Genomic DNA, 139,812 nt, shown 5'->3' with positions numbered 1-139,812 from the left:
ATCTGAAAGGTAATTTTTTCTTTAAAAGTCCAAACTACTCAATAGTACAAAACATGGACGGTCAAAATTGAATCAGAGAACTATTATTTTTCTCAACTTGTCAATCAAATTGATAAAAATCAGACTACCCATTAGTCCGGACTATTGAAGACGAACCCCATAAGGCATTTAGTGATGAGTCATGTAAAAATGGTACTTACGCAAAAGATATAGGGAATTAGTACATCTATGTCTTATGCTACATATGCCCTTGTTGGATGCTCAAATGATTCTCTCTTGTTAAAGAGGACCAAAACAAAATGGCAAGGAAAAGGTTAAATTGTAAAAAATATGCTTTCTTCAGAAAAATCTATGTTATTAGAGATTATCATATAATTAGATCATACTAATTGATTTTATGTTGTATACATAAGTTCTCAACAAACATCATACAATTCAAATAAATTCATATAAAATGCACTAAAAAAGTTTAAGACGACTCCAAACTCAAATTAGAAAGCACACGAAAACATGTAATTTCTTCCCTTTGATCTAACAACTATCGTCCATGTGACCTGAACTCAGATCTATTAGACGAAACAACTGCGGTTGAGACATCCAAACGAGGTCTAAAGCTCTGAGCTTTGAGAATGATTTTTTTAGAATATTTCCATTGCAGCTCCTTACCACAATTGTTTTGTGTCTTTTTCTGTGCAGTTGGAAGGAGTTTGTTGAGGTCAAAAACCATTTCTCGTTGCCTTCTTCCCTGTCGAGCTCACTAGGATCTAAGGTTGTTACTTGCTAGAGAAGAAGAGAAAGTGGGCCCCTTTTAGTATTCTTAATTTTATTTTCAAATTGATTTTCTTTAGGGTAAAGTACAAAAAACTACCTCAACTATCGGTCTCACGACAATTTCATACCTCATCTTTTTAAAATGACAATGTCATACCTCATCTTACAAATTTGTGCCAATGTCATACCTCCGTCAGTTTTTCTATAAATTTCTCAGTTAAATGCGGACGTGGCTTGATTTGGGACCCACTTTCTTTTAAAAATTAATAAAATATTATTAAAAACTAAAAAAGAATCATTTAATATTTTTTAAATATTAAAATAATAAAGAAAAGTTAATAAAAATAAAATTAAATAAAAAAACCAAACAAAACTTCCCCTCTGCGCGCCGTCTCTCTTCTCCCCCATCTTCATCTCCCTTCCTCTTCTTCCTACCTGCTACAACCCAGAAAAAAAGAAAAAAAAAAAAAAATAACAGAATAAAACTTTGTCCCTCCCCCCCCCCCCCGCGGCGGCGCCCTCTCTCTTCTCCCCCATCTTCATCTTCTTTCTTCTTCTTCCCCCTATCTGCTGCAACCCAGAAAAAAGAAAAGAAAAAAAAAAAAAACAAACAAAACTTCCCCCCCCCCACGCTCTCTTCTCCTTCATCTTCATCTCCTTTCCTCTTCTTCCTACCTGCTGCAACTCAGAAAAAAGAAAGAAAAAAAAAACACAAAACTTTGTCCCTTCCCCCCCCCCCCCAGCGCCCTCTCTTCTCTTCTCCCCCATCTTCATCTTCTTTCCTCTTCTTCCCCTTATCTGCTGCAACCCAAGAAAAACAAAAAAAAAAAAAAAAAACCCAATTGTCTTCCCCCGCACCCACCCTCCACACCCAACCTCGCACCCACCCTCTTCCCTCCTCTACACACCTCACTCCTTAAATCCACACCCATTCCCCCCATTTTCTCCGCCCCCAGGTTCTCCACCCGCAGAATCGGCCTGGCGAACGGGATCTAGGTTTTTTTTTATTTTTTTTAATGGGTTGCAGGTAGTGGGTGCGGAGGGTTTAGGGAAGACAGGAGGGGGGAAGAAAGGGATGAGTTGCAGAGAAGGGGGAGTTGGAGAAGATGAAGATAGCTATTGTGGTTTTTATTTTTTTTTTCTTTTCTTTTTTCTGGGTTGCAGCAAATAGGGGAAGAAGAGGAAAGAAGATGAAGATGGGGGAGAAGAGAGAGGGCGATGGGGGGGGGGGGGGGAGTACGAAGTTTTGTTTTTTTTTTTACTTTTCTGGATTATTTTAATATTTAAAAATATTAAATAAATTTTTTTTAGTTTTTAATAATATTTTATTAATTTTATAATAGAAAGTGGATCCCGAATCAAGCCACATCAGCATTTAACTGAAAAATTTACAGCCAAGTAACGTAAGGTATAACATTGGACCAAATTCTAAAGATGAGGAATGACATTGTCAATTTTAAAAGATGAGATATGATAGTGTCAAGAGACCAATAGTTGAGATAGTTTTATGTACCTTACTCTTTTCTTTAACAATGAATGTTCATTTTTTAATTTGTTTTTTTTATATACGTTGCCCAAATTATGAGAGTCCCGTGAAGTGCATATGGGCAAATAACAGATAAACTAACAGAAATTAAAATGAATGCATGATATTGAAATGAAATAATAAGTAAATGTATGAGCTTAAAATATTTTTAAAATGTTGTATGAAATTGCACTTGAACACAAACCTGAAAAAAGGACAAAATATAATTTACCTCTTTTTATAGTTTTTTTTCTTAATTTTCAAATATTAGGTTTTTATTTAGCTTTTTCACGTATTAGCTTTATAAGTTCCACACACATGCCACGTCAGCATGCAAACATAAAAGTTAACGGAGTTGGAAGGAAGGGATGAATTGATGTGCACCAAACCATGGAGGATGACATTGATGAGTTTGAATTATAAAGAAGTCTGAATTTTGGAATGCATAAGGGACCATGAAAAATGAAGACTTGACCGTAACATTTTACCATCACTAGGTCTAGCAGACTAAGACCATATAGAGTCATATAGTACTCCTATACTATATCGTCCATACTACAAGGAAAAGAGATAACAGAGGACAACGAGTGTGTGAAAATCGTTATTTTTTTTGTTTATAATAGTTTTTGGTGAAACAATTGACGAGCATGTAAACCATGCAATTAACGAGTCATTCTAAGTGGTTCGGATCCACCAACTAGATTCATTAGAATTCTTTAATGCATGTCTAATCGTTAAATTAAACAACATATATCATACATTAATGTATTGCAAAATTTTCACGCAATTAATACCATTTGGATTGATGCTCAACTACCAAGGAAGAGTGAAATAATATGTTGATATATCAAGGTTCGATTATCTCTGTAACAAATGAAATTTCCAGTTGATGCTATCATGCTACAAAAAGTCATCTGAAAGGTCATTTTTTCTTCAATCGTCCGAACTAATCTATAGTACGAAAAATGTATGACCATAACTGAATTGAGGAACTATTATTTTTCTCAACTTGTCAATCTAATTGATAAAAGTCAGACTATCCAATAGTCCAGACTATTAAAGACGAATGAAGAAGGCATCTAGTGCTGAGTCATGTAAAAATGGTACTTATGCAAAAGACACAGGGAATTAGTGCATTCTACGTCTTATATATGCTACATATGCCCTTGTTGGATACTCAAATGATCTCTCTTGTTAGAGAGGACCAAAACAAAATGGCAAGGAAAAGGTGAAATTGTCAAAAATATGCTTTCTTCAGAAAAATCTATATTATTAGAGATTATCATATAATTAGATCATACTAATTGATTTTATGTTGTATACATAAGGTCTCAACAAACATCATACAATTCAAATAAATTCACATAAAATGCACCAAATAAGTTTTAAGATGACTCCAAACTCAAATTAGAAAGCACACAAAAACATGTAATTTCTTCTCTTTGATCTAACAACTATCGTCCATGTGACCTGAAATCAGATCTATTAGACGAAACAGTAAGCGACACGACTTACAATTAACCTAGTCTATAATTGATTAAACAAAAACAGGAGTATATCATGATGATCAAACTGTCTATGGGGAAAGGGAAGGGTAATATCACTCTTATTTCTTCACACGATCGTTCCTATGAGTTTCTGTGATTCCTGTAAGTGACGGTTGCCATGTTACAGCACTTCGTACCCTTCTCTTCCCTCGATGAGATTGAGCGCTCGAGCTTTCACTCGAGCGCTCGGTTTCACCACCATTGTGCTTGACATCAATGCCACTAAATCTCACATGTTTCTTGCCAACACTTTTCTTTCTTCTGAGAATACCACAAACAGAAGTGTCACGTAGCTCACCAACCGCAGTACCTTGTTTCCAGCGCGAAATTGTCTCGGCTGCGGTTGAGATATCCATGGAAGATTGAGATGCAACAGAGTTGACGCGAAACTCTTTGTTGGGTTTTCTCATTCCACTCCGGAGCTTCCTCACAGTTCGTTGAGGAATAAGGAGTATTTTCTCACCGGGCGTGAGGATCTCATCAGGCTTAACTACCGAATCCCAAGGCCGCCTAAAAACCTCAGGCCTAGCCAGCAAGAAAGAGGGGTGCTTCTCCAATATCTTGGCCGCCGGAGTAGCCATGTAGTACCTCTCAACACGTCCGCCGACATGGACAATCTTCAAGACAGAAGTGCACCCCTCCTCCTCCTGCGGCTCTGCATCTGGGGCTTGCGGCCGCCGTGAGAACGGTTTGAGTTTATGGACGTTGAGAAACTTATGGAACATGTTGGCTTGGCTATTGTTCTACAGAGTCGGACATTGATCCTGCAGTCCAGCACAGAAACACTTGGCTTCCCTTTAACGTAATTGACATCGATGAATACAAGAACTCGTTTTGCGCCCCGATTGGGCAGAGAGTTGAAGTTAACAACGTCAAACAAATAAAAGGTCAATAGGCAGGAAAGCGATGGATTGTCCGCGGCTGTCGGCAGGCGGCCTGCAGCTGATTTCGAGAGGCAGGCGTGATTCAAAGAGTAGTCACCACATCAAACTCATCGCACAAAATTGTACTCATCTGCAGAGACTATCTGATCAACCAGCATCAAACTTTGGCCATCAAACTTCAGCCACTCCGCCATTGAGCGCCGTTTGATCGTACCACCGATCAAGCGTGACGCTGTTCAATCAACAAGCTCTTTGATGTGCAGAAACGCATCCAGACAGTCAATTCAGCATGTAAAAAATTACAAAATATGCATACAGCATGCATCAGAAAGTGAATATTCTGCACTAACATTATCTGAATTCAACTACGTATTTGTTTCTGCGAACACACAAAATATTCAACTTGCAACCGTGCAAACTATGAGAAGCACCATCAGTACCCGAGCCGGCTAATAGAAATGACATGTTTGCTTCTGTTATAACAAATACAACAGTTGAATACAGATGTTTCTTGCTATCAAAATTCACTTTACAGGTAAGACAGCAGAGTGGAATGCTAAAAATTCTTCGGCAGCCTATAATCTTACCTTCCTTAACCTATAAGACCTCAAATATAAAAGAGTAAAGAATGGAAGAGATTCTCACCACGCAACTGTAAATTCTCAGTTCAAGAACTCCAAAAAATAAAGTAAAACGAACTAAAGGGAACAGACCAGATAGGACTCGAAACTATGAAACAGAAAAAATGGTAAACACCATAAAGCAGCACAAGAAAACGACGACCTGCCATGCCTACCTTAACTAACTAAAATGGTCAATCTCAGTTACAGGTGGACCGCACCTTTTATGTCCTCAAAACAATCTGAAGATACTATCGGCGAATTCCTTTTTTTTTTTTTTTTGTTTCCAAGCCTCCTTTCACAGATTTACACTCAATCTAAGCCAACTTCGTATCCTCTTGATGCCTCTCTCCACCCAAACTAGTTGGAGTTGGATAATTTCCAAGATATTCTTCTTTCGAAGTTTACAAAATGTTTCAGTAGTTATTCGGCCAGTTCATTTGTGCATGTTGAGGCTGTTGATAAACATTGCCCCCAGGTCCCACCATGTCAACAGCCCCAGCCATGGTCTGGGGCTGTTGGAGAAGCGGATGAACTGCTGCTGCTGTTACTGCTTGCGCAGGGTGGTAGAGACCAGCAAAGGTTCCATGCCCAGCCTGCGTTGGGGTGAAAGTCATGTGCTGACCCTGAGGGGGAAGGTTGTAAAACGAACTTGTTAAGCTGGATATGTCTCGGCCAGGTGCTGCAACCCACACAGAAGATCCTTCACTCTGTAGAAAAACAATTTGCAAATATCATGTAATGGTAATTATGGTATGGAGGGGGAAAATGGCAGGACTTGATGAACACAAAAGATGAAAAGCCAACGCTCTACAATACTAAAAAAATAGTAGTACCACTTAGCAATGATGAGCCCTTACAAATTCACAAGACTGGGTAAAATAAACAACACACAACCTTTACAAAGTAAAACAAATCGAAGCAAATCTCGTTTACCTATATCAAACTCAAAGAAATCTATTCACCAAAGGGAAAAGCAAGTATTCAATAAAGTTGTCATGTTAAAATTAATGAAAACAAATATATACAAAATTATAGACAAAAATAAGTATTTTAGAGACATGCTTTGTAAACACCTTACCGTTCCTTTCCGTAAAAATTAAATTCACCGAGTTAGCAAATGAATAAAGAAAGATCAAGCTCTAATCTTTTACTGCTAGAATATTGAAATATCAAACAATGGAAAAGATAAACACCAACCTGCTGTCCCGTGATGTATACATTACTTTCCTTGAACTGAGATGAGGCATGATCCTCATTAGAAGTAGAGTTTCCTACCGTTGTGGGAGCACTCGGATTATAACCAGCTGGGGAAGAGCCATATGGCCCATAACCACTTGCCATTCCCATATGAGCAGAGTTCCCCGTATTGGTCCCTGTTTTGTATTGCGGCAGTGAGTATTTGACTCCTGTGGCTGCTGCTGCTGGAGGAGCTGGATACACACCACCAGCTTGAGGTTGCTGAGGAAATGCACCATTGCCCAAAAATTGGTGGATGGGTGGAGGTGGAACATAGAATGGGGAAAAGTAGTGACTGTAGGGAAAATAGTTAGGAGGATAATGAGATATGTGCATCCCAGCTGGTGGTCGAAAGACAGGAACTGGCTGCTGAGTTACAGATATCGAGCTCTGAACAATTCCAGGAGCCTGTGTCACCAATGGTGTTGGGCCAGCCGCAGATAGAACCCCGCCCTGAAAGTAGGCATTAAATATCATCAGAATACAGGAAGCATCTTAAAAACCAACACATGTCACCTCTGTCCATCCACACATCACAGAAAGTACATACATGCATAAATAACCCTACTTCATCCTATCCAAGAAAATGAGCTACTATCAAAAGAGGAAAATTTAGTACCAATCCTGCATGCCCAATGAAGAGCAAACCTTGACATATACACATTTTTGCAATGTCGTTCACCAGTATATTTTAAACCCACGGTAGTTTTTCATGAGAAAAAACCAGAGTTGAATGGACTATTAATGTCAACATCAGATATTTTGGTGCTTGAGTATGCGATGCCTTTGTTCCATTCATGCTAGCATCTTTGGTTGATACTTGGTAATATGGAAAAGTTGCTATGCCTAGTACGCAAGTAGCGGTATCAGAACAACATAATTTTAAAAATTAATAAATTAGTAAGGTGTTATTATCTGTGATTTCCTTTGGAAAGAATTATGATGTTATAAAAAATATAATTTAAGGCTCACTTTCAATATGACCATGTATATTAAGATGAAATCTCTTATGCTTGGATAGGCTTCTTTATAATCTTCTCAATAAGAATTACATCTAGTAGTGAACACATATTAATCAATCAAGACAACTCGGTGCTCAAATTTTGGAAATTGCAACTAAGTCAATTAAGAACTAATCTATATCGATTAAAGCTATAGAGACATGGCACCGAGGAGACCTCAGATAATGCGATTACGTTACAAACCCACAACTCTCTTAACTTTTAAAAAATGAAGGTGCTATTTGTGCAAACCTCTTGGGGAGACTGAGAACTTTGAGGCAATACTGCAACATTCGCATTGTACTTGGTGGAAACCCCAGGAGAAGGAAATGGAGAAAGGCGGCCATCACTATCAGCACCTGAGCGGTAATATTGGGCATAATAACTTGCTGGGTCAAAGGGTGGTTGTACCTATTGACAAACACAATTAAAGCCACTATCAATTGATTGCAAAATCAAAGAAAATTCTATTTGCAAGGAATGTCAAATCATATTTCACACCAGATAAGGCAGAAAACGTTTCACATCAATCAACATGTGAACTTTAAAAGTCACTGGACATTTAATCTCGCACTCCAACTAACTGAGATCAAGGATTAGTAGAATTGGGTTCTAGACATAAGAAATTAAAGTAATGCACAAAATATAAGCAGTTACAATATGGCTATAACCAATAGTATAGGAAGCTTAGGTTTGAGAACTCACTACAAAGCTTGGAAGGCGAGAAACATCACGTGCTTGAGACTCAGAGTTTTCAAATGGTGCAAGCTGACTCCCTAAAATTGGGGGCATAAACCCAAAACTGTAGTTCGGAGAAGTATGAGCCACCGAGAACTGATGGCCCCCAGATGGCAATGCAGTGTCATGCTTAGATTCATTGTGTCCTGGGGCTACACTGGATGATACATCACCCTCACCGGATGATATATTTTCGGATACTAGAGGAGGTGATTGCGGATGATCGGGATAATCACCTTCATCAGCAGTTGCCGAAGTATTTTGATTGCTGCTCCAAGAAGAAAGGAAAGCAAACAGTAATGAATTAACATCAGCACACATTTAGTACAAGATAATAATACAAAGAATATACCACACTAAAGATGGAAATGCAGGGATCAGAAACATGTTTGTTTACTGATGTACACTATAATGGCTAAATCCAAGCACAGGCTAAAACAAAATGATGGAAATGGGGAAAGGGATTGCTTGCGAATGAACCTTATTGGATGAATTAGGATCTGATGAAGTTTGTTGGTTTACCACTAACCCCAAAAGCTTAAGCCCTTAGAATTTGGATCAACAATTATTTTATATTCTAATATTCCCCCCTCTAATATAGGACTCTTTCACATACTAAAGTCCAAAATGTAAAATTGGGATGTCGCAATTGCAGAGATTTGAACTCAAGATTTCCTACCAGGATGAGGTTTGATGCTTTACCATTATCGTGAAAAAGCTTTAGTTGGAATCGAATTGATCAACAGTTTATCTCAAGATAGGTCAAAGTTCAAACACAAGCCAATTAAAAGCGGATTGATAAATGAACATGCTCCAAATATCTGGGGCAATGATCAATCTTCTTTATCCAGAAAGTTCCTTGCAAATGAAATTGCAGTAAACATAAAAATCATGCCAAAGTAAAATAAATAATGATCACTACAAAGGACAAACCTTGAGGATTGTTCCTCCACAGATTCTTCAACAACCTGAGAAGTCTCAGATCGTGGTGTTGAGCTCCTATCACTCTCAGGAGCACTCACATAGCCAGTACTTATTCCAAACATAGCACCAAAACTTCCAAAACTCAACTTGGTTCTTTCAGATTCTGGAACATGGATGTGATTTGGAAGAATAACTACTTTGCGCTGAGGAAGGTGTAATTCCTCTAGTTTTCTCTGCAGTTTTGAAGTTGCTTCTTCTGAATCAAGGACTCTGGAGACCAGCTGTGACTGGGAAGGGGCCTCTATGGAATCGGCAGAAAGCTCAGATGCGGGAGCAGTTCCCAGACCTTGGACAACAGCAGAATTGATTGGTTTTGGTTTCCACTCTTTGTTGGTACCAACTGCTGAAGAGAAACAAAACATTACAAAAACAGTGCAAGTCAAAAGCTATCATAAATTATTATGCATGGTAGAACACATCAAATCGTCAAGCGTAATTTTTCTTGAGAAAACTTGTGTACCAAGTAACCAACTTAGGAATTATGTCCTCCACGCAGATTCCTGTTATGATTGATTTCACTTTTCTAGTAGTTAGAAATTCACCCTGTATCATGATACTGATTATCTCCAAATTTACTAAAGACTGAACTGACTCTTATTTCTTTCTTTGCAAAGGAGAAATGAAAAATCTAAAAGTGAATTAAGCAGTAGGGACCAAACACAGAGACAAAACTCCATTTTGTCAAGCAGTAAACCATGGCTATCTTTCAGAAGAATGTAAGTCAACCATTCTGACCATGAATTACCTTAGTTAGGCAGATTCAGCCATGTCAGAATCAGAAGCCACATTAACACACACGTAAGGACAAACAGTTCGAGGACAATTGTCAATGTTTTAAATGCTTCAAACAGATAAGAACAACTTCAATACTAAGCTCAGTGTATTAGTATAATGCAAAATAACGTCAATAAAATAACAAAAGCAAAAGACAGGTCACCATATTTTCTTCTTTTTAGGGAGGAAGTTTGGAGGTGAAGTCTAACTTTTAATAATACCCCTAATGTTTGAAAGAGACTCATATGACCTCTCGACAATTTCAAGGACACAACACAATCATTATGGCAAGAAGCATATAGGATTTTATACTATATACACACTCGCACGCAAACAAATGAAACCAATATCATACCTTTTTGAGTGCCAATCAATTGTTGTGACCGGCTACTGTAGTTAGATGATGGTCGACTACCCGAACCACCATGAGTTGATGTAGATGAAGAGCGTGAAAGATCAGAAACCTGACTTTTCCCAACTCCGTGAGTCTTGCTTGCCACTTTACCTTGTGCAGGAGAGCTACCAACCTCTGAAGCTGTTATATTGTCATCCAAAAATGCTAATTCGGTTTATAATTAACAACTCAGTACTAAAGGCGGAGGGTGTCTCTGAAACTAATAATCACAACAGTTACATTTGACTCACCTGGAGGATGATGGCTCCCTACTTCACGTTTAATTGTGCCCACAGAACCTGGGAGCCGTGAATCATTAGATGGCACGAGTACAGGATCTGAAGTTGAGAAACAAGCTGCCAGTGTAGATGCTGGGTTTGCCAACACTGAGTTGTTACTGGAGCTTGGTGCGGGCTGCTCCTGCAAGTCCTCAGTGCCAAATTTAATGCTGGCGCTTTCTTTTGCATCCACTGGGGGGAATGAACTACCCAAATTATCCCCAACCCGTGACAAACTTATTTCAGGACCACTTCCAGCAGACAAATGGGGGGGATGCACAACACTAGGACTTCCAGAAGCCACATTGGTAGGCCCATGCACACTTCTCTCTTTATTTTTTGTCTCATGAGAGGGTGGGAAAGAGAGAGAACCACCTTCGGCACCCTGACTGGGTCCATTTTCCGTTGCAGGACCAGCATTTCTGCCACCACCAGCATCTGACAAGAATTATGCAGAAGACAGTTAGCTTGGACATTGGTGGCACAATAAAAGTCAAACTCTTAGAACAGTTGAGGAGCATGTAAGTAAAAATTTTGAAATCTATTAAGTGCACTTATATAATTATATTGGAGAAGAGGTAGAGATAAACATTATCTTAATCAACAAACACACAGAAATTTCATATAATTGAACCGAGATGCTTTGCAAGGGTAAAAAAGACCGTACAAGAAATATGATCCTGACACAGGATCTAACTTGAGCATCACCTACCATGTGGCATATGACGAGGTGCAAAATTCACCCGGCCACCCCTACCCCCCCGTCCCTGCCCTCCAGGTCTCCACCGGGATTCTGCAGACTCTTTGTTGTTCAGATTCTGAATGATAGAAGACAACTAATTGTTATTCAAAATAAAAAGTACCAAAAACTAACTCCGCATACTAGTATCGAAACCACCTTATAAATTTTGTTAAAAAAAGGCTTGATAATAGAACATGCTAAAAATTCACGACCTTAACTACCACTTTCCCAAATTAACTGATTTAGCTGATGAAAAAACTCAACTTGTGATTAGAACTTCGTACCTCTTTTCTCTTGTCGCGTTTCCTTTTAACCTCATGGAATGGATCTGCATACCAATACATAAAATTTAATTTCAGTTAAGAAAAAATAAACAGAAGGAGAAGGAACAACAAAAACATAAAAATACAATAGCCTTTCGCGCAGAAGAGATAGACACAGATACCATTAAACATATTATCACCTTCGTTTCTTAGAAGCTACTACATAGAAAGTGCACAACAACATGCAACCATGAATACCAGAACCTAAGGGAATAATATTTGCAATAGTATGCAAAGATGACAAGTAGAACCTTCGCTTAATCTGTGTGTGAGTGTCTTTACACACACGAAAGAAATATATGAGAGAAAGGAAAATATGGGAATCCATATAGATAGAAAGACACTGCAGGTCAACAAAAACCAGAAGACAGCAAACCCAACAAGCCAACAACACATATTATCGATATCAGTTCCATCCATCATCACAACAAAGCCAAGCTATTTCTTTCTACATGGATCTATAACGTTGTTATTAGTTCCCTCCGTCTGCAAAAGAAAATACTACTGAGAATCTTTTTTGGATAATTTTTGTGAAATATAATTAATACAAAAGTGTGAGCAATAAGTTCACCCCACACATTCATCATAAACCTACATTACCTCATTTAGAACACTCACAACTCTAAGGCAAGACTAGACGAAACCAGCTAATCTACAATGGCCTTCCAATCTAGTATAGTAGTATATAAAAGAGAAAAAGAAAGCCCTAAACTCTACGGTTACAAATGACCCCACTGAAGCCAAATCCGACTCTGTTCTAGGGATCCTTCACCCAAACCCCTGAGTAGTCTTAAAAAATCCTCCTATTTCTTTTCATCCAAAGGGAGAGTAAATTTAGGAAATGACAAAGCAGATGACTTCACTGGCCGCAATGCAACTAATTTCAACATGAATGTAGCTTTCAAAAAGTTTGAACCAAAACGACAATGAATCCTAAACTTACTTTTCTTTTCACCTAAACGGAGAACATGTGTTCAGCTTCAATGAAAGCTGTAGGCTTGTAGTTTACTTCTGGTCACCAAATATAAACAAAGTTTAATGTCAAATAAAGTCCCTAATTTTACCCAAATGCATCTCACTGTTGCCGTAATCACTCTGAACTGCCTGACCATGATTGCAAAGAACCAACGTAGAACCAGCTCAATCCCTAATGATTTCAGAATCCAACCAAGCCCTTATAAAAGCAGACCACAAACAGTGAAAACCCATTACAGCAAATAAAAAACACAACTGTTTTCCCACTTCCCACACAACCAAAACAAAAAATCAAATCAACCAAACAAAAAATCAAATCACCAAACCAACACGACCCAGAAGAAAAAAAATCAAAACTTTAACACACCAAATCACCAAAAGCAAAAACAAGACAATCCCAAATTAGAAAAACGAGCAGAGGAGAAGCAAAAGCGGAAAAAAGCAATTATGGGTTACCCTGAAGGAGAAGCTTCTGGGCGGTCTCGTTAGGATCCATGTTGCATTCTTTGAGCATTGCGTAGATTTCCTCCTCACTGTGTTTGCCGGTGATCTCCTTGATGTCCTGGATCGTCTTCCTCACACTGTTGGGGATTGAAACCCTAAGCCCGCCGCCACTCATGGTTGCGAACCCACAAAGCGAAAGGACCCAGAAGACTTGGGAGTGTATGTGAGAATGTGAGAACAGAGACTTCAGATGGAGGAAAGGGAACTGCTGGGTTGGGAAGATTGGGGCTTTTAGATGGCCGCTATATGAAACATGGACTAAAATAAACAAAAAATTCTCGAAGGGAGAAAAATATAAGCTTTTGTGGCTGTTCGAATTGATCTGCCACAAATAAGAGAAGAAGAAGAAAGAAAGGGGGAGAGAGTTGAGGGAGAGGGGGAGAGGGAGGAGGGAGCTAAGTGCAAGTCTGTTTGGAGTGTAGGGCTTTTTGGTTTACTTGCATTTTCCTTAATTTTAATTATTTCATTACGAAATAAAAAATAATAATAATACACACTATATATTTACACCAAAAGCAAGTGGAATGTTATTTACTAGTTCCATCTAATTATATTTTTTTTTAACAAAAGATATTATTTATATTGAGAGAGATATGGGCTTAGCTTCACAATAGACTTGTAATAGTGTGGTTTAAATTCGCTTTTAGCGATAATCGAACCAATTTATTTTTCTATCATTTAGTGTAAATACATAGTAGTATAAAAAAGAAGCTAGAGAATAAATTGATTTCGAATCGCCGTTACGAGATTTGAATATAAGATCTTTTACTCACCTATAAAAACACCATTGGATGATTGGACCGCATATTATGTACCAATTTCTTATTATTATTATTATTATGTGTTTGATTCCATTTCCCAAATGGGGGAAATATTTGTGCTAACCACCGTTAAGTGATAGTGATGTTCACCACTCTATTTATCACCATTAGATGAGTTTAAATTTTGAGATTTGATTAAATCTAAACTCATCTGATAGTAATAAACAAATTGGTGCGCGTTACAGTTACTTGAGAGTAGTGAACAAAAATACACCCTAAATGGGGTGTGTTGTTTTTGCTTAGGGTTAATTTTATGGACCAAGTGCAATCCTTTCTATGAATGCAGTGTGCACTTTTCAATGCGTGTGATCCCTAGCTCAACCATACCTTGACAATCAAATCTAATACATATCACCATATAAATTTTTTCTTAATAAAGTGATATTCTAAATTACGTTGAAATAATTTCTTTTTTTAATCGCAATAACTACATTGAAAAAAATTCAAATAGTACAACTCAAACACTAACAAGCCCAAACATGCAAAATGAAAGGGGATAAAAACTGCTCAAACAACTAAAAAAGCTCACATCACTAAAATTACATATGATCTCAGTTTCAAGTCCATAAAAACACATATAACTACCGTCGTAAACAACTCATAAACCTAAATGAAAAGTATCACTATCACTTCAGGGTCATCGTCAAAACCTACTACGTCTAGTCATGAAGAAAATAAGAGAAAATTCGTTATACTGTAACAATTTTGCATGTGGTATAATATCCTAGTGAATTAGATGTTGGATTTTTATCTATGGGTCTCAAGTTCAAAACTCCTCACTCTCTTAAATTACTGTAATAGTTTCGATTTCTCCTCCTTCTCCTTATTATTGCAATGGTTTCTTTAATTTATGGATCGAACTACCAATATGAACAAAAATAAATAAACTTCGTGAACGAAAGTGAAAATTTAAATAAAACAATAGGAACTATGAGCTCGTTTGGATGTGTTTTTAAAATAACTGAAAGCGCTTTTTGTGAAAATGTTTTTGGAACCAATCCTTAGTTTAAATGCAAGTTATCGGAAAAACATTTAAAGTGCTTTTGGAAATCGAAAATATTTTCTCTAAAAACGCTTTCAGTCATTTTAAAAGCACGTCCAAACAAGTCATATATTAGTAAAATTGGGCTTTGAATAAAATTGCAAAATATAATATTATTTTATATGAAAAAAATATACGATGAGCGTATGAGAATTAGCTTAAAAAGGTTAATTAATTGGCTTATCCTAAGACCAGTTGAAGATAATGTAATATCCGAATATACTTGAGTAGTTAAAAAGGTACCATTCCCATGGTGCGTGCGTATGTAAACAATGGAATGAGATGGGATTAATAGGGTTTGGGTGGTCAAGAATATACGCCCACTATGTTAATCTATGTCCTATTACTATTAGCAAAGTTGATGTTTCTAAATCATGGCCATTACTACCTAATAAAGTCCTAAATTATATGCAATAATGACATAATTTTTGTGATTTACTTTTTAAACTATATGATTAAAGGCTTGTTTCAAAGTGCTTTTAAAATGACTGAAAGTGCTTTTGGTGAAAGTGTTATCAGGGGGTTCCAAAATCATTTTAAGTGCTTTTATAGGATTCACTTGCATTTTACTAAGGATTGCTTTCAAAAACACTCTTATCAAAACTGCTTCCAGTCATTTTAAAGACACTTTCAAACAAGTTCTAATTCGATAAATGTTTGATTGACCAGTTGACTTCTGTAGTGTGTTTGACATGTATTCCTCTTTCATGTTTGTTTTAAGACCAATTGTTAATTATCACTTAGTACTACGGTCTAATGATATTTTTCTTCATTTATAAGTAAGAGGTCTTAGGTTCAATTCTCGCCGAAGGCGATTTTGAACCATATTATTGCTAGTTTATTATGAGGCTAAGCCTACCCCTCCCGCTTAGTGTAGATAATATCGTTTGTAAAAATAAAAAAATAAAAAAAAGGACAAATGGTTAATTAGCCATGCAATAATTAAAACTTACACCTCTTTGAGTACTAATTTTAACGGGAGATAACATTTTTCCTATTTTATACGAGAAAGTTTAAGGAGGCTGTATTCAATTGGGAAATTGAGAGATTTTGATGGATTTATAAATTTATGGATTTTTATGTTAACTGATTTGTAGATATTACATGTAAAATTTTAATTCAATTCCCTTGAAATTTCATGGGAAGATGTGAGATTTGTGGATGCTTAAAATACACTACAAAATCCTTCTAATTCCTCGACTTTTTCAAATTCTTTAAATTCTAATTCTAATTGAATACACCTGGAATGTTATAAACTTCTTTAAAATTCTAATTGAATATATCCGGATTTCTAAGGATTTTAATAAACTATCTTAAAATTCTGATTGAATACACATTGAATTCCAGAGAATCACTTAAAATCCAGATTTAATACCCTTGGATTCATTAAAAGAATTAAAATCCCTTAAAATCTCAATTGAATACACCCCCTAAAGGTTAAATGACTCTCGCACTTACATTTTAGTAAACCCATGGAACTCAATAAATAATAATCAAATTGATTTAAATTTATTCTTCATTGTGCCACTTACCACAACATAATATGATCCAATAATATTATTTTAAATTATTCTTGTATACAAGTATCAATTGTGATTTGTGGGTTGAGACAAAAATTAAGATAATAATTTTGTTTTAAAATAAGACAAATAAAGAAAATTGGGTGAAAGTATAATATCATCTCAAAAAAGATGTCAAATTTAAAACATCAAAATAATGTTTGATGACTTATGTGCAATTTGATATGACACACCCCGACCGAGATCAGGCCGTGCTGGCCGTCACACGAAGGTGACGTAACCATGTGCACGTGCGGAAGCTAATAAGATAGTAATGTAAGAAGTACAATTAAATTAAAACTAGCATGCAAGGTACTAAAAACAAGTGCTAGCGTAAGTGAGATACAAATTCAGAGCAAGACTACAGCAGTCCAAAAGAAAAGTTGCGACATAAGTACACCCAAAGGTGACCCTACGCTGGTGAGTGTCTGTCAGAAAAGCCGGAAGAACCCTCTGGGAAAACCACCGAACCTGCTAAGCAACTAGAACCTGGAGGGGCGCAAAACAAAAGCGTGAGTGGGCAAAAACAAATCTTTTCTAAAACCATTTAGTAAAATACTTTCTAACCCCTCGCCGTAAAACCTGTATACTTCCCAGAAAATAACATATATACGTATGTATATAGATGCGCCAAACATGCTCAAGGGTATGCCAATCATGCTCAAGATATGCCATGTCGAATCTCATGATGAAATGCAAGTGCTCAGGTATAACTCAAATCAATAATATGTAATCTGGCAGCCGGAGTCACCTAACGTGACCTGTACGGCTGCATATAGAGCTCAAATCTCAAAATCAATAACTGAACCTGCCCACGAGTCGGAACCACCTAAAGTGGTCTGTACGACAGGCCTGGGTGTAATACATATGTACGCTCTAGTGCTACGATCACGTGAAGGCTGTGCGAATAATCGCGGGTCACCTACGAGTCGGAACCACCTAAAGTGGTTTGTACGACAGGACTGTGCACCTAACTTGGATCCAAGCTGAGCGTGTGGTGCGGGAGGTGAACATCACGTGAAGGACTGTGCCCTACTCTGGGCGGGAGCACTAACACCGGGGGTGCAGGTTATGAGCTCTCTAAGCATTTCGAATCGCTACTGAATATAAACATGTATACCACTTACCTGGCACTTACCTGTGCGTCCACAACACCAAATATGCATATGTATATGTATACCACTACTAATGTATGCAATGATGCATAAACTATATTAATATGGTGCATGGCATAAAACACTTAACCCTTATTAAACAATTTCTGGGAAAATAAATGTATATAGGTATATACGGAAAACAAAAGCCCACTCACTGGTAAGTGGAAGGGTCGTAGCCCCCTGCCTCGAGTGCGCACGCTCGTCCTCGGGGTACGTGTCACCTATATGCGAAAAAACTATAAAAACATTAACTTTAAAGCACATAACCAACTTCTCGTAATAACTTCTCATACATTGCTCAAATTGGACAAATGAATATACCAACGTGCTCTACACAACCTCAGGATCACAATCGTATTTTTAGAAAAAATTTCCTCCGCCGCACGCGCCCCCACGTGCCGGCCAAGGCACGGCCACACGCGTCGGCCACGCGCAGGCACGTGCGGTGCACACGGATGGCGTCAACTGACGCCGTGAGGAATATTCCGTTATTTCTAACGGATTCCGTCAACTCTAACGGAATATTCCGTCTTCTTCCCCGTTCAATCTCCGGTGCCGTCGCCGGCGCCGGAAAACTGGAAAACCTGTAAACCGTGTTTTCTCACTCGTTTTTCAACCTTTTTCCACGATTCTTGAACCAAAATAACACCTAGAACTAGGAGAACACGACCCAACAACTTTTAAGGCCTAAAAACTACTAGATCATACCTGTCCACAAACTCCAAAATCGGCCAACTTCGAACCAGGCTATCCCGACGTCCAAAATCGTCCAACGAAGTACTCCGAGGCTCCTTGGGACACCACCAAGCTACCTACGAGCTTCAAAATCCCAAAAACGTGCTACAATAAGTTTGCATGAATAGTACCCAAATCGGACCACCTCGAATCGACATGAAAACATTAGAGTTCTCACCTGAAAATGGTATGGTTGCACTCGCACGAGCCTCACGAGTTCAAAATTGTACTTGGTTCCTTCGATCTGTGAACGTTTGAGGGAGTTGTGTGTTTGTCCGTACGTTTATGGTGAAAGGGAAGGGAGAGAGAGACACGGGACAGAGACAGAGAAATGGATAGAGACAGAGAGACAGTGAAGATGATTGTGTGTGTGTGTGGCCCAGCACCTGCCAACCCCACACCAAGTAACCAAAAACATAACGAAAACGAACTAGGGGCAAATTTGTAATTTCACACGTACGTTCTAATAATCTCGGGACGGGATGTCACATGATATTTATACAATTTTTGCTTCACCTGATATGTTAATTAATAATATCATTTTATAAATTTTTTTTCTTTTTTTGTAGGGTTCAATTATTGAGATAATCAACCAAATACGTGAAACGCATAGTAACATTTATTTTATATTGCATCACATTTCTTAAAAAGTTATTAAATGGATATGACACTTGCTGTCAAATTTGACAGCAGAACGCCTTGCCGTCAAATGATTCAGCACCACATAGGAAGTTGAAAGCTCGGTTGAAAAGAGTTTGCTGCTATTTTTTACTGTTATATATCTATGTCGCAGTTTGATATTTTGTTTGGAGATGTTCTAATTACTTAGGAATTAATTTACCGCAGTACAATATTACAAAATTGATCAGTATTTAACAACACGAGGCCCAAACTCAAGGCCCAGGCCCAACCCTAGCCTTCAAACTCTGATCGCTTTCTTCCCCTTTGCTTATAGATAATGAGCAGAGTGTGTTTTTCCACTTTTTGGTTCCTCGTTGGCTCTAAAAAACCAAAATTCGCTGGTAATTTCAGGATCTTCGACCACTCAAATCCCGACGGACATGGCTTACAAGAAGAGTAACTATAACCCTCTCTCCGGCGATGGTGCTAGCCCCGGGTTCTTCCTCTCTCTCTCTCTCTCTCTCTCTAAGGGTTGTTTCATCTCCGACTGTGATAATAAGCTAATGGGTTGTATGTTTTGTGTGTTCTTGTTTTGCAGAAAGATCTTCATCGGTGGTTTAGCTAAAGACACCACTTTGAGTAAGATTCCTTCTATTAACTTTGATGGGTTTTCTTTAGTTCCGTGATTTTATGGGGTTTTAGCTTTAATTAACAGTTTCTATCAAGATTATCCATCGAAATTTTGATGGGTTTTTTGAAGGTTATGTTTTTATTGCTTTCTAGTATGATTTTAACTACAATTGGTATGAATTTTGGTGAATTATGATGTTCAATGGACTTTGTTGACAACTTGTATCCGTGTTTTGCTTTAAAATTTTGATGGGTTATCGTCGAATTTTGCTCATATCTACCTGCAATGTGTTTGTTGTATTATCTGGTTACAGATACCTTCGTTCATTACTTTGAGAAGTATGGGGAGATAATTGACTCTGTGATCATGAAAGACCGTGAAACTGGTCGACCTAGGGGGTTCGGGTTCATCACCTACGAGGATCCTGCTGTTGTTGACCAATTAATTGAAGAGACTCATGTGATCAACGGAAAACAGGTAAGCAGCATCCTCTTCCTTCTTTTGTTATGATTGGTTGTATAGAGAATTGTTTAGTTCGCTTAAGTGTTGAATCCTTCATTGGACTGTGCGATTGAGAATGAATGCAACGGACATTATATGGAATTGGTGTTCCTTTTAATATCCATAAAGATAAGGAATTGTTCCTTCTATTAGCAAATATATGTAGGCCTGTTCTGCAGTACAATGTCTAGATTCGAGTAGTAAATATTGAGGTTATTTTTATCAAATTGTGACAGTTGATGTGAAGTTTGTATTCAGATTAAAGCTCCTTGATGTTTCCACTGTTAAATTGATTTCAATGTTCCTTTAGGAATTTTCTTTTACATAACTTTGTGGTCAATTTCAACCAGGTTGAGATAAAGAGAACCATTCCAAAGGGGGCTGGTCAGGGAAATGATTTTAAAACAAAGAAAATTTTTGTTGGTGGGATTCCACCGACCTTCCCTGAAGGTTTGTTGTAATTATTTTTCTTTTGTTGGATGTTTACTAATGCTATATTTTTCGTTGCGCAACTGATGAATTGTTTGCTTCTAACTCAAATTGTCCATTTGAATATCAGATGAGTTCAAAAGCTTCTTTTCACAATTTGGTAAGGTGGTGGAGCATGAGATCATACGTGATCATGTCACTAAGCGCCCTCGAGGATTTGGATTTGTTGTATTTGACAGCGATCATGTTGTTGATAATGTTCTCGCAAATGGAAATAGGATTGATATGGCAGGTACACAGGTGAGTTATTGGCAACAGTCATTCATGGTGTTGGCTATATATTATGGGCGTCTTATGTATAAAGGAATATTTGAAGGTTTTCCTTTAAAGTATTCTCAGAATTGTGAGATTTTTGTTGTATACATTTGTCATAGTTTCAGTCACCCTAGTTTTATCCGGATTTCATCATTAGTGGACTACTGGACTTGAATGCAGGGTTTTCTCCCTCTACATAAATCCAAGTCCTACAGAAAACTTGTGAAGTATAAAAACCTAGGTTAACTCACTTCTTTATTGTAGGTTGAGATCAAGAAGGCTGAACCAAAGAAGGCCTCAAACCCCGCACGTGTTCCTGCATTTGGTACTGACTCTAGGGCACACCCTTACAATGATAGATTCGGTGCATTTGGCGACCCCATGAGTAGTTTCGGTCCTGGTGGTTATGGCCCTCCTCCTTATAGGTCACTTGGACGTTTTGGCAGTAGGTTTGGTGATTATGGTGGATATCCAGATACTACTGATTTTGGAGGTGGTTTTAGAGGTGCATTGTCTGGTTATCATGGGGAGTCATCATTCGGCTATCCTAGTCGCTTTGGTTCCTACGGTGAAGGGCTTGGTGGGGGATATGATGGTAGTGGGTTAGGTGCATATGGGCATGAAGTTAGGGGCTATGGTGGTTACGATGGTTCAGGCTCTGGTGATGGCTATGATTCAGGCCCTGCTGCTACTTATGGTGGGCCTCGAGGCATGTATGGTAGTAGGGCAGGTTATGGTGGGAGTAGTCGTTACCATCCCTACGGAAGGTAGAATTATGCTTAAGCTTCCCAATAGGTGTTGCATGCAGATTACTGCAAGAGGCTCTAAGCTAGGAGATCGAATCAACCATTAGTTTGTTCGATGGTCTACTCTATCGCACGGACAACCAAAGTTAGATCATCACTAATTTAGAGACCTCTGTCGTTTATCAGTTAGGCATCTTATTGTCGTCGTATGTTGGGATTTAGAAACTTACTGTTATGTTGTAACATATTTTTGGTAGAATCAGCCTAGACTAGAGTTATCTGCCTATTATCTTTCGTTGCATTGGTTTCTCTATAGTGTGCACAGTGTGAAATATTCAAATTAGTTTCAACTCTTTTGTTAATATACAGCTACTTTCAGTGAGTTGACATAACTAGTATAAATATGTCTAGATATATTACAGGCCTGTTTTGAAGTGCTTTTAAAATAACTAAAAGCGCTTTTTGGTTACAAAAATTCCTTTCAGATTACCAAATGTTTGACAGAAAAAGTTGAAGGTGCCTCTTAAACATTTGAATGTACTACAAAAAGAAGTGCTTTTGTAGGAAGCGCTTATGAGCATAAGTGCTTTTTAAAGAAGCATTTCCAAACAGGCCTGTAATTCGAATGATATAAGATTTGGTTGAAATTATGTTGGTCTTGCTTCCCTTGCTAGCAAATAGGCTAAGAGACAGTTTGAGTCTTGTGCTTGGTTAATGCAACCGCATTGTAGGTTTTCTAATTCTTTGTAAATCTATTTTCTCCAAATCATACAGGATTTACAGTGACAAACTAATGTCATGTCCTGGTATGGTCCCACGAAACCGAGTTTCTTTTGTTTCGAGCGGCATTCTAAAATAATCTAAATTACGGAGTGAGGGATCATGCTTGTTGAAATTGTACAAGATTCTCACTAAGATTGACACATTGCCAGTGGCCTTCTCTACAAATTGATCTGAGAATTAGTAAATATCATATGCGAAAATTTTATTATGCTCCTGTGTACGACGTGCATTGGACAAATTAACGATTTGATGATGGATAAGGATTCAATAGTTACGGATTATGCGATAGACCTGTACATACTAGAAAATAATATCAGACTGGAACTTCTTACTCAGAATATTAAACCGGATTTGTATTTAGTCCGGCTTAAGGGTTGGACTAAAACACATTCGATGTAAATACAATTTTATGAGCCATTGTTAGGATTAGTCCACTTTGTTAAATTACGCCTAATGCTTGAGACTACGTAAGTTTATTTTTATATTTTTACCAAATTAATATCAAAAGCTCCAATATATGTGGAACGACAAATGCCGAAGCCAGATTACAAAATCTTAGTAAAATGGCAGGTTATGTAATCGCTCACGTGGCACTTCTCGATACGTCACTCAGTACGCCAGCCGTCCGCCTCGTGGCAGTTGCTTGTCCCTGGAAGTGTTCTATTTTATTTTCTCTTTTTCCGGAAACATCCGATTTTGCAAAGATTATAATAGAATATTACGATATTACGAGATCTCAATTACATCTGTAATTAACAATCGATAATAAAAAAAAGAGCTTGTTTAAAAAATATTGGACTCAAACTACATGATAAATCCAAATAAGACAAACCATCAATAATTTTTTTTTTCACAATTAATATGATGAATTCACAAGTTTAACAAAGTTCTTTTTATTTTGCACTATGGACCCTACGGTTGGAAGCTAAACGGAGAGCATGTCCGACGAAGTAAATTACCGAAACCACCCCTCGCTGATTCTAAAGTCCGTTGAATTCAGAATGGTCGTTTTCGTAATTTTACTATAAATACGGTGGCATAAAAGTAAAGGCAAAAATCAGAGCCGAGCAATCTGTCTCGCTGCCACCTTCGATACCCTGCTCTGCTTTTTTTCCAAGCTCAAAAGATTGTCCCTTCTCCATTGCAATCGCCTTCTTCGATTCCAGAGGTGAGCTTTTCGGGGTTTTTTCATGTTTTAATCCCAGACCCATATATTTTTTGCACTATTTTCTCTTGGTGATGATAAATACTGTTGTTTTTGTTAAGATTTGGTTTATTTAAAAGTTGATGCAGAATACTTTTGTGTGATAATCTGTGGGTTTATGTGGCAATTGGGTTATTGATTTATTATTTTTCTGTGATATTGTATTGGAATCTGTTGATTGTGTTTGCTAATAGTGAGGTGGGGTGGCTGCCTGCCTGTTCATGTTCGAGTGAGCATTTGATCGAATTCAACAATTTTAGATCATGGGTTTGGGGTTATATTCTTTGATTTTAATACCGGAGGAAGAAATATATGGACTTTCTGCCATCTGGGTTTCGATTACGTGTGGTATCACCGTTTGATCGTATTGTTTTGTTCGGGTTGGTAGTGTTTTGGAAATGAGGAGTTCTTCGGTTGGATGAAAGTTGTTTTGGATTAATTCGGGTTTTTATTTGTAACTGTGGAAGTTGCAGAATCGGCTCGGTGGTTTGCTGAGAAGAAAGTTATGAAATTCCATTGTCGATGATGTTGCACTTCTCATTTGTGCATTCCATGTGGGTGACAACTTGCTCTTGTACGGTGGAATCAGATTTAGTTATATGTTGTGTACATGGGATATAGATGGAATACTACTATAGTAGTGACACTAACCATTAGACATTGCAATCTTTTTTTCGTCCACACAGATTAGTGGACGTCTGCAATTTTTTTCTAACAATAGAATTTATTTCCTTATTTAACTGCCTGTAGCTATTGATGATATTACTAATCAGTGTCATCTATATTAGGTAACTATTCGGTCTATTGAGGGAGGAGTTATTTGTTATTAATAAACATTTAGTGATGGAGGATTCTGAGAAAATTGTGTCGGTGCAAGACAACATGGTTGCTGATGATCACTTGTCAGTTCTGAAAGGCTATGGAACATACGGCATTGTTGGTGCTGTTGTTGTTGCCATACTTATACCTGCATTTCTGTCCACTCTGTTTGGGGGAAAGAAAAGGGGGAAGCAGAGAGGAGTTCCAGTTGAAGTTAGTGGTGAGGCAGGTTATGCAATGCGCAATGCTCGAGAAACTGAGTTGATTGAAGTTCCTCAGAAAGGAGCCACAACCATGGCAGCCCTTTTTGAACAATCTTGTAAAAAGTACTCGCATAATCGATTTCTTGGAACAAGGAAGTTTATTGGAAGGGAATTTGTTACAGCTAGCGATGGAAGGAAGTTTGAGAAGCTTCACTTGGGAGACTATGAATGGCAATCTTATGGAGAAGTGTTTGATCGTGCTTGCAACTTTGCATCTGGGCTTATTAAGTTAGGTCATAATATGGATAGCCGTGCAGCAATTTTTTCAGAAACCCGCGCAGAGTGGTTTATAGCCTTTCAGGTACCTTTCATTATTTTTTTTCTTTGTCTGCCTTGATGTGTCCGTTGTTGTTCTTGGAAATTTCTCTATTTTTCGTCTAAGGACTTGCAAGTGCATGGCCAGTTCTAAAATTAGTTGGTTTTGATTCCAGGGATTCTTCCGGCAAAATATCACCGTTGTCACCATTTATGCTTCGCTAGGAGAGGAAGCGTTAATTCACTCCCTCAATGAGGTGTGTGGCAAAATCCCTGCTTTTCTATTCTTTATGAGTTTATTAAATTTATTTAACCGGCTATAGTACTATTTACCTATAATGACTGAAAATGGAGAACATGGATTGTCCTCATATAGAGCTTTTATACTTTGACAGACCCAAGTTTCGACATTGATCTGTGATTCCAAGCAGTTGAAAAAGTTGGCAGCTATAACCTCAAGCCTAAACACTATTCAAAATGTTATTTATTTTGAAGATGAGGGAAGTTCAGATGCTAGGGTATCTGGAAGTATGGGCGATTTGAAAGTTGCATCCTTTTCTGAAGTTGAGAAGCTTGGACAAGAGAGTTGTGTTCCTCCAAGTTTACCTTCCAAGAATGATATTGCTGTTATTATGTATACAAGTGGAAGTACAGGTCTACCGAAGGTTTGTTTCACTAGCCCTTCATTGCAAACTTATTGTTTTCTATTTGAGCAGTAAGGCTGATCCAGAATATGGTCTTGGAAATCTGTCCATTTGGCCATCTGTGAAAAACAATATTTATTAGTGTGTCTTCTTTTAAATTGTAGATTCCCAAAGTTTAAAAACTTGAGTACTTATTATGATTTAAGAATTTCTATCTGGCCATGTGGCATCATCGTTAATTGAATAACGTAGTGTGCGATGTATCCAAACCTGACTATTTATTTCTAAAACCCAATGTTGTTTATTTTCCTTTAACACGATCTGGTGTGTAATGATATAGGGAGTCATGATAACTCATGGCAACGTTGTAGCCACTACTGCAGCGGTTATGACAGTGGTTCCAAGTCTGGGTAGCGCTGATGTCTACCTGGCATACTTGCCATTGGCTCATGTTTTCGAATTGGCAGCTGAGGTACGCTTGTTTTCGTATTTGTATTACATTACTACTGTACATATGTTAAATTGTAATCATGTTGTGGTTGTCCAGTCTGTGATGCTGGCTGCAGGCTGTTCAATTGGTTATGGTTCAGCATTGACTTTAACAGACACTTCAAATAAAGTTAAAAAAGGAACCAAGGGAGATGCAACTATGTTACAGCCAACCATCATGACAGCAGTTCCTGCTATTTTAGATCGTGTTCGAGATGGAGTTCTGAAAAAGGTGAAGTTGATATTATTCACCTTGTACGCGGTTGTATAGCATCTGTTATTCACTCATATAGATTCAGTCACAAAGGTTGAGCTTGCACTAATCACTACGGTGTATTACAGGTTGATGAGAAAGGGGGCTATGCTAAGAATCTTTTTAATCTTGGGTTTAGACGGCGACTGGCGGCTGTAGAAGGAAGCTGGTTTGGGGCTTGGGGTTTGGAAAGGATGTTGTGGGATGTCGTTGTCTTCAAAAAAATACGCTCATTACTTGGAGGACGCATTCGTTTTATGCTCTGTGGTGGTGCTCCTTTGTCTGGTGATTCACAGCGATTCATCAATATTTGCATGGGGTAATTGCTCTCTCATCTTGAGATAACCAGATAGTTGGAAGAATAACCTATTTTCATTTTATTTTTCCTTCGAGATAACCAGATATCTGATCAAGGAAAATGAAATTTCATGGCAGGAAGTGCTTTATATTCTTATTCTAACATTGGTAACAGAACACGATATGTCCAATGGGTTAACATCTCTTTGTTTACAACAGTTAGAATCAACATTGATCTTTCTACTGTGTTAGGATTAGTATCTATACCTATTCTTTTAGTTTTATTAATGTGCGGTCAGTATTGTCACAAAGGTTCTGTTGATTCTTATCGTGTATGCAACGTGTTTAATTTGCATGCCATTGTTTTTTAACAGGGCTCCTATTGGGCAAGCATATGGTTTGACAGAAACATTTGCTGGAGCTACGTTTTCCGAGGCGGATGACACAACTGTGGGCCGTGTTGGTCCTCCCCTTCCTTGTGGATACATTAAGGTACTAATTCCTGGAAAAAAAATTGCTGCAAGTTTATGATCAGAGCAGGATGTTTAACAGGAGAGAATTTACCGTGTGTCATGGCCGGCACATTTTTCAGTTATTCTAGCTTTTATTCTCAGAGTACCGCTTCCTTTTTCTTACAGGATGATATACCATCATATGAGTAGGAAAATATAGTAATTTAGTTTCACTGAACAAGAGAAGATGTTCTTGTTTAGGTCGAAAAACAAGAGAAGACATGATGGTGTACAGTTTTAAGGGTTTTATGTCGTATATTATGTGAGATGTGCCAGGCAGGATTTTGAAGAGTTCAATATGACAGTTATCCTTATTTGATAATGCAGCTTGTTTCTTGGGAAGAAGGAGGATACTTGCCATCTGACAAGCCTATGCCTCGTGGGGAGATTGTAGTCGGGGGATACAGTGTAACTGCTGGTTACTTTAAGAACCAAGAAAAGACTGATGAGGTGTTTAAGGTAAAATTCTAAAGATCCTGTACGTCTTTTTGTGTGTGTACAAGTTTTGCTTCATGATCGTCACTCCTCAGAGGCCCTAATGATTAATGACTTGCTACATGCTGCAGGTTGATGAGAAGGGCATGCGTTGGTTTTATACCGGTGACATTGGAATGTTTCATCCTGATGGCTGCCTTGAAATTATTGATAGGAAGAAGGATATCGTTAAACTCCAGCATGGAGAGTACATTTCCCTTGGAAAGGTGCCTTTTTTAAGTTTCGTACTATTTCTGATCAATTATGTTTCCAAATGAAGGCTCCCCATAAATTTTCTTCTCCGGAATACTAATTAAATTCGTCACTGACCTGCTGCAGGTTGAAGCGGCATTAGCATCAAGTAATTATGTGGACAACATCATGGCATATGCTGATCCCTCACACAACTTTTGCGTAGCTCTAATTGTCCCTGCACGTCAGGCCCTCGAGAAGTGGGCACAGGAAGCCGGTGTCCAGTACAATGATTTGCCCGAGCTGTGTGAAAATGCTGAAACAGTCAGTGAGGTTCAGCAATCCCTCTCCAAGGTCAGTCCGTCCATCCTTATAACCTAGTAGACGATTGGGCAAGAGTTGAATCCTTTCGTTCCATAAATAAATTTTTAGCATCTTTACAGGTAGCAAAAGCATCGAAATTGGATAAGTTCGAACTTCCTGCGAAGATTCGGTTGCTGTCCGAGCCTTGGACGCCCGAGTCCGGATTGGTTACTGCTGCTATGAAGATTAAGAGAGAACAGATCAAGGCCAAGTTCAAAAATGAGCTCAACAAGTTGTATGCTTGAACACGAACCGCTAATGTCTCTTTTACTCTGCTGTGCTACATTGTTCTTGATTTTTAGATATTTTTTCGGTTTAAATTTTTCGATATTCCAGTAATTCAATGCTGCTGTTGCAGATGTTTAGTTTGATGCGTGTATGTGGCTAAAACCTTCATGGGCAAGGAATAGGTCTAGCATGTTTCACATGATAGTTAGAATTTAGAAAGCATAATGCTCTAGCACAACTTTACGTAACTGTGTTCGAAAACAGTATTACAACACGAACACGAGAACACGAATATGTATGGTAACAACTTTGTCAAGTGGTCGTTACAACACAAATCGTTATTACGTATACAATTCAATGAATCTTGTCAAAAAAATAAAGGGTAAATTACATAATATCTTCTCAGATTTTGGTGTAATTACAACTTTATATATTTTTAAAACATTTCAATTTTATACATTTACTATTATTATTTTTAAATATCATAACCGTCTCTTTTCCTGTTAATCTCTCTGTTAAACTGCCTACGTGGCTGAAGCAAGTAGGACATGTGAATTAAAAAATTAATTTTTTATTATGTTTAAAATTAATTAGAAATTCAACTAAAAAATTGAAAAGATAATTGAATAATTAAAAAATAGAAAAAAGTTTCAAACACCCAGAAATTCATCTCTTCATGTTCTTCCATCTCCACTTGGTCCACTCAAGGACCAGAAGTCCCAGCAGAAGCTCAACCTCGAATTCGACGAAGCCGCACTGAGATCTAAACCTCTGACGGAAGGGCAGAGGTCGTCCAGAAGTCGTCGAAGGTGAGCTGGACGAAGCCGCACTGAACCTAAAGCTGAAATCCCCAAAACCCAGATTTCGCTGCCCTTCGATTTCGTTCCAAGCAACCAGTCGAATACTAAAATCCCCAAACTCCCCTTCGATTTCGTTGCTGGCTGCGTCTCACGGTTCCGATCGACGCAAATTCGAGGTTAGAGTGAGAGAATGAAGAAAAGAAAGAGATGGAGGAGGTCGCCGGGATCAAGTGGGAGGGCAGCAACGGTGTTTGTAGGGGAGGGGAAATAGGTTCCATCTTTCTTTCTTTATTATTTTTATTTTTTTATTTTTTTTATGGGTAATCTGTTTCAGATCTTATATATTTTTTTGGTTGATTCTTGTGTTGAAAACAAATATGGGTATTTTTTTTATGGCGGAGGGGTTGTTGTTTGATCATGCTGCTGGTTGTTGTTTGGGTTGCAGATGGGGGGAAGAAATGGGTAAGGACACGACTTGGAAGAAGAAATCGAGGCAAGGGTTTGAGGTTGTGAGGAAGGTGGGGCAAAATTCATAGTGAGGCCTTGGGGTTTTCTGGGTTGCTCCGGGCTTTGCAGATGAGGAAATTGATGGTGGTAGTTCTGGAGGAAGAAGCTTTGTTGGTGCGGAAGTGATGGGGGATGGGGGTGGTTATGGTAGAAGGGTGGCTCGGGTGGGGAAAGGGGGGGGGGGCGGTGGTGGTGGTGGGAGAAGGGGTGGCTCATGTGGGGAAGAAGAAGATGAAGATTTGTGTTTTTTTTCTTTAATTAATTATTTTAATGTTTAAAATTTTTTTATTAAGTGTTTAGCCATAAGACACAAATGTGTCAGCCACGTCATCACAAATAGGACTTTATATTTGTCACTCTATCACTTAACGGTTAACTTAATAGATTTTTTAACGTATGCAATTGAAAAAAAATAATAGTAAATGTATGAGATTGAAATGTTTTAAAGATGTATAAAATTGTAATTGCATCCAAACTTGATGGGGGTATTATGTAATTTACCCAAAAGTAAAAGTTGAAAGAACTGTGAAATGTAGGAGGTGGGCACGGTTTGGTTCGGCCCAGTTTCACCCTCAAAATGGAATCGGAATCGGAAAATTTCAGCGGTTCGGCTCAGTGCGGTTTTGCTTAAATTTATTACTACCGTACGATTTAGTTCATGACGGTTTACGGTTCTAACCAAAATTATATATATGGTTTTTTCTAATTTTCTACTTCTAATACCAAACACATATTTCAACCACAAATTCAAGTAAATTTGAGTTTCTACTACTAGATCTACAAGATTTGTGATCGGAAGATAGAAAGTGGGCATATAAATATAAATCAAAAGATAGAAATGCTCATATCAAAACCAAAGCGTAAATCTTAAATTAAAACTAAAATGTACATAATGCATAATATATTGAAAAAAAATGGAGAAAAATAATGTAGGGAGAGAAAAGTGATAAAACAATGAAAGAGGGGGAGAGAAGTGAAGAACAATATTGGGCTTATACATATGGTTTTCTTGGAAAAATGTCTTATTAATATAAATATAAAAAAAATAAAAATAAAAAATAAAAATTTATATTAAAAGCGGTTCGGTCTGGTTTTTAATATTTTCAAACTAGAACCGAAACCATTTGAAATGATTCGGTTCGGTTTTTGTTCTGGTTTTGACTTTTTTAGTCAACGTGGTTTTTACCCTTTTTTTTTGTTACAGTTCGATTCGATTTTCCGGTTTGGCGGTTTTTATGCCCACCCCTATTCAATTAACAATGCTTCTTAAACATATACCCGAGTTTCGTTTTCGTCCTCTAATTTAGTTTATAAATTATTGCATGCTCCGATTATGTTACGCGTGACTATTTCATCATTTATTCAAACGTATCGTTATAATATAAAAAATTATGTAATTGAAGTATCGATAATAGTAACATTGAAACATATTGAAGAGTGACATCGAAATGTCTAATATGATAAATGCAATGGCTAATTTACCCCTAGTATTCAAAGAGAAGTTAATAAAATTGACTATAGGACTAACTTGACTCTTATTTTTTACGGGATGTGATATCTACACACCTCTTTTACTTTTCACATATCTTTCTTATTTTCGGCTGTCGGATCAGAGGAATTGAAAAAGATCAAAGGACAGAAGTAAAAAAGGATATGTAAGAAATAAAAAAATGTGTGTAGATAGCATACCCCATTTTTTACATAAGGCGGACGGATTTGGGGTAAATTATACAAATATAAAAACTCAGCAATCCACTCATGTAAAATTTTTATTGAAAAGTCACTAAACTGTAGTCTTCGTAAGACGATGATTGCTGTTAAAAAATGCCAACATTACATTTTCACCCCAAGACAAAGAAATGAGGAAAGGAAGGTAACAAAAGGGCGCCTTTCGTAACGGCAAAAACGACCACAAACCAAACACCCATAAAACTCAGATAAGGCTCCTCTCTTTTACTCTCCGAGCTTTCGACAGCCATGGCTGAAGCTTCAAGAGTTCTGCAGACAACTCTCCTCCCCACCTTCCATCCCCAACACAAAATCCACACATTCCACTCGCTCCCAATGAATTTCCGCAGACACCCAGTTCAGTGCTCGGTCTCCACGACCGACGGCGCCAAGGCCACGGTGGCGCAGAAGATTCCGTGGGGCTGCGACATTGACTCCTTGGAGAACGCTTCTGCTCTGCAGAAATGGCTGACGGATTCGGGGCTTCCGCCGCAGAAGATGGCGATACAGAAAGTGGAAGTTGGGGAGAGGGGACTGGTTGCTTTGAAGAATATAAGGAAGGGGGAGAAGCTGCTCTTTGTGCCTCCCTCTCTGTTTATCACTGCTGACTCTGTAAGACTCTTCTAAATTTGCTTTGTTTTTTATTTGTGTAGTGATTTGGATGCCGGTAATTATATGTTTTGTGCACCAATTGGACACTCCTGTTTGGACGTACTTTTCTAGAAAGCACTTTTACTTGTGTTTATGTAAGATGCACTTCTCCTCACAAGCGGTTTTACCTGGAAGTGCTTCTTGGTAAAGCAGTGCCACTTGAAGATACATTTGTTGGCGCTTCTCGGCAAAGCACTAAAAGTGTTTTGTAATTCAAAAGCACTTTAGATTTAGAGTATTTCTGTCAAATATTTCCAGAAGTGCTTTTAGGCCTGAAGCGGGCCCCTTAATATAGTGGTTTAACTGCCAGTAATTATGTGTTATGTGTACAACTCCAGTTGAAAATGCTTCTTTAGAAAACACTTCTGCTCATAAGTGCTATCATAGAATTACATTAAATGTTTACTAAAAATTCAATTGCTTTTTGAAAAAGCATTTGGAAGTGTTTTCTGAAAACTAGGTGCTTCTCTAGAAAGCGCTTCTAACTGCTTTTATAACCCATAAGCAATTTTAACTTTTTCGGCCAAATGTTATTCCTAGTGCAGCCATTCTGAAAGTGCTTGTTTTGCCGTGTTTGTAAATGTTAGGAATGGACTTGCGGTGAAGCTGGTGAGGTGCTGAAGAAAAACGGTGTACCTGATTGGCCATTTCTGGCAACCTATCTGATCAGTGAAGCAAGTTACCTTCAATCTTCTAGATGGAGCAACTATATCTCTGCCCTACCAAGACAGCCTTATTCCCTTCTGTATTGGTAAGTACTAACTAACTAGTAACTACCTCCTTTCCATGTTTTGATGGCGGAATTTTATGAGTCTGTCATTTACTTTGGGAAGAGTCTACTCTCAGATTTTTCTACAGCCTCTATGTATCCTTTCAGGACTCGTGAAGAACTTGATCGGTATTTGGAAGCATCACAAATCAGGCAACGGGCGATTGAAAGAGTTACTAATGTTGTTGGAACGTATGGCCTTGTATTTGTTAGTGTAGTTTTCTTCATTTGGAATATTTGACGTATGTTATTCTCGAATGATAACAGTGCTTCCGTGAGTCCAACTTCATGAATCATGATCTCGTAGTTATGGAGTTGAATACTTATTCCTCTCTGGTGCAGATACAACGATTTAAGGATGAGGATATTTTCCAAGTATCCTGCTTTATTTCCTGAAGAGGTATTAAACTTAAACGATGAGCTCAATGCGTGTTGCTAGTGTTGAATATAGCCACATATCTTCTTCGTTTTTTCACCATGTGCGACTTTTTTACTCCGCTCCATGTTTTGTTTACAGGTGTTCAACATTGAAACCTTCAAATGGTCATTTGGAATTCTTTTCTCCCGCTTGGTGAGTTAACTATTCCGTTGATAATGACACTGCCATCGTAAATTTGTTTCTGTATCTGCAGAATGGTGTCAAATTGTGTTCAGTGTGTGATGATGATGGCGATTTGGTTGTTAATATAAGTAAAGTACACAAATTTATGATGTGTAATGATGTCACCGTCAATTAATTGGAAGGTATTACTCAAAATTTCTCTAGTTACTGCTTCTAGGTCTAAAATTCTGATATGAAATCCAGAAGTAGGTTGAAGTCTGATATTGGATGTTTCCTAAGCACAGTGATTTGTCGAAAACATGACCTCAACATCTTCTTTCTCCTAAGCACAGGTTCGGTTACCCTCATTGGGTGGAAAGGTTGCGTTGGTTCCATGGGCAGATATGCTGAATCATAGTTGTAAGGTCTGTCAATGAGTCTCTTTTAATAAACACAACCCGAAGTATGAGCTGCACAGATTTTACTCACATTGTGCATCTTAATTTGACTGGTGTAGGTAGATGCATTTTTGGATTATGATAAATCATCACAGGGAGTTGTCTTTTCAACAGATGTGGCATATGAGCCAGGTGAGCAGGTAAACAATAAATTTTTTCACAACTTTAGGTCTAAATCCATTGTTGAAGTTGCAAAGAAATCAAGACCTCTAGTGATGCTTTTGGTCACTTAATGCAGGTTTTCATTTCCTACGGAAAGAAATCTAACGGAGAGCTGTTGTTATCTTATGGGTTTGTTCCAAGGGAGGGCACCAACCCTAGAGATTCTGTTGAGCTGCCACTGTCGCTTTCAAAATCCGACAAATGTTATAAGGAGAAGTTGGAAGTTTTGAGAAAGTATGGATTGTCAGCGTGAGTACCCGATAGCTCAGAAAAATCATGCTTAGTCTTCAGTCACTCTTTCCATTCCTTTCCCTCTTTCAGTTGAATCTCCAAAATTTATGTTCCTCCTTTACGTTGTACCAATCTGGGATACCTTATCAAGCAGATCTCAGTGCTATCCTATACAAATCACCGGTTGGCCATTGGAGCTAATGGCGTACGCTTATTTAGCCGTGAGTCCTCCAAGTATGAGTGGACAATTTGACGAGGTGCGACAGTTTTAGCTTCCTATTGTTATTCAAAGTTTCCATATTGTTGAACATTATCTGAAAGTTCTTTACTGTAGATGGCTGCTGCAGCGTCGAACAAATCTACAGCTAAGAAGGATTTACAATACAGTGAAATAGAGGAAGAAGCGTTACAGTTTATACTGGACACCTGTGAAGCCAGCATATCAAAGTATAACAAATTCTTACAGGTGAGGGACTAATTTGCAACAGAATTTCTGCATCTGTCCATGACTCTATGAACACTCCAGATCGGTTGAAGCTGAGAGATTTAAACATTGAAACCCACAATTGATTTTTCGCTGACAGGCAAGTGGATCCATGGATTTGGACGTGACGTCTCCAAAGCAACTAAACCGAAGGTTGTTTCTGAAACAGCTAGCGGTAGACTTGAGTACTAGTGAGCGGAGAATCCTATTTCGTGCCCAATATGTAAGAAAATTACATCTTTCGTTCTCAATAGACTGATTGTTCTAGTAAGACTGAAGCAGGTTTCATCTGTTGTGTGCTTTTACTCTAAGTTTTGACACAGATCAGCTCTTGTGAATGCTTCTTTGATTCACTCTGTGCTCTGTGCCTCATATGTTTCTGCTTTACCTTAGCTGAAAACGTTGTGATCACCGGAGATTTTCAAAAAAGAATGACTGAAAATTGTGGATGAGTAATGAGTTGATCTTATGAGCTCAAGAACTTAAACAATAAAAGTTCCGGCTGAGATTGCATGTCTTCTGCAAGGATTACGCATTACTGTTGTGCTTCATAGCAAAATCTGCCTTGTTTTATTGCGCTGATAAGAAGTCGTGACTGGTTTCAGATACTGAGAAGGAGATTGAGGGACATAAGAAGCGGTGAACTGAAAGCTCTAACAATCTTCAACGGATTCCGAAAGTTTTTCAAGTGAGAAGAGCTTCAAGCAAGCATGATGTGCTGCTGGGTTTTCTGATGAGCCCTGTCCTTTTTGCTCAAGCTACATCTAGTGGCATTTCTTATGTGACTTTTGGGACCAAATCAATTGAGACAGCCTTCATTTGGAAAGGAGTTGAGGTTCCAATTCATACGATGCCATGAACATGTAACTACCAAAGGAAGCAAGAAAAATGCTACAACTTTGAGGTTTTTCTGGTTAATTTGATTGTATTATAGTATGTGTCATGAACTCTCTTTCCACCTTCATGCTAGTTACCACACCTTTGGACCAATTTCAATACATTCATCAATGTAGTTGGTTAAAGTGTCAGGGTGCCAAATTTTATGCGTCGTTGTAACGCGATTTTATTTACATGATCATCTATAATGGAGATATCAAATTAAAATGTCAAATTTCGTTTTTATAGCTGTTGTGGCAAAATAACATTTTTAAAGTTGCTTACTCTAACTGAGATGTCAAATTAATTTTCTTTGGTTATTTATAAAATTAAGTGGGCCCAAAATTTAATAATAAATAAATATGTGGGCTTGTCACTAAATAAAACAAAAAGAAATTTTTGACGTTACTTTCAAATTTGACAGCAAAGTGGAGAATGTTAATATATGTAGAATTTTGGTATCTCCTTTGAAACCTAAAAACCACCCTTTTTTTATGTCAAACCGTCCACGTAGATTTTTTGACATCTCATTTGAAAATGTTGTAACAATTTTGTTTGGATAATGTTAGACTAAATTTGTAGACAAAGTTTTGAAAACTAAAGGACATGGAAGTTGATGATTGGTTTATCATTTAAACGTTGATAAACGTGCTCATTCCTATTGATGACACATCATTTAGTTCGCAAATTTAGTCTTCAAATTTAATCTCCCTATCATTACCTTTTTTTTTTTTTTGGGTTATTGTTAAAAATATAAAAAATTGAGGTCAATGGTTATTGGGAGTAGTGTCAACCAATTTCCACTAGAGGAGGATTCTTTACCTTCTTAATCTCTCTACCCTTCCATGCCCTCCTATTTGAACGGTCATGGTTAAGCCACATCAACATCTTATATTGATTGTTTTATAGAGTAATAAACAAAAAACAATGTGTGAGAGGAGGAGATAGTAGAAGATGAGAATATGAGGGTAGAGAATCCTCCTCCATTTCCACTTTCTCAAAGTTCAAAGCTCAGAAATATGGAGGAAGATTCTCTTCTCTCTTAATTTCTCTCTCATTTTCTCATCTCCTACCTGAATAGTTACGATTAAGTCACATCAACATTTTATATTGATTTTTCTATAAAGAAAATAAGACAAAAAATAAAGTGTGAGAGGAGGAAAAGAAAAAGAATGGGAATAGAAGGTGAGAAAATTATACTCCTATAAATATGGTTGTTGAAAATATGAAGTATAAATTATAATAGAGAAAACCAGTATAACGTTACCGCTCACCAAAAAAAAAGTATAACGGTTTTCACTTTTTGTTGAGTTGAGCAAAAAAAAAGTATAACGGCTTACTTTTCACACTTAATTTTTTTTTTTTTTTTTTGTCATTGTTTTTTTATTTATTTTAAATTTGGTTGATTGATAATTAAAGGATGTGTGAAAAATAAAAATGAATGCGTGGACAACATTACTCAAATTAAAATAATTTCGAATGAAATATTGTAAAAAAACTGATAAGCAAAAAAGAAATGATTAAATCTACCCAAAAAAGGGAAAAAAAATCCTTAAATAGAAGGAAAGTAAAATAATGTATTAAATTAGGATTTTCAGAGATTTAATTCTTTTAATGAATATAGGGATATTCAATCAGAATTTTAAGTGATTTTTTTGAAATTCAAGATGTATTCAATTAGAATTTTAAAATAGTTTATTAAAATCCTTAGAAATCTGGGTGTATTCAATTAAGATTTTAAAGAAGTTTATAACATTCTGCGTGTATTCAATTAGAAATTGATTTTAAAGAATTTGATAAAGTTGAAGAATTAGAGGGAATTGGAAAGATTTCGTAGTGTATTTTAAACATTCACAAATCTCACCTCTTTCCATGAGATTTTGAGAGAATTGAATCAAAATTTTATACGAAATCTCTACAAATCAATTAAACTTCATAAAAATCCATGGATTTATAAATCTATTAAAACTTCTCAATTCTCAATTGAATACCCCACCTGAAAACAGAAATCAAATTCTAAAAATGGAAGCAAATCTCACGTACATGATACACCCCACCTCTCACAATCAACCCCAAATTCCTAATTAATCATAAACCCTAATCCTAATCCAAATTCCTAATACTAAATAAAAAGACTAATGCTTTCTTACTACTTATAACTCTCACTTCTCAGATAATTTCACTTTCTCCAGCACATAGCCCCAAGCAAGTGCCAAAGACATCCCCTTTCTTTTTGGCTCTGCAAATCCCCATCCAACAATGGAGGGCTTGGCTTCCTTCCGGGCTGTTGCTTCTCTCTCTTCCCGCCCCAGAAAACCCATTTCCGCCTCTGCTTTCGACGCGTGTAGAGTGAACTCGCTCTCTTTTCCGTCGTCGTCTTGCTCCATTGTTCGAGCTCAGCAGGTTCTTAGTTTTTCAGATTTCTTAATTTTCTTCTACATTTTCCTGGATTTTACTTTGAACTGCATTGAAATGGTGTCTGAATTTATAGGTAATTGTTTATTTTTTATTAGATGGAGTCTAAGGGCACTCCGCCGTCGGCGGTTGCAGTGGAAGGCGAACCGGAGCCGGAGAAAGTAGAGCTGGAAATCAAGGAATGGGAGGTGGGTATGTACCACAATGAGGTGGCTGCGAGTCAGGGAATTAGAATCAGGAGGAGGCCTCCCACAGGACCTCCTCAGCACTACGTGGGACCTTTCGAGTTCCGGTTGCAGAACGAGGGCAACACTCCACGGAATATTCTGGAGGAGATCATATGGCACAAGGACACTCAAGTTGCTCAGGTAAAGTCATCAGCTTTGTGTTTTTGGTGAATTGGGTTGTTCGATAAATCAAAAAGTTTTGGGGGTTTTGAAGGCCCAATTGGATAAAAAAAAGCAGAGTGATTTGGTCAAGTTTTGTATGTATGATGTGTTACTAATTTGGCTACTGCTAATGATGTTGATTCAGTTGAAGCAGAGGCAACCTCTGTATTCATTGAAGAAAGCTCTTGACAATGCTCCTCCTGTGAGGGATTTTGTTGGAGCTCTGAGGGCAGCACATTCACGAACTGGTCTGCCCGGTTTGATTGCTGAAGTGAAGAAGGCATCCCCAAGTAGAGGAGTTTTGAGAGAGAATTTTGATCCGGTAAGTCTGCATTGTTTCATCCTTATTCCTGTGTTTGGGAGTGTTTCTATTCCTGTTGTGCCCGTATGAGATTCAGTGTGCTGAACTAATGAATTCATGCTCATCGGAATAGAGGAAAGCATCATTGTCTATTTTTCAAACCTTAAAAACTGTAATTCTGATCAGGATGTATTTGTTATCCTCCTTGGAATGGAACAAAAGCATTGTATGCATGTGTGCGTTGATTCATTTCTAATATAACTCTGTAACTTTTGAGAAAAGAGAACTTGAGTGGGGATAGCTGCCCCTGGTCATTGTTCTATGTATGTGAAAATGATTTTCTCCCCCATTCTCGCCAGTTCTTGTTCTTTTATAAATTATCATGATAGGTTGAAATTGCACAAGCTTATGAAAAGGGGGGAGCTGCTTGTCTTAGTGTTTTGGCAGATGAAAAGTATTTTCAGGTGAGCAAATCAATTTGATCTCTTAGAAGTCATTGATGTTAAAAGCAAAACTATTAGCTGTATCTCACTTGCTTTTTGCTCAATAAATATAGGGAAGCTATGAAAATATGGTGGCGATAAGAAATGCTGGAGTTAAGGTTTGTCCGTAAGCAGTGTTCCTCATTTTGTAGTATTCTGCACATGCTAGGATGTACTTTGGGTATAATTTATTCTTCTAACACTAGCAAAATATGCAGTGCCCTCTGTTGTGCAAAGAATTTATCATTGAGGCTTGGCAAATCTACTATGCTCGAACCAAAGGTGCAGATGCAATTCTTTTGATTGCTGCTGTTTTGCCTGACCTTGACATCAAATACATGACAAAGATCTGCAAGATGCTTGGCATGGCAACACTTGTTGAGGTTTGAGTTGCACTTCTTTCTCCATTGTTAGTTTTTTATACTTCTGTTTGTATGTTGGAAGTTTGGTGGGTTTCAACTGGGAAAATCCGCCCTTGTCTATGTGAGTTAGACTGATTTTACGATTCTTTAATGTCTGGCCTATTCTGGGCTTCGTTTGGATACAGAGTTATGCATCAGTTACAACATATCCTTGTGTGTGCGTGTGTATGTGTATCCTTTTGTCAAAAAGAAAAAACCATATCCAATGAAATCTAATCCCAAAACATCTCGTGTGTTACATTGTTACAGGTGCATGATGAGAGGGAAATGGACCGTGTTCTGGGCATTGAGGGGGTTGAGTTTATTGGCATCAACAACCGCAATCTTGGTAAAATTTCCTAAGCTCCGTGAATTGGTTTATGCTATGAAACTTCTGTTTCCTTGTCATTTACAATATGGCTGTTTGCTGATCATTTCATCTTTATCTATTATCTATATTTATGAAAGACTAACGTTATTAACCGTCAACCAGTATTTTGCAGTAATATGTGAGAGCTTTTTGGAAGCCTTCAATAATGTACTTCCTGTTTGAATTTGTGATAGGATCCTCAAAACACCTTCCCCTTTTGCCCCCTAATATGCATTATTATAGGCATAATAACTGTGTGTGGTTCAGGCACCATAATTGGTAGTTCAGTCTTCTTATATTAATTAAATTATTAATTTCTTTTTAAGTGAGGATGTTGATGGGGTTTGAATAAGATGGGTCGGCAAGCTATATATAGAAGGGGATGACGTTGAACCTGCCCATGTTCATGTTTGCTATCTGTCAAAATTGGGCTGTGTATTGCATGTGAACTTTAATCGCAATATGATAACCCTATATTTGATTTGACTGCAGAAACATTTAAGGTTGATACTAGTAACACAAAGAAGCTTCTTGAAGGAGAGCGTGGCGAATTGATCCGTCAGAGAGACATCATTGTGGTAGGAGAATCTGGGCTGTTTACACCGGATGATATTGCCTATGTACAAGAAGCTGGTGTCAAAGCGGTTTTGGTAGGAGAGTCGATTGTGAAACAGAATGACCCTCAGAAGGGAATAGCTGAACTTTTCGGTAAAGACATTTCCTTGTAAGTCGGTTTAGGGAGACTACAACCTGCTTGCTCAAACACAAAATTGACCAAAAAAAGTTCAAAGAGAGACTTAAGTTGGACCTGAGAATGTGACAATTGTATTTATGTATCAATGAGTAAAGTGGAATAAGTTTGGATGCCTCAACTGCTTATGAGTTCTGATAGAGAGTTTTGTAACTCAGTTTTTCGTTCTAGTTCGTGCGCTTTGATGAGAATCTCACTTTTCCAGTGTGACTTCGCTCCCTTATGCTTTCGTTGTGTGTCTTACGTTACCCTATTCCGTCAAGTTGTCGAGGAAAATTGTTAAACTTGTTGTGGAGCTATAGCCCAACAATGAGTGCCAAGTTTTGAGCAAAACGCCAGTCCTACATTAACTAAGGTACAATTTTTCAAAGGAACTTGATGGAACAAGTTTAACATAGTTTACCGCTATAGAGCACTTTTAGCCCTCCTGAAGTAGTCCCAAAGAGACTTTAATAGTGTTTTTGTGTTATAGAATTGCTTTTTGGAGATTAAGCACTTCCAACTGCTTTTATAGGAAAGACTTGAACGGTAGTACAAATTTCAATGTGTTTTAGGACTCGTTTAGAAGTGCTTTTTAAAATGGTTAAAACCATTTTTAGTGAAAATGTTTTTGGGACCGATTCTTGGTAAAAGTCTTGTGCTTTTTGCAACGAGCATTTAAGGGATTTTAGAATTCAAAAATATTTTGTCTAAAAGCGCTTTTAGTCATTTCCAAAATATTTACAAACAATCCTTTAATAAAAATAAAATGGAAAATTAATAAAAATGGCTTCAAAATTTTGAGTTTTAACGATAAGGACCAAAATAAAGGGTAAAGTGAATAGTACTAGGATTGTCTTTTTAGTGTAAAAATATGGTCTTTCGTTAAAGTAAACAGTACCGGAAACTTTTCGTTGAAGTTCCCTTGATAAAAAGCAACATAAAGTAATCTAAATTTCCCGATGATTGTGATTTTGTATGATACTCACGACTATACCCAACTAGGGATTCAAAGATATTTTACTTGTTAAGAATTTGACTGAACGAGTTTCACATATGGATACTCATTGCTATACCAAATTAGGAATTAAACCATTGGATACTCTGAGTCTTTTAACTGATGATCTAGGGTTAAAAACACAAAAATCAGTATCTGAAGATCAAAATACTCGAAGTATCCTACATTCCAGAGCACCGTAGAATTTTTGTACCCACGTATACACTGTACCAAAAAAAACACAGCCACTGCTGGTCCTTTTTTCTTCATTGGGTGTAAAATACCATTTCAATTTGCATGTATCATCATTAGGTCCACATGTCCACATCATATGGTCCCCATAGATCTAAATGGGAAAGGGATCCACGGATCCCTTCCACTAAATCCTCTAAATCAAATAATCTGGACCCTTAAAATTTGATTTAAAAGCTAAAAACAGGGAACCTCCTTAAAAGTTATAATAACTTTAGCTGTTTGATTAAATTTCAAGATCCCAGATTGATTGATTGAGATGATTTGGTAGAAAGAATCCGAAGAAGATCCTCTCCATCTAAATGACCCCCTTTTCGAAGGGGAGAGCATTTTTGTTTTGTACTCTTAACGAGGAAAATTTTCAAATCCTAATTGACGTTACAATAGTTTCCTCTCTCCTCATGATCTCAATAATGTTAAGCTTCATTAAATAACGTGTCAGTATACATGTAAATATTCCTTTACTCACCGTCTATCAATAAGGTTCATTAATATTGTTTACTGACTACTTATTATGGCAAATTCTCTTCTTTCTCCTTATGTCAATATCTGGTCTATCATCCAGATGCTAGCAATTGTCGTTCGATTCGTTTGTAGGTTTATTGAGAGTGTAATTTTGCCAATTCTGCTATTAAAAAAAAATTAACATCTGAATAAAATGATAAAATACACGACGAAATCAATATACATTAACGTCCGAATAAGAGAATAATAAATATATTATATGCATTACATCAAAATTATTCACACACCCTCATGAATTATTCAATTATTGTTCAAGTGAATTTTAGAAATCCAAAAGAAAAAAAGTGGGAAAATTACAGTGAGTGCATGATGATGATGTCATGGAGGCAAAGTTGCGGTCGCTCCGCTGACACAGCATAGCATGAGCTTCACGCCTGCCAGCGAGCCGTAACCGAAAGAAGCGAAACGCCACCAACAAAGGCAAAAGCAGCAGGCAAGTCGATTTTCCAAGAGAAAGGTAGTGGCGGAACGGCGACGCGCGGATGGCGATGGAGTTCAGGTCCTACAAGGACGACGCGTGGTACGACGTGAGAATCGAGACGGAGGGCGGCAATGGCGGCGGCGGCGGCTACGGCATGCGACTGAGAGTCAAGTTCGCCGGGTTCCACGACGACCAGGACGAGTTCATCGACGCTAACAACTTCAGGTCGGTGTGTGACGTGGCCGAGTTGAGGTCTCGGTTCCGGTCCATGTCGGCTCAGCTTCAGGACTCGGAGTGCTCTCAGGTGAACAGGGGGATGATCGTCTGCGCCGCTCACTCCGCTCTCCCCGACGATCGCCGCTTCTACGACGCCGTCGTGGATGACGTCAGTCACCTTTTTCCCAATTTTCCCTCCTCCTCTCTGTAGTCTTAATTTCTGCTTAATCATGGCTTGATTAGGTGATTAATCGGTGAGTAATGATGATTAGGTTGTGCATAGTAAGCATGTGTTTGCAAACGGAGAAGAACAATGCACATGCACCTTCATCCTCTCATGGCAGCACGGTCCGTTCGCCAGGACGCTGACCGCCGAAGCTCTCGAGCACATTTGCAGAGTCCTGCCTCCGGTTGCTGATGGCGAACTGAATCCACTGCTCACCTCTTTTCTGAACTTGGTAAGGAAGAGAATTGAAGCAACTGGCTTTTCGGATTCAAATGTGAGTTCTGCTGAAGCTGCTGCTGCAAGCAATGGCCGAAATGGGCCCCCCGGCTTTCCTCAACGCCGAAATCAGGCAAGTTTCTGGTTACTTGTGTATGAAGATGTTTAGCTTTTTAATTGGAATTGTGCTGCTGCCTGCTGCATTTGATCTTTGTTAGAATTAGTCTGGATTCATTTCGATTTGAGTTTGCTTTCCTTTGCTGGATGGGGTTATTGTTCTTGAATTTTTCCTAATTTTTGAAGGATTTTTTTCCTTCTATTTTTTCCCATATGATAATAATATATAGACTGCTTGGTGTTGGTGGTATTTAATAGTGTGCAAGATTAAGGTAAGAGGAAACGAGAATTTGCGCGGGTGAGTTTCTGATAGCGTGCAAGATTGCAAGATTGTAAGCAGAACAGGAGTGAGTGAAATAGAGCTGACTTGGGAGGTTGAGAGTTTGGGAATTTAATTATATGGTTTGTAGTGGGATTTCCGATCCGTCCATGGATGTTGACAAGTTTGTCGAAAATCTTAAGCTTTTGAGACCTGACAGGAACTTTGTGTGGCTCCTCGTCTTTTACATGTGTGCTGAATGCTTGTGGTATATTGTTTGGATGATTAATGCGGGCTTTTTTTTTTCATATGCTCGGCCGTTTTTTTGCAGGAAACAAGGCCTTCTAGGTTGTTCTCAGGTCATGTCAAAGGTTTGTACTGATTTGCTTAAGTTCTTTTTTTAATCTTTAACTACTCTTCAAAGGCAAAGGTGAATGTAAAATCTAAATTTATGATCCATTTAGTTTGAATGGATGATTAAATAAAGCTCTTCGGTGAAATCTGACGTTGGAAGTAGTTGATCACCGTGAATATTCTCCACATATTATTGGACTATATTTAAACAAGTCAAACCTATCGGTTACTTTATCTTGTATATAGTATATGAACGAACAGGACATGACGTGGATATTGGAGGGGTGCCGCATATGATCATCATAGACAATCTTGAGAAGGGGTTATCGCCATCAACAATTATGGAGTTTATTCATCAACAACTTTCAATCTCATGTCAAGCATTTGTCTCACCAAGTAAGTTGTTAGAGATATATGCACGAGGAGGCATTCTGTTGCACAGCAAAAGGAACTTTGACAAGTTATTGGCCTTTTTGGAGAATCCAGATCACATCATTGTTTCCTCGGGAGGAAGGTAGAGTGTAAATCTCTTTCCAGTAATTATAAATCACGCAAACTAGTCTTAAAATGGTGTTTGTTAAAATTTAGTAATTAGATATCCAAGCAAAAGATTTTACGGCCTTTATGTAACTTAAACAGCCAGCTGGAACCTGGATGTAAGTTTTGGCACTCTGAACCCCTTGATTTGTTGATTGATTGTTAAAATTTTCATTGTTTTGTATTTTCTCCGCAGGCCTTGGTTTGTGACTGAAAAATTACCGTTACATAACTCGCTAAAGGCAGTTACTGAAACATTCGCACTTGCATCTCAGGTCAGTTTCCTTTAATTCTTCATGTGTTTGCGGCTAATGATTATAACAGTGAAATGTCATTCTAGAAGCCAGAGCATTTCGTTGACTAATCATTGATCATTGGACGCAACCACTGTATGCACGAAAACCTGATAGAACATGAAATAACTAGTATATAAAAGCACCGGGTTTCCTCTAAAATTACCGTTCTTATTGATTTTGCAGAAAGTATTAGAGAGCAGAACCAGAACTTGCAATGAATTGAAGGTTGTCGTTTCTGGGACTAAAGAGTACGAGCAGGCTAAGCAGCTACGTGAGTTGTTTAAGCAATTTGCCAAGCATCAATGCATGATTCAGCAGAGATTAGTTATTGAAGAGGGAAGGATCTTGCAGCTGTCTGATCTGGTGTAGAGATGACAAACGTTTAAAGCTTAAGTCCTTGTGAATACTTTTTGTTACGTTGCAGGTATGTGGTATCTGCAACGAAGGCGACGCACTGACTGCACAAAAATGTAAATGTGACGAGCAAATGAGGCACCTCTGACCACCTCCTATATGGATATCTGGGCTGAATCAAAGGTACATGGATATACTTAAAATTTTGGTTTGTAAAATCTGGGGCTGAACCAAAGGTTTTTCGGAATTCGGTTAAATTGTGAATTTTCAGTGTGATGCTTCTGCTGTAAAATCTGGTATATCAGTTGGTGCATTTTCTTTGAGGATCATTGTGTGTGGTCTTTAACTTTTTTCTCCTACACACTTTTTTTTTTGTTTGTTTGTTTCTTCTCTACCTTATTCGGTCGAATAATTAGAAGATAAATAGCGGTGTGCATGGAGGGAAAAAAATGAGTGAGGAAATCGTTTTCCAAAATTTCATGCTAATTGCGATGGCAAAAGATCCAGTGAGGGCGGACTTGTACAAAAATGCCATTGTGGCGTATCCCATCTCGTAACGATGGATCGATCATTTGTGAATTGAAAATAATAAGGAAGAGAACAAAGATAGTGGTCTGGAAAATTCAACGGATATATGAGTCTAATAGAAGTGGAAACGGTCAGCTTTTGCATAAATCCGTACCGCATGGTGGGACATAGTTTTGCAGCCGAATCTCACGTAGCATTGTAGCTTGACCCCAAATTAGAACGAACCAGGATCCTCGCCGGATCCATTCCTAGGGATTACGCAATCGTGTTCGTTTATCGTATATCGTGCGGTTAATTTTCGCTAGATACTATTTATATTTGAATTTTAAATTTTAAATTTTAAATAATTTATGATCGTACGATATATGATGAACGGACACGATTGCGTGATCTTTAGGGAATGGATCCGGCCAAGGATCTCCTTTTTTTTTTTTTTTTTTGAAAAATATTATCAAATCACTCGACTTACCAAAATAAATAAAAAATATATATTCTAACAGATGGCGATATTTGATATCGCATCCCACGCAAGTCAAATTCCAGCTTTTTTTTTTTTTTCCACGGAAAAGGATCCATGCCGGATCTTTTTAAAAGGGATCTTAACATTCCGTGATCTTGTAATCGTTTATCATACATTGTACGGTCCATTTTCGTTAGGTATTATTTATATTTAATTTTAAATTTTAAATTTTGAAATGATTTCTAACCGTATGATGCACAATGAACGATCATGATCTCCAGATCCTTTTCTTTTTTCCACTTGGCAAAACATCATCCTATGTGGAGCGTTCCCATTGGCTAGTGGGTCAAGCTATTGAATCACACGAATCCGGATCCTCTTTGTGAGGATCTAAGAATCTGTTCATTGTATATCATGCGGTCAGAAATTATTTTAAAATTTTTAGTTAAAATTGAACACAAATAATATTTGACGAAAGCTGACCACACGATGTACAATGAACGGACACGATTCACGAATTTCCTGAATGCTCACAAAGAGGATCTAGAGAGGATCCTGTTGGGAATCACACCCCGCCTCGTTGGCTTAAGCCCATAAATGAAGGAAGGGGATCCTCTCCGGATCTCTTTCACCAAATCCACTAAGTCAAGAAATCCGGGCTCTTGAAATTTGATTTAACGGGTAAAGTTATTATAAGTTTTAAAGATATCCATGATTTTAGGCGTTGGATCAAATTTCAAGGGTCGGGATCCTTTGACTTGATGGATTTGGTGGAAGGGATCCGAAAGGATCCTTTCCATTTGAAAACGAAACGACATCGTCCTTAGTCCTTTTATTCTGGTCTGGTTCAACAAGAAGTGCCTGGTCCGACAGCCGAGTTCGAGTTCGGCACTTCCCAAATCCCAGTTCATCCTAAAATCCCAAGAACTTCAAACCTCCGCCAAATACAAAACTAGAACCTATTTCCGAGGTGATTTTTCGCCTTCTTCTCGATCTGTGTATTTAGATCTCGGAATACCAATCCGGGTAACGATTATTTGTGACTAAAAACTCCGTGATTGTTGACTTTGTGTGCTGGAAATTTGACGGATTTGCAGGGAGGAAGATGGAGTTCTGGGGCGGAGGACACGTGTCCCTGAGTTTGGTGCTGGTGGGTTTTCTGGTTCTGTGCCAGTTAGAAGGGTCGTCAGGGTTGAGGTTCGTGATAGACAGGGAAGAGTGCTTTTCTCATGATGCAAAGTACATGGGAGACACGATTCACGTCTCTTTCGTGGTAATCAAAGTCGATTCGACCTGGCATTACACCGACGACGGCGTTGATCTCGTGGTATGAGTGAATACTATGATGTTTCATATGTGTTTGTTTTTCCCAATTGTTTGATGTTTCAGAATTTTGCCTGTTTGATCTTGTTGTGGAGAAGATTTAATGGTTGTTGCTGATTTGTATTACTTTTTCTGCCTCGGCACAAAACCGAGCGCTTTGGCGTTATAGGATTCATATAGCCGACCCTAGTTAGTGGGATAAGGCTTGTTGTTGTTGGCAAGTTGAATTTTGATGCAAGATTAAGCTTGCGGGTTTTCATTTATGATTCGTTGGTTATAAGAGGGTAAAATAATCTGTTTCCTTCGAAAACAGGGGGAAAGAACGGGGCATGTAGCTCGACCCGTTACGATCATTCATGATATATCCTGTACATGAGGTCCTGTGTTTGCCCAATATCGATTGTATCAGAACAAGAAATAAATAAAATGGTAGATTGAATAGAATGTTGTTATTGTTGGTATATAAGACCGTCCCAATTGGTTTCTCGGTTAGGACATTGCTTTTTTGTTCAATAATGATGGTAGTGGTTCCTGTTTCTGAAATCTTTCTTATACTTGTGAACTATGTTGCCGATATCAGATAAAGGGACCTGGTGGCGAACAAATTCATGACATACGCGACAAGACAAGCGAGAAGTATGACCTTGTCGTTCAGAAGCAAGGTGTTCACCAGTTCTGCTTCACTAACAAGTCTCCTTACCATGAAACTATTGACTTTGATGTACATGCTGCTCACTTTACATACTATGACCAGCATGCTAAAGACGGTGAGAGGCCATTTCCGTTCTGGAGGAATCTTCTTTATAGCTGAATAATGATCACTGAATGTTATTTGAATTTATGCAGAGCATTTCACACCCTTGCTGGAGCAGATACAAAAGTTGGAGGAAGCCCTCTACAACATCCAATTCGAACAACATTGGTTAGAAGCTGAGACTGACCGCCAGGCAATAGGTATTAATCTGAAGAACCGTCTTTTCTCTGTCAAATTTTAATTTATTTTCGTTAAAAGAAGTTGGGAGTCTCATGCATAGTCGGGCTGCATAAACGATTTTAATAAGATCCGAGAATGATTTCAACTATAGTAATTCGAGGAGTACATCATTTTGAACTTGCATCTGCATGTCATACACGGGCACACAAAGCTTAAGATCAAGTCATAAACGATATTTAAAAGTTATGAATACGACTTCAACTGTAGTACATCAAGAAGTAGACGATTTTGCATCTGTTGATCTTGGATTTTCGTGCAGTGAATGAAGGAATGAGCCGCAGAGCAACGCACAAGGCATTGATAGAATCAGCGGCGCTTATTGGAGCTAGCTGCCTGCAAGTTTTTCTTTTGAAACGTTTGTTTGAACGCAAGCTTGGATCCTCTAGAGTTTAGATCAGTCGGTTGTCTACGTGCCTTGGGGTATTTACTGGTTGTACTATTTAGAAAATGGAAAGAATGTTTATATACTGAAACCATTGGCTCGAGTTCTAATATTTTGAAGATGGTATTTTTGCTTATTGCCTTGAGTTTTAATGGTAGCTTACATGTTTAACTGGAGATAGCAAGACCCAAGACACTTTGCTGTTAGTGCTATCAGATTTTTTGGATGCTTATTTGGGGGCCGTCCGGGATTGCTTGTGTAGGAAGTACTTCTTATAAGCACGTTTGCTATGAACACTAGTGATGAAATAGAAATTTCTCTTTCGGGGAGATGCCTGAGTGGTTGATAGCTTTGGCCTTGAAAACAGGTGTTGATTACCATGCAATTCAGTTTTGTGGTGCGAAAAGCTTTCTGTACTATTTACTTTAACGAAAAATCATATTTTTACATTAAAAAGTCAATCCTAGTATTATTCACTTTACCCTTTATTTTGTCCTTATCGTTAAAACTCAAAGTTTTCAAGCTATTTTCATTAGTTTTTCTTTGAAAATTCTGTAGATCTTGAGTTCATCTATGACCACAAAAATGGATCACTGAATCGTAAAAGCTTAGAATCCAAAGCTTCACAGTGCACATATATGCAGTTAAACATGAACGAAACTCAAATTGAATCGATAACAGGAAACAAACAGTCACGACTATCTCAGAATCAAGCATTGATTCAAGAAGAGGAAGCTGCATGCAAATATAGTTCACCAGTTTACGTAAACATAAAACAGTAACATTTTTCAATCATTCATCTCCCAAAACAAGCCCAGAATTACTACCAATGTTCAGAAGGACAGCAAACAGATTCCAGCGGGACCAATCATGGCTTCTGAACACAGCTCCAGTCTTCTGGAATATATATCGTCGTGGGGGGCATAGATACGTAGTAATATCTTCTGTAAAATTTATGACATGGTACGTGCCTCCTCATGACTCCGCACGCAAGCAGCAAAACCATTTTTTCTACACATCAAAGCACGAAAAGCAAAACAAATCCAACCATTATATTTTTGAAGCTATCATCTTTTTCTTCATCACATTAGGGTTAGGGTGGCTTAAGATCGATTGGCAGCATTCTTTTCTTTTTCCCTCTCTTTTTCTTTTTTGGTGCCAGCTTAGTTGGACATCATTCAACAAAGCAAGATTCGTGCTTTAACAAAGTCAGGATGTTAAAATTTTGCAAGCAAAAAGATAAAAATATGAAACAGATAGGTTTATAAAATCAACGGGTGCCACCAGAGTGAGGACAGCAAAAGAGAAATTTGTTTAAGATGGTTCAGTGAGGGTGAATGCAGACATTAACAAAGTCGAGAGAATAAAAGTTGCACGTAACAAAAACTAATTAGACAGGAAAAGGTAAGTGCTAAGGCGATTTAGCGATCTGGTAGAGAAGTAATATGCATTATCCACAGGGGCATGTATAACAAAGATTTATAACTAGCCCTAAGCTTGGATTAGGAAATTGTCAAATCATATTGAGGTCACTTGCAGTTCACTACTATGAATGAAGAATATTATGTATATTGTGAAACCACAATTTCCCAGTTGCAAATAGATTGGTTGGGAAAATAACAACTACTCAGCACCCAAAAAATCCAAATTTAAGAGGGAAACAAAAACGTTGAGAAGATTTTGAAATTAAAGGATTAAATGCAAACTTAGTCACATGCAAAATGTGATGCTAAAGATGTAAAGATTCCAATGTACTGTGCATCCAAAGCTCATAATAGTCCAAGTAATTCTTCTATGTTCTCAACCTAAACCACCCTTTAGGCTTTAGGGAAAGATATGACTATGTAATACAGACAGCGTCAAGTATAAAAGAGATAAAGGCATTCCAAAGTGCGGAGAACTATAAGGTCAGTGAATCCAACTTACAGATGGAGGCTTTCCGAGAACTGCTTCATGCTTATATGTGTGATCCTCCTTTGATGGTGAGTCAGGTCTGCCACCTGTCTTCTTCTCAGTCCTAGCCTTGTTGAAGATTACAGTGAATCCCTCAGCTGATGCTGGATCATTGACATCCCATTCACCAAATTTTGGCAACGGTACACCCTTTTCCTGTGGATTTACATAATTTTGATTAAGGGAATCAATCATCTAAAGTCATTGCATACCAAATTGAGATGTATAAATAACACAATTGTGTACAAAGTTCAATGATTCATATGTTCTTGCATGAAATTATGAAGGAAAACAAAGTCCAAGTAACCAAGATGATTAAGATTAAGGTGAAGGTTGGCTCCCACGCATCAGCAGAAAAACAGCTTATGAATCCTACTGTATCCTCAATCCTACTGCATAAGAATACAACACCAAGATATATAAAGTCAAGTGTATTCATGAATCGGTTTACGAACGCCGATGCCTGTAATTATTCTTCAATATGAAGGTATTCCAAAAAGAAGAAGAGGTTTGAAATTCGACAAGCTTGCAAGAGATCTACTATCAACTCTATACATGCCTAAAATGAACAGAAAGAAATCTTCTTCTTGTAAAGTCAGATTGGGTGACACTATAACCACTACACAGGATACTACGTAATAGTCCATTGTAAGGACAGTCAAGTGCACCAAACCCAGACCATTCGACCATTCTGAGTATTGACCTGCAACTAAGCAACAGAACAAACCTTACCCATTGAGCTAGGCTCACCCTCAGGTAAGAACCCATTGTAAGTTTCTAACATCTACAACAACAACAACAAAGCCTTATCCCACTAAGTGGGGTCGGCTGTATGAATCCTAGAATGTCACTGTGCTCGGTTTTGTGCTAAGTCTTCCGTTAGATCCAAGTACTCTGAGTCTACCAGTACTCCAAGTTGTAAGTGTTTAACATCTAAATCATAAAAATCTAAACCATTGAGTACTCAACCCACTAAACTACACTTGACCATTCAACACAACAAACACAGAGAGAGTTTTTCACACAAGTTAGCAATCCGATAAGCTGCTTATCGGTCGAAGCCGAATCTACAGACATACAACGTCCAATTTGATTCCCAAATACTCAAAAGTCTGGTTAGTATAAACCAGACAAGAAGCTAAAAATACAAACTTTATCTACAAAATATAAAAACCCAGAAAGCAAAAGTGACCCCAGATAGCAAACACCAGCTAGATACATGATATTCATACAGAACAACCTTCTGCTGAAAAATTAGAAACCAGAAGGATGAAATGACAGCAGAAAGCATCGGACGAAGGACAATACAGTAATTTCAACTCGACCACCAAGCTGGAGCTGGAAACGAATCGAATCGAATCGCTCCACAAACAAAACTCAGAGTCTCAGATCAAACACAGAACCATACGCAAACATACACCGATACAAATTCAATAACTAAATTAAAAGACAAAAAAAAAAAGAGACTAGCTTGCATACCCCCATGAGTTCTGCTTCGAGATTTCTGAGAGTAGCGACGAAAAAGGGCGAGTGATATGCTCTGGTTGTAGGTATTTGAGGTGGTGGGGTCTGAATAATGAAGGTGGTGTGGAATGAGATGATGATGGATTGATGAGTCTTGAATTTTTCAGGTGGGGTTCGATGGAAGAGAGAGAGAGAGAGAGAGAGAGAGAGTATGAAGTGGGCCAGTGGATGGATGTGGTTAATGGGGGCCCACTGTTTGAAGAGCCAATTAGACGGTGTGCGGTGCTTCCAGCTATGCATCCCATACAGCTTTTGTCTGTTTCCCTATGACTGTATTGACTATATTACCCTCCCTCAAGAAGGTTCTAATATAAATGTTGTTTTGAAAGCCAAAAAGTTAAAAATTGAAAAACGAAAGTACGGATGTTCATTGCGTTTATTCATTTTTATATAAAATGACAAGCAAATCTAACAGTTAAAACATTTGTTACATTGAAGTTGCATTTGGATATTTGCGGGACCATTTTCATAATTCGATAATTCATCAACTACATCATAGCAATAGTCAATCACCAATCACAATTAAGAGCTAAACTTATCATAAATATATAATGTTCTCATATTTATGTGAGTTAAACTTAAAAGAATTATTCCAACAAAATAAACGCAACTATCTATATGCAATTATTGACAAAATATAAACTCATCGTCCTCTCATATCATAAAAGATGAAAAATAATTTACGTATACTGCATGTCCGTATTTTGACTTTCCTTTTTAATTTATTGCTCAATAAGTATCCAACCCAAAACAACATTTAAGCAATTGAGAGAGAGAGAGAGAGAGAGAGAGAGAGAGAGAGAGAGAGGAATGGATGCAACTATTAAGAGTCGAACTCATCACTAATCACAATTGAGAGAGAGAGAGAGAGAGAGAGAGAGAGAGAGAGAGAGAGAGAGAGAGAGAGAGAGAGAGAGAGAGAGGAATGGACGCACCTATTAAGAGTCGAACTCATTACCAATTACAATTAAGGGTCGAACTCATCACAAATATGTAATGTTCTCATATTTATGTGAGTTAAACTTAAAGAGTTATTCCAACAAAATGGACGCAACTATCTATATGCAATTATTGACAAAATATAGACTCATCGTCCTCTCATATCATAAAAGATGAAAAATTAAAAATGAAAAATAATTTAAGTATACCGCATGCCCGTATTTCGACTTTCCTTTTCAATTTTGTTCGTACAGGCCATTAGCTCCATATTATTGCTCAGTACCAAGCATCCAAGTTACCAAGTATCCAACACAAAACAACATTCAAGCAATTGAGAGAGAGAGAGAGAGAGAGAGAGAGAGAGAGAGAGAGGAATGGTGAAACTGAACGGTATTGGGAATATACTTCTACAATCTAAATACATTCTGTAATTTATTGGGGAAGCAAATCAAATACAACGAAGGGGAAGAAAAAAATGCACAACAGGGAACTTTGCTGGTGGCAGTTTCATCTCTCACACGAACAAGGTCCGACCTCAGCCATTCTGACCTGAAACACAAGTCATGTATACTGATAAGCGAACTGACATCGACATTCAGAGGATACAAATCAAGTATATGAAAAACTCTCGTTTCGCAGAAGAGCAAGACCACCAAGCTAGAATTACATGGAACACGTGACACTTACCAGTTATCGACTTGAAAGTGGCTTACAAAAGCTCCAAAACAAGGGCAGATGCACCTCCTCCGCCGTTGCAAATACCAGCAGCACCATATTTCCCGTTCTTCTGCTTCAGTACCTACAATAGGATTGCACTCTGAATAAGGGGTTTGAAAGAAAAAGATATCGTTCGATGGTAAATAATTCCAGGTAAGCTACAACCGAAAGGAGAGGTGCGGGAGAGTAGCAGCAAAAAGTAAATCAGAGCCTATTCATTCTTAAAAGTTTAACATATTCTCTTTTAGTTTAATAGAATAGGAAGTGAAATGTACCCCTAAAAGGGTGACCAAGATACGAGCTCCACTGCAACCAAGAGGATGTCCCAATGCTACAGCTCCACCATGCACATTAACTTTTTCCTGAAATCAGAACAGAAAATGAGTTAAGGAACAAATGCGGATTCCTATGCTGGTAAAAGCCCGACAGAAGGAGTTGAGACTGCTTAATTAAACAAAAATTAAATTGGATTCATTCTAAGCATTCGATCAGAGAGAGAGAACTCACTGGGTTAAGTCCAAGAAGTTTCTGATTTGCAAGAGCCACAACCTGTACACATAAAATCGTTCCAATTAATATTCGCAGCCTTGAGATGCTTTACCCTATTTTAAAGATTGCCACAAATTATGATAGCTTACAGCAAATGCTTCATTAATTTCATAGAAGTCAATTTGAGAAGCTTCCAACCCAGCATTTGAAATAGCTTTTGGAATCGCAAGAGCCGGAGCTGTTGTAAATAGTTCTGGTGCCTGTGCAGTCAATCTCATGTAAGCATATTGGTATGAATGATATGAAAACAAAAATGCACTTTAAAGCTCTACAATCTTGTTCAGATATATAAAACTTCTACAGTACCTGAGCAGCATCGGCATATCCACTGATCTTTGCAATCACTTGTAGCCCAAGCTTTAATACCTTTTCTCCACTCGCTAAAACTAATGCTGCAGCACCATCACTGTTGATGAATGGTGTTTCAAATTTCAGAAAAACTTGCATTGTAAAGACTTATGAAACAAAAAATGAAGGTGGTTCCATCAATTTAAAATCAAACCAATGACAATTTAAGAAGTAAATTTTGTGCTAATTCAAGTAAGCAAATATAAACATCAAATAATTAGATGAAGGTGAATAAATATCAATCATTTAACAGAAACATATACAAACTAATAACCTGATACTAGAAGCATTTCCAGCAGTAACAGAACCTCCACTCTCCTTAAAACTTGGTCGGAGCTTCCGCAATTTGGCAGCGTCAAACTGACATGATAGCAAAGCAAACAATAAGGACGTCTGAGATGGGTAAACTCACGTAATGTGATTCAGATATATCCTAGACTCCGAGTATATGGTATATTTATTACAATCACTTGGCAACATTGGATAATAGACTGGAACTCAAAAATAGTTTGTAGAATGCACTTCCCCACCCCATCTTCCTCTCTAAGCAAATAAAAATGCTGGCTAAACAAACTGCAAATGATAAAAATGAGATATCTCGACTGTGAAGCATCAAAACTATCTACTCTAGCAACTGCATTCCAGTTAGCAGGGGACACCTGATGGACATTTTATATTGTGCAAGAAAAACATAGATATGCCTACGTGTCTGACTGATACAAACATGATTTATTATTACCTTGCCTAGACCTTCATCCTTATCAACAATTGTTGATGGCCTTCCCCTTCCTCCAGAAACTTCAACCGGAACAATTTCCCATGAAAAGGCATCACAGCCTTGGGCAGCAATACCACGCTCGAAGCTCTGAACAGCAAAGTTATCCTGCAGTGGTCACAAACAAATATATGAATAACCTTGTATAATGGTATGCGCTACAGTATTTAAAATGCACAAAAGGACTTATATATTACCTGCTCCTCCCTTGTCACTGAATGCTGCTCAGCACATAATTCAGCGCACACTCCCATGCCATAATCATTGTAGACATCCCACAAACCGTCCTTCAGCATTCCATCAACAAGAGAATCATGTCCAAGTCGAGAACCCTTCCTGCATTTTTTTTTGTATCAAATCAGTGCCTGTCAAAGTTTCATTTAAAGTTCAAAAGAGTCGTGAATCAGAAGAAGTATTAACCTTGCTTCGGCAAAATACTTGGGCACGTTAGACATGCTTTCCATGCCACCAGCCACAACAACGTCATTGATACCCAACTGTATGCTCTGTGCTGCGAGCATAGTAGCTGCAATCATTGAAATTAAATTTGCGTTATTCTAATGTCATCTTTTTTCCTGCGGAAAAACAAATTTTGTCGCCTAAAAACAAAAACAGATTCTAAAAAATGGGTGTTGCACCTTTCAACCCTGATGCGCAGACTTTGTTAACTGCGGTACAGATCACTGAATTAGGGAGTCCTGCACCTAATGCAGCTTGTCTAGCAGGGGCCTGCCCCAAGTTTGCACTGAGAACATTGCCGAAGAAAACTTCTTCTACAAGTGCTGGATCAACATTTGCCCTCTTGAGAGCAGCTGCAGGTTGACATAAAATAATATGTAAAATCAGTCGATGCTACCTACAAAAACTTAAAAAACTAAAAACCGTGAAATAATATCCGCTTAAGTAAGCAGGAGATATTGTGCTCACCCTCAATAGCTATAGACCCAAGCTTGGTGGCAGGTACAGATGAAAGTGCACCCAGAAAACCACCCATCGGTGTTCTTGCAACACCAACGATGCAAACATCTGCATTCAAATCAATAATATTAACCATAGAAAAAAATTTGAAACTTAGATTCTACTGCAGCGCCTTCACCACGTAACCAACAAATATTATGAATTTAGAAAAACATTTAAAAGCAGGGGAAATAAAAACCTCTCGGCTTGATTGAATCGGAACATGCTTCTGCTGCAACTGGAGCCATTGATACAAGCAAATGGAAATCTGCAATAATTACACGGTACTTGGTTAGTGAATCAAACAGAACAACGAAACAGAATACGTGACAGAGTACCATGTCGAATTACAAGTAGAACAAAGCGAAGGCTCGAAATAAACCATCAAATGTTCAAAATTAAGAGGGAAAATTGAAAAGAAACAAACGGCTGTGCTTTTTATTTTCGTTTTACCCCAATTAAATTCTGTTGGTGGACTTTTAAGCTTCATTTAAAAAAAGAAACAAACCGCTTTGCTTTTTAATTTCTTTTTATCCAACTAATCAAAACGCACGTTTAGGCTATAGACTTAAAAATAAGGAAAAAATTGAGTGGCTTCTTCTTCTTCGCGAACCAGAACCAGAACCAAACAGAAACGTCGTCGTTGTCGAGGTAAAATTTTCTCGGTAACTCATTTTCGTCTATAACATCGCCGATTTGGCCGATATTTCCGATATATCTAGCGATAATCGCTGATTTCGGAGATATGGGTGAAAAAATAAGCTTCATACACACACCCTTTCCATCTCGAGCGCTCAAAATTCCGATATATCGAGCAAATTTCGGCCATTTTAACGATAAATAGATTAAACATTCTGGAAAATCGTAGAAAAAAAAGTTTCCCAATTCAATTTCACAGAAAACTAGAAGAGAACCCAGTTTCCATTTTCCCATAAGCAATGCCAAGTTCATTTTTTTTTCTCAGGAAACAAACAGAAAGTGAGTGATTTTTCAATCAGAGCTAGATCTATCATCAGCAAACAAACAAAGCATGCACAAAATCATTATAATTCTTCAAAATTATCGACTAAATCACAGATCCTAATCAATCCAACGACGCAAATGCTAAGAAAAACAAACAGTGTGAAGAACGATCGCACTCTATCCATCGGATGGATGAATCGAGTGAATGGTGAGCTGAGTGAGAGAGAAAAAATCGAGAACGAGAGAGACAGAGAGAATTGTTACCTTTTGGGTTAGGGGTGTTGGTGGGAGGAAGAAGAAGACTGACTGGCAAGTCTCTCTGGATTGGCGTTGGTCAGCTGCAAATGCAAAAGCACGGCTCACGTGTTATTAAATAGCGGGGGGGGGGGGGGGGGGGGGGGGGGGAGAGCGCTCGCGAGCACGTTATAAAGTCAAATTATCAAAATGTCCCTGAACAATGAAGATCCACATTAATAAATTTTTTTTTTTCTTTCTCCTTTTGATTTGATGTGTATTATGTAGTACTTTCCGGATTTGAATTCAATCTTGATCTAAATTGTAAGGATTCTAGAAATCCTCCCATTTTAATTATTTATTGTGCATTATGTGATCACAAATCATTCGATTTTTTTATTTAAAATTAAACGCAAATAGTACCTGACCAAAACTAGTTGTACGATATATGTAAAGATCCTTATGATTCCCACAAAATGAATCCAGGATCCTCTTCCGCAGTTTCCTTCTTGTTTCCCTGGGTAGTTAGTTGATTAGGGGTAGCTACTCAACTGCTAATGTTATCTTTGTTTCTTTAAAATAATAATAAATAAAAAAATAGTAGTGTTATCTTGTGGACAGATGCTAATATTATTAGACGGTAAATCTTGACAACATGTTCAGTAAAACGAAAAACTAACACGACTGATCGTTCATTGGTTATATAATTAAGGAAGTGTACTTAATGCAAATAATTTGTAGTTTCAGTGATTAACAACATTTACATTTGCATCCGAGATCCTAAGTTTTATTCTCATTTTTCTCAATATTGCTTGTATATATATTAAAAAAAAAAAAAAGTGCTTAACAAGTAGTGTTTTCTTATGAATTGTTAAAAAATAAATCTTAATCACACATTCAGTATAAAACTCAATATGGTAACAAAATCGTATTGTTAAGTAAACAGTCCAATAAGAGCACATTGATATTTTCATACTCAATATTTTCTAGGTTGGAAACTTTTTTTTAAGTATTTTTTTTTAGGGAAAAATGCATAACAAGAAGTTTGTTTATTAGATTCTCATGTAGATTATACTTTGGTGGGGAGTAAGATTCTCTTTCCTTTAAATCCTCTCCTTTCAGTCTCCTCCTCTCACTTTTTTTTTTTTCTTCTCTTTTTCTATCTATGAAGAAGTCAACATCAGATGTTAATGTAGTTTATTCATGACCGATCAAAAAAAAAAAATTAGAGAAAATGAGAATTTAAAGGGAAGAAAATCTTACACCGAAGAGTGGTAGTATTGAATAATAATTGTGGAGCTGGCTTTGGGGGCACCAGCCAAAATTGTGATTATTAAATGGGGATTTGTTCCATGTTACATGTGTCACTCTGTGTGTGTGGTTGAGGTGCCAAGTTTGACATTGTTATTTTGTTCGTTGGTGGTGGTGGGAAGTACAAATTGGTCAACTAAGGAGAGCTGATCTAAATTTTGCAGCAGCAAAAGGCTAACATTAATATATGGACCCAGCTTCGCTTCCGGTTCTCGTACATTTTCATCTTTTTCTATTTTGTACGATCACGGTTAAATTATGTTAACATTTTATATTAATTATTTTATAGAGATAATAAGACAAAAAGTAATAGTGATATAAAATATTGACATGGTTTAATCGTGACCGCACAAAATAGGAGGGGATGAAAATGTATAGGAATTGGGAGGGCAGAAAAGCCAGGTCCAAAATATATTCCTTTGGATGGTTTTCGTTGCAGACTAGATGGTAAAATCGATGCAGATGGATTAAATTTTTAATTAAATTTTTTACAATTGCAAAACAAAATATTATTTTTTGTAATGGGTTCAAAACTCAGCATCATTTCCAGAGAGCGGCTGAGCAAGGCTTTGAAGTGGAGTTCTAATGTTCTATGATTCATGATTTTTTGTACATTGATATGTGTAAAACATAATTTGTTAAAGAGTCCTGCTCTCTTAAGATCCTTATTTTAACGACATGTGAGGATCAAATGTATATTAACCACAAGATTATATTAGTTTAAATCCAAATGCTTAAAATATTTAACAACTTAGTAAAGAAAAATAACAAAATGAGTTTTGTAACGGTTCATAGATATTAAGTTGGTTTTTGTCTTATTATCTGTGACATCCCGTCCCGGAAATATCGAAACGCACGTGTGAAATTACAATTTTACCCCTAGTTCGTTTTCGTTTTTTTATTGGTTGTTTTGTGTGTTGTGGCATGTGTTGGGCCACACATACACATTCACACTCACTGTCTCTCTCTATCCCTTGCTCCTGTCTCTGTCCCGTGTCTTTCTCTCTCCCTTCCCATTCACCATAAACGTACGGACAAACACACACTCACTCGAACGTTCACAGATCGAGGAAACCAAGGGCACAGTTGAGCTCGTGAGGTCGAGGGGAACACAGCCATACCATTTTCAGGTGAGAAATACATCGTTTTCACGTCGATTCGACATGGCGGTTTTGAGCACTATTCATGCAAACTTAATCTAGCATGTTTTTGGGATTTTTAAGGTCGTAGGTAGCTTGGTGGTGTCACAAGGAGTCTCGGAGTACTTAGTTGGACGAAATTGGACGTCGGGAAAGCCTGGTTCGAAGTTGGCGGTTTTGGGTTGTGTGGACAGGTATGATCCCGTGAGTTTTAGCCCTTAAAACTTGTATGGATGTGTTCTACTAGTCTAGGGCTTCATTTTGGTTCAAAAATCACGAAAAACGGTTGAGAAACGAGTGAGAAAACACGGTTTACAGGTTTTCCAGTTTTCCGGCGCCGGCGACGGCACCGGAGATTGAACGGAGAAGGTGACGGAATATTCTGTCAAATCTGACGGAATATTCCTCACGGCGTCAGTTGACGCCGTCCGTGTGCACCGCATGTGCCTGCGTGTGGCCGGCGCGTGCGGCGGAGGAAATTTTTTCTAAAAATATGGTTGTGATCCTGAGGTTGTGTAGAGCACGTTGGTATATTCATTTGTCCATTTTGAGCAATGTATGAGAAGTTATTACGAGAAGTTGGTTATGTGCTTTAAAGTTAACGTTTTTATAGTTATTTCGCATATAGGTGACACGTACCCCGAGGACGAGCGTTCGCACTCGAGGCAGGGGGGCTACGACCCTTCCATATACCTGTGAGTGGGCTTTTGTTTTCCGTATATACCTATATACATTTATTTTCCCAGAAATTGTTTAAAAAGGGTTAAGTGTTTTATGCCATACACCATATTATTATCGTTTATGCATCATTGCATACATTAGTAGTGGTATACATATACATATGCATATTTGGTGCTGTGGACGCACAGGTAAGTGCCAGGTAAGTGGTATACATGTTTACATTTCAGTAGTGGTTTGAGATGCTTAGAGAGCTCATAACCTGCACCCCCGGTGTTAGTGCTCCCGCCCAGAGTAGGGCACAGTCCTTCACGTGATGTTCACATCCCGCACCACACGCTCAGCTTGGATCCAAGTTAGGTGCACAGTCCTGTCGTACAGACCACTTTAGGTGGTTTCGACTCGTAGGTGACCCGCGATTATTCGCACAGCCTTCACGTGATCGTAGCACTAGAGCGTATATATGTATTACACCCAGGCCTGTCGTACAGACCACTTTAGGTGGTTCCGACTCGTGGGCAGGTTTAGTTATTGAGTTGAGATTTGAGCTCTATATGCAGCCGTACAGGTCACGTTAGGTGACTCCGGCTGCCAGATGTTATGCTATTGATGTGATTTATACCTGAGCACTTGCATTTCATTATGAGGTTCTGACATGGCATATTCTTGAGCATGATTGGTATACCCTTGAGCATGTTTGGCATATCTATACATACGTATATATGTTTATTTTCTGGGAAGTATACAGGTTTTACGGCGAGGGGTTAGAATGTATTTTGCTAAATGGTTTTCAAAGAGCTTTGTTTTTGCCCACTCACGCTTTTGTTTTTGCGCCCCTCCAGGTTCTAGTTGATTAGCAGTTTCGGTGGTTTCCCAGAGGGCTTGTCCGGCATTTCTGACAGATACTCACCAGCGTAGGGTCACCTTCGGGTGTACTTATGTCGCAACTTTTCTTTTGGACTGCTGTAGTCTTGCTCTGAATTTGTATCTCACTTGCTAGCACTTGTTTTAGTACTTTGCATGCTAGTTTTTAATTATTCGTACCTTTATATTACTACTCTATTAGCTTCCGCACGTGCACATGGTTACGTCACCTTCGTGTGATGGCCAGCACGCCCTGATCTTGGTCGGGGTGTGTCATTATCTCTATAAAAAAATCAATATAAAATGTTAACGTAGTTTAACCATGACCGCATAAAATAAGAGAAAATAAAAATGTATGGAAACTGGGAGGGAAGAGAAGCCGGGTCCAGAATATATTCCTTTGGTTGGTTTTAGTTGCAGACTAGATGGTAATATCGATGCAGATGGATTAAATTTTTTATAATTGCAAAACAAGATATTATTTTTTGTAATGGGTTAAAAACTCAGCATCATTTCTAGAGAGCGACTGAGCGAGGCCTTGAAGTGGAGTTCTAAAGTTCTATAATTCACGATTTTTTTGTACATTGATATGTATAAAACATAATTTGTTAAAGAGTCCTGCTCTCCTAAGATCCTTAGTTTGACAACATATGAGGATCAAATGCATATTAACCACAAGATTATATTAGTTTATATCTAAAGACTTAAAATATTTAACAACTTAGTAAAGAAAAACAACAAAATGAGTTTTGTAGTGGTTCATAGATATTAAGTTGGTTTTGTTTTATTAAGTTGTCAAATATTTTAAGTTTTTAGATCTAAAATAATACAATCTTATGATTAATATGCACTTGGTCGTCACATGTCCTATAATGAGGACCTCATGAGGGCATAAATGATTCGCTAAATACATGAAAAAGTCTACTTTTACATCAATATCATTTAAAATTAATATCAAAAGAAGAAAGATATACAAACATATACTTACATATTACATTTTTAGACACAAATGTCCTAATCAAGTTTACATAATCTAAAATTTCAACTAATTCTTTTTCAATTGATAAAATAACTAATTCATTCAATCTTTCTCGTGACATAGTCGATTAAAGATAAGATTCGAACTTTTAATTTTGAAAACTACTTTCTGCAGAGGCAACTGTAACTCATATGATTAAAAAAATTCTATAAACAAAGACTCAAAGCCTGTAAACTTCTTACTTGAACAAATACAAATTTGTAATATTAATATATACATATAATAAAATACAAATTGGTGGCCCCTCCAAAGTGGAGGTCCTAGGCTACCCACCTATTCTGGCTACCCTCAAGGTTAGCCTTGTTTCCTGGTGGTGTATTATATATAGATTTCGATGGACTTTCATGATCGTTTGAATGCATTAGATTTTGAAGGAGTTTACTTGACTTCCATAGAATTCTTGTGGTTTTGAATAAATGTACATGGATTTTAATAAAGTTTGTGAAACTTTTACCACAGATTTAAATAAAAATTTGTGAATTGTCATCGACTTTTTCATAACCAATTATTAATTAATTCCTATTTTTAAAATTTTATTATTTGAAATGATAACTATGACCATGGTAGTGTGACCATATAAGGTGGTGGCGGCAACGATAGTGGTGGAAGTGCCACATGGTGATTGTCGGCAAGATGATAGTAGTGATGGTGGTGTCATTGGTGGTGGTGGTAATAGTAGTAGTGATTATGGTGGTGGCATGGAGCTAGGGTGGTGGAGGGGTAGGGGTGGGGTAGTGGTGATGATGATGATAGAGTTGGTGGTCATGGTGGCGGTCATGTACGGTGGTGGTGGTGATGTGATATCCCGTCCCTGAAATTAGTATTTTATTAATTTTTAAAGGGTAAATTACACTTTCATACCTCAGGTTTGTGGTCTATTTCAATTCCTTACAACATCTTCAAAACATTTCACTTTCATACCTTAAGTACTATTTTATTTCAAAATAATACATCCGTTACATTTTCCATCAATTGATCCGTTAAGTGCTGACGTGGCTGCCAAATGTATTACACTTGGCAAAAAAAATATTAATTTAAAAAAAAAAAAATACCTTAATCTTCAAAAAAAAAAAAAAAAAAAAAAAAAAAATTCAAAAGCTGCAACCCACCCCCCGCTCATTATTCCTTTCCCCCAAAACCAAAACCCATTAATCCCCCCATCACCCACCCCGCTCATTATTCCTTTCCCCCAAAACCAAAACCCATTAATCCCCCCATCACCCACCCCGCCCATTATTCCTTCCGCAGCCCCTCCTGCCCCCGACGCGCAAACGACCCACTCAAACCCACTTTCCTCCATGACCCACCTCACCCAGAAACCCATCCTCTTCTACACATCCCACTCCTTAAATCCACACCTATTGGGAGGATCTGGGTTGCAGGGAAAGGATATGGATTTTTTTTTTCTTTTATTTTCTGGGTTACAGGTAGTGGGTGCGGAGGAGCACGTGGAGGATGGGTGCACAGTGGGTTTGGGGAAGACGGGAGGGAGAAGAAAGGGTTGATATTTTTTTTTCCTTCTTCTGGGTTGCGGGTTAGGCTCGAGTTGGGGGGGGGGGATAGGAAGATGAGTGTGCGGAGGATAGGTGCGGAGGAGGATGTGGAGGATGGGTGGGAGTGGTTTTGCATTTGGGTTGGAGGGAGGGACAACGAATGGGGATGATGATGAAGGGGATGAGGTTTCGGCAGTGCCCGGGGGGGGGGGGGGATTAATGGGTTTTGGTTTTGGGAGGAAGGAATAATGGGCGGGGGTGGGTTGCAGCTTTTGAATTTTTTTTGTTTTTTTTTTTTTTGAAGATTAAGGTTTTAAAAAAAAAAATTTAATATTTTTTTTGCCACGTGTAATACATTTGGCAGCCACGCCAGCATTTAACGGATCAATGGATGAAAAATGTAACAGAGGTATTATTTTGAAATAAAATAGTACTTAAGGTATGAAAGTGAAATGTTTTGAAGATGTTGTAAGGAATTGAAATAGACCCAAAACCTGAGGTGTGAAAGTGTAATTTACCCATTTTTAAATGTATTACGGAGATTTAATTGAAATTAGTTTGTTAATTCTTCGATTTCGAGAAAAGTGAAGTGAAGGGTATTTTTATCATTTCAAATCTTGACCTTTTTGGTCAACTCTTGAGTTGGTTAGGTATAGTTCGATTCCACGAGCGTGTAGGCAAAAACGGATCTTAATTCCTAGTTAGAACGAAGAAGTTAGAAACGTTTAAAGTAGGGGATATTTTGGTTATTTAGACCTTACCATAAATAGTGGGCTTATACAAGTGGATCCCAGATTCTTGGAGGTTTCCATTTCGGGAAACTTGACCCATAACCCAGAAAACCCACCCAAGAACCACCTTGATTAACCACCGTACGTGGTGGTGCGAGGCCACAAAAACTGACAAAAACCAACAGTGCTCTGGCCACCTTTTTCATTTTTTCGGCGAATCAGCAAAGCGATGGCCAACACCACCACCTGAAACTTGTAAACCATCATCCCAAGAGTAAATCCCAACCAGTCTTGACCTTGTTAGACCACCATAGGCGGCGAATTGACATTGGGAAGCTTTAGGCACCCGTAGGCTATATCGGCAAAATTGACCCTCTTTCGTCCACTTTTGGACTTCGTGACAGGCATAAAACTATTCCTCTTGTTGAGCTCTACCTTCCTATTAATTTTGGTAGAATTTGAAGTTAGTCGAAAAACTGGGTCTTCGATCGTCGGAAACCACCAAGCATGGCAGTGCGTGGGGAAAAGTCAAAATTTATGGATTTTGGACAGCGAGATGTTCTCGATGTCTTGAGCCCATATCTAAAGTCCGTTCGTCATAATTCGATACGATGGTTCTATTATTCAGTTCTTCGGATAATTGTACCATTGCACGATTTATGTAATTGATGACAATTCAACGTTGGATCATCGTGCAATTTTGTGAGCACCCTAGTTATTATTTGTCGGACCTTTGAGAACTTATGGATCGGAAATCCGATGTGTGGATTTTCGTATTGAATAACCTTAGTTTGTTGACTTTAGTGGACCTACTTTAACAATGGTTGATTTTTAGTCAACATGCCCTATTCTAGTGTGTCGTTTGTTTGTAGTTGTTGTTAAGGCTTGATGGAGCTTAGTTGGCTCATCTCGATTTCTCGGTTGATGTGCGTCTCGATTTTCATGCAAGTGGCACTTAGGCTCGGTTTGTGTGTTAGTCTTATTAAGTTTCCTAAATGGGTTTTCGTGTATTGTATTAGGTTCCTTGGAGCAGAGTTGGTGAATCTAGGAGTGCAAATAACCCAGCTGAGTGACTTTAATGTTATGTGATATGGTTATTACCCATGAAATTCCTTGTTATATACTTTGTGGATATAACATGGATTTACAAATGATTTTATGGAAATGTGTGCTACTATGATGTGTTTACTTGATAATGCTATCAGAAATATATATACTTATGATATGTGAGGGCTAGCAGAGGACTGTTAAACCAGTACATGGGCTAATGTGGGATAAAATCGAAATCTACACCATGTAGCAGTGGTACATGGATGGTCCTGCTTGGTTATCCGCAATGGGGGACCATACTTTGGGATCGTGCTTGGTTAAAGCGATGGGCAATCCTTATTACTTAGTTATGGCCATACATACATATTTAGGGGTGAGCATGCTTGGTTAATTCGTAACGGGTGATCATTGCCTATTAGTATTCGTAAGAGTGACTATGCTTGGTTATTCGGCTATGAGGGGTCACTACCTACAATATGGTGTTTTCAGGAGTGGTTTTGCTTGGTTAATCCGCAATGGGGGACCACATCCTGATCTGTTGCCTAATGTAGGCTTAGAATGAATTGTGTCTCTTTATAGCCCTAGATTATTGTTTATTACATATATGAAAGATGAGATTGAAGGCCTGTGTGGCTCAATCTAGAAAGTGATGATTGAATCAAATAGTTTACATGATGATGTTGCCTAAAAGAGAATGATTTTTTGATGTGACTCATTTCTACTCGTAACGAAGAGATGCAATTATGAAAAAGATACCAATCTCATTCCTACACGTGATTGTATTATTTATGATGTGTCATTCCTACACAACTTCGAATTGTGTGATGACTGAATATTATCTTGATAGACATGTGGTGAGATTCGAAATTGAATAACCATTCCTATACGTATTAATGAGGCGTATGGTGGTTAAATTATAATATATGTGGAAATTGGACCCTTGTGATTACTCAAAAATGATGACAGGCGAGTGGTGAGTCACAATCTGAAGAGAATGACGAAATAATATTGACGGTGATCACATTGACGGTTGATACGGTATACAGAATCCTGTGTGGACGTAGCACTACTTTTACATTTAATCATTTGATGTTATTTATATTCGCATAGATGATATTATTGTCACTCACACAAGCTTTGCAGCTTATCCGGATTTTGCTTTGCCCGGTACGCCATTCCGACTGTGTAGGGTTATTTTGTAGATTAACGGGTAACGGTTTTAGGAGAAGATTGCAGGGTGTAGCTGTTGTGGGTAGTGCACTTGAGAGTAGGTATTGCCACCCTTTGTTGTAAGTTATTCCACTGATGCTCTGATGTATATTATACGTATGAATCTAAGTGACTCTATATATTTTATATTGTACCGCTACTGTCATACTGTTGCGCATCGATTCCGAGCGTATCTTGGAATCAAGACGTGATAGGTGACATTGTGGTGAAAGTAGTGGTATTGATGGTCGTTGCATTTTGGTGAGTAGTGGAATATAGCATTAGAAATTAAAAAAAAAAAAAATGCAATCCTGCAAAATCTTACAAGGAGAGGTTGAATTTGCAATGACAAAAAACTTCCTACAAAAGCACTCAAAATCCATCAAAATCTATGACTTTTTAAAATCCTTCAAAATCATTGAAATTTCAATGCACCTAAATTTATGTGGACTTACGAAAAATTATAATTGAATACTACAAAATTTTCATAGATTTTTTAGAAGTCATAAATAGTCTTTATTTAATACATGGTGATTTTTATTGACTCGTTAAAAGTCTATATTGAATGTCCCGCATACTTTTTTCTTCCCTTGCACTTTTATGTTTATCTTTTGCTTTAAATTGAATACATCAAAGGAGAATCAAGGGATGAAAATAAACAATTGTGTGCAAAAGCAAAAATAGGAACATGTAAATCATGTTCTAAATAAACAATATATTTCTATTCTAAGTCAAACAAAATAGCATGCAATGAAATCCCAATTACTCATTTCAATATCATGCTAAAGCGTAGCTATACTAATCTCGTTTGTCGTCGAAAGAAAGCGATGCTATGACACTTTATCACCAGATTTATTATGTATATAGCTGCTAAACTTTTACCAACTTAGTCTGTTGAAGTAGTAATCATTTAATAAGTTAAGTTGGTGGCAATCATTGTCAGCTCAGCTGGACTAGATTAGAAATAATAGTATTATCAAGTTGAAGTTGATATTGGTAGGGATGAGTTCAAGTGTTCAACGATGTCCAGCCCAAAATAAGTGTATGAATTTGAACTATGATTGATGTATGAACAAAAAAGACTGCAAGTTCTATAACTAAAGACACAATATTGAAATTTAGTTCCGTTTGTGAAATGAGTTATTATGAACATGACGACTATGCAGATACAGTTCGGAATTTGGATGGTGAAGTCAACCACCAATGAGCAAATGAGTACGAATCTCACTATGTTCCTCTTTGCATATATATTATGATATTTTTTCTCTACACTACACTAAAGTTAAAAAAAAAAAAAAAGTTTAAACTCAAAATGCAATGAATTTAAAAAGAATGAACTAAAAGAATTCACTACTTGCATATATTTATATACTTGAGTGCTCATAGAGGCAAATCCATGACGCTACATAACTTTTGATACATTTTTTGCAGTGCCTATTTCATAATGTATTTCAACGATCCGATTGTTTATCCTTTACGTCTTCCCTCAGAGATCATGTTTGCAAAAATCATCCAATCTGAAACCATATAGTCGTTGGATTAATATTTTAGGATTTCTTTGTAGAACAGTATTCGTTCATTTTCTTCACTATAAATGAATATCTTAATGATTTTAAATTTGTTTAATTTTTGTAAGGATGATCTATAAATGATGTTTTAAAAGACAGATGATTTGGATCGTTAAAATACATTATGAAGTTAGTTCCACAAAATATGTGTCAAAAGTTGTATAAAAAAAATAATGCCAAAGATCCGACCTATGTATATATGAGCCAATCGGTATAATTTAGTATATTTTATGGTTTTATAAGTTTCATAATGAAAAAAATAATAGTTTGGACATATTTACGACAAAATGAATGAAATTTAGGTAGCTAATCATCAATTTGGTGCTATTTAATATGAATGCGATAACTTCTGGGATTATTTCGAAACGTTACCAAATTTCGTGGATGATGAGAGTTTGAGTCAAAGTTTACCAACCACCAAATTGTATGACAGTTTATGCAAGCCTTTGTTGACTCCAACAATTCAAATGCGTTTGTCCCCTTTTTGCAACTTCAGCCACTACTGTGCTGCCTTTCATTGACCAAAACAAAAAAAAGATGTGGTGCCTTTTAATTTTTTTAATTTTCACATTTATATCCTGAAAAATATAGAAATCGAAGCTGATATTGACATTTCAAAATTGTTGTCATATATTTTTTTATGTTTATTTGTTCTCTTGTTTTACAAGCGACTAATGTTAAGTAAACAAATTTTTTAGATTAGACTTGCAAACTGTCACATTCCAGTCCAGCTCTGCTGTAGCAAGATATTGTCCGTTTTGGGCTTACCATTCCCCTCGATCCGTCGGAAACCCTAGAATGGTGAGCCCAAAGCGAACAATATCGTGCTACGGCAGAGCCGGAGTGGGATGTGACAATTTGGTATCATAGCCACTTTGCCGTGTGGTGCAAGTGTGCCGACAAGGACGTCAGGCCCCTAAGGGGAATGGATTGTAACATCCCACATCGACCAATGGAAAGGGGGTCATGTGTCTTATATGTACATACCTACCTCCATATAGCACGAGGCATTTTGAGAACTCACTGGCTTCAGATTCCATCGGAACTCCGAAGTTAAGCGAGTTCGGATAAGAGCAATCCTAGGATGGGTGACCAACTGGGAAGTTCTCGTCTGAGTTCCCAGAAACAAAACCGTGAGGGAATGGTAAACCCATAGCGGACAATATCGTGTTACGGCGGAGTCAAGTCTGGGATGTGACACAAACCATATAATATGTCATCAATAAAAAATAAGTAGGTTAATATATAGCCGATACATATGATGTGTAACAATTAATAACAATTCTTTAAAAGTAAAATCTTCTTTCCGCCCATACTATTTATCTAACATGTTGCGTTTTCATAATGGTGTTTAGCATATAGTCAATACATTATATTGTCAAACTATTGATGTAGACCACCTACAAGTTAGAATATTATTTGAATATACCATCCAAATAATCTAACATGTTGTACTATCATAATAAAAACTCTATTAGAAAGTCGTGACGTGTTATGTTGTCTTAATCTAAACCATAAAAATATGATGGGATGCTACCAAACCTTTGTTGTTGAAGGTAGTTGTAGTATTAATACACCACAAACTTGCTCAAGTCACTTTCTTGTATTTATTTTTCTAATATTTGGGATAATAGATAACCTCTTTGTACAGTCACCAATTGCTTATACATATACAGGGCTCAAATATCTGAGGCACTCATTGTTATTTTCCACGTTTGTGTGCATGTATACAAGGCATACAACTCTCGTGTATGCAAAAAATCAGACTATATGAAGACGAAGCCTATAAGTTGATCAAACATTTGACAGATGAACCGAGAATCGTGTAAATACGCTATACTGCACAATGGCAAGACGGGGTCTGGATTTTCGGGTTGAGAAATTAGGTCATCTTCTCCATTTTATCAAGTTTGTTCACCCTTTGCATAGACCTAGCTAGCTAACAGCGTGAGAAAGATTCCTGCAGAGTGGCAAAAGCTTTGATGAATGCAACGAAATGGAGCAGAAGGTGTTTTTATATCAAAGTTTTCTTGAGTAACAAGTTACCTGCACCGATGAACGATCCATTTGGTTGTGAAAGCTTGACTGCCTTGACATGCTCAACGTCCCCGAGGTTCACCAGGGTACCTCCTAAGACTGTATACATCGTCACCATATGTAGTATTGCTGCTTTTGGTGCTGATTTCCGACTGCCAAATGTAGTTTTATTCATGTTCATTGAACTTGTGTAGCTGTGTTCGTATACATAACTAGATGGGAAGTTTGGACTGCTAAAGAAGCGTACTTATAGTCAAGATTGAATACCCAAAGTACCCCGGACTCGGAGTTTCAGATCCCTGATTCGAGCTCTTTCACAAACTCCTCTATTCGCTGAATTCTGTTTGGCATCGACATGGCATAGCTTCTAGCATAAATTTACATGCACAAGTACACTTAGGGCCAATACTGATAAACATTTTGGTTTTACTATTTTCCTGAACTGGAAATCAAACTAATCAAATTTATTTACTAAACCAACACTGTTGAATTATGGCCAAATTATAGTGGGCCTTTGTTTGTAGGCCCAACTGCCCATTTAAGGGGTCTTTTTATTTGTCCCATTTGAAAAAGCCACGGGGTGGCTAGGGTTCTTTGTAAGGTAGCAGCTGCTGCCTTTGTTTAATGTAGAGCAGCAGGAAAAAAAAAAAAAAAAAAAAAAAAGGGTGCCCCAGCCCCATTTGTGAGGAGGAGGAAGTTGTAGTTGTTGTATTAGCTTTGAGCTTTGTATAGAGAGGAAATTATTTACTTTATTTTCTTCTCTATTTGTTTCTTTGGTGAATGAGAGCTATTGAGTGTATTGGGTTGTGAGATTGCCAAACACTTTATAAACACTCCCATTTGGTTGACAGTGGATTATTGGGTGAACTCCTACTGCTCCGAGGACGTACAACAGTTACACTGACTGTTGAAGAACCTTGTTAAAATCTTGGTGTCTTTTTCTATTTTTGTTCTTGCATTTCATTTGATATATTTCTTGTGGGTTAACTTGAGTTGGTTCCAATCGGTTTGGTGCTATCCTAGCACAACAATTGGTATCAGAGCACTGGTTGCTCTTGGGTACCGTCTAGTAGCTAAAGATGTCAAACGGGCAAGATGAAAATCCTTTTGGAAGCAACTCAGGGTTTGCAAGAACTACGATGCAAAATGCAAAGTTTGAAGTGGAAAATTTTGATGGCACAAATAACTTTGGGATGTGGCGATGTGAGGTCAAGGATGTGTTGGCTCAACAAGATCTACTTGCCGCTTTGGGAGATAAGCCAGAAGCTATGTCAAAGTCGGAATGGGAGAAATTAAATTTATGGGCTTGCTCCACAATTCGGTTGTGTCTTGCAAAAACTTAGAAGTATTTTGTGATGCAGGAGACATTGGCAAATGTGTTGTGGCAAAAATTAGGAGATAAGTACATGACAAAGAGTGCAGAGAATCGGCTACACTTGAAGAAAAAGCTTTACCGCTTCCAATACAAAGAAGGTACAAAAATGATTAGACACCTTGATGCTTTTAATAAGTTAATTGCCGATTTGATGAATTTGGATAAGGCCTTAATATTGTTGAATTCCTTGCCGGACTCTTATGAGCATTTTGTTACCACTATTATGCATGGTAAAGAAACTGTGAATTTAAAGATGTATCAAATGCCTTGATGGATTATGAAATGAGGCATAGAGATAAGAATCTTGATAGTACCTCTGAAGCTTTATTTGTTAGAGGTAGATCATCATAGAAGAGATTCTTCTTTAGTAAGAAAAAATCACAGTCTCGACCTAGAGGAAATTCTAAAGGTAGAAAAAGCTTGGAAATGGATGAATGTGCTTTTTGTCATAATAAGGGCCATTGCAAGAAAGATTGTCCTAGGTTGAAGACCAAAGGCAAAGTGAGTTCTGAAGCTAATGTTGCTGAGCTTGAAACTGATTTTTCTGATTTTGCTTTAACCGCTTCATCATAATTTGATTGTGCTACTAAGTGGGTGTTGGATACGGGTTGTACTCGTCATATGACTCCTCACAAGGATTGGTTTTCAAGCTTGAAAGAGTTTGATGGTGGTGTCGTTTTAATGGGAGGTGACAATCCTTGTACAACAAAATGGATTGGTACAATTCGTTTAAAGTTGCATAATGGTATGGTTAAGGAGTTGACAGGTGTTCAGTATGTACTGAATTTGAAGAAAAATCTTATTTCTTTGGGTACTTCAGAATCCAAGGGCTTCAGGTTTCATTCAGATTGGAAGACATTAAAAGCTACTTATGGTGCACCTATTGTGATGAAAGCTCCTTGATATGGTCATTTGTAATTATTGCAAGGAAGCATTGTGAGAGGTGAAGCGTCTAGTCTCAGAAAATATAGGCACATCTAATTCAAATACTACTAGACTGTGGCATATGAGATTAGGCCATGCCGATGAGAGAGCTCTATAAGGGCTTGTGAAACAAGGTTTTCTAAAAAGTGCCACGACTTGTAAGCTTGATTTCTGCGAGCATTGTGTCTTGGAGAAGCAAACTAAAGTGAAGTTTGGTACTGCAGTACATAAGAAGAAGGGCATTCTTGATTATATGTATTCGGATGTTTGGGGTCCTACAAAGACTCCCTCTTTGAGTGATAGACATTGGTTCGCGACCTTTGAAGATGATTATTTTAGAAGGTCATGGGTCCATACTATGAAGCATAAAAGTGAGGTGTCAAGAATTTTTTTTGGGTTGGAAGAAAATGGTTGAGAACTAGACTGGGAGGAAAATTAAAATTTTGAGATCGGATAACGGTGGAGAATACACATCGGACCATTTCCTTAAAGTTTACAAAAAGGAAGGGATTGTGAGGCATTTCAGTGTTAGGGGAACTCCACAACAAAATGGAGTTGCATAAAGATTGAATCGAACCTTGCTTGAGAAGGTTAGATATATGTTGTCTCAGTCGGGTTTGAGCAAGTCATTTTGAGCAGAGGTAGTTACTTATAAATGTCACATCATCAACTGGTTACCCTCAGTTGTTGTTCAGGGTAAGACACCAATGGAGGTATAGACTGGAAAACCTTATTCTGATTATGACTATATTCGTATTTTTGGTTCACTTGCTTATTTTCATGTAACTGAAAATAAATTTGATCCTAGAGCCAAAAAGGCTATCTTTCTTGGTTTTAGTAGTGGTGTCAAAGGTTACAGGTTGTGGTGCCCAAAGATGAAGAAACTTGTGATCAGTAGAGATGTGACATTTAATGAAGAAAAAATGTTCAAAGACTTTGAAAAGAATGTGAAAGATGTCAAACAGATGGAGCTTGAGAAAGTTGCCTCTAGTACTTCAAATCTTATTTCCACTGATGTCAAAGCCACTACAAGTGAAGAAGTGGGAGACCACGAGAATGTTGAAGAAGTTGAAGTTGAAGACTCTTATCAAGATGAAGAGCAAGTTTCACCTTAAGAGTTTATTGCCAAGAGCAGAGGAAAAAGACATATTACTAAGCCAACTTGGTATAGTGATTATGTTACTTTTGCTTTTCCTATTATCACTGATGAGATTCCATCCAATTTTGAGGAAGCCATTGAGAGTGAAGAAAATGAGAAGTGGTGCAATGCCATGGGTGACGAGATAAATTCTCTCTTGAAGAACAAGACTTGGGAGTTAGTTAAATTGCCTAAGGGTAAGAAAGCTATCGGTTGCAAATGGGTGTATGCCCAGAAGGAATGCATTGATGAGAAAAGCAATGTGAGATTTAAAGCAATATTAGTTGCTAAAGGGTATGCACAAAGGGAGGGCATTGACTACGAAGAAATCTTTTCTCCGGTTGTGAAGCACTCATCAATTTGCATTATGTTAGCTCTTGTTGCACAATATGGTATTGAGCTTATGCAACTTGATGTAAGACGGTTTTTTCTACATGGTGATTTGAATGAAGAGATCTACATGTGTCAACCGGATGGGTACAAAGTGAAAATGAAGGAGAATTTGTTTTGCAAGTTGAAGAAATCATTTTATGGCTTGAAGCAATCTCCAAGACAATGGTATTTGAGGTTTGATAAATTTATAAGAGGCCAAAATTATTCTAGAAGTCAATATAATCATTGTGTGTACTTCAAGAAGTTGCAAGATGGGTCTTTCGTTTTTTTGTTGGTATATGTTGATGATATGTTAATTGCCTCAAAGAATGTCGAAGAGATTGAGAAATTGAAGAAGCAAATGAAGAATGAGTTTGAGATGAAGGATCTAGGTGAAACGAAAATCCTTGGAATGGAGATCAATAGAGATAAAGAAAAGGGTTTGGTGTGCTTGAATCAAAGACAATACCTTGAGAAGTTGATTCGGAAATTTGGAGTTCATGATTCAACCAAACTGATTAGTACGCCTTTGACTCCTTATTTTAAATTGAGTTATCTACAATGTCCTAAAACTAATAAAGAGAAGCTGTAAATGAAAAATATACCATATGCAAATTTGGTTGGTAGTTTGATGTATGCAGCAGTATGCTCTAGACGTGATATTGCTTATGCAGTTGGTATAGTGAGTCGATATATGCATAATCCTGGTAAAGAGCATTGGCATGCAGCTAAGTGGATATTAAGGTATCTCCATGGTCCTCAAGATGTTGGTTTATGCTTCGAGGGGGATGACTCTGGCATTGGCAACTTTGCAATTGGTTATGTTGATTCTGATTATGCAGGTGACTTGGATAAAAGGAAGTCTACTATAGACTATGTATTTACTATGGCTAAAAGGCCAGTTTGTTAGAGGTCAATTTTGCAGTCATCTGTTGCCTTGTCTACTATAGAGGCTGAATATATGGCAGTTGCTGAAGCTAGGCCTGGCAATTTCTGACACGACCCGATAACCCGACACGACACGACACGAAATTAACAGGTGTTTGGGTCGACACGATAACGAATCGGGTCGTTATCGGGTAACCCGATAAGCACCTGTTAAGATAACGGGTTGGTTCGGGTATACACGTGGGTAACACGATACACGATAAGCAGAATATTATTTTTATAATTTTATAACCCTAAAAAAATACTGTAATAATTATACACATTAATTTTACAATTTTATATCCCTAAAAATTATAATAAATATATATATATATATATATATATATTAAATTAACTATAAAATTTATAATAATTATAATAATTATATATACTATAATAATTATACCCCCAAAATATTAAGTCTATCTATAATAATTATATATATATATATATATATTAAATTTTATAAAAACTATAATAATTATTAATTAATAATTTAATATGCATGATGCATTGCATGATTTTGCATCCATTGAAATTTGATGTGATTTCTTTCCATTCAAATTTCAATAATCAATTTCTTGCCGTTGCCAACTTGCCGCCCTTTTTGAAAAAAAAAATGGAGGGAAAATGAAAATGTTAAGAAAAGTTGAAAATAAAACAAAAAAGTGAGGGAATTAGGGAAAGATATTGGAGGGAAAAGTGAAAATGATAAGAAAAAGTTGAAAAGGAAACAAAAAAGAGAGGGGAAAATGAAAATTAATAGAAGTGGTGAGAAATTTTTTTTTTTTTTTTTAAGTTATTAACTTTTTATCACACACATGACTGTCATGACATATCTCACTATTTTTATAATGACACACGTGACACTTGATGTATGTACTATTCCGTGAACCAGTCAATTATAATTTATACATACAAAATAAATAGATTTAAATCTACTTAATAAATATATACACACACACACACACACACACGGAACTTGATTGATGGCATACGAATTCTCCAAAACTAATGTCAACGATCCCAACCGTCAAACTTGTTTGTATATGCTTTGAGATCACATCAACAAAAAATCATAAAAAATAAACATTCAGAGATCAAGTAACGGGACAAAGCTTTTCAACGGTTATAAACGAAAAATCACGATTTAACGGTTATTTTAACTCCGATTTTGATGATTTTTTATAACTACACTCCTTGACCCTATATGAATACAATGAATGAATTCGATCTTCAATTTAAAATATTTACACAAGTGGATACCACAAAATCTTATGTTATACTTAATGAAAGTATAAATAAATTCTAAGTGTTAGTCAATCTATCGTTTTACGAATTCTCCAAAACTAATTTCAACGATCCAAACCATCAAAATTGTTTGTATATGCTTGGAGATCACATCAGCAAAAAATCACAAAAAAAAACATTCAAAGATCAAGTAATGGGACATAGCTTTTCAACGGTTATAAACGAAAAATCACGATTTAACGGTTATTTTAACTCCGATTTTGATAATTTTTTATAACTACACTCCTTGACCCTATATGAATACAATGAATGAATTCGATCTTCAATTTAAAATATTTACACAAGTGGATACCACAAAATCTTATGTTATACTTAATAAAAGTATAAATAAACTCTAAGTGTTAGTCAATCTATCGTTTTACGAATTCTCCAAAACTAATTTCAACGATCCAAACCGTCAAAATTGTTTGTATATGCTTGAAGATCACATCAGCAAAAAATCACAAAAAAAAAACATTCAGAGATCAAGTAACGGGACAAAGCTTTTCAACGGTTATAAACGAAAAATCACAATTTAACGGTTATTTTAACTCCGATTTTGATGATTTTTTATAACTACACTCCTTGACCCTATATGAATACAATGAATGAATTCGATCTTCAATTTAAAATATTTACACAAGTGGATACCACAAAATCTTATGTTATACTTAATGAAAGTATAAATAAACTCTAAGTGTTAGTCAATCTATCGTTTTACGAATTCTCCAAAACTAATTTCAACGATCCAAACCGTCAAAATTGTTTGTATATGCTTGGAGATCACATCAGCAAAAAATCACAAAAAAAAAACATTCAAAGATCAAGTAACGGGACAAAGCATTTCAACGGTTATAAACGAAAAATCACGATTTAACGGTTATTTTAACTCCGATTTTGATGATTTTTTATAACTACACTCCTTGACCCTATATGAATACAATGAATGAATTCGATCTTCAATTTAAAATATTTACACAAGTGGATACCACAAAATCTTATGTTATACTTAATAAAAGTATAAATAAACTCTAAGTGTTAGTCAATCTATCGTTTTACGAATTCTCCAAAACTAATTTCAACGATCCAAACCGTCAAAATTGTTTGTATATGCTTGGAGATCACATCAGCAAAAAATCACAAAAAAAAAGCCATTCAGCGATCAAGTAACGGGACAAAGCTTTTCAACGGTTATAAATGAAAAATCACGATTTAACGGTTATTTTAACTCCGATTTTGATGATTTTTTTATAACTACACTCATTGACCCTATATGAATACAATGAATGAATTCGATCTTCAATTTAAAATATTTACACAAGTGGATACCACAAAATCTTATGTTATATTTAATGAAAGTATAAATAAATTCCAAGTGTTAGTCAATCTATCATTTTACGAATTCTCCAAAACTAATTTCAATGATCCAAACCATCAAAATTGTTTGTATATGCTTGGAGATCACATCAGCAAAAAATCACAAAAAAAAAAATTCAAAGATCAAGTAACGGGACATAGCTTTTCAACGGTTATAAACGAAAAATCACGATTCAACGGTTATTTTAACTCCGATTTTGATGATTTTTTATAACTACACTCCTTGACCCTATATGAATACAATGAATGAATTCGATCTTCAATTTAAAATATTTACACAAGTGGATATCACAAAATCTTATGTTATACTTAATAAAAGTATAAATAAACTCTAAGTGTTAGTCAATCTATCGTTTTACGAATTCTCCAAAACTAACCAAACCGTCAAAATTGTTTGTATATGCTTGGAGATCACATTAGCAAAAAATCACAAAAAAAAAACATTCAGAGATCAAGTAACGGGACAAAGCTTTTCAACGGTTATAAACGAAAAATCACGATTTAACGGTTATTTTAACTCCGATTTTGATGATTTTTTATAACTACACTCCTTGACCCTATATGAATACAATGAATGAATTTGATCTTCAATTTAAAATATTTACACAAGTGGATACCACAAAATCTTATGTTATACTTAATGAAAGTATAAATAAACTCTAAGTGTTAGTCAATCTATCGTTTTACGAATTCTCCAAAACTAATTTCAACTATCCAAACCGTCAAAATTATTTGTATATGCTTGGATTTTCGAGTGTAGATATAGTACTTGAACGAGAAATGTTTTAATGTTTTGAAGTAATATTTATGTGGCAATGTGTGGTATGTGCAAATTTTAAAAAAAAATATTTTTTTCTTAACGGGTCATAACGGGTCGGGTCACTTTACCCGTTGGGTAAAGTGACACGACCTGTTAAGGACCCGTTAAAATAACGGGTGTGACACGACACGACCCGTTAAGATAACAGGTGTTACACGAAAACGACACGAACACGATAGACACGACCCGTTTGCCAGGCCTAGCTGAAGCTATAAAGGAGGCCATTTGGATATATAGACTTATTAGAGATTTGGGGGTTGATTAGAAGTAGGTGGAGGTGTATTGTGATAGTCAGAGTGCCATTTATTTGGCTAAGTATGATGTTCATCATGCAAGGACCAAGCACATAGATGTGCTTTATCACTTTGTTCGTGAAGTTGTCGGTGAAAATGAGATTATTCTCCAGAAGATTCCAACTAAAGACAACCCTGCTGATATATTGAAGAAGGTTGTTGGTGTAGCCAAGTTTGTTCATTACTTGAACTTGGCTCACATTTTTCCCATTTGAAGAAGTTGTTGAGCAGTAGGAGTTTTGGAGCATTTTGACTCGGCATGAGTTATTCTCTTGCTACTTTCGGGAGTGGTTTTATGTTGATTGTTGGTTATGTTGATTTGGCTTGTCATTGTTCTTTCGGGAATTTGGCCAAGGTGGAAATTGTTGAATTATGGGCAAATTATAATGGGCCTTTGTTTGTAGGCCCAACTGCTCATTTAAGGGGCCTTTTTATTTGGCCCATTTGAAAAGCCACGTAGTGGCTAGGGTTCTGTATAAGGCAGCAGTTGCTGCCTTTGTTTAATGTAGACCAGTAGAAAAAAAAGAAAAAAGAAAAAAGGTGCCGCAACCTCACTTGTGAGAATGAGGAAGAGTAATTTTTCTCATTTGTTAACAGTCACTCCATCAAAGTTGTAGTTGTTGTATTAGCATTGAGCTTTGTATAGAGAAGAAATTATTCACTTTATTTTCTTCTCTATTTATTTCTTTGGTGAAGGAGAGCTATTAGGCGTATTGGGATTTTGGGTTGTGAGATTGCCAAACACTTTGTAAACACTCCCATTTGGTTGATAATGGATTATTAGGTGAACTCCTACTGCTCCGATAATGTATTCTAGTTACATTGACTGTTGAGGAACCTCGTTAAAATCTTGATGTCTTTTTCGATTTTTTTTTTCTTGTATTTCACTTGATATATTTCATGTGGGTTAGCTTGATTTGGTTCCAATTAGTTTGGTGCTGTCCTAGCACAACAGAAACCAGAACAAGGAACTAAAGCAAGGAAAGAGAGTTAGGTTGTAGTACATCATCAGCTTGTTTCCTTATTTCATTCATAAGTTGTCTCCCTGTACGCTCATTCTGTCTTAAATCTAAAAGCTCTTGCATATAGCATATAATATCAAGCGATGTACTTCTAAACCATTGCTAAGGAAAATACGAAATTCGTTACGCACAAAATAGTAATTTATAGTTGTTAACCTGAGCATATGGTGCATCAATCTTCACAAACGAAAAATCTTTATCAAGAATATAGCCTATACCTGAACACATATTAACTTATGCTCATCAAATAATGTTGTTGAATTGAAAACAAAATTCATTTGAACTTAGGAGAACATAAAATCAAGATTTTAAAGTTTTAATGTTGTACCTTCCAGGTTTGAGAATGCCCTTAGGACAAAAGTAAACGTGGATGGAAATCAGAAGGGCTGATCTTGTGCTATTGCAAATAAAACCTGCGATTAAGAAAATCCTTGTCAACAACTTACATTAAAAAGAGAATATTTAGAATGAAAACATAAAATGACTCGACATCTTCATCAACGCAGTGGCACTAGTAACCAGGACATCATTCTGTAACGGAATTGCAATCAATCTCATTGTCTGGCAGAACCTGTTTATACTATTTTACCCTTTTTCTACCCTTTTTATAAGAGCTAAAACTAGTAGCTTGGCTACCCGTGGTGCTACTGGGCATATTCTTTAATAGCACGTAATAGTGTAACAAATAAGACAAGTTAACAAGAACTGTACATAACAGTATATGCATACCTCTCCAATTGCAAATAACGTCTGTGACTGATCTAGTGTCTAGCTGAACAAATTGTTTAAAAAGTATTGAATGGACCTCTGTACCAAGAGATTGGGGTTAGAAAGAGTGAGAAAGAGAGCACCAAATGTTTCTGGAAATCACTTTATCAAGTGACTTTTCCCTTTAAAAAGTATAATGAGTACGAAGATGGTGCATATAGATCACAAATCTCTGGTAGGCTGAAGTGCTCCAAGATATATGAAGCATTGCATAACTTGCAAGTGGATTTTGTGAGATTAAACATTTGCAACAAGGCCAGACTGTTAGAGTTAAATCACTAAACAAGATTAAAACATGAACCAAAACCTTGTTGAAATGGTATCAGACATGTAGTTGACAGATAAAAAACAAAGCTTTATGACAAATAACAATGGTGAGAGATGAACACACACACACAGAGAGAAGTTGTACATATTTTCTGTAGTGAAATCGAAGAAAGGGAAATACAAAGTTATAACCCTAACTTGGTCCATTGCTCATATCCTACATCTCAGGGAGTAAAGACACATCTCTAGCCATTCAGGCCATCGGAGGCTATGATCCTTCCACTTGGGAGAGATCGAAGGTCACAATACAACTCTAGTAAATAAGAGTAACATATATGCAAGTTTCTAAAATAGGAAAGAAAAACTAGATGTTACAAACTTAAACTCTAACGGCTATTAATATAACTAGTAAGTTCTTCAAGGTTTTTTGATTTCATCATTCTCTCTAATTGGATTTGCAGGATAGTCATATGCAATGCTAATTCCAAGTTAGTATGTAGCTTAAATCTCAACAGCCTCTCCTAAGCTGCCTACTAGCTTCACTCCAAGCTTTAATCTCAGATAATTAAATCTTTCTTTTGGCAATGCTTTTGTAAAAATGTCTGCAAGCTGCTCTTCACTTCTGCAATACTTCACATCAATTGCACTTTCTTGTAATGCTTCCCTTATGAAGTGGTATTTCCTGTTGATGTGTCTTGTTCTTTGATGGAACACATGATTCTTCACCATAGATATTGCAGACATATTATCATAGAATAATGAAGTTGCATCAGGTTGTAGCTCACCAAAATCATCAAGAACAAATCTTAGCCAAATAGCTTGAGCTGTGGCTTCTACTGTTGAGACATACTCATTTTCAACAGTTGATAATACAACAGTGTTTTGTTTCACAAAGGCCCATGAAAATAATCCAATCTCAAAACTAAATGCATACCTTGAAGTACTCATGTTGTCATCTTCAATACTTGCCCAATCTGAATCACAAAATCCAATTAGAATTGCATCCTTGTTTCTTGCAAATTCAATGCCATAGCTAAATGTTCCTTAAATGTATCTCAGAACTCTTTTGGCTACTCCCATGTGTTTCTTTGTGGGACCATTTATGAACCTTGATAACAAACTTGCAGCAAACATTATATATGGCCTTGTTGCTGTTAGTATAGCAGGCTGCCAACTATCATTTTGTATAGAGCTTCATTAGCTAGCTCACTTCCATCAACCTTTTTCAAATTTTCTTAAGTGGGCAAGGGGATTGACACAGGCTTGTAAATCTTCAAGTCCAAACTTGAAAAGTAGAGACTTTGCATACTTGCTTTGATGAATAAACACGCATTTTCCAGAATGTAGTATTTCCATTCCCAATAAATGGTGAAGGAGTCATAAGTCTGACATCTCATATCTCTGCATCATTTCTTTCTTGAACTCATTGATTAACACATCATTATTGCCAGTGTACACAATATCATCAACATAGATTGAAACTATGATTATTTTCCCTTCTTCATCAGTTTTGGTGTATAAGGTGGCTTCACTGGCACTTCTTTTGAAGTTGTAGCAACTGAGATAGTTGTCAATTTTACTGTACCAGGCTCTAGGAGCTTGCTTTAGACCATATAGAGCCTTTTTTAGCTTATAGACTTTGTGTCTTGTACTCATTACTTCAAAACCTTCAGGTTGTTCAATGTAGACCTCATCCTCAAGCACTTCATTGAAGAAGGCTAATTTCACATCAAGTTACAACAATTTCCAACCATTTTGTGCTGTAAGTGCAATGAGAGACCTGATTGTATCCAACCTTGCCACTGGGGCAAAGGTTTCGTTATAGTCAATGCCATGTTTCTGTGCATACCTTTTTGCCACAAGCCTAGCTTTGTGCTTTTGAATAGTTAGATCCAAGTTCAGTTTGGTTTTGAACACATATTTAACTCCAATAACTGGCTTGTTTGCAGGTCTCTCAACTAGTTCCCATGCAGCATTATTGTCAATCATTTCAATTTTAGCACTCATTGCATCTTGCCATGCTTTATCTTGTGTAGCTTCATGATAGTTCTGAGGTTCAATTATACACATGACACCTTGCATATATATCTTCCATACTTTTTAACTTCACATGAGTTGAGCTTGGGGTTGAATTTTGACTTATAAATCTCTCGGATCACTCATTGATGTACTAAAATGACTTGAGCTTGCTTGAGTGTCTTGAGCAACATCAAAATGAGATTCTTCTTGTGATCCAGCTTGAGTTTCACATTCTGCAATTTTAGTTTCAATACTGAGAGGCATCGAGATTGTCTTAATTTTCTTAATCTCCCAATTCCATGTTTGATCTTTAGTGAATACAACACTCTTAGATAGAACAATTTTGTTAAACAACAGATCATAAACTCTATAGCCTTTTTTCACAGCTGCCATAACCCAGAAAGACTCCATTCCTAGCCTTCTCATCAAATTTCTGTCTCAATTGAGATGGAATGAAGGTATAGCATATGCATCCAAACACTCTTAAGTGTTTTAGACCTTGATTGGGATCTTCTTTCCTAGCATCATGAATCTTCCCATTTCACATATAGTTTTATTTCTCCTCTCAGCAACTCCATTTTGCTGAGTAATAGTTAGCTATCTTTCCATTCCTATGTCTGTGTAGAAATCTTGAAACTCAAGTGAGGTATATTCACCCCCTCTGTGACTTATGAACTTCTTTAACTTAAAACCACTTTGTAATTACACAAAAGCCTTGAACTTCTTGAATACATTGAAAACTCAGACTTGTTCATGAGGAAATACACCCAGCACATTCTAGAGAAATCATCAATGAATGTGATAAAGTATCTGTTTCCTCCCATAAATTCATTCTTCATTGGTCCACACACATCTAAGTGCACCAATTCCAGTGGCTGGCTTGCTATCCATGCTACTTCTTTGCCAAAAGATTTTCTATGTTGCTTCCCTGAGATGCAACTCTCACATATTCCTTTCTTGTCTTGAAATTCAGGTAAGCCAAGTACTAAACCCTTTTTCTACATCATTTTCATACTATCAAAATTCAAGTGTCCTAGCCTTTTATGCCACTTCCATGAATCTTCTTCAATTGTAGCTTTTCTAGCCACATAGTTTATGGATTCCAAAGCTAGAGGAAATCACTTGTTCCCAATCATCACTACTCTTGCCACAACATTTTCAAGGTTACTGTCATAAAACGTCACAACCATATTACCTCCAAATAGAACATAGTATCTATGCTCTATCATTTGCTCTACACTCAACAAGTTCTCATCTAAAACAGGAACTAATAATACTTCATTAATGTATCTTCTTCCATGCTTTGTTTCAACAACCTGAGTTGATTTTCTAGTAGATTGCACCAAGTCTCTAGTCCCTATTTTAACTTTACATGTCACAGTTCTGTCAAGGTTGATAAGTAGTGACTTTTGAGAGGTCATATGGTTGCTGCAGGAACTGTTAACAAACCACACAAAGGGATTTTGTGCTATTGAGGTTGAATGGCATACATAGAACATTGTTCATGTGACAACTTCTTCTTCCATGGCATAGTTTGCCATTTACTTGCTATAATCATAGTCCTTAGCTAAATGCCCAAATCTGTTGCATTTAGTAAACCAAGGTTTTCATTTGTATCTGCACACACCAAAGTGATATTTCTCACACACTTGACATTGGGGTTTCACTCCATTTTGACTGCCACTAGATTGCATGTTTTGTGTAGAGAATTTGTTGTTCCAGTTCCCATTTCCTTGATTATTCTAGAGTGAGTTTTGAGACCAGTTTTTCCCTTTCTTGTATTGTCCCCATTTGTTGTTTTGTTTGTTTTGAGACCCTTTGTATGTCCTTGCAGTGTTTTGCTAGTGCTGCCAACTTTGAGACTACTGAAAGCCCTCTCAGTGCCATTGAGTTTCTCTCTTTCATTATATAAGTCTTCTCTTTTATCATACACTTTGACAGAAGCTAGCACTTCTTCAACTCTAATGGTGTCTAGATCTCTAGTTTCCTCTATGATGGATATTATAGACTTGTATCTTCTACTTAGGCTCATCAATAGTTTCTGTACAACCCTTTGTTCTGGCACATCTTCACCTAGAGATTTTAGGTTATTCACTATTTCAAAAAACCTAGCCAAGTAGTCATCTAGAGTTTCACTATCAGACATTCTCAATTATTCAAACTTAGCCCTTATAACTTGAAGTTTAACAGCTCTTATCTTTTTGTCACCTCTGAATTCTCTTCTCAAAATTTCCCAAGCACCCTTTGCTGTTTTCTCATTTCTGATGTGTGGGAAAAGCTCATATGAGATTGCTCATTGGATGAGGCTCAATGCCTTGGCACTCTTGATCTTATCTTCTCTGAGATTTGTCTGTTGCTGGACCCCAAGTTCAATCACATTCCATAGATCGTGTGCTATGAGGATGGTTTCCATCTTGACTGCCCAGAAGTCATAGTTGTTGCCATTAAATTATGGAGTCCGTAAATCTCAATTGGAAGAACTTGGACCAACCATCTCTCAAACTATTTAAGCAAGAAATTTCAACAAAGGTGCAGTCTTTAGCTTTTCTGAGTTAAAAAAAAAAAAAATAAATAAATTTCACTCACAGTTCATGCCCCTTCTTTGGAATCCAACCACAAAGCTTTGATACCATGTTGAAATGGTATCAGGCATGTAGTTGACAGATAAAAAACAAAGCTTTATGACATATAACAATGGCGAGAGATGAACACAGAGAGAGAAGTAGTATATATTTTCTGTAGTGAAATCGAAGAAAGGGAAATACAAAGTTACCACCCTAACTTGGTCCATTGCTCAGATCGTACATTTCAGGGAGCAAGGACACATCTCCAGCCATTCAGGCCATCGGAGGCTATGATCTTTCCACTTGGGAGAGATCGAAGGTCATAGTACAACTCTAACAGATAAGAGTAACAACTGTGCAAGTTTCTAAAACAGGAAAGAAAAACTAGCCGTTACAAACTTAAACTCAAATGGCTATTACTATAATTAGTAAGTTCTTCAAAGTTCTTTGATTTCATCATTCTCTCCAATTGGATTTGCAGGATAGTCATCTGCAATACTGATTCCAAGCTAGTATGCAGCTTAAATCTCAACAAACCTAATAAGAACTAACCATAATTCGTGTATGATAGAACCAAGAAGAGAAGCATACCTGCAACAGTTCCAAAACTTGAAGCCATGACACCAAGCTTTCAGTGAACCTTCTCCTCTCTCGCATACAATCGAGAACTTGACTGACAAATAGGTTTAAGTCTCAATATGAGCGTGTGTTCAGTGAGACTATCTATATATATATATATATATATATATATATATATATATATACTTATTTCCTAACAGATAGAATTCCCTATTAAAATCCCTATGGGAAACAATACTTGTTTCCTTGTGCCATAAGAACTGATCTCAATGCTATAGAAAATCCTTGTTTTTCAAGGACTAGCACTCCTCCTATCAACAAGACTTTTCCATCAAACTGAATACCTATAGCCGGTCCCTAAAACTTCTCTTTCTCGTACTCATATTCTAACGCAGACATGATCATATATTTTGATCGTTCCTAATGAATTCAAATGCATGATTCCGAGCCATCATATGCTAAGCAAAGCGAAAAGGAATAATTAATATTAGACAATTAATGTTCATATTTTAATTGGTTTCCTTTAGATTATGCCATAGAAAGAACACCTTTTTTTGCATATTTCTCACATACAGAATAGAAAAGTTCAAGCAGTTTCTCCCGGGTGAGATTTAATATCGCCCATCATACCAAAATCGTAATAGATTAGCGTTTCATCCACATCAATGGCAAGATTTCCTGGATGAGGATCAGCATGGAAGAAACCGGTTCTGAGTATCTGCATGAATAGCAAGGTCCAGCTAATCAAGCACTTAGATAAGATGGTTAATAGTTAATTATGGTGATCAAAACAAAACAGACTCAGTCAAGGAATAGATGCATTCATTCAGTACAAAATAGTCATCGTATTCATGTCAAGATAAGCGTAGTCATGTCAGCTGGTCGACAGAACAACAAATTTCCTGACCTGGATCAGGCATGCTCAATAGCGCGTGATGAAGTTCGAGCACGATTAAAACCCTGTGAATCTAGCATGTCTAGCTGATTCAGTTGGTTGGTAACTTGGTACGTGTTGGGGCTTCCTAACATTTGGCTTTAGGTACTCCTATGGCGTGGCAGTTTGGAGTTGAATTTGATTTGAGCCAAATTTGTTTTTAATTCCTTTTAGTTACGTAAATTTGTTTTATTTAGAGAAGTAACTTACATGAAATATGTTCGTTATCATGTGACATCCTGATTCAATAATACAATTTCATGTGTTGAAAAACTTACATATGTCATTGTTTTATTGGAATGGAATGCCATGATTAATGTGAACCTATTCCATATAAGTCCTTATCTTTATTTGGTGACAATAAGTACAAATATATAAACAATGATAAAGAAAATTAGAGAAGCCTTATATCAAGCATCTTGGGCAGCCCCATATAGTTAGCTTTTTATTTATAAGTCCAAAATTGCCATACATTTATACAGAAATTAAGGACATAAAAAAAGTGTGTGATTTGGGTTGAGCCACCAGAAACCATATCAAATGTCACATGCACGTATGGATATCATAGAATGGGAAATTAAGATGCGTAGAAAATACCAATCTTCTTACATCAAATTTCTCAACAGATGCTGGGTTTTTTCTTTTAGCATTTCTTCTCAAGAAACTTAGGCAGACAAAGTTACCCACCCCGGCCACCGGGTTTTTTTTTTTTTTTTTTTTTTTTTTAGACATGATGATGCGAAATGAAAGACGAAACTCTAAATTATGACTTTGTACTATAATTGAGCTAGAGCCGTAGGAAAAAGAAGTGTTCATAACCTAATTGCCTTGAGCACGTACCGCCTAATAGTGATTTGGTTTCTATACTATTTTAACTCAATTGAACCAAACTATAGTGCTACTTAACCGTTATCTACTGGTTCGACCTCAGTTTAATGGAAAAACCAAACCAAATAATACCAACCCGGACTAGTATACCTTAAATCAATTAGGTATTTATTTCGTGTGAGGGCCTAGTCCAAGTGAATAATAACCTTAAATATGTTTGTTGTTGACTTGTAGTTGGTTTCTCTTACAATCCCTGACCATGCATGGAAGTCACGAAGTATTTCCAAACGTGTTTTTCTGGGGTACGTGTCAAAACATGTTTAAACCATGACACAAGAATTGACTTTGATTTGAATGAGTATTTTGATCAGTCATACTATTTGCCTTGTTCTCATGTTTCCTTGTTGCGAGATGCAACGATGAATTTACATTGAAGTTTCAACACCAAATTATCAGATAATCTCCATATAAGTACTCTAATTTTTCTAGAGTATGCAAATATTTATACGAGAATAATGCTAAGAAGATCAAAAATTTAAATTAAATTATGTAAATCAAATGATGTGATTATTGATAATTGAATTATTATTTAAATATTGATTAACATGCTTATTTCCTATTAATAACACATCATTTTTAACCTACTGAGTCTATATATATTAACTTAGAATATCTTTTTTGGTAATTAGTTTATGTTACATTGAAGACAACCATGGGATATCATTAATTACACAAGTGTCAAGAACACTGAGCAGATGCAGGCACTTTGCATGTGAACACACCAAGTGCCAAGAAAACACTGAGCAGATGCAGGCACTTTTCCACGTGTGTTCTAATCTGAACTATCATATTTCTCTCTTGGAAATTGACAAAGATTTACCAAATACCGTGCCAAAAAGAGCAAAGACTATACTCGTTCAAAGTCGCAAACCCAAAAGAAGCTGCAGCCGCAGCCACCAAGGAAAATTCCCCTTGTCTTTTGAGCAGCCAAATCATAAGATATAAAACGCTTCGCTTCCCTTAAGAGGCGAGAACAGAACAATCAACTTTCTCTTGCTCGCACGCATTTAAATTCTTAATTAACAGGCGTTTAGATTCTTAATTACGTACATAATCACACACAAATAACAATATGTTGATGCAGAGGTTCAGAGCCACCACCAAGCTTGTGCCATATCTTTCTTCTGCAACCAATGCTGCTTCTGTTGCAGCCCATCATCATCCATTAACAAAGAGGCCTTGCTTTGGAACACTTTCACCTTCCTCGCCATCCTTGCTTGGCGATCACAAAGGTAGGCTTCAATTTTATTTCATATTCTTTTTATTCGAGTGATATTTTATCTAATCTAAACCATGTGAGTGGACAAATAGTGTTCAAAAAGTGAACTTTAACGAAAAGCTTCCGATATCGTTCATTTTAACGAAAAACCACATATTTACACTAAAAAGTCAATATTGGTACTATTCACTTTACCTTTTATTTTATCCTTATCGTTAAAACTTAAAGTTTTCAAACTTTTTTCATTAGTTTCCCTATTTAAAAATCAACTTACCCGCTTTCTTTAACAAGATTCAAACAAAAAGAATGAGAAAGGGTCGAACCATATCGTACTGAATAATCTGACTCAATGATATTGAAGAGCTTTTTATGTGGATTGAGATTAGAAGTAATTATTAACATTAAGGAGTTGTTATTAACACTAAAAAAATTTCATCTTGAACGTCGTCTTGTACCTCTTTCAATGATAGCAATGTTGCAGTGCTGTTTTAAGAAAAAAAAAAAAATTGCGTTTGATGGAAATGTCTTTATTGGAGCAACTACTTCTTTTTGTCATCCCTTCTGTCTTCTAACAATTGTAAAGTATGAGTTTTATTTCTGAAGAATTTGTGGTGGATGGTTGAAGTAAATGTTGATGTGTGACTTTCACTTGTTTCTTCATATTCAAAAGACAAAGTTCCTCACTTGATTCAAGCCAAGTCGGTTTCAACGAATTCATCCTCCGTTGCAAAACAAGCCGTGCCTGAAAATGAAGTCGAACAGGTTGAGTTACTCACTGCAACTGAGGATTTACATGGAGGAGTTATTGTTGACATGACCGAACCTATGGATTCTGCGGTTTTTGCTTCTTTGCTTCAAGCTTCCATATCGCATTGGAGGCAAAAGGTTTGTAATTGTTACTTTTATTTTATTCGATCTCACTATATGTGTCTCGTGTTCACTTGATGCTGATGATTTGAAGGTTGTTTACTTTATTGTATTTTGTAGGGGAAGAGGGGCGTTTGGATCAAATTGCCTATCGCACGGTCAAATCTTGTTGATGCCGCAGTTAAGGTACAAGAGATTCTACTGGCCTATCTCTTCTGAAACACCTCAAAGATTGAATTTTTGATCAATTATTTGAGGCTTTTCTGAATATAACTTGTCTAGTTGTCTTATTGTCTTGATCAACTATCCTTTACTCTTTTAAATGACACAAGGTATTAGCATAATCGCGCAATTCGGCACCACTCAGGCTGCAAAAGTATAGCTGTTTTGTTCCTGATATCTGGGGCCACGACACTCAAGCTTCTTTTGTTACTTGTGCAGGAAGGATTTAGGTACCACCATGCTGAATCGGATTATTTAATGCTTGTACGTTGGATTCCCGAAACTGAGGACACTCTTCCTGCAAATGCTTCACACCGAGTAGGCATTGGCGCTTTTGTCATGAACAGTAAGAGAGAGGTATTCCTTCTCAGATGAATCTAGTTTCCCGAGTGTTCTTAACAATATATGACATGTAAAAATTAAAGTTCAAACTTTTAACATCTTCCTTTCATCTTCTGTTTAACGAGAAAATAGTGAACAGTTTCTAACATTGTTCACTCAATCTGAAACCTGCTATTTAAAAGAGATTATTAAACGGTAACTTGGTCCTTTTATATACTTTCCTGCGGTGGTTGTTAGCTTTTAGATCAGATAACCACAGAGAGAGAGTAATGGTATCCATCGTAATCTAAAACTTAAAACGAAAATTTCTTTTAATATACATGCAAGATGCATATTCCTTTCATATTTGCATAGATAATTTAAAAGTTCTAAAACAGAAAATAGGATTAGTTGTCATGTTTCTGATAAAGCACTTAATAGGTCACGTTGACATCATTCTAAGTAATTCTGTAAGTTTCTTACTGTTGAAACCTCTTCCAACGACATTATGTTTGCATTGCCGCATTCTATCTTTGCCTACTAAAATTGTTCGCTCGGATAGATACTTGTGGTTCAGGAGATCAGTGGCAGATTCAGAAATACAGGTGTGTGGAAGTTGCCAACTGGGGCTGTTAATGAGGTGAGTAAAAACCCCAGCACAACTATAGCAAATACTTAGTAATTAATTTACAATTATGTTATCCTCATGGATTAAAAAATTTATCCATCGACAGGGTGAGGATATTTGTAAAGCTGCAGTTAGAGAGGTCAAAGAAGAGACAGGAGTAAGTATATAACTGATTGAATATAGTATCGATCGTACATAAGCTATCAAACTTAAGGTAAATCAAACACCGTCTGTTTTTATTTTACAGATTGATACAGAGTTCGTGGAGGTTTTAGCATTTAGGTAAGAAACTTGCCTTCCAATTAAACAAGTGTTGTATGAATTTATACAAGCCATGCATCAGGTTACTATTATGCAAATAATTCTATAGAAAGAACTCTTTATATCCTCTCCATCTCTCTACAGGCAAGGCCACAAGTCGTTCTTTCAAAAGTCAGATTTGTTCTTTGTTTGCATGCTGACCCCAAAATCCTTCGACATCCAAAAGCAGAACTTGGAGATTGAGGCAGCCCAGGTAATTTCCTGGGGCACAAAAAATCTATCATTGAGTATAATCGTTAATCTTCTTTAAACTATTCGGCGGTAATGTGATCATATTTTCCAAGTGTTACAAGGTATCATTAACATGATTCGAAGCTATTCTAATGTGTTACTTTCTGGGGATTGTTTTCAGTGGATGCCAGTTGGGGACTATGCAGCTCAACCCTTTGTTAAGAAAAACAAACTCTTTGACTACGTAGCAGAAATATGCTTGGCAAAATCAGACAAGGACTATGCCGGTTTTACTGCGCTGAGTACAACTACATCCTCTGGAAAAAAAAGCTACCTGTACTATAACAAACGGGATATGGAAAAGATTCAGGCTACCGGTGATCCGCAGTAGAAACCTTGACCTCTACTCCAATAACATATATAGTTGTAACAACAGTTACTGTGGATTCCTAGCTATCTGAATATTGGTTCCTGTATAGATTGATGTCATTTACTTTGCGTTATGTAATGATATGCTAAATAACTTGTGTTCTAAGTCACAGATAGGATATATACATTCATTTTTTTTTTTTTACTGCAAGCTGTACTACTCTTGGGACTGTAGTTCAAGACCTTGCTAATTGATTTGAGTTCTCAACACTGTATGTTGCAGTTGCTATTTGCTTCAATGTAAAATATACAAGTTGTTTTTGTTGTATCTTGCCTTTGACGAATAATAGAGATCCATTTGCAAGTTTACAACTTACATAACTGATTTGACGTGCTTCTAATAAAACAGATTTTAGAAAAAGCGCTTCTGTAGGAAGGAAAAGTGCTTATGATCAAAGTAGTCCTTTCTAGCAACACCACCATCACCATCGAACACACCCAAGGCAACACCCCTATCACTGTGAATTATCGTAGCAACCACTCACTTTCCCTCTCGTAAATCTTCACCCAACGGTTCCCTCTGAGAGCAGGACTGAATGCACCTGACTCGTATGCTAAAGCAGTTGATATCCACTCGATAGGGCGGGAAACAGATTCGATTGATCACCCTCCCCCATCCGTGCCACCTTCATAGCATCAATCTGCACCACTTCCCTGATTTCCCTTCTCCGGTACCCCTCTTGGTATGAATTATGATGCTTTTTGGATAGTTTATTGAACTTTTATTTATTTTTGGCAAAAATGTTATCATTTTTTAATTGGAGTCTATTTCTTTAAATAACTAAAGTTTTAATGTTTTGAAATGGATTTTTAACACTAAAATAACGGAATGAATTACATTGGCTAAATGTGTAAAACATAAGGACTAAAATGGCTAAATTTAGAACACGAGAATTATATTGACTAAATGGTTAAACATAAGGACCATTTTGACATTTAAGCCAAAAATTTAATACAAACCTAAAGTGGAGATCTAGGTGTTTCTCCAAGTGTTTTTAGAGCATCTCCAAAGGAGACCCTAAGAGCAACTCCAGCGTGGGAGTTTGCTTAGGGGACAGGCCAGGAAAAAGGGCCCGAGAGCCCGGCCTACACACTCCAGCGTGGGGAGCCCGAGGGACAGTGGAGGCTTGAGCACCAGGCCTGTGAGGAATTGCCAGCTTGCGAGCCCGAAGTGGATCTGGCACAGGGCTGGCGTCATCCAGGCATCAGCCCAATTTTTTATTTTTTTCTGTCAGGCGCGTGCATCTCACCCACGCGTGCAGGCGCATCACTTGACACGGTTTCAACCCCTAGAGCCCGTGGCGCAGTTTCAAAAAGTTACAGTTGGGAAGCCACGTGGCTTCCCATGGTCCATTGTATCTCAACGGCTATATAATGTGGACCGTCCGATTTGCAACGGTAAAAAAATAAAAAAAATCTTATTTAATATCAACCGTTGGATCTGAGATCAACGGTTGATATTATTCTCCTTTATAAATTTAAAAAAAAGTTTTAAAATTCATAAATGTTACCGTTGTGTCACGTGGCACAATCTGGAGTGTTGGAATTCAATTTTTTTTAAATCCCATGGCAGAGATTAATTAGTTGAATAAAAAAAATTAAAAAATTGTAAAAAATGAATAAAAATCCGAAAAAAAAATTTGAAATTTTTTGTAAAAAATTGCTTTAACTTTTCTATAAATACCTTCTCATTATCATCTACCTTACACCACAATTTCATATTTTCTCAACTACTTTCAACCACATTCCTATCTTTCTCTCAAAGTTTCAATCCATTTTTTTTCAACAAAATGACTACTGATGCAGGTACGAATTGGACACTTCTTGAAGATATTGCGTTGTGTACTAGCTGGGTTGAAGTTAATCATAGTTCACTTATGGGTAATGAGATGCAGTTGCGAGAAATGTGGAGTCTTATTCATACCAATTATCTTGAGAAAATGGGTGGGAAAAGAACCAAAGAATCGATGTCTAGTCGTTGGAAATTACTTATTCAATTGTTTAGTACGTTGAGAGACATCTTGGCACAAGCTAGTACTAATATTCAAAGTGGGAAAAATTACGCGGATCAGGTAACAGTATATTATTTATTTGTTTGTACTATACCAAAATTTACATTATAATTATTTCTTATCCCGCATTGTGTAACAACTTTAGGTTGTACATAACGCCACGTGGCATACCATCATTCGTTAAAAATCTGATGGAAATCTATCCTCAAAGATTGTAAACAGATTATGACACGTGGCGCGACGTGATTGGTTAATATCGAAAATCCATCACCAATAATTGTATTTTCGGATAATGACACATGGCGCAAAGAATAGGATTAAAAATCTTATTGGAAATCCATCACCAATAATTGTCTTTTCGGATTTTATAACACGTGGCGCAACGAGAATGATTAAAAATCTTATCCGAAATTACAAATAAAATTATTTTGTATTATTTTATAAATTAAAAAAAATACTAATATTTTATTGCATATTGCCAGGTCTATTGAAGTGCAACGGTGGAAATGCAAAAGGCGGTAACTGTTCATTAAGGGCAGTTACTATTCACTAGGTGGATAGCATAGTGTATTGCCTGGGGGCGTTCCCACGCTGAAATTGCTCTAAATGGAGTCCCTACAACCGTATAGTCTCTAAATATAGGGACAAATGACTTCCAATGGGACGGAATTGAAGTCTTCAAAGTATCTCAATATATAAGAACTCGCCGGATACCTCAAAAGACTTTTAAAAAATGAGGACTACATATAGGAACTCAAATAGTGGACTCCATATTTATTTTGAGTGAGAATCATGTTGCTCTTTATGTTTTTTTTCCTTGTTTTTTTTAACCCACCCAAGTGGGGCAACTTCTCATTTGTGTTTTTTTCATTTTTATAATTCTTGAAAAATCAATGGTCGAGATACCTTTTTATTTTTATGAATGGTTACAATATTTCAATGTAATGAATACTAATTATTTAATATTTTAGTCTCTATATTTAAGGATTATACTATAAAGAATTTTCATTATAGACAATATTCTTTTAGGAACTCGAATATTCCTCTAAAGCTCCTAAATGAATCCTTAAAGATGGTGGTGAAAGTCCCTAAGTAGAGACTCCCATTAGAGATACTCTTTTGACTTATAATTTTGTTAACGAGTATTGGTTTATAAAATGTTTTTAACTAAGTTTAAATGCACTTGCAAACAGGTTCATCACGTGGTTAAGTACTTCTTGTGAGATAATTGGGACACCATGCTTTTGCCTCTAGGCCAATCACTAACACCTCTCCTCTTATGACGTACCGGATGTGCGTACTCCAAAGTTTGGAGATATTTTTTTATATACTTGGATTATGGGACGGTACGCTATATGATATTATATACAAGTGAAGAGAGGTTTTTTTCTTTTCTGGGTAATGCTAGTGAAATTAAATTTGTAGACTAAATTTTGTAAACTGAATGACATGAAGGTTGATATTTGATTATTAATGTTGATTAACATGCTTATATGTTATTGAGGATACATCATTTAATTTGACAAATTTAGTCTCTCTAACATTACTTTTTTTCTCTTTTCAAGTGTCCCTATACTCATATACTACATATAACGTATGTGCCTGTGTTCCAGGCATACTGAAAAATCTCTCCAAAATCAAAGTTTGATAACATAAATTAAATAACATGTCATATAGTGCAACAAGTAGACATTACACTACTCTTTTTTCTTTTTCCTTTTTAATATTCATTCTTATTTGGAAAATAGAACCTTAAACTTCTACCTCCAATGGTTCTAAAATACATTGATGTCATAAAAAATAAAAAAAACAAATAAAACAAATAAAACTGCACTAGAAAAGTTAAAAGAAAATAAGAAGTCCTTCCAGGGAAGGTTAGATTTGATTTCACAAAATATTTAAATATACGAGGTAGTTTGATTAATTGATTCTTTTCCAACCACAAAAAAACAGATTTTTCATCCAAATCCACTACCTTAAAATATAAATGAGAAGGTGCATCCCATGCCTTTAGTCTCAAGGTCAAATCACATTTTTAGTCCTCTAACTGGAGCCATTTTCCAATTTGATCCCCATCCTTTTAGTTTTCAGAATATGAATCCTGTTGTTTTGTTTAGTTAGCAATGAAGTCCTAAAAGTCTAAAATTGTTAAGAAAAAAACAGAACGAAATGATTAAGGTTTGAGTCAATTGCAAATGTGGAGAGAACAAAATGCCCTCACATATGGTAGTTGTATGTTATTTAAAGCTTCGAATCTAATGTTCAAGTTCAACATAATTTAATATTTGGACTCGATTGCAAACTGCACCAACTACCGAGCTAAAACCGTGAATATTAAAGTAATATGAACCAAATTGGAAACGACAAAAATTGTCACGATAATATATATATATATATATATATATATATATATGTGTGTGTGTGTGTGTGTGTGTGTGTGTCAGTGTGTGTTCATATATATGTGTGTACAAACTAGGGTCTGTTCCAACAGATCTCCAAGCATTTGAGAAACCACCAAAACTGAGTTTCCCCAGTGACCGAGAGTTCTCCAGCCATGTCTCTGGTGCAAGGCAAATGGATCAAGGTCTGTTCCCCTTCACTAATTTCCTTTCAACTTCTGTTTAATTTAGATCATCAGCTTAATTTCAAGGATTAATTACTCAAAATTTGATGAAACCCTAATTGCAGTTGTACTATATTTCATCATCAAATGCTTATCCAAACTCTGTGGTGCATATATATTTATTTTTTTAATTTTATTTCTCTCTTCTCCTTTGTAATTTTGTTAGGGTTTAGGGTTTAGATTGTTTGGTTAAAGATTGGATCTTTTTACATGTTCAGCTTGCATTGGATTTGCCCATCTTCCTTAAAATCAATGAAAACACTTGAAAATCTCCATGATTTGATGTAGACGTTACAACTATAATCTGAATTACAGATCGAGTCAGACGTTTGTGGCTTTTTTAAGTAGATATGCTCTCTTTTTGGTTACTTTGGAAGAGAATCAAACTCTTTACCTATCTTAATCCTAACTTATTATCCTGCAATCACCCACTTTAGTTGACCCGAAGAGCGTTTAAAGTATAATCTTTACATGTTTAGATTCACAACATAAGAAAAGTTTGAACACCCATATGAATGTCTTACTCATTACCCCAAATGATAAGATAAAATCTCTTCTACATCGTCAGATTATAACGTGTAGTGTGATCTCGATTGGTATATTGTTTGTTGCAAAATGTGACTCTGTTGCTAGCATGACTTCCATTTCCCCACAATTTTAACATATTATTTGTTTGTTTCCAGTTACTTGGTTACATCCATCAGAACCTACTGAAAGTTTCTTCTGCATTTGCCAATTTTTTCCTTCATAAAAATCATTTGAAAAATGTAGTTTGAAAATATGAAACAAATAGTTTTATTCATTACAAAGTTATCTTACTTGTATCCATTTGTAAATCTGTATCACCGTGTCAGCTTGATCAAAAGGGGACTGGTCCTGGAGCAAGAAGCTCTCATGCCATTACCCTAGTAGGACAGAAGGCCTATGTTTTCGGAGGCGAATTCACGCCACGTGTCCCCGTCGACAACAAGCTCCACGTGTTTGACCTCAAGGAGTTGACGTGGTCCGTGATCGAAGGAACCGGGGATGTCCCACCGCCACGTGTTGGTGTGACATTGGTAGCTGTTGGAGAAATTATTTATGTATTTGGAGGTAGGGATTATGAACACAATGAACTCAATGAGCTCTATTCATTTGACACATCCACAAACAAGTGGACTCTAATTTCAAGTGGGGACACCGGGCCCCCTCACCGGAGTTACCACTCAGTCGCCTCCAATGACCGCCATGTATACATATTCGGTGGATGTGGTGTCGCCGGCCGCCTCAATGATCTTTGGGCCTACAATGTCATTGATCAAAAGTGGATACAATACCCAAATCCGGGTGAGAGTTTGAAGGGGAGGGGTGGGCCGGGCCTGCTAGAGGTCCAAGGGAAAATATGGGTTGTGTATGGCTTTGCTGGAGAGGAAGTGGATGATGTACACATCTTTGATCCAGCCCAGGGTAAGTGGGCCCAAGTTGAGACAAGCGGCGAGAAACCAACAGCTCGGAGCGTATTTTCTACAGTAGCAATTGGTAAATATATAATCATATACGGCGGTGAAGTGGACCCAAGTGACTTTGGCCACTTGGGTGCTGGGAAATTTGCTGCTGAGGTTTATGCATTGGACACTGAAACATTGCTGTGGAAGAGGTGGGATGATGACCTGGGCTCGGACCATCATCCCGGGCCTCGCGGTTGGTGTGCGTTCGCCCGTGGGGAGTGGGAGGGGAAAGAAGGCCTTTTGGTGTATGGTGGGAATTCACCAACTAATGATCGACTTGGTGATATTCATTTCTTCACTCCTTATTTGGAAAATGGTAAATGATTGGGGAATAGACATGGGATGTATATATGAGTAATGATGTTGATGTCATGTAAAAAATGGAGTTTGGGTATCTATGTTTGTTTGTAATAAGACACAGACATGACTCTGTGTCTCTGGGAATTAGGTTGTATTTCGTTTTTCTTCTTTTCTTTGGTAATGTAATTTTTGTTTTTGGCTTTTTGGTTTTGTTTTTGTTTTGAAATAATCTATAGACTCATGAGTATTTGTAAATTTTCTTCATTACTTAAGCTACAAGTTTCTTCATGAAAGTGGTTTTAAACTGTTTCTACTCAAACATATCCAAAATTGGTGCCAATGTAATCTCCGTAGAATTCCCAGTTCATCCCACACCGATAGATGTTCAGATTCGCATAGCCCTCAGTTAGATTGTAGGGCTTTATAGGTGTTCGTCAATTAAATTATCAGAGTCGTCAATCTAACGTTACATGAAATTTGCATCCACAGTAGCAGTACAATATCTTTAATATGTGAATTTCTTCATTGTGCAAATCATTATACACCTTAAGTACTCTTCACAACAATATTCTGTCTGTATTTAAATGGTATAACATGCAAAATAATTGTATAGCACAATACATCTTTACAATTCATTATTCACTGGATTAAATTAAAATAAAAACAGAAAATAAAATTCAATTTCCCACAAAACATACCCTTCCCAAACCAATCACATAAGCAAAACCCCAACACAAAAACTCAAAATAACCGTGACCAATCTCCCACCGTCCAATCCCGCAACTCCATTCTTCTCACTATCAGCCGTCTGATCCGCCGGCGTATCATCCGACGGCGCATCAGCCGGCCCCGCCGCCACCTCCTTCGGCGCGGGAGCAACCGTCGCCTTAAACAGTTCCGTCGGCTGCAAAACCTTGTTCACCTTATAAACCACCAACGGCTCCTGATCAATCACCGTCCCCGTGATCTTCGCCGTCACCACCTGCGTCTCCAAACTTACGACCTCGCCGTCGTTCTGAACCGTGAACTCGAACTTCTTCGCCTTGTCGGTGGCGAGCGTGTTGACGAGACCGTTGTTGGACTTGAGATCCTGGAGGGACTGGTAGACGGGGACACCGTGGTAGAGCAGCAGCGACACCTTCTGGGACGCCGTTAGATTTTTATACTTGGGGAGGAAGGCGTTGACGACGGAGTCCGTCGGGCAGAAGACCGTCAAGCCGCCGTCGATGTTGGTCTCGAAGGTGGAGTCGGCTCCGGCAGCGATGAGCAAGTCGGCGAAGGCTTTGCAGCCTTGCTTTGAGATGATGGCCGTTAGATTCAGCTGGCTTGGTCCGGCAGTTGGCGCCTCGGCTTCAGCAGAAGTTAGTGCCTGAACGTTTCATGTTATATTGTCAACCGATTTTTCTCTCAACTTTTATTTTAACTAATTTTTTTCTTCTATAAAATTTAGTTCAAAAGAAGAGTTTAAAATATCAATATATATATACAAATTTATAAAAATATCGATAGATATATCGATACGGATATTGATTGTCTTCAACGGAATTATGGAAATTTGCAATGGGTAAGTATATTAACTCATTCAAATATAATCGAAATTAGACAAAAGTTTCTGAAAAAAAAAAAAAAAAAAAAAATCAAAAGTTCGAAATCTGCAACACGTTATGACAAAATTTATGTAGTGAATCGGTAAATATAATCGATATTCATTGATTTTTTTTATACCTCAACGATATAGAATGAAGTTTACATTCCACACATTTCAATATCAATTCTTAATTTTTAAAATATTTTAATAAAAAATATCGATAATTTCGTAAATATCTTAACCACTAACTTACACAATTTGATTCAATCCTTTTTCTCAAATTAAGTCGATCATATATGACCGTGTTTAGAAACAAATAGACATTAATGAACTACAAGTTGAGGAAAAAAAAACTCTAATTTTCAAGGGACACATTTTCTCTTTTCCTTTCTTTTTCAAAATCTGATTTTTGTCGGTGGAGTAACATGGCACCTTGCACTCGTATATCTCAACTTTTTTTAGTGATGGCAATAATTTGGACTAATTTTATATATTTATTTATGGGCACTAGCTGTACATGCATGTCCAGTGGACAAAATTAAATGTGTATTATTTTGAACTTTTGTATTTTTTCATATCAAATAAGAATATAAATTTCAAGAAATGGTTGAATTATTATTATTTTTTATATATGAAAAACAATCATATAGTCTAGCCTTTACCATCAGACATTAATTAAGATTGATTTTAAAAGCATCTTTTCGGAAAAAAAAAACATTTTCAATCAATTTAAAAGTGAACCCTTTGAGGCTTGACACATTATCTTAGTAGACTATCAAATTAAACTATTGATGAAAAAGACTTATTTAACATCCTAATTAATAAAAATCACACATTAACCCATATATGAAAAATAAAATTGATACTTTTCTTTGACTTTAGTTTTCCCTTGCTAATTATCATAACATTAGGGTTATAGCGTTAATTTGGATAATTATAATAAAATTTCGGTTAAAATATGCATACCTGACTGATTTGCAAGACAGAGATGTTGTATGGCATCTCCAGCACAGACTTCACATAGAAGGAATTGAGTGTCCCACCATTGTCTTCAGCTCCGAAGCCGACTTTACCGCCCTTGAGGTTGGTTATGTTCACGTACCCAGAGGTCCCGGCCGCCACCCCGGTGGCTTGGAACATGCTGCTAGCCAAGGTGGTGCCATGGGTGAGCTGGTGAAGTTTCTTTGCGCCAAAGTAATCAACAAGGACATGGAGGGAGAGCACATTTTTAATGGTGTATACCGAGAGTCCTTTGGAAATGAGGGATGACATGGCGGCATTGTCGAGGGCGAGGACAGTGATGGTCTGACGGCGGTTGATCTCGGTGGCGAGGTGGGTGAGGCTGAGGTAGTGGTTGAAGGTGGAGAGGGAGGGGTGCTGGTCGAGTATGTGCGTAATGTTGTGCGCTTGGGACGACGAGGATAGGAGGAAGAGGAAGAGGGCAAAGAGGGCTAGGGTGGCTGTGAGGGCTGGTGGTTTCTGCATCGTGAAAGGTAGAGGAGAATTGAAGGTGGGTTTAGGGGCAAAGAAGGGGAATGAAAAGAAGGAGATGTGTGGTTATATGTGATTAGCATGTAGTGTTGTAGACTTGTAGTGCTGTATTGTGGTGTATATGGTCCCTCAAAGTGGTGCCAGCTTGGTTTAGGTAGGGATGAGGGAATATGATGTAGTGGTGGGTCCTTGGGATGATAATTACATTTATATAATTGTAAGTTTATGAGATTATATATTAGCAGTGGCGGAATTAGAATTTTAACCTTGGAGGGGTCCAAATATCTCAATCTGAAACGCTCTCCTGATCTTACAAAAATTACTCTGCTGTATGGTGAGCAACCGACTAACATCGTTTGAGTCTGGTAAGGCGTCGACCTCATCATTCTCTTCCTTAAACCTAAACCCCAAGCCTCTCTGACTTTCTTCCTTTCTCCCTCCATTGATTCCCAGACCAAAGTCATTCTTAAAGCTCACAAGCAATAGATTGCTTGAACTCTATAGGAGCCACCAACCTCATATCAAACTCGATGAAAGAAATTAAAGTAAAAAAGTCGGATTGGGACCCTGAGCCTACAAAATACCTTGAAATTCATAAGCTTAACACAACTTTTCTGCGTGAAAAAAATGTCAGGATGGGCCTAGGATCATCCTAGTCACTTCATAGCTCTGCCCCTATATATTAAGGCACTAGATTAGTTCTTACTTTACCCTAGAAAAAGAATTATGGTAATATCAGCCGCTCATGCTCTCACATGTAATAACCGATTCATTTTAGAGAAAAATTTACTTAAAATAGAGATGTAATTGTGGTGGTATGTTTAGTCAATTAAGTATTGTCATGCATTTTAAATTTCACACACAATAATGCAAGGTTAACTTAATATACCATCATAATGACATCTTTGTTATATAAAAGTTCTTCTCTCATGCCTTGCATATGCGTAGCTAAGAACACATACATGGCTTTCGGTTTAATAATGTAATGTTAGATGAAAAAGTTAAAATAACTAGCATCGTGTTATCAGTTTAAAATGTCGCAGTTACATACTAAAAATATAGGTAAGTCATTCTCTTGATAAAAGGTAAATCACCTAGTGGTTACCACACACCAGATTTAACAACAATATTGCCAAGAGAATGAGGGTCAACTCTCAAATGCATGTTTAAGCTCCTAAAAAGGTCAATGATTTGAAGCTGTAATTGAACCATATTGGTTGAAACACGAAAGCGATGGGGGGTGAATAAATTAGTAAGAGACAGAAAAGATTGAATTAGTTGATACATAATTTTCCATAGATTAATCTGGTTAATCACACAGATTTGAATATAATTAAGGACTTTGGCTTCCTATATGGCCTATGGGTCACTAAATTTGAACAAATGGGATGTCAAAAGATAATTTTGATTAGAATTTAAAACAGATAAAATGGCGACATCATTGTCCTCGTGCATACTGCCAAGCAAGTAATTATGCTCATGCATGAGGTGATTAAGCTATATAATAATCCTGATTAGCAAAAAAAACAAATAAAAACGAATAAAATTAAGCTAACATGTGTCGGCAGAAGTGTATTCCAGAAAAGCCAGACTGGTTTGAAGAAAGAAATTGAGGGACTACATGGACAGCGATGCTTGATCTCCTTAACAAAAAATGCAAATACACAAAATAAATAAATGTATAAAAAAGAATTCAATAATATTACGATGGTTGGCATTTTATTTTCAGACTTGTATTGGATCCAGGCTGTTCATATTTTTAATGGTGGCATTGTCTTCTCTCTAACAAGTTAAACTAATTTTCTTTTGTTGGCATTTTCCATGTTCCAACGGTCCATTTCTTGTGTGAATATATATTAACTTAATTTATCCTGACACTATGAATATATTAACTCAACTTGTTCAGCTGCAGATTGAATGAAATTAATGAACTTCTATACAGAAAAAAGGAACTTAAGGTAGGTGATTATTTGCTTGTTTAGTGGGTGCCGCAAATCTCTTTGAGGATTTAAAATGGGGTCTTAGCCCTTTTTTGGTTTACAGATCACTAACCAAGAGGGATTGTTGGCAGCGGGATTCGAATCTAAATATTTATCTAACAAGGAAAACAATCATTACCAACTCAACCATTATTCATTGGCTATTGATAACCTTTTTTAATACAAGGATATTGATAATTAGAAGGCCCAATTTTCTAAAATTTATTAGAAGAAGAAAAGGCCACAGGAAAAGAAAAATCAAGATAGGCTTTAATAAAACTTTTCAAAACTTCATAAAACTTGATAAGTCGTTAAATATACACTAGAAAGCACTGTTTTAAAATTTTCCGTCTATTGTCGCTTAAGCGCTAGACGGCTGAACACCGTCCCAATTAGTCCTTAGGCGTTTGAAAATTAAAAAAGTACACCTAAACCCGCTTAGGTGCCCGCCTAGGGTGCAATTCTCAAAATCGATAACTTTCATTTTGCAGCAATTCTCATTTAGACAGAAAATCAATAACTTTCATGTTGCAGCAATTCTCATTTACACAATATATAATAAATTTACGTGAATCCGCATAGGTCCCGCCTAGACTATAGACCCTAGCCTGCTGCCTGATTAACGCCTAACATCTTTTAGATCCTTGCTACAAAGTGATCTAGGGCTCCTTCAATGACGCAATTTTTGTTTGGTAAAGTCACAGATATTAGGACTAGGGTTAATAAATTAGATAATATTCCAACATATCGTGTCTTCTAAGTTTCATCTTGAGCGGTAAAACTTTATATAGTTAGCTTGGACTTAATTTTATCCAACTATAGCCTAGAATTGAGCGTAGAAGTCTTCAACTTGAAGATAACAAGAATATATGCTCATTAAATTTTGGTTACGGAGCCCAGTCAACCTTATTTCATTGATGTATGCCAAGATGCCACCCAACTATAATCAAGTTACATGCATTTATATACAATCCCATTTTACTACAAAGTTAGTTCTACTTATTCTTCTTCTTGTTTTATTTGTTTGGGTTGAGAAATTCATGTTTTTATCCCCAAAAAAAAAAAAGAAAAAAATAAAAATAAAAAGAATGGTGAAGGCAGACATACCAAGGAATTTTAGACTAAGTTAGTCATATATGCTCTACAGAAAGATTATATAAAGGGATATAAACTGAGTAGATAAATGGATATGATGCAGATGGATTCACAAATAACTACTTGAAAAAAGTCAATTTTATAGTTCATCTCTCTAACAATATATCCTCAATCTCTTGGTATTTGCAAATCCTCGTCCAAACATAGGGTCAAAAAGCATCCAGTGGATCAACTAACTGTGGAAAAATTGTCTCTGCAGAAGGAGCAACCCAACACAAGGAGTTTATCGTGTCAGAATATTCTGTCTCAGTTCTTGGAGGATTAAGCGCCATGAGCCGGAGGGACTTTATGAGACCAGGCAATGGCGAAGAGAAGGTGTGTCTGAATTCATCTGGAAAGATTACAACCTACACCAAATTCACAATCAACAAATTAAAAATCCAAAATGTGAAAATTTTCAACATATAACTGCACAACGTAGACCGATGAAAGCAAAAACGGATACGTACGTACCTTAAAATTGCAAACAATGAGGGTTACATTTTCTGAGCAAGAAAACTCTCTAAGAAAATCTGCCAGTGTAGGGAAATATTTCCATGGCCCGTTGAAAGCGTTGAGTAAATCTTCGTCCCAAAATTCGTTCAGTGAGATGGTGGTCTCCCTCAAACTTGGAGCTATCAAAGAAACTTTGGACTTTAAATAACCAGAGAAATCAAAAGAAACTAGATTTGGAGCAGTGATTGTGGCTTTCAAACTATCATGACATCCCCATATATGTAATCGTTTTAGGTGCTGAGCATGAACATCGATATTCTTCAAGTTGTAGGAATCATACAACATTATACTCTCAAGAAGCGAAAAGCTCAATGAAATGAACGTAAAAGATTCAAGATTCGGAGCATCCCAAACTACGATAACCCGAGCATTGCAATGCTCAACTTCCAAGAACTTGAGACTAGAACTCACAAGATTAATGTTATCGTCTTTTTCAAAATAGGAGGAAGTTAATGACAAGTACTCAATGGAAGGGCACTCCTGAATTAAGAAAAATAGAGCATCACTTTCAAAGCGCACGGTTTTGAGGCTCATAATTTTCAAAGAGGGAAGAAGGCTTATATGCACAGTCCCCTCATTATGTATGTCCATGTTCTTTATTCTCACGTACTTCAAACTGAGAGTAGTTAAAGATTTTGCATCAAGCAAACTCATTCGAGATATGATGTAGTAGTGCCTCCAGTCCCAATCGCTCTGAAATAATCTACCTAGGGTTATGTCTAACTCTTTGACGTTTCTCTCAAACGAGCAAGTCAACAACTTATCTACGATCTTGGCGTCCTCTTTGTACAGGTACCCTGTCATGCGAATCCTAAGTTTATCTAATGTATGTTTCTTTTGCTCATCCTTCACAAAGAGTTCCAGGTACTTCTTCAAGATGTTGATGAACTTTCTGTGTTGATCATGATCAAGATTTTCGTCATCACTACCCTCGTCGAAATCTAATATGGTGCACAAACACCAGGCGCGGTCCCATTGCTTAGAAAGAAAGCTCATCCGGACAGCGGATTTAGCGGGAAGGATTCGGATGATGTTTTGGATGACAAGGTCAGGTAAGTGAAACTCTAATGGCTTGACGACGGCCATGACCGTTTTGGTTATGATGGAGTTTGGGTTGCGGGGTTTTTTTCTCTCTTTTGCGTATGCATGCGTGAATGCCGACGGTACTAAAAGAGGGTATCATTTATAAGCATTAAGGAATTAATATCCTTTAGCTAGAAGGAATAGAAACCCTTGACCCAGAAGGAATACGAAACCTTGTACCTTTTGGTTTTGCTCCTCCATTTTGCTAGGGGGTTCAAAAGTTGTAACATCTTCGGTGAAAGATGTAAAATGTCTTGAACAACTTAAAAAACCAATTTAAAAGTCTAATTCATCGGAACGTTACTTTGATTCCTAAATAAAGAGAAACGATTCTTATACATTTTGTTCTCTTTCTGCATTTTATTTATTTTTATCATTTGATTCTTCTTTAATTCAATTAATTTAATAACAAAAAATAATCAAATAGTGCATGGAAATCACTATAAATAAAAATATGTTACTAATATAACATTTCCGTCTGAATTTTGAAATGAAAAGAGGCACTAAACTAAAAGTTAGTTGATCACGAAAAGAACAGGATTCAAGCTACCCATGACAAGCTCATCCATTTACAAATAAATGGGCCATTTGTTCCGTCTATCACTTCTACATTAGCATGATGTACGGAACAAATGAGTTGGAAGCATTACTAGCAGGGTTCGACATGTTTTTAACAATAGAAGCACAAACAAGGCCCATGGATCCATTGGAATACCGAAACATAGTTGAATTTTTCGTAAATAGGCAAGGTCATGCATCCAATATTGTTTGAGGTACATGCAAGTCACCCTAAACTTCATATATTCATGCTCCACATGGGTTTTGGTTGGTGGAGGCATCCATATGGAAGACAAGCAAGTGAAGGAGACACAATGTCTTTGTACAGCCACCAAATAATCCACCGTGGAAACAAGTATATAGGATGTTTCTGTATTTGGTAAACAAGAATGCCTATTTGGGTCATAGTTCAAAGTAGCCTTTCCTCCAAGAACACAAACACAACCCACTTTCATAGAAGCAAATCCCATGAATCATTGGGGATTTTTCAGTGTATTTTGAAATTTTTTTGGTATACTCCAAGCCATTATAAAAATTTTAGGAGAAAATTGTAGTAATAATCTTTTCAATTTCGCTTAATTAGAGTAATGGTCTATCAACTAAAAACATTTGATTATGGGTTCTTTAACTCGTCAAAATGTGCAGCTATAATCATTTTCGTCAACTCTTTTACAACTTTCATCAAAATGAGATACCATTACTTCAACTGAGTTAAAGATGAGAGATCATTACTCCAATCAGGAATTTTAAAAACAGATTTGAATTTATAAGGACCAAATATCCAACAACTGATTTGTGATTGAGTCAAAACAATGAAATTAAACAAGTTCAGCTCACGATATGATACAATTACAGACACACCCACCTTAACCTTCATCTCTCCCTCAATTAGCTTTAGCTAAATACATTTGTGCCTTCCACTATACTTTTCCTTCGCCACAGTTACACTTACAAGCGTACAGAGAGATGGAACTAGTTCATCGTCCTTAGTGACCCAGGCTTCCATGATGGCGAGGAATTCCGTTCCATAGAGGTCTCTCTCCGCAAGCAGATAAAACACAAGAAAATTGACCATCTGAATTAAGATCAAGACTAAAAGTTTGTCATCATCATCCTTAATTAAATCCACAACGTAAAGCATCTACCTTGACCTGAGAATCACCTGACAACTGAAGCTCCACCACCACCACTTGAACCACCACTCTTCCCAACCCCTCCACCTCCCATTCCCATATGGTGCTGTTGATACCCACCACCAGAACCGTACATGTGTCCCTGATGATGATTATGTTGACCCATCATCACCATTCCACCATACCCTCCATTATACCCACCACCACTTATCCCAGAGCTGACACCGCCGCCTCCGCCACCACCAGACGCCGCGCCTCCACCTCCGCTGCTACTATCTTTCTCTCTGCCACCACCTCCGCCGCCCATGGTGCTCTTCTCGCCCTCCATCTCCCGATACTTTTGCAAATAAATCTTGAGCGGCTCCACGTACTCCTCGAACCCCAACGTGGTCATCGCCCATAGCAAATCGTCGCCGTTGATCGTCTTCCTCTTCTCCCTCTGGCACTTGTCGGAGGCCTCACCAGTGACGAAACTGATGAACTCCGACACGCACTCCTGCAGCGTCTCCTTCGCGTCCTTGGATATATTTGCGTTCGCCGGCAGCGCCTTCTTCATGATCCGGCTCACGTTCGCGATCGGCAGGAAGCGGTCCTGCTCACGCGCGGACAACTCCCCGCTCTGCCCGTGGCTGACGTCGTTGGGCCCTCCCGAGTCGTTATCCGAATCGGCCATTCCGGGAGTTTCGTGGGGTTGGGAATCTGGGATGGCTTCGTCGTAGGGGTGAGGCGGGAGAGAGAGGGAGAAGTTGGGGTCCGTTGGATCTGGCGGGGTAATAACGAATCCGGAAGATAAACGTGGATTTTTCTGGACCGTTTGTTTCTCGATAAGTTGTGGGTTAGGTGGGGGGTTTTGGGTTGTTGGATTAGGGTGTGGGACTTTGATCGAACGGATGTGGAATTGACACGCAAGCTGCTGCTTGTTTTTAGATTCTTCAGGCGGCTGCTGCAGCTTTAGCTCCAGGCTGTAGCCGAGTCGAAAAAGTTAAAAGTGATTGAAAAATCTATACCGTTGTTTTTCCCAAAAAAGAAAAAAGATCTATACCGTTGAATCTATCGGATCGCAGACGTGGTCTTTTCTTAGTCGTTAGTGAAAGCCGTGGCTAATGCTAACGTAGCAGGCAGTTTGTTGAGAGTACAGAAAACCCTAGGAGGAGATGTAAGGCTTGCGTGACAATATATGTCATAAATCATGTGTAGATGTTTGACAAAAATTTAAATATTTAAAAATCATGTGTAGATGTCAATTTTGCCAACAAAATATTTCCACAAATTATCTTTATTTTGTATGACAATCACTTACTAAAGAACAGAGTAACGTTCGAAAAATTCTTAATTTTAATTGTTTCTCAACTATGTTATGATTGAATATGTGTTTGTTTTTTTATCTGAATTTGATTTAAAAACTAATCGATTCGCACTTATAAGTTGTAATTAACATCAAAATGTTAGCATTTAGTATACGATCTAATGATATTCTAATTTACTTGTAAATGAGAAGTTTAAGGCTCGATTCTCGTCAAAGACGAATTTGAATCACATTATTGCTAGCCTATTGTAAGGCTTAGCCCACTTCTCATCCTGAAATTTTATTTTCAAAGAATAAACTTACCAAGTACAAAATTACAAGGCACAAAACATACAAAACTATATTTGTGATGGCGGTTCTTCCTTCTAATGACCGTGATATCTATGATTTTTTTCTCCCCAATGAAGCAACATGACTTGGTCTGTAGAACCTATAAAAAGAATAGTAATTATCCTGGCCCTTACTATTCCTCTTCTCAAGCGAGTGGACTTGTACAAAGACAATTATTGTTTGTTGTGAATAATAAAGATAATTAATTTCATTGCATTTGTCTTTGCCTTCCCAAAATAGGTGGAGATGCTCTAAGTCTCAGATAGCCAGCCCTTTTAGCATGGATGAGGCCTATTTATAACAAGCAATAATTTATAACAAAATACATGAAGAACAATTCAGATTGAAAAGAAAAGGTAAAACAATTTGAGAAATATATGTGGATAGGATAAAGTAGGTCTAAGGCTCCAAAGCTTCTAATCTGAGTTTAGCAGGAGATGGAGAAGGAATCACTTTGGACAAGGTGCTATATGGGCATCCGTACCTCTTTTTTACTATGTGTTAGTTATTACTACAATCTAGTGGTATTCTTTTTTATTTGTAAGTGATCTTAAATTTGATTTTTGCCAAAGACGAATTTGAACCACACTATTGCTAGCTCATTGTGAGGTTAAGTTCATCCCCCTCCCTCTTAGAGTAGATAATATCGTGTGTTAAAAAAAAAACATTTATTACTAGAGCTCAATAAGACTTTTGCTGAGTTAGAACCATTTAATTTTGAGTATCTCCAATGGAGTCCTTACAACCGTATAGTCCCTAAATATAGAGACAAAAAACTTATAATGGGCCAGAATTGAAGTCCTCAAAGTATTTCAATATATAGGGACATGCCTGATACTTGAAAGAAATTCTCAAATAAAAAGACTAATATAGGAACTCAAAAAGTGGACTCCATATTAATTTTGAGTGAGAATGCTACTGCTCTTTATGTGTTTTTCCTTATTTTTTGAACCCATCCACATGGGACAGTTTCTCATTAATTTTCTCTTGTAGCTTTTTATTTTATTAACTCATGAAAAATTAATGGTAGAGATAGCTTTTTAATTATTATTAATGGTCACAATTGTAAGATCCCACATTGCCCAGGGGTGAGGATCCTGTAAGCCTTATATGTATATTCTCATCTCTACCTAGCACGAGGCCTTTTGGGAGCTCACTGGCTTTGGGCTCCATCGGAACTCCGAAGTTAAGCGAGTTCGCGCGAGAGCAATCCCATGATAGGTGACCCACTGAAAAGTTATTGTGTGAGTTCCCAGAAACAAAACTGTGAAGGCGTGGTCGGGGCCCAAAGTGGACAATATCGTGCTACGGCAGAGTCAAGTCGGGGATGTGATGGGGGCCCGGGCCGAGATGTGACAATTTGGTATCAGAGCCAATCCCTAACCAGAAATGTGCCGACGAGGACGTCGGGCCCCTAAGGAGGGTGGATTGTAAGATCCCACATCACCTAGGGGTGAGGATCCTATAAGCCTTATATGTATATTCTCATCTCTACCTAGCATAAGGCATTTTGGGAGCTCACTAGCTTTGGGTTCCATCAAAACTCCAAAGTTAAGCGAGATCGCGCGAGAACAATCCCATGATGAGTGACCCACTGGGAAGTTCTCGTGTGAGTTCCCAGAAACAAAACCATGAAGGCGTGGTTAGGGCCTAAAGCGGACGATATCGTGCTACGGTGGAGTCGAGCCTGGGATGTAGTGGGGGCCCGAGTTGGGATTTGACAATTACCAAACTGACACACCCCGACCCGGAATGTCCGTTAGACTCCGAATCGAGCTGTGCTGGCCGACAACTGAAAGGTGACGAAACCATAAAATGTAGTGATGTGGAAAATTTGAATAAACTTAAACCTAAGAGTGCCTAAATATCAGAGTGACGAAGCCATAAAGTGTAGTGATGTGGAAAATTTGAATAAATTTAAACCTAAGAGTGCCTAAATATCAGAGTGCGTTGGTGAGGCCCGGGCTCCCACCACATCCCGGGCCGAGATGTGACAACAATACTCCAACAAATGAACAATAATTTTTTAATATGTCAATCCTTACATTTAAGAATTATACTATAAGGATTTTCCATTACTGACAATATTCTTTTAAGGAATCGAATATTCTTTTAAAACCCCTAAATAAGTCCTCAAAGTTGGTGATGGGAGTTCATAAGTAAGACTCCCATTGGAGATGCTCTAAAAAGATGATATTTGCAATTGTAGAGATACAGAAGAAATATTGTTGAAGTGTGCTAACATATAGTTTATTTGAGCTTCAAAATTATATTGTAGTATTTTGTTTTCTAATAGAAATTCCCAGAAAACTTGTCCACTTTGACAAAGTCATGTAATTTACTGGTTCTTTTGTTGAATTTGTAACATAAATTGTTCATAAGGGTTTCTTGGGAGACCTTAAAGCTGCACAAGAGGGAAGAAAAACGATGTAATTGGACTCGAGGACCCATCTCGAACTGGCTAGTTTGAAACGGGCTGGGTTAGATCCGATTCCAAAACTTGGAATCCCTATACCCACCTCGCCCCGCCCCGCCCCCTATTGCATTTCAAAACGGGTTTGGTCCAGTCCCTCCAAATTTGAGCTCATTCCAATTTGTGCCCACCTCTATTCTCTTAAAGGAAGGAGTATTGATCCAAGAATACTTGAAACACAATTAAAACTAGAGCTGTTTGTGAATTTCTTCCATGAATTTGTGAGAGCTGTCAATTTTCCCTTGAACTTTAATTTTAGCCAATTTTTTCCCTGCACTTTAATTTAGCCAATTTCCCCACCTGAACTTATATGATTGGCTTTTTTCCCTATAACTTTAATTTTAGTCGGTTATCCCCTGAACTTTAATTTATAATTCACCAATTCACCCCGGGCGTTGGATTTTGGAATTTTTCATCCCTCTTGGTCACATGCACAACACATGACAATTGTCTGAGGGCAAAAAGGTAATTTTATTCCTAATATGGACAACATATTTTTTTTTCTTTTCTTCTCTTCCGCTAGTTCACTCTGTATACTTTTTGTTTGAATTTTATCCCTAATGTAGATAACTATGAATCTTCTTCATGGTCTTACTTTTTCAGCAAAAGGTTGGGTTGTGATGCCATTTCATTAGCCTTCTTTGTGACTGGATTCACACGACCGTATGAGATATTTCAATTCAAGACCTAAATTCAAATAAGAAAAGTAATTACTCATCTCAACAAACTCATTACTAGAAAGTGGCCAATTATGTATTTTTTTTTGGGGTAATCAACTAAAATTAAAGTTTGTATGAGAAATTGGGCAATTATAAAAGTTTAGAGGACAATCGGCTAAAATTAAAGTTTAGGGAGTTTGACAGCTCCTTATAAGTTCCCGGGGAGGGGGAAGGGAGGGGGCGGGGGTTGGTAATTGGTGAATACCTTCTAAAAGCAAGGTGCAAAGAGGTGTATACTTGGATATGTGAACTAAGAAGAGAAATAGATAGAAAGAAATATACATCTCGTGCACACAAGTATCTAATGAAGTTGATGTTCCATCATAAAACTAATTAGCAATATAAGAAGTAGCCCAACTACGTATTAATATATGCAAGAGCTCTCCTCCCATTACAGTACCTCTCGTGTAACAACTTCAGCTTGTGGCAACTAAGAAATTGACTTTGTCAAGTTTACTTGTGTTCACTATATTAATACAGTATACTTAGTCTGAAGATCTGATCCAGTTTGTAATACACTCTGAAGATCAGATTCAGTTTATAATTGATAATTCTTAATGCAGTAATTGCATAGATGCTACTAGTCAACTCAATGACTAGTTAACTTATATTGATTTAACAAAAGGTTTATTAATCTTCACCCTGAAATGTCCTCCAGAATCCACAAAAGGAATAAAAGGAGATCTAAAATCGTGACGAGTGATGCCATATATATAGACAGCAAAAAGAAGTTGAGAAGAAAAGGAAAAGCAAGTGGAATTCCAACAAAATAATTTTTTTTTTGACCTTCAACTAAACTTTTAGTCTTTAATTAGTGTGCAGTAGGAGAAAAGAAAAGGGCCATAGTACAAGTGCTTTGGTGGGAATCCAAAGCTTGTCAAAAAGCAGAAGCAGCTTACCGTGCACAACATCATAACACAAAGTAGCCAATTGCACATAAGCGAAATGTAAAGTTGTAAACTTTATCTTCAACCAAATCCATGGAGGATCAAAAACATAAAAATGGTCATAAAATTGAATAAAAGAAGAAGAAGGTAACTCTCAAGCTTCAATCTCAAACCTTGAACACTTGATGGATCCCATGGATAAGTCGATTTCGAACAAATTTTCTTCCTCATTCATCTCATTCATCTCAGCCAAAAGCTCCAATATAGTATGCTGCTTAAAAATGGACAAACCTGGCATTTTCTGCTGCAGGTTAACCACTGAGTCATGCTCCTTGTGACCGACATAGTATCCACCCGGGAGGGCTATTTCGATGAGGCTATCCTCGTCGGAAATGGAGCCGTCTGAGAAATCTGGGCTCCGAGCCACACTGTCTCCAAACGACCAGTCAACTAATTCAGAATCATCACTGGTTGATAAGTGATCAAGGCATTCACTTTCTGATATCAAATCCGGTGAGCTCAGTTGTGCTTCTTCAGCATCCTTCTCTTGTGGGGTAGCACTTTGATGTTTTGCATCTTCCAAGCAAGGAATGAACAGTTTTTCTTCAACTAACTTATTCTCAACCAGATGAAGAGGGTTTTGCTTAGAAAATGGGAAAAAAAAGGTCGAGAAAATCAGTACCATAGATGCTAGGAAGATGGAGAGGAATCCAAATCCCATGAATCCAATCAATACAAGGAATGGAGCAAGAACAAGCAACAAAGGTGGTGGGAATCTGAAGAACCACAAAGGAGTAGCCATTTGATCTTCAAGTAGTATTTTCAACTCCACGAATTACTCAAGCCTGAGTAAGTAATTATTGGAAGGAAAAATTAGGGTAAGTGGAGAGAAAACTATCCTTTTCGTTGGATTTGAATATTGTACAGTAAATATAAGTTTGGTAGAGATATTTAGAGAAGAATACTAAAGGGTAAATTCTGGAAACAAAATTATATATTGCAGAAAGGTGGTAGTCTGCTGTTTTCAACTCCAGAATAAGCAAGAAAATAGTAGGTAAAAATCAAAATGAAAGAGCCACAGGAGTAGCCCAATGGTAAAAGTGGGTAGAGCCCTAGGTTAAATTAATAGGCTAGAGATCTAGAGTTCGAAATCCTCTTTCGTAATTAAAAAAAAATGATCAAAACAGGAAAAAAATGAAAGGCTCAAAATTTTGAGGTTTCCTCAAATATTTTTAACAAAAACCTAAAAAGGAAAGTTCTGAATGGGGGATTTGAAGAAGAAACTGCAGATAAATAGTTGTCTGAGAAAGCATGAACAGGAAGGAGGAAGTATATATGTAACTAATTAAGCTGTAAGCTGTGCTTTGAGATTTGAGGAAAGAGGAAGCCGCAGCTAAATTAATTTAACTAGTTTGCAATGAGGAAGCAAGTAGGTAAGGAGAAGAACAAATACATTAGGCATTTTATTATTAAATAAAATGGAGGAGTTGTACTAAAGGGTTCTCTCATCACAGACTCAATACACCGTTCCCAACAGTCCCCAATTAAACCTAAAAAACTGGGTTTCTGTGTTTTCTAACACCTACCACACCAATCAAGTGCGTTTATCTCTGCAACTGATTCTCTTGAAAAACCCAAAACCTACATAGTTTTTTCCCGGTATTGGTTTACACAGTCTGAGAGCTTGGAAATGAGAGGAAACCATGTGCTCCCATCTGAGCTCACCACATGGCACTTTCCATCTAACAAACAAGAAAGATAAATCATAAGAAGAAAAAAAAAAAAAAACCGTGAACCAAAGATTATTTAGTAATTTAGCTTATGTTATTGTTAAGCTTTCTTCAACATTTCTACTCATCAACCCCAAGATTAATGAATAATAGAAGTACTCTACCTGACTTTCAGTAAAGATAATGCTCATTTTCTCCTCTAAAGATAAATTTGTTTTTCTTGATAACGCTCACTCAAAAGACCCACTTGTCTGCAGATTGCTTTCACACTTTCTGACACTTCAATACCTTTGAAAGCTATGGCTGGTCTCCTTGGAGATCCATCATCAACAAATACTATTTCTTAGGAAGCAATTTACAGGAAGAGTAGCTAGCTCCCACTCAAATTATGACCCCTCAGTCAAATTTCAGCCTTGTAAAGTGGCAATAACATGCAAACCTAAAAGAGTAGCTGACATCCATGCAATCTCTAAAGCTTCATGCATGCGCAGGCAGTTATTTCTGAACCAACTCAATTGAATTCCTTCGAATTAAGAAATGGAGGGACAAAAGCAACAAGACATGGTCACATAGTCATCATTAAAGAAAATTAAAATGAAAAAAAAAAAAAAGGTGGTGTGTAGATATATAATTCCTAGCTTGATGATAAATGGATAGAAAACATTTAAATAGAAATCTCCTGCAATGATATAAAACGTATATTTAAGCGGGTCAGTGCTAATATTGGGGGTTTTAATTAATTTTATTAAATTAAATAAACTAATTAAAGTTAGAGAAAAGTATTACTGACTTTAGTGGAGGTGTCCAAAACGCATGGCTTTGTTCCTTGGCTTTTAAAACCAATCGACATGTCTCACTGAAAGGGTATGTAAAAGTAAATTTAACACATAAGATTCTAAAAGACGCTAAGCATCAGTCGGACAGGGGGTTGAAGCCTAGCGTCTAGACTGCTACTACCCAGGGCCTAAGCAAACTAAGCGGATTTAAGTAAATTTATTATATATTGATTAAATATGTGTCTATTTATACTTAAAAACACACACATAATTGTATTAGGATACATGAATTGCAAACTAAAATGACATATAAATTATAAAGTATTAGAACATATTGAAAATATGGAGAATAAGCATATAATGAGTGTTCATCCAAGTATTCAGCAAGTCTCTTACATTTTATTGAAAAATTAAAATGCAAAATGAAAGTTATCAATTTTATGTCTAAGTCATAGTCGCAACCTAGGCAGGCGCCTAGGTGGGCTAGGCGAACACCTAAGCGGGTCTAGATGCACTTTCTTAATTTTCAAACGCCTAGGGACTAATTGGGCCTAGCGCTTAGGCGGAGTTTTTTAGAATAGTGGTTGTACTTAACTCATTGCATTAGACATGACATCTCCTTCGTTGTTGACCTATTAGTAAAGATGCAGAACCGCACCTACACGTAACCACTGAATTGGTATTAAAGACGTTTTTCTACTACCCTGAAGGTACTGTGGATTTGGGCTAATCCCAACACATCCTGAGTTGATCCAGCTCCCCTGATCCTCGGAATGATGTTTGCCTTGTTTGTTATGCTAACGCTGGTTACTTATCAAACTCGCACAAGGCACATCCCAAAATGGTTATGTCTTTACCATTACGGATACCACAATATCTTGGAGGTCCACGATATGACCTTAGTTGCGAAATCTTTGAACCGCTATAAGAGTCAAGTGAGTATACTTCTGGATACTCCTCCTGAGTTTGACAAAACTTCCAAATGAGAACTACAAGCATTGCATATGAATAGTTGGGCATACAATTCCTCGGACAAGCTTCTAGAAGGTTGACTTCGGCAGTGACGTCATCTAGAGGTCAGCAAGGATGTCTCAGACCGGCATGCATGACTTCAATCTCCTGATGCTTTGCTGATGTGATGTAGACATAATATGTATTGGCGTTGACTTTGTATATGAGGTAGACCCAATATGTGAGGTCGGCAAGGGTTTAGGGGTGGCCTAGGCGCTAGCCTAGACAGGTCTAGACGCACTTCCTTAATTTTTAAACACTTAGGAAATTTTTAGAACAATGATAACACACAACATTTCCTTGCAAGAACGTTGTGAAAAAGAGGAGATATTTTTTAATGTGATGGTAATACGACCCAGTACACTAAGTGTCATAATACAAGTGGTTGGATACTTACACTCACTTTTACTATAACACTTAGTGTAGCATACCGTATTCCTAGCACACTAAATTTTTTTTGTAAAATAGGGTGCATACCATGCAGTATAGCACACTTCTTTCTTTATTTTACCCATAAACTAAGGCATGTTCTTCTCTCTAGTTCGATTTTATTATTTGTATTGTTGTTGAGGTGGTACATGGACGCCGTTCTTAATGTGCCTATCTTGTTGTGCCTCCAGCCCAAGTTCAGTCGTACCTTAAGTGGCATGAAAATTCTTGGTAATTAACAAATGGTAATATGAATCAGGGGTTATTTTTTAACTTTAATCTTTGAAGAAGATTGAAATTTAATAAAAACTTGGTGTTAGATTACATATTGATTATAGTCCCTTGATGTGTTCTTAATTTAGATTAATTAATGTGTATTTTATTCAACGTCTCCCATTAAATATTTAAATTTATTAATATACACATTTAATTTATTTTTCAACCAAAAAAAGTTTTTTTAATCTATTAATTTTATTTAACATTCTTCAAACTTGAAAAACTCAATTAATGTACCTAAATGTTAGTACCGAAATGTATGTCCCGAAATTTTAGTGCCGGTATGTAATATATTCATTTAACGTACCTAAATGTTAGTACCAAAAGAATACTTAAAAACAACAAAAAGAAAAATTGCTCTCTAGGGTTTTGCTAGGTGATAGGAGCATATTTATGCGCCTTAGTTTGCTTGTTTTCTTGCATTTATGTTGCTAGTACTTAGTAATTTTAGTACTTTAAGCTATTTTCGTGTGTTTGTAGGTCCAAAGGGCTAAAGGAGCAAAAAGATGCATTTTGGAGACTTTTGGAGCACTTTTGGGCTAAGGATGGATAACTTATGCTTGGAGCCAAAGTGTTGGACGAAATTGAAGACCTAATTGAAGACCAAAGTGTTGGAACCTTGTTCCCTTTATTTTGAGGACATTTAAACCTTTCCTATATCCTAACCCATGCATAACCCACCAATTTCAGCCACATGCACACAAACACATTCTATGCCATGCAAACCAACCTATTTTAGGCCCATTCTATGTACTTAAACCCTAGCCCTTTAAACTTGCAGCCCTATTATGATTTATTCACTTCCATACTTTTCTTTAATCCACATGCATTCATCATAATTCACAACACAAAACAGCCACACAAACCAACCCATTGCCGTGCCTTCCCTTGCCATTTTCAGCCATCACACTTCATCATTGCAGCCACCATTCACCCTAGTTGTCAATCACATACTTTCCCATTGTATAATTCATCCACATGCATCTTTAATCATTCACTCACAAGCTTTAACCAACAAACAAATCAGCCACAACACACAAACACACCCATGTCGTGGCCACCCTTGCATTTCCAGCATTCCCATTTGCATTTTCAGATTTCCACCAACCAATCTAGTTGTCATTACACATGCATTCCCTTCTTTAATCATTCCTAGCTGCCATTCACATGTTCTCCCATCCATTCTCTCCCTATAAAACCATGCATTGCATTCATACAATTCATTCCATTCACCACAACACAACACACAACACAAATACCTTTGCCGTGCATCCCCTTCCAGTTTTCCAGCATTCTCTCCTCCATTGCAGCCACTCCAACCATTCCCCACTCCATTCCACATACACCCAAAGCCCTAAACACTTCCTTAGACCTTGTGCCGCAACGAAGAGGAAGAGAAGAGGGCCTAAACGTTCATACAATTCAAGTTTGAGTTGTTGGAATGTTTAGGTGTTTCTTTGATTTCAATGTTTAATTTCAATTCTCTTTGTTTTGTACGTATGAGGAACTAAACCCCCCTTGGCTAGGGGGGGATTCGAAATATATGTTTATGCTTGCGATATGAATTGATTACCTTTGGTTGGAATTTCATAAGTTGTGGATTCAATTTGTTTAACCGTTTTATTGATAACTTATTTATGTATGTTTATTGAGAGTGCACGCTTAATTTTCATGCATGAATATGACGCTAGAATATAAGTGAGTTTCACCTAATAGTTATGAACTTATATTCACAAGTAGTGGAGGTTGCTTATAAACAATCGCGTTAAATGAATTCTTGGCATAAGTTTCATGCAATCATAGTAACGAATGCCTCGTCAACACTTATAGTTTTCATGATGCTTAATGATTCTTGCTTGTATCTCTATTATGCAATTCATGTAGGGAACTTGTGGGGAATGCTTTGGGTTGTCGCATGCAATTAGGGCTGGGCACGGGCCGGGCCGGGCCCAAATTTGGAAGAACCGGACCTACCCGTTTTAAAATGTAACGGGCCGGGCCGGGCCGGGTGTAGGGATTTTAAGTTTGGGAACCGGACCTAACCCGGCCCGTATCAAACGGGCCGGTTCGGGACGGGTCCACGGGTCCAATAACTTTTTTTTTTTTTTTTTTTTTTTTTTTTTTTTTTTAATCTGGTTATGGGCAGAATGAGGTGTGGTTCCAGTGCTGACGAAAAGGAAGAAGCTTGTAGAACCAAATAGCAGAATGAGGTTATGTGCATACCAAGTAGAATTGCTTATACGAAACCCCTGTCAAATTTGAGGATACACAAAAGAACCAGGAAAGAAGCAACTAGGAAAGGTATCAGTAGTTTTACGAAACCCCTGTCAATGGAAATCAATATTTGTTTCACAACATGATGCAATTTCTCTCACATAACTGTCGATTCAATATCACAGGCCAACCTTAAGCATCACCTTGGTTCTTGTTACTTTTCAAGTTTGAACCATTTCCAATTTGCATACCTGCTTAACTTATTAAAAGCCAGTGCATCATCTTCAGGGGATTCTGCCTTTAAGATCGGCGAGCACAGCGGTCACCTTTTGCCTAATACTCAGGTGAAACGAGGGGATGGTGCTACCTCGCTGTTTGATGAAAAGAGGCCACACTCACTTTCAAGGCCAGCAATGCTGCAAGCCAAGAAAAGTTGAATTCGGCATCAGTTGGGACTTTCAAGGCCTGCAATGCCACAAGCCAAGAAAAATTGAATGCTGCAAGCCTTGCATCTCAAAGAAGCAAGTGGTGCAGACTTCTATTATCTACATACTCAAGCACAAGCAACCTGGTATAAGAAAAATCAAATCATTGGCTGCCTTTCGAACATCTAAAATTGTGCAATGACGAAAAATTTGCATACCTGTAGGCTCTTTCGATGTGGTATCCAAGCAACTTGACAAGATTTTTGTGCCTCACGAACCCAATTGCCTCCATTTCTGCTATGAAGTCCTTGACTTGAAATCTGTTCATTTATGCATAACATTTTAGCATTCACTATAATTGCCGAAAATATATGGATTCGATAGACTTGAGTACCTGTCACTCACTAGCCTTTTCACTGCCACGCGCGTATTATCGAACAGAATGCCATGATAAACAATTCCATAGTCCCCATTGCCAATCAGATTTTGTTTCGAAAATCCATTCGTTGCAACCTCAAGCTCCTTGAGACTAAACTTTTTGCCCCTCCACACATCCTTAACCATTTGTGAATACATAGAAACGGGTCCCAACTCCATCGCACTACTATTTCGGATTCTCCCACTAGCCTGAGGAGATGCCAACTGATCGGAAAACACACGCCCGTGCTGCTGCAGCTTCACGCTATTCATCCGCCCGGTGACCTGCTTCAAGTACTTCTTCCCCGCCTGGTCCATCCGCTTTCCGGAGTTGGAAAGCACCAAAGCCGGCGCCGACGTCGTGGAAGATGGAGACGGCGACGGCGATGGCTCCGCCAGAGAGTTCTGGTTTGGCTGTGCAGTCATCGGACCCTTCTCTAAATCCCCATCACCTCCTACAAGTGAACACTGAAGTCGTGTCGTGTCGGAGAAGGTGGACGGAGGAGCGGCGCCGCGAATTTGAGAAAGGGTTGGAGTGTTGGAGAGATTGAGACTGAACACTGAAGTCTGAAACTGATTTGGAAACCTAGGTTACAAATTAACGGTTCAGATTGAATGATAGGTTATCATTCAATCTCAACCGTTGATTATAATATGAAACGGGCCGGTCCGGGGCCCCGTTTTTCTAAGGTGTAGGAACCGGCCCGCCCCGTAAATAACCATGCCCCGGCCCGCCCCGCCCCGTTTGTTCCCAAAAAAAAAGGGACCCGGCCCGTACCCGCCCCGAACCTACACTACCCGCCCCTACCCGCGGTTCCTTTACCCGTTTGCCCACCCCTACATGCAATCATCCAATTCATTAACTTAAGGAAAACTTGACGGTTAATTTAAGCGGACCTAATTAACCCGGGGTGTTGAGTTTCATAATTTATCGAAAGACCAACTGAAAATCATCTTGTATGCAAGTGTAACATGTGTGGAGAAGAACCCCTTAGCTATTCCATCATCCATTGATTCATCACAGTTTGTTTTACAATCTGTTTTAATTATAATCTGAACATTTAATTTAATCTCGTCCAAACACAATCCCCCCTTTACTTTATTGTTCAATTTAATTAGAAATCAATTTAGTTTGTGTTTTTAAAGTGTTTGAGTCTTTTGGTTTGTTTTAGTGTTTTAAGCGTTTAGTTTCGCATTCTTTGAGTCTAGTTTAGTGTTTTAAACTTTATTTTACGTTTTTGAGTCAGTTTCCAAGAGATTTGCAATCCCTCCTAATCCCCGGTCCAGAACGATCCCTACTTATACTTATACTACAATTGTCAAAAAGAGGGTTTAATTTGTGTGCGTATAAATCTTGCATCACTAGGGTTAAGTATTGCGGAGTCGACTGTCATTTTTCTAGTGATTTAAGTGTTAGTTAGGTCGATTGGCAGTGAAAGAGGCCTTTTGTGCACACCAAAGGTGGATGTTCTCTCGAGCAGTAAGGTTTTTGAGGGGCTTTGTTTGTGGTTTCTGGCGAAGCAGTTTGCAAGTAGTGACTGGGGTGATAGAGGATATGGTGATGAAGTTTGTAGATAAGTTGGCCCTCACTACTGAGGAATAGAGGGTGGTGGTGATATATGATCATGAGAGTACTCTTGTCAAGACCAACAAGGTCTTCATAGTAGGGCAGATGCTTACACGAAAGGCCTTCAACAAAGAACAGTTCAAACGTCAAATGTTAAATCTCTGGCGCCCTAAGACAAGAGCTATGATAGTCGAGTTAGATGATGGGTTATTCTCTTTTGGATTTGATAGTCAACGGGAAAGGATGATGGTGCTAAAGGGATAGCCGTGGCTATATGATGGTGCCTTGCTGGTGTTGGCGGAGATAGGCAACCTGGCACATCCAACAAGTATTACGCTGGTGTTTCAAGAGTTCTGGGTGCAGGTCAAGGGACTACCTTTTTCGTATATGACTCGCCATATGGGACAAGTTATCGGGAATCAGATTGGAGATCATGTCTTAACCAATCAGAGTAGGAAGGGGGAGCTATTTGGTAGTATTTTACGTATTAGAGTTGCATTGAATATTGTTGCACCGTTGCGTCGAAGTCTGTTGCTCTCTATTCAGGGAATAGAGGTTTGGGTCAATTTGCGGTATAAGAAATTGCCAATAACTTGTTTCTTCTATGGGATTATTGGTCATATGGAGAAGCAGTGCATTTCGAAGTCCTATGGCCATTGGTTCTAGAATGATATTTTGGGAGATGATTATCGTCACCCCCAAGGTAAGCGTTTTGGGTTGGAGTCATTGCATAGGTGGTCTATGAAAGCCCATGTGCATGTCAAGGAAGTTGAAAGCTTGATTAGTAATGACTCGGTGGAGGAAGGTGCACCAGTAGCTATAGAGGCATGGCCAGTGGGTGAATGGCAGAGAGATATGCAGAAGGATAATAGCATTAATGAAACCATTATTCTGCTAGATTTGAATATTGCCGTTACTCCTGATGAGGTGCTGATTGGCAATTTGGCCATTATTTAATACAGTCAACTCCTACAAATTAGGAAGGATGTGGTTTGACGTTATTTAGAGTCAATTTGAATGACCCACCAACTGTGGGTGGGGATATTTCTCCAGTTCCATCCTTTAATTTAATTTGGGGGGGGGGGGGGAGAGAGAATTAATGCGCATGGGGAGGAGTTTAATGGGCTTCTAGGTGGACATAAGGTTGGTATGGGCCAGCAAGTGGATAGTGATGGGAACAATATAGAATGTGCACAGACTGGAGTGGGCTAAGGCTGTTCGCAATAGGAAGTGTCAGGCTTGGGCTCTGACCTACTTAACTTAATGCCTATTATTGAGCATCTTCATAAGGGAAGGATGAAGAAACATCGTAGGAAGTATCGAGCTGGTGAGAGGGGAGTGAAATCTAGTAGCGTGCAGGCCAATGTCCATAAGGGTGGTGATGCAATGTTGCCTGAACTTGGTAAAAGATTGGTACGAAAGGAGGACGATATGGCGTCAAGGCCAGGTGTTCGAAGGAAAGTGGTGCCCAGTTTAGAGTTATTCAGTTTATCGGTGGAGGTTAACGGAGCTCAAGCCTACCATCAGCAATGAGTTGTTTAAGTTGGAACTGTCGAGGGCTTGGGAACTCTCGTGTAGTTTATACGCTTCAACGCTTAATTTTTAGTCAAGATCCCACTAAAGTGTTCCTGTGTGAGACCAAAAGTAATTCTCATCACATGGACCATTTACGTTTAAAGTTGAAATTTGATCATAGTTTTACAGTTGATAGTAGAGGTAACTCTACATGTTTGTGCGTTTTATGGAAAGAGGAAATAAATTTATGTTTACGGTCTTATTCTCAGAACATGTTGATTTTGATGTGGGTGTGCCAGACGACTTAGATTATTGGCGTTTCACAATTTTCTATGGTTTTCTGGCTACGGCTGATAAATATAAATATTAGCAGCTATTACAGTCTCTTTGCCATAGTGACTCCAAGCCTTGGTTATGTATACAAGATTTCAACGAAGTTCTCCAAGTTAATGAGCAGGAAGAAGGTAATGTTCAACAAGATAGATAGATGGAGGGGTTTCGTAATGCAGTGTAGAGCTGTCGGTTTATTGATATTGTCTTTTCTAGGAATAATTTTGCGTGGTTTAGGTGGAATAAAGGTGAGGCTAGATCGGGCTTTGGGTAATCAGGAATGGGTTGACATGTTTCCTCGATTCAGTGTGTATCATTTGAAGAAATCCATGTTCGATCATGTACCGGTGGTGTTGAATTGGTCTGGCCGTAAGGTAGTTTAAGGGAGAAAGCAGTTTCGTTATGAGGAGTTTTGGAATATGCATGAGGAGTATGTTGAAGTGGTACGAAATAGGTGAGAATATGTCGTGAATGGTTCACCAATGTACCAGGTCATAGAGAAAATTAAAAGGACAAAAATGCAGTTAACCAACTGGGCTTGTAGTAATGCCAGGTTAGGGCCGAGAGAGATTAGGAAATTTTAGGATAAGCTAACATTTCTCTTAAACCACCATTTTACAAAGGAATCTATTGAGCAAAAAAAGGAACTTATAGGCAGATTAAATCGATTACTTGAATGAGAAGAGCAATTTTGGAGACAATGGTTAAAGGAGAATTGGGTTAAACTTGGGGACCGGAATACTAAATATTTTCATCAGAAGGCAAATCAGAGGCAAAAAAAAAAAAACTGTTTGTACGGTTTGGTGGATGATCATGGGGTTTGGCATGGAGATCGAGGAGGGATGGAGGATATAGTGGTGTCTTATTTCTCTTGGCTTTTTACTTCTAATGGAGTGCATAATCTTGACAAGATCTTAGGGTACATCTTACCATCGGTAACAGAGGAGATGAACTCCTTGCTCTATAGCCCTTTCACGGATGAATAGATTAAATGTGCAGTTTTTCAAATGCATCAAACGAAAGCTCATGGCCCTAATGGTATATCTCCTAGATTTTATCAAAAACATTTGGGGGGGGGGGGGGTGGTCGGTGCGGATATGTGTAAGACGATATGAAACATGGTCCTCTCGGGTCATTTTTTGAGGAAAATTAATTTTACTCACGTGACGTTAATCCCCAAGGCAAAGGATGCAACGAAGTTGACATAGTTAAGACCTATTAGTTTATGCAATGTCTTTTACAGGATTGTGGCGAAGGTTCTCGCGAATCGGTTGAAAGTTATTCTCCCATGTATTATTGCGCCTACTCAGAGTGCTTTTATTCCGGGGCGTTTGATCTCTGATAATTATCTGGTTACTGCTGAAGTTGCTCACTATATCCATAAGAGATCATCGGGGTCCAATGGCCTTATGGCGTTGAAATTGGATCCTAGTAAAGCATATGACCGAGTGGAGTGGAAGTTTCTTGAGGCTATGATGTCTCTTATGGGGTTCTCTAATAAGAGAATTAGTATGATTATGCTTGGTGTTACAATGGTGACTTACTCTTTTAAGCTGAATGGGGAGCCAATGGGCTACGTGCATTGGAAAAAAGGAATTCAACAAATGGACCCCTTTCACCTTATTTGTTTGTTATTTGTGTTGAATGTCTCTCGGCGTTACTATCAAAGGCAGAAAGCGAATGGGAGTTGCAGGGAATTAAGGTATGTCGTAATGCTCATAGTATTCATCATCTGTTCTTTACTGATGATAGTTTTCTGTTCGCTCGTGTTACCCTGTGTGAGTGTCGGAAAATTAAGCATGTGTTGCGATTATATGAGGGGGCTTTTGGGCAGACTGTGAATTTTGAGAAGAGTTATGTCTCTTTTAGTCCTAACCTCACCAGTGATGATAAGCAATTGCTTGCTGATTGTCTTAGCATGAGGAAGGTGGAACTTCATAATAGATATCTGGGTTTACCGGTACTAATTAGGAAGTCAAAAAAGGAAACTTTTGCGTATGTGAAATAAAGGCTTTGGAAAAAAATTGCAAAGTTGGAGATGAGGTTTACTGAGTTGTGCATGACGGGAGTTGTTAGTGAAAATAGTTGCCCAAGCTTTGCCAATGTATTATATGCAATGTTTCCTTCTTCTTAAATCCTTTTGCAAGGAGTTGAATATGATGATAGCAAAATTTTGGTAGAGTGGGGATTCGAGCAAATAGAAAGTACATTGGCTTAATTGGTGTTGTTTGACTAAACCGAAGAGTGAAGGAGGACTTGGGTTTAGGGACCTCTATACATTTAATTTGGCTTTGTTAGCAAAGCAAGCTTGGCGTTTCATGCATCAACCTGAGTCGTTGGTTTTTCGAGTATTTAAGACTCGATATTTTCCTACGACGGATTTTTTGGAAGCTCGAGTTAACGCCAACAGCTCCTATGTGTGGAAAAGTATTGCAACCTCGTGGGGGACGGGTGATTTAGAAGGGAGCATAGTGGAAGGTGGGTAATGGGAGGAGCATACACATTTGGCAAAATAGTTGGGTGCCGAGAGACCACTACTTTTAGATTTTGTCCCTTCATCCAAAGCATTGGAGTATTGAAGCTATAATGGATGCCCTATTTTGGAATGGGTCAAACCTTTGGGATGTTCAATTATTGGATAAGCTGTTTTCTTCCGAGGAAATGGAGTTAATTCGTAGCATCCCTCTTAGTTTGAGGAACGTGAAGGATCAGCGCATATGGCACTATGAACGGAATGGCAAGTTCACAGTGAGAAGTGCTTATCATGTAGTATGGGCCTTTAATGTGTCCAGTGAAGGAAATGCATCAGCATCGGCATCATCTTTTGGTAGAGTGCGTGATAAGTTTTGGAAAAAGTTATGGGATACATGTGTGCCGGGGAAGGTTAAGATATGTGCTTGGCATGCGTGTTTAATGTGAAATCCCGTTCCTGGATTTCACTGTTATAATCTACGTATTTGTATTATTGAGATTTTATATTATTTTCGAGAATTTATATTAATTTATTTGAATTTAAATTTCAATTAAACTAGTTATGAAGAGTGAAGTGTGGAAATTGTTTTTTTTACTCATTGACCTTTTGAGGTCATAAGTAACGTTTTCGAATAGGTCTCGAAGCCACGTGAGCATAGACGAAAGCCGTTTGCGAGTCCGGGTTACAACGGTATAGTTATGGACGTTTGAAGTGGTGATACTATAGATTTTAGGAATTAATAAACTCCCACTTTGTGGGAATTTGGGGGCCCTACCAGGTATGAAAAGAGGGATCGAATCAAACAAAGGGAGGAATGGAATTTCCCCCTCCATTCCCGTAACCCGTTTTGTACCCGACTTAATTTCGGCGATTTCGCCATTTTTCCCGTTGAATCACCACCATCCAACACCTACAAAACTCTCAACAACTTTCTATCTTCCATTTCGAAAAGTTTAGGGTCTAATTTCGTGTAGAACTTCACCAGAGCACCAAAGGTGCTCGACGACCATTCCGCCGTTCCGAAAAGTTACACCACCCATCACCAACCTTAGTCAACTCCCCTTGGACCCAGGAACAAGACCCAACAGGCTGTAGGGGCGTTGGAACACCGAGGAAGTCGAATTGAAGAACACCCACCTTAGGGTTTTCGGCGGTTCGTGGCCAGTTTGGGGTGTTTTCCGGCCAAATTGGCCTTGACCGCAGGTATAAAGTTTACTCTACTCATTGAGATCTTCATTCTTGTAAATTTTGGTAATTTTTGGAAATAATTGGATTTTTCCGACGAGTCGGGACGGCCGACCACCACACACGGCGGCGTATGGCCAGGGGGCCGTCGATGTCACTTTTAGGCTAAATTAGATGCCTTAAGCTCAGTTTTGGTAATTGTATGACATAGGTTGATGGTTGGAAGTTTGGAACCTAAATTCTCTACGATACGTTAATTGGTAAAAGTGTGAATCGACGATCCGACCGTTGGATCGTCACCAAACTTTAACATATGTGATATGGTTATTACCTTGATTTCTTATATTGGTATCATTTGTGAATATGAATTGGTCTTATAATTATGATTTCTATTGAATTGTGAACTTTATATATTTAGCCATAGACCTATGCTAATTAACTATGATTTGGCTTGTGTAATGATGATGTTTGTGATATATATGTGTTTAATTAACTTTTTAATAATGTGAATGATAATTATGATGAATGTTATGACAATTATGGGATCTAAATATTGTTTGATAATTATTTGGATATGTTTACCAACTGAATACCTATTTGAACTTGGTGCTATTACCTAGCATGAGGTGGAGATGGAAGTCAGGAGATGAGTTAGGTACTTTATTAGCTTTTTAGTAGAAAAAGTAATTAAGGGAATTCCTTGTGTTGTGCTCCATCTGACTAGATGCTGGTTGATATGTGGAATCGATAGCATGTATACGTATAATTATGTATAATGTGTGATGATGAGATTGCACCACGTAGTAGTGGTTCATGGATGGTCCTGTTTGGTATATCCGCGATGGGGGACCATATGTATTTGGAGGTGATCATGCTTGGTATATCCGTGATGGGTGATCACTGCCTGCACGATGAGTTTATGCCTATGGTCCTGCTTGGTATATCCGCGATGGGGGACCATACTCATTCTAGAGGTGATGATGATTAGTTGTACATGGTACATTTTTAGGCGATCATATTTGGTTTGGTTCCGTTGAGTGATCCGGAACCCAAGGTTGTTGAATTTCGTGGAGTGGCCTAAAATCCTATTGTTTGAAGAAGTAGGCTTGGCCTAACTGTGTCACTCTAGCCTTAGTTATATATATATATATATATATATATTTGTGTCAATGGTTTCGAGAGTCTTGTGAATTGAGTTAAAAAAGATGTTGGACGTCTAAGTGACTCCTTCGGGATTTCTATGATTCGATTATGATTTCATAAGGTATGAATTTAGAAAATATGAGAATGATTGTTTTACTTTGATCAAATTAATTAATTAATGTGGCTAAAGGATGGTTTTGTGTTAGTCGGCTCTTAAATATGATGTGCGTTGTGAATTGCGATATCATGATGAGACATAATGATTTATATGTTGGATAGGAGAGATATCATGTTTTCATGAGGATTGATTATGTAGCTGAGTCCAGGAATTACATGTTGTCAGGTTATATTGAATGATTAAGGAATACTATGCTTTTCTGCTTGAACTTAGTGGAATAAAAGTTTGATTTTGTGATAGTGAACTACAAATGGCTTGATCCCTATTGAGGGTACGTAGGCAGTCTAACGAGGAGGTTAGATGCAGCCATAAGGCAAACAAAAAATTTCTTTGCAATTTGATTCTCGAATTGTGATTGCCATATTCCTGAGACAGGGTATGTGAGGTATACGAGCATTCGGGTGACGTCACGTGTCGATCCTGGACGTATGTTGGGATTGGGGCGTGACAATTAGACGCCTTACCTACACACTCAAACCTTTGCAAACGGCGCGTGATGAATGATGTTTTGTGTGTCGTTTGTGGTAGGAAAGTCGAGTATGTTGAGCATGCTTTACGAGATTGTACATTGGCGAGGGCGGTGTGGTTTCAGAGTTTGGGACTGAAGGTAAAGGTGGATCATGGGTTATCTCTAGTGCACTGGATTTCTCGGTTATCTCTGCAGCTGCAGTCATCTGGTTTTGAATTTTGTTTGATGTTGATTTGGGCTCTCTAGAAGTAAAGGAATGACACAGTTTAAAACGATAAGTCTTTCCCGCTGCATGAGGTCGTGATAAAAGCTGAGGGTTGGTTGATTGAATTTCAAAAGTGGCATAAGGGGGCGGCTAAGAAGACTAGCTAAGAGGTGCAACAGTGGCAGAAACCCGAAGTTGGGTGGGTCAAGTGCAACTTTGATGGGGCTTGGAGTCGAAATGGGTGTCGAGAGGGCTTTGGGGTGGTAATTCGTAATCACTTAGGGGGAGTTTTTGGTTTCTTTTACAGGTCCAATTGTGATGACTCAATCTGCATTTCATGTAGAGTTGTTAACTCTTTGAAGTGCAGTTTTATTGGTTAGAAATAATTGTCCTCTCAGTTGGAAGGTTATTTTTTAAGGATATTCTAGCTTGGTACTTGCGGCAATGAAGGATCAATGGGAAGATTGTTCACCTTTGGGTCCTGTAATAAACGATGTTAGATTCTTCCTCAGAGGGATGGCTCACTCGAGGTTTAATCATGTGCAGAATGAGGGTAATTCTACAACTCATCACTTTGCTCGTATAGGTATTGGGAGTTCTCAAGAGCTTCTGTGGGTTGAGGACCCTCTTGACTTACTCCAAGATGTTTTAGTTGAGGAGGGAATGTAATTTCTTTATTGTTCAGCTGAGGATAGGTTACATTGTTATGCGGGACACTCTTTTTCCCTTAGACCGGGTTAAAATCCCCGGCAAGGTTTTTATCGAGGCCTAATATGCACACTATCCTCAGGTTATACATATTCTTTGCCTTTTAATGAATATCATATTGTTTCTCAAATTATAGTACCGAAATGTGTTATATTAAATTAATGTACCGAAATGTATTATGAAAAAGACAAAGTATATTGAAATATATTGTATAACAAAAAATAGTTTATCTAAATGTTTACAATTAAATATATTACAATGAATGAAATATAATTAGTACATTAAAATTAAGAAGAAAAAAAGAAATAATTAAAACATCAAAATAAAATTAATAAATGAGGTGATTAATGTATCAAGGGATTAAAATTAGATTTTAATCTTACTCATGATTTTACTCTAAAAGTCATATTTGTCAAAGATTAGAATGAAATTTTCTATATGAATAAAGCTATTTATCTTTGATTTTATTGATAGGTATCGTAAGATGATGTTGACATTAATCAGTGTCAATTGTGATTCATACATTTATGTTTATTGGATTGTGGCAGGAATGATGATTTTGCATGTAGCCTTTAATTACCGTATAAATACTTAGCCTCACTTTCTTGTAAATCGGTAGATAAATTTTTTAAGGTAAAATTTGAAATAGGTCTAATTTTATAGACTACCTTTTGAAATATGTCCAATTTTTAGTTACTTTAGACCCATTTCAAAAAACCTCTAGTTCAATAAGTCGAAAATACAATTAAAAACATTTTGTGTCACAATACTAAATGTCTCGAATCATGTTACTAAAATGCTACAAAATATCTCAAGCCGGTGGGACAGACAAACGGTTTTTCTTTGGTGTTGTCGGGTATTAGTTATCAGAAGGTACCGGTTTTTCACCAAGAAAACAAAAACGAAAAGAAATTTTGTAGAACCGGTCAATGAGTTTACAATCAGGACCATTGACTTGTGGAGCGCCCATGTGAGCCGCGTGTAAGTTTTATTTTTTTTAAATTTCATACCCCCGCCGTCAATGGATCTGGCTTCTCTGTGCTCTCAGTTCTCATATACTTTCATTTCATCCTATTTGTGAGATCACGGTTAAACCACATCAATATTTTATATCATTATTACTTTTTATCTTATTATCTTTATAAAAAAATCAATATAAAATGTTTACGTGGCTTAATCATGACTACACAAAATAAAAGATGATGAAAGTGTATAGAAACTGAGAGGGTAGAGAAGCCGGGTCCGCCCTCAATATCAAAACCGGCGATGGAACCCAAGCAAACCAAAATTCTATTAAACATCCTCACCGGCATCCCACCTCATTCTAGAGCACCACTGCATCCTCATCGCCGCCCTCACAGTGGACGCCTTAACGCGAAACTCCGCTGTCACCACTGCAGACCACCACCACTCTCTTCGGCTTGTTTCTCTCTCTCTCTCTCTCTCTCTCTCTGTCGGCTCTTGCGCTCTGGTGTGTGGGAGGTTGGGTGGGGTTGGGGGATGTAGATAGTGGCGGTGGGATTGGCAATTTGGCAGATGGCTATGCGCAGAAAGGGAGAGGGAGCAGAGAGAGAGAGAGGGAGTCTGTTTTAAGATTTTTTAATCTTTTTTTGTTTTTATTTTAATTATTTTTATAAAACTTACCGTTCAGAAGTCGGGTGTTTTGATTTGTTTTATTCAAGAACAGCCAACTCATGGTCATAGCCATATACATTTGTACACAAAAACAGAGAGGGGAAAGCAAGCAAATACCTCACATGGAGGAATGTTTACTGTATACTCTTAACTACATTGATTAATGATCCATGGCGTGTGGGTGGATTTATATATGATCTAGTCTTTCATCCATGATTAACGGTCCATGGCAGTAAATCATGTCGGGTTAAGACTTTTACATATATTCAAGCTTTTGATTTATATATATATATATATATATATATATATATATCCACAAATAACCTTTTTGCCATCAAGTGACCAAAGTATGCATGGTCATTTACTTTTAAATTTGATATCAAGATCAGTCGAGTACTGGATGTGTTTTTAGTGTTTTAGTTGCAACCTTTCATTTCAAATACGAAGGTGAGTGACCATGATTTATTGGGCATCATGTTATCACAAGAACAGAACTCTATATAACCATTTCCATAGAAGAATGTTAGCACACTAAAGTTATATGTAATCATAGGTTATGTTGTCAGATTATAAATCATGAGTGATAAAAACTTATCAAAACAAAAACCTAAACATTTAGCATAACCATTTAAGAATTACAAGATAGTATGCTAGTTGTTGTAGTGCATGACCAAACCATCTGTTTTGGGGACTTATTAACTTCTGTTTCCCTTGATAAGGAGCATTCGTTTGTTTTTTAATTTGGTAATTTATTTGTACGGGATAATTGAGACATTCCCTTCTTTCATTAGCTTTTGATATCCATGAGAAAGCCATGCATTCATCTCAAAATAAATAATTTCCTTCTCACAATAGTGAGACAAGAGACCTTGTATGTATTTATAAGTGGTTAGACTACTTTCCATATTACTAATTAGTTTTATGGTAGAATCTCAATTTTCTTTAATGAAAATTTATTTATTAATTAATTCAGTACTGTAAATATTTCTGTATATTTTGATGTTGATTGTGGACCACTGAAATTCTTCTTCCCACTCCCAACCCGCACCCAACCCCACTCCCCCAAAACCAATTTTCCTTGATATCTATGGGAAGATTAAAGCGAAAGCACTCCTCATGGGAAACAAGTAAAAATTGAGCAACCAGTCGGCAAATAAATTATCTAGGGCAACGAAGATGTTGCCACTTGTCGCCCATTTGCGCGTTGGTAGTTGCAAAGCAATAGTTTCACGTATATGAAAACCTTAGTTCCCAACTACAAGACATTGAGAACAACCTTGGTACTGTTATAAGTTGATTCAAACAAAAATGTGTTTGGGGGTTTGAGAAGTTTTTGTTTTGACCGGACTGGTGTTGGTGATCTGTGTAACTTGAGGAACGTTTGAGCTGTGGGCGTGGAGGGGACCATATCTCCATGATGTTTCATCGTAATTGTACAATTTTTTCGGATAATACAATCTTTCTTTGAACTTAGAGCTTTACCTACAACTCGTACTAGTTTAACATATATCTATATATATATATATATATATAACATCTATAGTTTTTGCTTCCAAACTAAAAGTCAAAAGCGGTTCCAAATGCTAGCACATAAATTGCTGATTGAGAAAATGGTTTTTTATTTTTATTTTTTATTTTTTTAAATCTAAAATGGATCAGTGAGATTAGTATAACTCATCACTTTGATCTTTAACAATTAAAATCATAAATCATTTTGGTTATTCCGTGAAAAATCTGTCAATATCATCATTAATTTTCACAAAATGACCAAAATGATTTATAGTCGACAAACTCATGAACCACTTCTATTGATTTTCATTGTCATAGACGAAAATAAAGAGTTATACTAATTTCAATGATAATTTTGGATAAAAAGCCTTAAGAAAAGTAAACAAGAGAGATTAGAACGTACAATCTCACTTCATTCTAACTAGTTTCGTATTAGTACTTGGCTTAAATAATAAATTAGTTACGTATATGTATGCCTATTAGCCAACTTGTGAGTATAGGGAGAGGCCAATTAGGTAAGCCAGTGACGAACAAGTACCTCCAGTACAAAACATGAGGCTAATTAAACATAACCCGTAATTATCCACAAGAGTAGGGGTGTACGATTAAGAAGTTAGTAGCCAATTTGCTAATGATAAGTTGGTGCCATGTACTATTGTTTCTGTTGACAACGAACGACATGATGAAGTTGACATGCGTAGGTATGAGGTCAGCAAGTGGATGCTAGTCGGAGGAAATTTTATATTGACTATGAGGATATAGAGTCACTAAGTGATTGCCACGTATCGTGAGTCTTTGCTTGTTTGGGGTTGGTTCGTGTGCTTCGGTATGAGTGCTTAATTATTGACGATACTTCAGTAGGTTCATGGTGTTTTACAGGTGGGAGGTGGATTGTCTGTCTTTCCATTTTCATACTTTCTTCATGCTCTCCTGTGATGTGTGGTCACAGTTAAGCCACCTCAACATTTTATATTAATTTTTTATAGAAGTAATAAAACAAAAAGTAATAGGAATATAAAATGTTGACATAGCTTAACCGTGACCACACAAATAGAAGGGTATAAAGAGAGTATGGAAATGGGAGGGCAGACAATCCACCTCCTTACAGGTGGCCGATACTCGGTAAGTAAGGATATATAGTCAATAAGTGATTGCCATGTGTCGTGGGCTTCCACTTATTCGGGGTTAGTTCGTGTGCTTCAATACAAGTGCTAATTATTGGTGACGTTTGGTAGGTTTATGGTGTTTTACAAGTGGCCTATAGTCGGTAACTTTGGAGGTCATTCATTATGGTGCAAATAATGTTCTTCCTCACTTCCCAAGTGAAGAAGAACTTCTCAGTTAGAAACTTGTAAATCAAAGTAGTCTTCTTCTATTTTTTTTTTGTTTTTTTAATTTATTATCAAATTTATCACTAGTCTTCAATCGAAGAGGATTGCCGAAGAAGGTGTCTTCTCTAAGCCTGGTTATAGTCGTCAAAGGAGTCATGTTAGTGAACTTATCTTGCCTCCCAGTTTTATTTGGGTCCAAGGGTTGCCGAAGGAGGTATCCGTTCACCTAGCATATCTCCACCTACTAACCGAATCACACTTGCATAGGTCAACTTCATCACACTGTTCCGTTGATTCAACTTCGGCCATCAACAAATTCATTACAATGATAATTCAATCTGCTAAATGAAATTGTTGATATCAAAATCTAGTCAATTACCTTCTTAGTTTTGATTATCCGTATACCAACCAGCCATGAATTTTAAATGAACATATATAACTATCGTAGTAATTAATAACGTTGTGGTGCTCACCAAAAACTACATTTTTATAAAATTGTAATATGCCCCCTTTTTTTTAAACGATGGGTTGCTAGTTGGTTTCACGTCTATCCCAGGAGAAAAACGTTGTGGCGCACAGTTTTGCCAATTGGAGTTATAAAATAAATCTTGGATACCATTATTTTTAGAATTCTCCTGAATGGATTAAAACTCATTTGTTTAATGATATAAGTGGAGTCCTTAGGACTCAAACTGTTTGTAATAATTTATTAAGTTAGTTTTGGGGTGATCTACATCCTTATGTTAAAAAAAATAATAGATTTGTTATGGCCTATATTTAACTGACAAGGAGAGAGGGCCGGCAACACAGAGAAAATATAGAGATAGAGATGTGTTTGTAGGGTTGTGTAGAGGATGTCTTATTCCCCCTATGCAGTGCCTTTATTTATAGTAATAAGAGAGAGAGATAGAGAAGAAATCCTTCTCCTCCAAGGAATACAAGTCCTAATAGGGAAGAATAACTAGAATCAAATATAATCTAGGATTTACACTAACACACTTAAATAAGAAGTTTATAACACTCCCCCTTGAGTGTGTAAATACTCAAGTAGATTCGGCATCATGTAGAGTTGAGGAAGTCGACTCGTCGACACTGATTATGGGAACACGTTATTCTCAAATAAGGTAGGAACTTGCATAATGAAGTAAGTCTCACAAAAAAAAAAAAAAAAAAAAAAACAAACAAACAAACAAACAAAAAAACCCTAAGGCTATGGTAAAAACCTGAGTAGGGACAAAATCCAAAGTCTAAGGAAAAATGCGTGAGTGCAAAGTCAAATGAAATGTCTATGGGATGTCATCATGGATATGATCAACCCAAGGTGGGTGCCTCATCAAAACCTCGTTAGGTAGTAAAAACTCAGTGGGAAAAATACTCTTAATCGTAGGGAAAAGGAGTACATTAAGATCAAGCAAGTATACTTCAGGATACTTCCCCTGAGTTTGACACAATTCCAAAGAGAATTAACAATGTTACAACTCAGAAAATTTACGCATACCAATTCCTTGAACAAGCTTCTGAAACGTCGCCTTCGGTAGTGATTTAGTGAAGAGGTCAGCCATATTGTTATGTGAACGGATTTTCGTGACTTTAATCTTCTAATGCTCTTGTTATTGATGTGAGAAGAAGAATTTCAACGCAATGTTCTTGGTGTTGTCTTCATTGATGTAACCCTTATTAAGTTGCTAGATGCATGCTGCGTTGTCTTTATAGATCGTCGTCGGGACGTCAACGACGGGGTAAAGATTGCAAGAGCTTCAAATATGACCCAGAACTGCTCTCAACCAAAAGCATTCCCGAGTTGCTTTGTGTAAGGCGAAAATTTCAGCATGGTTAGATGAAGTGGCAACTAAGGTCTGTTTAGTTGACCTCTAAAAGATTGCGGTGCCTCCAACGGTAAAGATATAACCCGTTTGAGAACACATCTTGTGCAGATCAAATAAGTATCTTATGTCGGCATAACCAATAAGGCAAGAATCGAGATAAGGGGATGCAGCATCACTCGAGGATCCGTAAGGATGAAACAAGCCTAGATCCGTAGTACCCTTAAGGTAACAGAAAATGTCTTTAACACCAGTTCAGTGTCTGCGTTGCCAAAAGATTAACAGCGAATGAGATGTCGGGTTTAATGCATTGAGCTAAGTACAATAAAGTGCCTATCGCACTTAGATAAGGAACTTCAAGCTCCAAAATCTCTTCATCATCCTCATTCGGATGGAAGGGATCTCGTTTTGCATCTAGCAATCAAACGGCCATAGGAGTACTCGAAGGCTTCGATTTATCCTTGTTAAAATGGCACAACACCTTCTGGGTGTAGTTCGATTAATGTACTAAGATTCCATATGAACAGTGCTCTATCTTGAGACTGAGACAGTATTGAGTTTTTCCTAGATCTTTCATTTCAAATTCTGACTTCAGGTGTACAGTAGTTCTTGCTAGCTCTTTAAGAGTTCCGATGAGATTCATATCATCGACACAAGCTGCAACTATCGCAAAACTAGAATATGACTTCTTAATGAACACACTAGGGCATAGTTCGTTGTTCACATATCCCTAACTAGTCAAATACTCACTCAGACGGTTATACCACATTTTTCCGGATTGCTTCAAACCATAGAGTGAACGCCTGAGCCGAATTGAGAGTGTGTTCCGGGATTTAGAAATATTTGATCCAGTCAATGTAAGTCCTTCGAGAACTTTCATATAAAATTCCGTATCAAGACCCATATAGAGATACTCAGTTACTACATCCATTAGTTGCATACTACGTTTTTCGGAAACTATCAAACTGATAAGGTAGCGAAAAGTAATCACATCCATAACGGGTGAATAAGTTTCATCATAGTCAATCCCAGGGCATTGTGAGAAGCCTTACGCAACAAGACGAGTTTTGTAACACACAATTTCGTTATTCTCATTATGCTTCCGAACGAAAACCCATATGTAGCCAACGAGCTTCACATGTGGATGAGTAAGAGTTACAAGTCCAAAAACCTTACGTTTCGCAAGTGAATCTAGTTCGACTTGGATTACTTGTTTCCAGTTTGACCTATCAGTTATACGTCGACATTCATCAACGGAACGGGGTTCAATGTCATCGCTCAACATGATCTTAGTAGTTACTACATATACTAATACATCGTCGACGATTATCTCATTTCTACACCAAACATCTTCCAAGCTGGTATAATAGACCGAAATCTCACGATTCTCAGAAGGGGAATTCATCTCTTCAAGGAGGCTTCCGTAATCTAGAATTTCCTCATGAGTTGGATAGAATGAGTAGGCGACAGTCAAATTCACGGTAGGCTCTTCAGAGGTCTATGCCGTGGGTTTCTTCTTCCAGGGGTGTAAATCATTTGAACTAAATGGTCTGTCATGCTTATGTGTAGGGGCAAATGATTGGCTAGCCACTAATGTACGTGGATCGGCCAAAATGGCATCCCGAGCCTCTAAGAGGGAAATCCATC

The 139,812-nt window shown here is 37.5% G+C and overlaps 15 protein-coding genes and 1 pseudogene across 23 annotated transcripts; 8 read left to right on the top strand and 8 right to left on the bottom strand.

Moving 5' to 3' along the window:
- Positions 1-5,177: 5,177 nt before the first annotated feature.
- LOC137708858 (GBF-interacting protein 1-like) lies at positions 5,178-13,769 on the bottom strand. 4 transcript variants are annotated; one of them, XM_068448013.2, is made up of 10 exons: positions 13,252-13,769; positions 11,782-11,825; positions 11,468-11,573; positions 10,729-11,193; positions 10,439-10,642; positions 9,259-9,652; positions 8,293-8,593; positions 7,840-7,998; positions 6,548-7,039; positions 5,178-6,057 (listed from the first exon to the last, which is right to left on the bottom strand). In XM_068448013.2, the coding sequence occupies exons 1-10, from the start codon at positions 13,412-13,414 to the stop codon at positions 5,764-5,766; spliced, it is 2,622 nt and encodes an 873-aa protein (XP_068304114.2). In that variant the 5' UTR covers positions 13,415-13,769; the 3' UTR covers positions 5,178-5,763. The 4 variants fall into 4 exon arrangements, with proteins under 4 accessions (XP_068304114.2, XP_068304116.2, XP_088545780.1 ...); XM_068448015.2 differs by having other exon boundaries at positions 10,439-10,618; positions 13,252-13,728; XM_088689654.1 differs by having other exon boundaries at positions 9,259-9,649; positions 10,439-10,618; positions 13,252-13,728.
- A 5,794-nt stretch (positions 13,770-19,563) lies between these two features.
- Positions 19,564-22,238, top strand: LOC137708284 (uncharacterized). Its single transcript, XM_068447328.2, has 6 exons — positions 19,564-19,730; positions 19,833-19,873; positions 20,179-20,342; positions 20,717-20,816; positions 20,926-21,095; positions 21,375-22,238. The coding sequence occupies exons 1-6, from the start codon at positions 19,675-19,677 to the stop codon at positions 21,879-21,881; spliced, it is 1,038 nt and encodes a 345-aa protein (XP_068303429.2). The 5' UTR covers positions 19,564-19,674; the 3' UTR covers positions 21,882-22,238.
- A 1,291-nt stretch (positions 22,239-23,529) lies between these two features.
- LOC137708330 (long chain acyl-CoA synthetase 8) lies at positions 23,530-28,773 on the top strand. 3 transcript variants are annotated; one of them, XM_068447387.2, is made up of 13 exons: positions 23,679-23,807; positions 24,317-24,397; positions 24,632-25,226; positions 25,357-25,437; positions 25,576-25,845; positions 26,165-26,296; positions 26,372-26,545; positions 26,656-26,885; positions 27,238-27,355; positions 27,703-27,834; positions 27,942-28,076; positions 28,189-28,395; positions 28,485-28,773. In XM_068447387.2, the coding sequence occupies exons 3-13, from the start codon at positions 24,687-24,689 to the stop codon at positions 28,647-28,649; spliced, it is 2,184 nt and encodes a 727-aa protein (XP_068303488.2). In that variant the 5' UTR covers positions 23,679-23,807; positions 24,317-24,397; positions 24,632-24,686; the 3' UTR covers positions 28,650-28,773. The 3 variants fall into 3 exon arrangements, with proteins under 3 accessions (XP_068303487.2, XP_068303488.2, XP_068303489.2); XM_068447388.2 differs by having other exon boundaries at positions 24,317-24,417; XM_068447386.2 differs by lacking the exon at positions 24,317-24,397 and having other exon boundaries at positions 23,530-23,807.
- Positions 28,774-31,787: 3,014 nt separating this feature from the next.
- On the top strand, positions 31,788-36,074 carry LOC137708347 (Rubisco methyltransferase family protein). The gene is made up of 12 exons (XM_068447403.2): positions 31,788-32,279; positions 32,906-33,069; positions 33,196-33,279; positions 33,430-33,487; positions 33,605-33,658; positions 33,982-34,053; positions 34,146-34,226; positions 34,325-34,497; positions 34,634-34,736; positions 34,814-34,945; positions 35,064-35,186; positions 35,569-36,074. Exons 1-12 carry the CDS (start codon positions 31,917-31,919, stop codon positions 35,653-35,655), a joined length of 1,494 nt encoding a protein of 497 aa, XP_068303504.2. The 5' UTR covers positions 31,788-31,916; the 3' UTR covers positions 35,656-36,074.
- Positions 36,075-37,955: 1,881 nt separating this feature from the next.
- LOC137708170 (indole-3-glycerol phosphate synthase, chloroplastic) lies at positions 37,956-41,069 on the top strand. Its single transcript, XM_068447180.2, has 8 exons — positions 37,956-38,242; positions 38,353-38,622; positions 38,789-38,965; positions 39,334-39,408; positions 39,501-39,545; positions 39,645-39,809; positions 40,098-40,176; positions 40,690-41,069. Exons 1-8 carry the CDS (start codon positions 38,099-38,101, stop codon positions 40,923-40,925), a joined length of 1,191 nt encoding a protein of 396 aa, XP_068303281.2. The 5' UTR covers positions 37,956-38,098; the 3' UTR covers positions 40,926-41,069.
- Positions 41,070-42,943: 1,874 nt separating this feature from the next.
- Positions 42,944-46,026, top strand: LOC137708825 (uncharacterized). 2 transcript variants are annotated; one of them, XM_068447982.2, is made up of 6 exons: positions 42,944-43,507; positions 43,611-43,913; positions 44,488-44,527; positions 44,757-45,024; positions 45,244-45,322; positions 45,527-46,026. In XM_068447982.2, the coding sequence occupies exons 1-6, from the start codon at positions 43,184-43,186 to the stop codon at positions 45,710-45,712; spliced, it is 1,200 nt and encodes a 399-aa protein (XP_068304083.2). In that variant the 5' UTR covers positions 42,944-43,183; the 3' UTR covers positions 45,713-46,026. The 2 variants fall into 2 exon arrangements, with proteins under 2 accessions (XP_068304083.2, XP_068304084.2); XM_068447983.2 differs by having other exon boundaries at positions 42,948-43,507; positions 44,772-45,024.
- A 1,493-nt stretch (positions 46,027-47,519) lies between these two features.
- LOC137707750 (transmembrane emp24 domain-containing protein p24beta2) lies at positions 47,520-49,520 on the top strand. The gene is made up of 5 exons (XM_068446662.2): positions 47,520-47,655; positions 47,783-48,012; positions 48,589-48,775; positions 48,855-48,962; positions 49,262-49,520. The coding sequence occupies exons 2-5, from the start codon at positions 47,791-47,793 to the stop codon at positions 49,393-49,395; spliced, it is 651 nt and encodes a 216-aa protein (XP_068302763.1). The 5' UTR covers positions 47,520-47,655; positions 47,783-47,790; the 3' UTR covers positions 49,396-49,520.
- A 563-nt stretch (positions 49,521-50,083) lies between these two features.
- On the bottom strand, positions 50,084-53,036 carry LOC137707747 (protein NOI4). Of its 2 annotated transcripts, none has more exons than XM_068446661.2 (3): positions 52,817-53,036; positions 51,311-51,493; positions 50,084-50,395 (listed from the first exon to the last, which is right to left on the bottom strand). In XM_068446661.2, the coding sequence occupies exons 1-3, from the start codon at positions 52,820-52,822 to the stop codon at positions 50,360-50,362; spliced, it is 225 nt and encodes a 74-aa protein (XP_068302762.1). In that variant the 5' UTR covers positions 52,823-53,036; the 3' UTR covers positions 50,084-50,359. The 2 variants fall into 2 exon arrangements, with proteins under 2 accessions (XP_068302762.1, XP_088544666.1); XM_088688540.1 differs by lacking the exon at positions 52,817-53,036 and adding an exon at positions 52,578-52,643.
- Positions 53,037-54,175: 1,139 nt separating this feature from the next.
- On the bottom strand, positions 54,176-58,498 carry LOC137708063 (acetyl-CoA acetyltransferase 2). Its single transcript, XM_068447046.2, has 14 exons — positions 58,374-58,498; positions 57,346-57,414; positions 57,117-57,215; positions 56,828-57,001; positions 56,610-56,715; positions 56,387-56,525; positions 56,154-56,297; positions 55,689-55,774; positions 55,373-55,472; positions 55,156-55,266; positions 55,025-55,066; positions 54,793-54,879; positions 54,488-54,599; positions 54,176-54,349 (listed from the first exon to the last, which is right to left on the bottom strand). The coding sequence occupies exons 2-13, from the start codon at positions 57,392-57,394 to the stop codon at positions 54,510-54,512; spliced, it is 1,227 nt and encodes a 408-aa protein (XP_068303147.2). The 5' UTR covers positions 57,395-57,414; positions 58,374-58,498; the 3' UTR covers positions 54,176-54,349; positions 54,488-54,509.
- A 31,483-nt stretch (positions 58,499-89,981) lies between these two features.
- Positions 89,982-93,501, top strand: LOC137708710 (nudix hydrolase 2-like). Its single transcript, XM_068447843.2, has 9 exons — positions 89,982-90,251; positions 90,909-91,123; positions 91,226-91,291; positions 91,547-91,684; positions 92,211-92,288; positions 92,383-92,433; positions 92,524-92,558; positions 92,682-92,790; positions 92,950-93,501. The coding sequence occupies exons 1-9, from the start codon at positions 90,092-90,094 to the stop codon at positions 93,157-93,159; spliced, it is 1,062 nt and encodes a 353-aa protein (XP_068303944.2). The 5' UTR covers positions 89,982-90,091; the 3' UTR covers positions 93,160-93,501.
- Positions 93,502-97,631: 4,130 nt separating this feature from the next.
- LOC137708328 (thiohydroximate-O-sulfate sulfur/sulfate-lyase (nitrile-forming) NSP5) lies at positions 97,632-99,874 on the top strand. The gene is made up of 2 exons (XM_068447384.2): positions 97,632-97,793; positions 98,687-99,874. Exons 1-2 carry the CDS (start codon positions 97,764-97,766, stop codon positions 99,641-99,643), a joined length of 987 nt encoding a protein of 328 aa, XP_068303485.2. The 5' UTR covers positions 97,632-97,763; the 3' UTR covers positions 99,644-99,874.
- Positions 99,875-100,170: 296 nt separating this feature from the next.
- Positions 100,171-102,794, bottom strand: LOC137708657 (fasciclin-like arabinogalactan protein 2). The gene is made up of 2 exons (XM_068447778.2): positions 102,174-102,794; positions 100,171-100,988 (listed from the first exon to the last, which is right to left on the bottom strand). The coding sequence occupies exons 1-2, from the start codon at positions 102,690-102,692 to the stop codon at positions 100,332-100,334; spliced, it is 1,176 nt and encodes a 391-aa protein (XP_068303879.2). The 5' UTR covers positions 102,693-102,794; the 3' UTR covers positions 100,171-100,331.
- Positions 102,795-105,981: 3,187 nt separating this feature from the next.
- LOC137709137 (putative F-box/FBD/LRR-repeat protein At5g22610) lies at positions 105,982-107,413 on the bottom strand. The gene is made up of 2 exons (XM_068448261.2): positions 106,286-107,413; positions 105,982-106,179 (listed from the first exon to the last, which is right to left on the bottom strand). The coding sequence occupies exons 1-2, from the start codon at positions 107,411-107,413 to the stop codon at positions 105,982-105,984; spliced, it is 1,326 nt and encodes a 441-aa protein (XP_068304362.2).
- A 1,335-nt stretch (positions 107,414-108,748) lies between these two features.
- On the bottom strand, positions 108,749-109,866 carry LOC137708587 (nuclear transcription factor Y subunit B-3 pseudogene; annotated as a pseudogene). Its single transcript, XR_015958646.1, has one exon. The product of XR_015958646.1 is annotated as a nuclear transcription factor Y subunit B-3 pseudogene (transcript).
- A 5,000-nt stretch (positions 109,867-114,866) lies between these two features.
- On the bottom strand, positions 114,867-115,780 carry LOC137709138 (uncharacterized). The gene has a single exon (XM_068448262.2). It carries the CDS (start codon positions 115,616-115,618, stop codon positions 114,971-114,973), a length of 648 nt encoding a protein of 215 aa, XP_068304363.2. The 5' UTR covers positions 115,619-115,780; the 3' UTR covers positions 114,867-114,970.
- A 5,569-nt stretch (positions 115,781-121,349) lies between these two features.
- LOC148689361 (putative serine/threonine-protein kinase At1g01540) lies at positions 121,350-122,674 on the bottom strand. Its single transcript, XM_088689737.1, has 3 exons — positions 122,072-122,674; positions 121,896-121,997; positions 121,350-121,668 (listed from the first exon to the last, which is right to left on the bottom strand). The coding sequence occupies exons 1-3, from the start codon at positions 122,518-122,520 to the stop codon at positions 121,593-121,595; spliced, it is 627 nt and encodes a 208-aa protein (XP_088545863.1). The 5' UTR covers positions 122,521-122,674; the 3' UTR covers positions 121,350-121,592.
- Between the last annotated feature and the right edge of the window lie 17,138 nt (positions 122,675-139,812).

Source organism: Pyrus communis, chromosome 17 (assembly GCF_041283825.1).
Source record: "Pyrus communis isolate YQ-2024b chromosome 17, ASM4128382v1, whole genome shotgun sequence".
Classification (NCBI taxonomy): Eukaryota; Viridiplantae; Streptophyta; class Magnoliopsida; order Rosales; family Rosaceae; genus Pyrus; species Pyrus communis.
This window is presented reverse-complemented; position numbering and strand designations above follow the sequence as displayed.

What these genes read in the sequence shown, in the direction of transcription:
- LOC137708657 (XM_068447778.2), bottom strand. Translation starts at nt 102,692, where the DNA reads ATGCAGAAACCACCAGCCCTCACAGCCACCCTAGCCCTCTTTGCCCTC. An exon ending in CTGTCTTGCAAATCAGTCAG is followed by an intron (nt 100,989 to 102,173) that starts GTATGCATATTT and finishes TGAAACGTTCAG; the next exon opens with GCACTAACTTCTGCTGAAGC.
- LOC137708328 (XM_068447384.2), top strand. Translation starts at nt 97,764, where the DNA reads ATGTCTCTGGTGCAAGGCAAATGGATCAAG. An exon ending in TGCAAGGCAAATGGATCAAG is followed by an intron (nt 97,794 to 98,686) that starts GTCTGTTCCCCT and finishes TCACCGTGTCAG; the next exon opens with CTTGATCAAAAGGGGACTGG.
- LOC137708858 (XM_068448013.2), bottom strand. Translation starts at nt 13,414, where the DNA reads ATGAGTGGCGGCGGGCTTAGGGTTTCAATCCCCAACAGTGTGAGGAAG. An exon ending in AGGGAGCCATCATCCTCCAG is followed by an intron (nt 10,643 to 10,728) that starts GTGAGTCAAATG and finishes AAACCGAATTAG; the next exon opens with CATTTTTGGATGACAATATA. An exon ending in GTGGAGGAACAATCCTCAAG is followed by an intron (nt 8,594 to 9,258) that starts GTTTGTCCTTTG and finishes TTCTTGGAGCAG; the next exon opens with CAATCAAAATACTTCGGCAA.
- LOC137709137 (XM_068448261.2), bottom strand. Translation starts at nt 107,413, where the DNA reads ATGGCCGTCGTCAAGCCATTAGAGTTTCACTTACCTGACCTTGTCATC. An exon ending in TCATTGTTTGCAATTTTAAG is followed by an intron (nt 106,180 to 106,285) that starts GTACGTACGTAT and finishes AATTTGGTGTAG; the next exon opens with GTTGTAATCTTTCCAGATGA.
- LOC137708710 (XM_068447843.2), top strand. Translation starts at nt 90,092, where the DNA reads ATGTTGATGCAGAGGTTCAGAGCCACCACCAAGCTTGTGCCATATCTT. An exon ending in TTGTTGATGCCGCAGTTAAG is followed by an intron (nt 91,292 to 91,546) that starts GTACAAGAGATT and finishes TTACTTGTGCAG; the next exon opens with GAAGGATTTAGGTACCACCA. An exon ending in CAACTGGGGCTGTTAATGAG is followed by an intron (nt 92,289 to 92,382) that starts GTGAGTAAAAAC and finishes ATCCATCGACAG; the next exon opens with GGTGAGGATATTTGTAAAGC.
- LOC137707750 (XM_068446662.2), top strand. Translation starts at nt 47,791, where the DNA reads ATGGAGTTCTGGGGCGGAGGACACGTGTCCCTGAGTTTGGTGCTGGTG. An exon ending in ACGACGGCGTTGATCTCGTG is followed by an intron (nt 48,013 to 48,588) that starts GTATGAGTGAAT and finishes TGCCGATATCAG; the next exon opens with ATAAAGGGACCTGGTGGCGA. An exon ending in GACTGACCGCCAGGCAATAG is followed by an intron (nt 48,963 to 49,261) that starts GTATTAATCTGA and finishes ATTTTCGTGCAG; the next exon opens with TGAATGAAGGAATGAGCCGC.
- LOC137708063 (XM_068447046.2), bottom strand. Translation starts at nt 57,394, where the DNA reads ATGGCTCCAGTTGCAGCAGAAGCATGTTCCGATTCAATCAAGCCGAGA. An exon ending in GGAAATGCTTCTAGTATCAG is followed by an intron (nt 55,473 to 55,688) that starts GTTATTAGTTTG and finishes ATTCATCAACAG; the next exon opens with TGATGGTGCTGCAGCATTAG. An exon ending in AACTTCTTGGACTTAACCCA is followed by an intron (nt 54,880 to 55,024) that starts GTGAGTTCTCTC and finishes TTCTGATTTCAG; the next exon opens with GAAAAAGTTAATGTGCATGG.
- LOC137708284 (XM_068447328.2), top strand. Translation starts at nt 19,675, where the DNA reads ATGGCTTACAAGAAGAGTAACTATAACCCTCTCTCCGGCGATGGTGCT. An exon ending in GGCGATGGTGCTAGCCCCGG is followed by an intron (nt 19,731 to 19,832) that starts GTTCTTCCTCTC and finishes CTTGTTTTGCAG; the next exon opens with AAAGATCTTCATCGGTGGTT. An exon ending in TCCACCGACCTTCCCTGAAG is followed by an intron (nt 20,817 to 20,925) that starts GTTTGTTGTAAT and finishes TTTGAATATCAG; the next exon opens with ATGAGTTCAAAAGCTTCTTT.
- LOC137708170 (XM_068447180.2), top strand. Translation starts at nt 38,099, where the DNA reads ATGGAGGGCTTGGCTTCCTTCCGGGCTGTTGCTTCTCTCTCTTCCCGC. An exon ending in CAGATGAAAAGTATTTTCAG is followed by an intron (nt 39,409 to 39,500) that starts GTGAGCAAATCA and finishes CAATAAATATAG; the next exon opens with GGAAGCTATGAAAATATGGT. An exon ending in CATCAACAACCGCAATCTTG is followed by an intron (nt 40,177 to 40,689) that starts GTAAAATTTCCT and finishes ATTTGACTGCAG; the next exon opens with AAACATTTAAGGTTGATACT.
- LOC137708825 (XM_068447982.2), top strand. Translation starts at nt 43,184, where the DNA reads ATGGCGATGGAGTTCAGGTCCTACAAGGACGACGCGTGGTACGACGTG. An exon ending in ACGACGCCGTCGTGGATGAC is followed by an intron (nt 43,508 to 43,610) that starts GTCAGTCACCTT and finishes AATGATGATTAG; the next exon opens with GTTGTGCATAGTAAGCATGT. An exon ending in ATTGTTTCCTCGGGAGGAAG is followed by an intron (nt 45,025 to 45,243) that starts GTAGAGTGTAAA and finishes TTTTCTCCGCAG; the next exon opens with GCCTTGGTTTGTGACTGAAA.
- LOC137709138 (XM_068448262.2), bottom strand. Translation starts at nt 115,618, where the DNA reads ATGGCTACTCCTTTGTGGTTCTTCAGATTCCCACCACCTTTGTTGCTT.
- LOC148689361 (XM_088689737.1), bottom strand. Translation starts at nt 122,520, where the DNA reads ATGACTGCACAGCCAAACCAGAACTCTCTGGCGGAGCCATCGCCGTCG. An exon ending in AAAAGGCTAGTGAGTGACAG is followed by an intron (nt 121,998 to 122,071) that starts GTACTCAAGTCT and finishes ATAAATGAACAG; the next exon opens with ATTTCAAGTCAAGGACTTCA. An exon ending in CACATCGAAAGAGCCTACAG is followed by an intron (nt 121,669 to 121,895) that starts GTATGCAAATTT and finishes CTTGGCTTGCAG; the next exon opens with CATTGCTGGCCTTGAAAGTG.
- LOC137708347 (XM_068447403.2), top strand. Translation starts at nt 31,917, where the DNA reads ATGGCTGAAGCTTCAAGAGTTCTGCAGACAACTCTCCTCCCCACCTTC. An exon ending in AGAAAGTATGGATTGTCAGC is followed by an intron (nt 34,498 to 34,633) that starts GTGAGTACCCGA and finishes CTTATCAAGCAG; the next exon opens with ATCTCAGTGCTATCCTATAC. An exon ending in TCCTATTTCGTGCCCAATAT is followed by an intron (nt 35,187 to 35,568) that starts GTAAGAAAATTA and finishes GACTGGTTTCAG; the next exon opens with ATACTGAGAAGGAGATTGAG.
- LOC137708330 (XM_068447386.2), top strand. Translation starts at nt 24,687, where the DNA reads ATGGAGGATTCTGAGAAAATTGTGTCGGTGCAAGACAACATGGTTGCT. An exon ending in GAGATGGAGTTCTGAAAAAG is followed by an intron (nt 26,546 to 26,655) that starts GTGAAGTTGATA and finishes GGTGTATTACAG; the next exon opens with GTTGATGAGAAAGGGGGCTA. An exon ending in TTCATCAATATTTGCATGGG is followed by an intron (nt 26,886 to 27,237) that starts GTAATTGCTCTC and finishes GTTTTTTAACAG; the next exon opens with GGCTCCTATTGGGCAAGCAT.
- LOC137707747 (XM_088688540.1), bottom strand. Translation starts at nt 52,628, where the DNA reads ATGCTTTCTGCTGTCATTTCATCCTTCTGGTTTCTAATTTTTCAGCAG. An exon ending in TTCTAATTTTTCAGCAGAAG is followed by an intron (nt 51,494 to 52,577) that starts GTTGTTCTGTAT and finishes GTAAATCCACAG; the next exon opens with GAAAAGGGTGTACCGTTGCC. An exon ending in TTCTCGGAAAGCCTCCATCT is followed by an intron (nt 50,396 to 51,310) that starts GTAAGTTGGATT and finishes TTTGATGTGTAG; the next exon opens with AAAAAATGGTTTTGCTGCTT.